This window comes from Micromys minutus, assembly GCF_963924665.1.
Source record: "Micromys minutus genome assembly, chromosome: 10".
Classification (NCBI taxonomy): domain Eukaryota; kingdom Metazoa; phylum Chordata; class Mammalia; order Rodentia; family Muridae; genus Micromys; species Micromys minutus.
The window spans coordinates 62,167,823-62,310,878 of NC_137979.1; the positions used below are offsets into that span (position 1 = coordinate 62,167,823).

Below are 143,056 nucleotides of genomic sequence, written 5' to 3' on the forward strand. Positions count from 1 at the left end.
AATACCCCAGAACTGGAATCACAGACGATTCTGAGTGACCCCGTGGTGCTGGAAACCAAACCCTGATTCTCTGGAAGAGCAGTCAGCCCTCTCAACTGCTGAGCCATCTTTCCAGTCCATGAATAAAAACGCAAAAGAAAGAAAAGAACTGTTCCTGTCAGACTAGAGCTATGATGGCCAAGATTCCCCCTGTCTTGAGTCCTGAAATGCAGTGGGCATGTCTGACCTGTAAGGTCTCCATACACTTTGAGACCCTTTTCTTTCTGGACTGACCCTGCAAGCCAGTGGGTTTATAGACCCAAGATAGTCTGGAACCTGAGCTGTAGAGTGTTTGCGTAGTATGCTCAGACCCCGGGGTTCCATTCCCCAGAGCTTTAAAAAAAAAAAAAAAAAAAAAAAAAAGGTACATGATTTTAATCATGCACCCAGGAGTCAGAGGCAGGACAATCAGGAGTCCTAGGTCAACCTTGGCTACGTAGCCAATTTGAAGCCAGTTTATTTGGGCTATAAACTCAATCAAATCAAATTTATTCCAAATGTCGGGGTGGGGGACGTGGGGGGAGGGGTCTCAGCTCCTCTGAGTGCAGAAACCAGTTCTTGGTACTGAGTCTGGGTGCATATCCTTCAATGCCCAGCAGAGGGCAACCGACTCCTGCGATCTGTTTTTGCAGGTTTGGACCCAGGCTGAGACTGAACTCAAGCCTGGGGTGGAAGAGGTGTGGAGCCCGCGTCGTAAATACACATATAAACCTCGGTTTGAGGGAAGCCTCTGCTGTACTTCAGTCTCCCGCTCTTAGGGCTCCGAGGTGTCACTGTCCTATGTGTTCTGTTGTCCCGATGTGAATCTCTGAGTTTATCGGTTTTCTTTCCGAAAGAAGAGCCAAGGAAACGGCTCAGTGGAGACTGTCTTGAAACCCTTTATGTGTGAGTTGAGCAGGAGTGGGCAATGCGGAGTGGGAGAGTGGGGGTTGGGAGGGCGGGGATGCTGTGGGATCCCTGGCATCCTCTGGCTCGGCTCAGACCCAGATGAAAAGAGACTTAGGCTCCTTCACCCTGAACTCCCTCTGTGTGTGCAGGGATCCTCCCTCTCAGTGCCTCTCCAGTGGGGGTGGGGGCGGAGGAGACCGGGTGAGGAGAGGAGGGGAGGAAGGTGATTGATCCTCTGAAAGGGAATACCGAAGACCTTGGCTGGCCTCAGCCGGTTGCTAAGGAACAGGAAGCCTCAGGGGCGCTCTGCAGGTGAATTAGATCCCTTGCGGGCTGTCAGTTTGTGTTCCCCTTGGAGCACAAGGTAGGAGGTGCAGCTGATTACCCAGAGCTAGAGGTTATAGCCAGATCTACCTACTTCTGTAACAAACAGAGCACAGGCCTCAGGCTGGCAAGGGCCCAGGTGGGGTAGTGAGTGTGGAAGAAAGTTCTTCCAAAGTCTGAGGGTTTTGTTCCTTCCTCTGAGAGGCTGTCTCTCTTACCTCTGTGTGGGCTTGGGCTTTGGTTTTATGTAGGTAATGGCTGAACCAGGGCCTTATGCTTGCTGAACAAGTACTCTGCCACTAAGCCACACACATGGTCGGAAGGCAGGTGGATGCTGTTATTGTTGCTGGGCATATTGTCACACAACTTCAATTCCAGTACTTGGGAGACAGAGGATGACAGATCTGTGAGTTCAAGGTTAACCTGATCTGCACAGCAAATGTCAAGCCAGCCAGGAATGCATAGTGAGATCCTTATATTCTTTGATAGTTTCATACTCGTGTGCACGAGTGTGTGTGTGTGTGTGTGTGAGCGAGAGAGAGAGCGAGAGAGAGAGAGAGAGAGAGAGAGAGAGAGAGAGAGAGAGAGAGAGAGAGATGCTGTTGGGAGCCTGGTTTTTGCCCCCAGTCTAGAAGCAAACTAGGCACCCACTCAGAACTGCAGACACTATGATACTTCTCCGTCATTGTGGTTGGAACGGGAACTTGGGGACAGATAAACTCAGGTTCAAGTTACTACCTGTCGCTCCTCAGGTGTCACTGTGGATGAGAGTTCTTAACTGTCCTGGGGCTCACTTTCGTCAACTTAGAACTTGGGAGAAATGGCTGAGTGACAGATTCCTTGTGCCCCACACTGCAGGGAGCTCAGACCATCATGGGCCACTAAAGACATGGACACAGAGGAAGCTGTGCTCAGTGAGTGGGCATTTCACTTCGCCTCCTGGGAGAGGGTCATATTGACCAGTGCTCACCCAGATGGAAGTGTTGTACATCCTGAGTCCCAGGAGAATGCTAGGGAGAGCTGGAGTCAAGACAAGAACAGTGGGAAGGGGTGTCAGTTGGTCCAGACCTTTGCTCTGCACCGCTGATCCTTAGATCTGCAGGGCCCAACCGAGCAACAGAATGGAGTTACTGATTCATCTCCTGCTTCCTCGGGTGGGCGCAAGCTCTTGCCAGGGAGGTAGATGGAGCTCTGAGGTGGGAAAAGAGGGGTGGGGCCTTGGGGCCTTGTTTTCCTGAGGTATGGGCCTAGGTGTCAGAATGAGGCAAGGGGGGGGGTGTGGGAGGGGACACTCAGGGCTTAGGCCTTCCTGGGGCAGGTGCATCTCTGGTTTCATGACTCTAACTCCCACATTTTCCCAGTGGCATTCAGGGAAAGGAAAAGTGAATTTGCATGCAAGGAGCAGTAAGTGGAGGGGAACATGAGACGAGGCTTCTGGGGGACCCAGGACTGCTGTCACGTCCGGGACCAAACCTCTGTGTTGTTCTGTACTGTTTGGATACAGTGGCTTCTCACTGTTCATAGATATTAGTTTTACAGATGTGAAGGAAATACTCAAATTTTCAAGATTTCTCTACAAGCCAACATCACAGACGGGCTAAATGTCAGTGAGCTGGAGTGTCAGAGCTGCTCCAGAGGGTGTGGATCAACGCACCCTGTTCTCGTTCTTGCCTGACTCAGCCTCTCCTTCTGCCTCCACCTCCCCATCATGCTCTGCACCCTGAGCGGCCAGTACACGTGGCCCCACCTCCTAGTTTTCCGGTCACAGCCTCTGACGCAGCATGGCTCCAAAATGCTCCACACATGTGCCTCTCGCTGCAGGGAGAGCCTGAGACGTCTCTTCCTACCATTTGTCATCCGCCAGGGGTGGAAGAGTCAGGCTGGCTTGATCAGGCTTGTATGTGTGTAAAACAACCTTTGTGCAAATGAGCTCTCACTCACAGGTTCTGCAATGTGGGTGTGGGCTTTTTCTGGGAGGGGAGTGGATTCCTTTTGATGTAGGGGACAGCAGGTGTGTCCTGGGGTGCAGCTTGAGTTTTTTCTTAACTGTATTCACTCCGGGCCCTTTGTCCTTTGTGTGTCTGTCTGTCTGTGTCTCTCTGTAGGTGTGTGTGTGTGTGTGTGTGTGTGTGTGTGTTACTGGAAATGGGACACAAGACGTCACACATATCAGGCAAGCAATCTGTAGTTAGTGCGTGTGTGATAGGGCCGTGTGCCATGGTGCACACGTGGGAGCAAAGGGGACTTCAGGTGGAACAAACTGACCATCAGGCTTGACAGCACCCTTACCTGCTGAGCCATCTACCGGACCCTTTGGCTGGTTTTAAAATTTGAGACAAAGTTGGCAATCTAGGCCTCCGCCACCAGTGACAGATACCTCTAAAACATGTACCGGCTGCCTTCTCTTGGCCTCAACTCTCCCCCTCCAGGACCGGCCTACTTTCTAAATCCCTAAAGCACACTGAAGGCTCTTCCTAAAACTCCATCCACCCATCTTCCTTAGCCCCAGAACTGCCCAGCAGAGCAAGATCATCCTTTGATTCTCTACCCTGAGGCTGCCCCTGTATCCCGGCCCGCTGGTGACTGAACATGTCCTCGTAAGGATGGTCTGACCATTAGGTGCTATAGAACACCATTCTGGCTCTCTCTCACTGAATTCTGGGTGACAGGCAGTCTTTCCCAGCTGGGGCACACAGGTATCTCATCTGGGCAGTGTGGTGACTGAGCCAGGTTCCCCTTCTCTGAGTCCCTTGATGCACTTTGAAGAGACCAAGGGAAGGTTTGTAAGGACAGAGCATCCCCTGGGACTTAGTCACAAAGTTGGGTGGCCATTTCTTCCTCTCTACCCCAGGACCCAGGCCTCACGTACCTGCTTGTGTGGCTGGTTTTTTGCTCTTTTACTTTTACTATGAATGTGGGCCTGCATGTCTGTCTGTCTGTGCACCATGTGCGTGCGTAGTGCCCACAGAAGCCAGAAGAGGGATCCATCTGGTGCTCCAGACAGTAGTGAGCCTCCGTGTGGTTGCTGGGAATTGAACCCGGGTCCTCCGGAAGAGCAGCAAGTGTGGCTTTTTCTGGTATATGATGAGCTGTAACACCTTCTACAGCAAGCAGGACAGCCCTTCTCTCCGAGTTCTACCCTGAGGAGGGGAGGTGGAGCAGGGCCTGAGGTCTGAGCCTTTTTCAGCCCTGGTCTGTTTGCTCAGCCCAGGTCTCATCTTTTTTTAGACACAGGCTTCTTCCTCTGAAATCTCTATTAGCAAGCAGTTCGTACCCAGCTTGCGACTCTGATTAACGATGCGCTCATACCTGAGGAGGCCGGGCTGGAGAGTGTACATCTCTGCCGCCAAAATTCTATGTGGATTAATTAAAACTGCGGAGAGCATTTCTCCTGAATTATTTACGACTTCAAGGAGACCAAACAACTACCATGGAGTCTAGTTACAAATGCATACACCTCTCCAGGGGAGATGCCAGGCGGGCTCCAAGGCTAGGGTTTGAGAAGGGAGGGGAGTCTTCCTTCCAGGACTTTCAATGACTTCATTTCAGGAAGCCACAGGAACCGGTGACATCCATCATGCGGGAAGCCAGCTGCAGAATGATTTAGAAAGTTCTACCCACAGAGAAGCCAGACCATATCACCTTTAATTCTGTCTTTCCCTTTTATCCCTGGAATGTGGCTCTTGTCTTTAGGGAGGTCCCAGGAGACTCGTTTTCTCTCCCAGCCTTGCTCTAGGCTGTGGCCTGTCTGGGTCCTGCTGTGGCAGATCTGGGGCATGTGTTGGTCCATGTGTGCATCCCTGGGGGTGTGTGTTGTGCTTTTCTCACAGATGAGGGGGTTGCCATTAGGCTAGAGACGGACCAGCCCCTCTAGCCATGGTACCCATCATAAATGTAATGGGCAAGGATTGTCAGAATAGCCTGCAGCCTCTTTGCTGGTCCCTAGACAAGGGCTTCTCCTTCCCCCATTTATTTTGTACCATTTATTTATTTATTTATATGGGTACACTGTAGCTGTCTTCAGACACACCTGAAGAGGGCATCAGATCTCATTACAGTTGGTTGTGGGCCACCATGTGGTTGCTGGGATTTGAACTCAGGACCTCTGGAAGAGCAGTCAGTGCTCTTAACCGCTGAGCCATCTCTCCAACCCTTCTTGGGCCTTCTTGATTTGGACAAAGACCCCCAAGTTTTCCCTTTCAGAGCTCTCTGACTCCTATCTCTGAGCAAAAAGTCCAAAGCACATGTGTCTACACCACATCACTGTAGCCCAGGCTGCCCTTCAACTTGATAGGAAGACAAGGATGGCCCTGAGCTTCTGGTCCCACCGCCTTCTCTTCCAAGGACTGGAATTACAGACGTGTGCCACTACATTCTGTGTATGTAATACTGGGGTGACACCCAGGACTCTGTGCTACATAAGCATTCTCCCACCTCAGCTACATTCCTGGCAGATGACCTTTTTATCATCATTATTATCATTATTATTATTAATTTATTTTATATGTGTGGGTATTTGCCTGCATGCATATACAAGTGTGCCCTGTGCAAGCCTGGTGCCAGGGATGCCCTGAAACCTGAGTTACAGACCCTTGTGAGCTGCCCTGTGAGTACTGGGAACTGAACCTGGGTCCTCTAGAGGACCACCCAGTGCTGAGCCATTTCTCCAGCTCTACTCATTTTATTCTTATTTATCTTGGGTCAAGCCAACGTCAAAGCTGTCCCTGAGCTTCAAGACAAAGTGATGGTGTCACTCTCCCTAGGGCGCTTCCTAAAGTGGACTGTGGCCCTGTTACACCTGCCCCTCCCCCACTCTTAAACCATACATCTTTGTAGACTAGGGATCTGTCAAATGCCAGTGCTAAGCCGGGAACGGTGGTGCACGCCTTTAATCGCAGCACTCAGGAAGCAGAGACAGGAGGCTCTCTGCAAATTTCAGGCCAGCCTGGTCTACAGAGCAAGTCCCTTTAGCTGCCCAGTGGCTGTCCCATCTGTCTGTGATGAGAAAGTAGCGTTCCAGGCCCAGGCTCCACCCACCACAGTTTTTATGCAGGAGCCAAAAGAGAAGCCTGCTTCTTCACCTCAGTCTTGCCAAGGAAGGAGTAACTGTGTTTGGTATGGTGGCTGACCTCAGTTTTCTTCATTTTCTAGAGAAAGACACTGTAGCGGGTCCCAAATTTACCGACATCGCAACCTTCATGTTGCTAGGGTGAGTCAGAGGTCACACCTCCCTTTTTAAGAAGCACTTCCAGGCCTTTCTCTCAAACCAGGCAGCCTGAGCCGTGAACAACGCAGCAATGGCCAAGATTGAGGCTCAGGACTCCTGCGGCAAGAAGGAGGAGGAGCTGTTGAAACAACTGGACGATCTGAAGGTGGAACTGTCCCAGCTTCACAAAGTGACAGCGGGTCCGCGTCCAAGATCTCCAAGATACGAGTCGTGTGCAAATCCATCGCCCGTGTCCACACCGTTATAAACCAGACTCAACAGGAAAACTTCAGAAAATTCTACAAGGGAAAGAAGTATGAGCCCCTGGACCTGCGGCCCAAGAAGACCAGAGCCATGCGCCGCCAGCTCACCAAGCACGAGGAGAGGCTGAAGACCAAGAAGCAGCAGCGGAAGGAGCGGCCGTACCCACTGCGCAAGCGCACAGTCAAGCCTGAGACGACAACGACAACAAAGTGCAAGACTGAAAAAAAAAAAAAAAAGCACTTTCCGGGTAATAAATATTCATTTGTATCATTTGTATCCTGCAGAAAGAGGACCAGTTGGTGGGTGAAATGGCTGTTCCTGGTGTCAACTTGACTGTATCTAGAATGAACTCCAATCCAGAATCTGTGATCCGGATCTTGAAGCTGGAAGGCACAAGTTTCTTACATGGAGATCTTGAGGCCCAGTAGCCAGGAAAAGCTTAAGCGCAAGATCTCTGAGTTCAAGGTCAGGCTGGGATAAAGCTAGTCCCAGATCCAGGCGTGGTGGTGCACGCCTTTAATCTGGGCCACACCTCCTGCTGGAGACCTACAGAATAAGAAGGACTTTGGAAGAAGGAAGACTTGCTCTTCACTGCTTGCTTCTATTGGCCAGCACATCTGTTGGAACCCACTTCTACAGAAGAGCAGCCGAAGCAACCAGCCTCCTGGGACTGAGAAACTACTAGGTTCTTGGACTTCCCATCCACAGCTGACCATCTGGGGGAGTCGGACTACAGACTGTAGGTCATCATAATACATTCCCTCAATATAGAGAGACATTCCAGACTTTCTGTGACTCTAGAGAAACCCGACTAATACAGCAGGTCTCACACTAGGGAGGGGCTGGTTCTTAGAGCCTGCGGTAATCGATCCCCACCAGGGGAAGAGCAAATGTGGCCAGGTGCCCCGCTGACACTTGTGCCCTGAGACCAAGAGGAATCGGGCTGCATGCGGGTAATGTGGCTGGGAGCTGAGTTTAATGAGACAGTGTCTTGTGGAGTCTCTGGTAGGTGGACTCTTTGCATGCATTTAAGACATTCAGATTCAATGATTAGTGAGATGTGTTTTGTTTTGTTTTTGACAGATTCTCACTTTAGCCCTGGCTGTCTTTGAACTCACAAAGATCTATTTGCCTCTGCTGAGATTAAAGGCACGCACCCCCATGCTCCCCTAAAGTGATTCTTAAAGGGGTGTGGATGTAACTTAGTAGGTGCTTGCCTAGCATACAGGAACCCCGACCTCCAAGGGGGAGGTGAAGGATTAGAAAATTTGGATACCTGTCTGGAAAAAAAAGTAAAGAAAGCAAACCACGATTCTTTTATTTTTATTATTATTATTATTATTATTATTATTATTATTAAGATTTGATTATTTATTTTATGTGTATGAATACACTGAAGCTATCTTCAGACACACCTTAAGAGGGCATCAGATCCCATTACAGATGTTTGTGAGCCACCATGTGGTTGCTGGGAATTGAACTCAGGACCTCTGGAAGAGCAGTCAGTGCTCTTAACCACTGAGCCATCTCTCCAGCCCCACAAACTACAATTCTTAAAAGCTTGACTTAGAAACAATAGATTCAGGCAAGAGGCAGGAAGGCCATCTTAGGCTACATGATTCAACACAGCTTTTTGGGAATGAGCTGAATCGCTTAGTGGGTAAGGCTGTTTGCTGACAAGCCTGAAGACTTGTTCAACTCCTGGGGAAGCATCACAGGATAGAAATGAACTGACTCCCACAAGTTGTCCTCTGACCTCCACAGTCATGTGCTGTGCTGGCACAGGTGCATGTGCAACATTAAATAAATGTACAAAATAAGTAAAAGATTAGATAGATATATAAATAGACAGATAGATAGATAGATAGATAGGTAGGTAGGTAGGTAGGTAGGTAGATAAAGCCAACTGGGCTACACACTGCCCAAGTCAACCAAACACAGACACTCGTTTTTTTTTCTTCCTAGTGTTCAGAGGCCATGCCCAGTCTCCTTTCTGTGAGCATCAGGCTGGTCTGGAGCTCACACTGTATACCAGGCTGGACCAGCCTCGAAGTCACTGGGAAGTCTGAGCAACCAAGTCCAGCTTCCCAGCAGTTTCGAAGAGGCTTAACTGTGCAGGTGGAAGTCCAAAGCAAATCTTTATGTCCAATCCACACCAAAGGGAACAGGGCACTTGGATTCTCTCAGAGGCTGCCTGCTGCCTTTGTCTGTGCCGTCAAGCACACCTGTGTGTGTGTGTGTGTAAGAGAGTGTGTGTGTGAGTGTGTGTGTGCGCCTATACACTAGTTTCATTGGAGCAGTGAACTCTTATAGATTTACATGCCAGGCTCGTTTTCCTTTTGGCTATCTGGAAGGGAGAGCCCCCATTAATGGTCCATCAATTTCCTTGACTTGTGCATTTTGCAAACACTTGCTTTTGCCTCTGATGGAGCATCTTGTTGAAATCCACAAATTACAGGTTCCTGTAACGGCAGGCAGCGGCCTACATCCCGAGACGCCAGCTATAAAATGCCAGCAGGCGATGGTGTTTTGCCAAAGGCTGTGAGTTTGCAGATGGAGAAGCTGCCTTAAAGGTGGGTGAGCCTCTGTCAGCCTGGCAGCTGGGCCAGATGTGTACTAAGGAATTCAAACCTTTTTGCTCACCCTGCAGATGGCCACGTCCTTAAGTGGAGGGTGGGGCTGTGCACCCCCTCTGTGTGAGAGTGATAAGACAAACTGGAGTTCTGGCTAGAGTGACAGCCCTTGGGGCAGAGCACAAGTGGATGGTAAGAGGGACCAGGTCACTGTCCTGTCCTGCACAATAGCATACTTTGTGTCAGGTAGAGTGACTTACCTCTGTCATCCCCACCAAAGATAGAGGGGGAGGGGCTGATGCAAGAGGGTTGAGGTGAGGTCAGGGCCAGACTGGACTACACAGAGAGATTCTGTTTGAAAAGCAAAACAGAACAAGGGGCTGGAGAGATGGCTCAGTGGTTAAGAGCACTGACTGCTCTTCCAGAGGTCCTGAGTTCAATTCCCAGCAACCACAGGGCGGCTCACAGCTGTCTGGAACTCCGGTTCCAGGGGATCTGGGGCTCACACAGACATACATGCGATCAAAATACCAATGTACATTAAAAAAATCAAAACAAAACAAAATGGGGTTGAGAGTTGACAATGGCAGCTCAGGCCCTTGAGGCTCTGTGTCCTAACCCTGCAGAAACTGTGTGATTGGTGCCCACCTGTGACCCAGCACTTGGGAGGTTGAAGAGAAGAGACCAGAAGTTCGAAGTTATTGTCGGCTATGAGTATAGTGAGTTTTTGGCTAGCCTGAGCTACATGAAACCCTTTTCCAAATAAACAAACAAGGGAACACGGGGGAAAAAGATACTTTGAAGTTGGGCATGGGTGGTACATGACTCTGATTGCCCCTACTCAGGTGGCAGAGGCAGGAGGATCTCTACGAGTTTGAGGTCAGCCCGGTCTACAGAGTTCCCCAGGACAGCCAGGGCTACACAGAGAAAACCTGTCTCAAAAAACAAAAGAAACAAAGATACTTGGAGTCTGGTGTACCGAGCCCCAGCACATGCCTTGGCATGTTATCCCATCTGTCTGTGGACATTCTCAGAGTGGCCACTTTTGGTCTGCAGTCAGCCTGGCTATTACATCTCTATTACTTGTCTGTAAGTTTCTGCCCTTTGGGGAAACCCCTAGCAGCCTGGAAGACCCCAGTACCTCTGAGTGTGTAATATGGTCAAAGGCACATGGCTGTGGGACAGGGTGGCAGGCCAGGGTGTGCTTCCCAGCCCTGAGCCCTCAGTTTCCCCTTCTGTCAACCAGGGATTGTGCCGCCTACTCAGTGGAATGGTGGGAGGTGGATAACTCAGTGGGAGGTAGATAACTCACACAGAGCTCAGCATTAGAGCAAACAGTACACAGTATCGCCCCGCCCTCCTTCCCTCCCCAGACCCAAACCCAGCTTTCCTCTCTTGTGAAGATGGTATTTCCTTACGGGTGTTCTTTCAGAGTGTGTGCAAAGGGGAGAGCATAGGTTGAGGCTCAGTGCAGAGCAAAAGGACCCAGCTCTGCTCGACTCTTCATCCTGGGAAGAGCAACAATGTTGCTATTGACTGGAATGGCGCTCTGTTGCCGGGAGAAGCTGCGGCATTGGTCCTACCCCCACCCCACAGTGACAGAGCCATTCATTTCTCTATGGGGGCTTCTTGGCAGTTTCTTTTGTACCCGTGTGTGCCTATGCCTTTGTGATGTGTGTGTGTTTCTGTGCTTGTGGGGGAGGGCTGTGTGTATCTACGCCTTTGTGATGTGCGTGTGTGCATGTGTGTGTCTGTGTTTCTGCGTGTGTGCATGAGAGTGTTTGTATGTGTGTGTGTGTCTGTGTGTGTATGTATGTGCGTGTGTGATAAGAGTCTTGGATACCATCATAGGCTATGCACACCTGTAATCCCAGCACTGGGAGACAGAGACAGACACAACTAACCGGTCTTGCCAACTGGTGAGCTGCAGGTTCAGTGAGAGATTGTGTCTTAAAACAGTAAGGTTAGGGGGGGGTTGGAGATGGCCCAGTGTGTAAAGGCTCAGTTTGGGTGGTGGGGCATGAGGTGGCCCCGCATGCTGGCAAGCCTGGTGATAGGAGCTTCATTCTCTGGATCCACATGTAAGCCGGGGAGTCACAACACCCACAGATTGTCCTCTGACCTCCACACATGCATCACAGCATGTACACAGAGAGACAGACACACGTGTACACACATGCACACACACACAAACACACCAAATTACCAATATGGTAGTATTAAGAGACAGGCCTTTGGGAGGCAGATACAGTTAGAGGACACCAGCCTCGTTTAGGACCAGTGGCCTTTCTGCCTGCCACACAAGCAGGGTGCACAGCAGCTAGGTGGCCATCTATCTGCACACCAAGAAGCCTCACCAAGAACCTTGCTCTTGGATCCGCCAGCTTCCTGAACTGTGAGCACCCAGGTCCGCTGTTTGAGCCCCAGGCTGTGGCATTTTATGACAGCAGCTGGAGCCAACTCATCTGGATGGCTTTCTGGGTTGAGGCTTCTGTCTTCTCCGAAGCTCCTGGTGCCTGGTGTCTGTTGGGAGGACAGCCTCCTGCCTCTCTGACGGACGAGATTCCGCTGTCATCCCTGGTCTGGCCACCTCCCTGGAGAGCTGGGCCTCCAAGTCTTCTGTGTCTCAAGCTGGGGTCTGTGACACCCCTCCTGTGCCATCTGGGGGTAGATGTGGATCCAGGGGCTGTGTTCCGGGGTGTGCTTATCCTGTCTGTGCCCTGAATTAGGCTTATCTCGGTGGCCTGTTCTGAGTCAGGGGTGGAGAAGGGACAGGGAGGAGGAATGGTATCCACTCATTGTATCTACAAAGTGCACACTTTCTTTGTGTGGCTACAAAACGTCTGAGCGTTGGAAGTGCACCTTCAATGACCTAATTGGTCCCAGTCCTGGCTTGGTGTCCCGAATCTGGCTCTTCATGGATCTAAACGGGGGGAGGGGGGCACTGCTAGGACACCCCTAAGTTGGCAATAGTTCACTTCTTGGGGTCAAGTCTGTTTTCTACTGCAGCTGCTACCTGCAGCCTCAGATCTCAAAACCTTTGTCTCTGGCTTTGGGAAGGAGACGTGCCCATAGCTGCTGAGTTAACACCAGGAACACCACAGTCTCACTCTGACACCCATGCCGGGGACCCCACCAAGCCCTGTTCACACGGAAGAGGTGCTGCTTAGACCCTGGATCCACAGAGCCCCAAGAGAATGGGGGTGGGGGTGGCAGCCGCACCAGTCTGTGATATTCTTCCCACTGGTTTCATCCCCTCTCCATCACTGTGGCTTTTCTTCCTATGATGAGAGTGGGCTATTCCACATACGTCTCTGCAGAAGCAGGCATGGAGGAGGGGCTGGGGGAGTGGCTCAGTTGGTGGAACCCTTGCTTAGCATCCAGGAAGCCCTGGGTTTGATCTCCAACACTACATAAAGCAGACATGGTGATGCATGCTTGTAATCTCTGAATGCGGAAGGGGGCAGGAGCTCCCAGACAATTGTTTCAAGCTTGCTAAGTAGACCAGGCTAGACTGGAATTCAGAGATTGATTGCCTCTGCCTCCCAAGTACTGGGACTGAAGGTGTACACCAGCATACCTGGCTTCTCAAACTGCCTTCTCAACGCTGGCATGTTGTGCTGCCTGGAGAGGCCCGAGGCTCTCCCTCTCTGCAACTCCACCTGCAGCTGGGGCAGCTCTGCTCCACGCAGCAGCAATGGATTCCGGCCTGCTCCCCACCCGTTTCTGTTAAAGGTTTATTCTGATTGGGCATGGTGGTTCTCTCCTTTGATCCCAGCACTCAGGAGGCAGAAGCTAGTGGAGTTCTGTGAGTTCAAGGCCAGCCTGTTCTATATAGTGAGTTCCAGGACAGCCAGGGCTATACAGTAAGCCCTTGTCTCAAACAAACAAACAAAACCCCCAAGATCTTTATTTGATTCTCTGTGTGTGGGACTGTGTGGAAGTGTGTGAGAGAGAAAGAGTGTGTGTGTGTGTGTGTGTGTGTGAGTGTGTGTGTGTGTGTGTGTGTGTGTGTGTACGTGCCCACAGGGCTCAGAGACATCGGATTCCCTGGAGCTGGAGTTGCACATGGTTCTGAGCTGCTGGATGTGGGTGCCATCCCTCTAAGCCCCTGCTCCCACTTCCAGTTCACTGAGCTCGCAGTTGCTCTGACCCTCTAGCCAGACTTCTAGGTTACCATGGTTGCCCCTGTGGGGTCCCTCCCCTTTCTACAAGGAATCTTCTCCTTCCTCCTTGACAGTGATTTTTCTCCCACCAATCCCCAGATCAGCCCACAGTAGTTGTCATTCCTCACCCCAATAATACATGGTCTCATGTAGCCCAGGCTAGCCTCCAACTCTCTTATATAGCTGATGCTAATCTAAAACTCCTGATCCTCTTGCCTCATTTCCTAAGTGCTAGGATTATAAGTGTGCAGCACCACATCTAGCTCTGAGTCCTTTTTTTTTGGGGGGGTGGGAGGTGCAGTCCCTGGGATGTGGATTTTCCTTCCCATGTAGAAAATGAACCCCTCCAGTACAGGACCCTGGTCTTTTTCATTTAAAATTTTTAAAAATTAGGCAGGGTCTTATTCTGCTGCCCAGGCTGACCTTGACCTCATCATGTAGCCCAGGATGGCCCCAAACTCATGGCAGTGCTACCTCAGCCTCCAGAATGTTGACCACAGGTGTGAGACCCGACACCTGGATTTAGACCCAGTTTTGTACTTTGTTCCCTGAAAATACTTGGTGGCCCTTTCCTCCTCCATCCTTCCATCTTTGCCCCCTCCCTCACAGTCTCCTTTTTTTTCTTTTTGGTGGGGGTAGGGAAGAGGAAAACAAGGTAGAATTCCTGAACCCAGGAGGTTGGCACCATGTGACTGTGTCCCCAGGCTGGCGGCTCCTGCTGTAGGAGGAGATTCAGCCTGGTTCCCTTAGCTGCCTGACCCATCCCCACCAGGAGTCCCCACAGGCCCCAACCTGGGTCTATTCTTATCCACCCACTGAGCACCTGTGCCAGAGTCCCCTACTTCTGCTGCCCCCCAATACACATGCTGACACGTGAACCCCGATCTCCCTGCCTAGAGCCAGCGGGGCTCTCGCTCAAATTAGGAGGCAGGGGAGTTGCTGAGCTTCTCAGCCTCACTGTAATTCCACTAATTATAGCTGAAACCTGGAGCAGCTCTTTCCCATTATCTGCCTAATTCAGGTGCCCCCCAGTGTAGCCTAGTCCTGCCCAGCCCACATGGGCTACTGGCTTTAATCCTCCTGCTGCGGTTGGTGGGGGGGGTCTTTCTTGTGGGTTCCTGCCTTGGATTGGATATGCCCCTCCCACAGCATACAATGAAGCCTAAAATTCCAGGGCCAGAGTGTGACCATGTTAGAGACTGTGTTTTGAAAGGGGTGACTGAGTTAACCCCAGGTCTTTAGGGTAGGATCCTGAGTTGCTGTGTGCCAGGAGGAGGCAGCGAGGTGGTTGCAGGGGGTTCCTTCAAGCCCAGTGCCTGGGTTCTATTCCCGGAAGCCATGTTCCTCTCTGACCTCCACATGTGTGCCCCAAGGCATGGGTACACTCTCTCTTCCCCACAAACTACAAAATAAAAAGAGTGCCAGTTTCGGTTGGGGGTGGTGGCACACGCCTTTAGCCCCAGCACTCTACAGGGTAAGAAAGAGAGACTCTAACCGGGAGGCCACTAATCTAGGAGTGAGACCTTGTCTTAAGTAAAAGGGGGAGAGGAGAAGCAAAAAAGACCCAAGAGAGGATCCTGGAAAGACTTACAAGCCAGTAGAAGTCCTCAGGGAAAATGCTTCTGCCCACAGATTGACATCAAGCCCCCAGCCTTGGGAATTATGGGAAATTTTTCTTTTCTACCCTTCAAGACACCTGGTGTGCAGCACTGTGACATGTCAATCCCATGAGTGATGGCGACACCCTTGGGAGAAAAGCCTGAGGTGCAGTAGGGCTCCACATGCACACCCCTATCCCCCAGGAGGAAACCGCCCAGGGGTCCTGCTCCAGCACCAGCAGAAGGTTGTCAGTCCTGCACGTGAGTGTCAATTTTGTGCTGGTGAGTGTGGGAGCATTTGGGTACACTCCAGCCGGGTCCCCCACATAGGTCTTGGCAGGTGTAAGGTATGCATTGGAGTGTGTTCATGAGTGTGTCTGTGTGTCCCCGTGTTCAAACGGGGTACCAGTGACTTAAGCACAGAGTCCCACCTCCATCCCACAGAGCACACCCTACACCCATTCTGCAAGTGTGTCAGGAAACCCACTGGTGGCAGCTTGTGTTTCCTGAGTGTGTCTGGCCCACGGTATCTCTTCGGTGGCCTAAGGACAGGAAGCAGAGCTCATGAAGGCTCATGGTGACACTCAGCCCCAGCAGGCTGGGTCTGAAGGACATGAGAGCCACTCTCCAGTGCCACTCTCTGTGGGAGACCTGCTGCAGGGCACTGCTGGAGAATGTGAGCCAACCCAAACAGAGGCCATCTTCGACAGATCAGCTTGCAGGCGGCCCGCTGGACTGGGCCTGTTGACTGTTGCCTCAGAAGGAGAGGGTAGAGGGTCCTTAGACCCTCTCCTGAGATTCCAGCCATTTTTTGGAGCTATGTCTACCCAATTCTGCCCCAACTGCAGGTGGCCTTGGTCTTAGGGTATGATATAGGTTGGGGACAGTTACTGAGGGCAACTCCACTGGGTGTGATGATGAGGAAGCCATCATGTTGAGTGAGACTAGACCATTGCAACAGCTACTCTGGGGTCCCTATGTCCTGTAAGCAGTTCCTTCCTGTGCATCGGAAGTGAGCCCAGTGAACTCATTTGTTGAAGTTTGGTCTGTTGCTATGTATTGTAATGCTAAATTCTGTACCAGAAAGTTGGGGCCTACGAGTGACTTCTCACATTTATGAGCTTCCATTGTGCAAACCTTGTTCCTTAGTTTAAAACTGTTGGTTTTGGCTGGAGAGGTGGCTCAGTGGATAAGAGCACTGACTGTTCTTACAAAGGTCACAAATTCAATTCCCAGCAAGCACATGGTGGCTCACAACCATCTGTTTTGGGATCCGATGCCCTCTTCTGGTGTGTCTGAAGACAGCTACAGTGTGCTCATATAAAATAAAACTGTTGGTTAAATAAAACTGACCACAGTTACTGGAGGGATTAGAGGTAGGTGGGTTTTGAGTTGCCTAGTTGGGGGTGGAGAAGAGAGAGGAGAAACCAGGAGGAAGAAGGAGAAAGGAGAGGAGGAAGAAGCCATCTTGAGGAGGGATGGACCCTGGCACATGGCCAGGAGAAACAGCAAGTATCTGGGGTACACCACTGGGGAGGTAGCCAGGCCAGCAGTTAGAAAAGTAGATTGGGGTGAACCTCCAGTAACTGCCAAATCGAAATAAAATAACCATAGTCTGAGTCTTGCTTATTCATAAGCAAGTTGGGGATACGTTTAAAATGGCTGTACTACACTCATTCGTTCCCAGGTTGCACCTGGGTGGAAATCTGCTTTGGCTTGTTCTTAGGATGCTGTTTGCATCTTCCCAGGGAAGGGATTCTCCCAGCAGGTGCTGTCAAATTGTCCAAGACAGGACTCACCTCACTGACCATGCACAACAAAGGACTGGTCCCCTCAGAAGGACGAACATCAAATGTACTTCGCAGAACACATGCAGTTGACCCCTCGCCTACTGGACAGGATGGAATCTCCGCCTTGGAAATGGGTCAGGTCACCTGTCCATCCCGTTCCTTAATGGTGTGATTGCTGGCTACCACAGCCAGAATCCAGAGAGAGAAAGAGAGGCATGGTTTACCCAGGATCTCACTGGAGCTGTCGAGTTCCCTATCTCCACCTGGGAGCAGTCCAAAAGAATGCCCCTGAGGGAAAGCCCCAGGATGCCCCCGAGGAGGTTGAGTCCTGACCTTAACCTGGGTTTGGTTCCCCGGCACCGATTAGAAAACTGAATGGGTGGGTGCATGACCAAGCTCGGCTAAAAATCCCATAGAGCTGTGCACTTAATTAGCGCTGATGATTTCACATCAACGGAAGAAAGACATTCAAAGACTGTCTGCCCTGAGTCCCAGCTCAGCACAACGTCCGTGGGTCCGGTTGGCTCCTCTAGAGAGAAGGGGTGTTGGCTGCAGGGCCTCATGCATGAAGCTACCTGTCTCCACTCCACCCAGTCAGCACCTACCTTTCTTAGACTCCAGAGACTGGGGGAGGGGCTGTCAACAGTGTACACTGCCACCGTGCAAATTAAATGTGACAGCACACACCTAACCTGCAATCAACCAAAATAGCACTTGGGGGCAAAAATTCCAGACAATGCCTGACAGATAACTGTGATTTCAGAACGCACAGCCAACAGCAAGGTCTGCTATTAACCTCTGGTGTTTGGTGTCTCAAGGATGTGAGGCTTCAAATGAACTGTGCTAAAGGAGGCGGCAGTCCCCCGGGGAGGCAGCGGCAGGCTCACCCTTTTATTGGTTGTTTAGTGTGTGCAGGTACACCTGTTGCCAGGGGATCTGCCCACAACTGAGGGAGAGGTCCTCTAGCGACACCATCTACACAGTATGGTGTTGGTCAAGACTCACAGGAGCTGTGATCTGACCCTTATATGTGTATCTGCCAAGGCTGGGTCTTGATCCCAGGCCTTGTTCAAAGTCTGTGCTTTTTTATTTTAAAGGATTATTTATTTAATATATATATAAGTATACTATAGCTGTCTTCAGACACACCAGAAGAGGGCGTCAGATCCCATTATAGATGGTTGTGAGCCACCATGTGGTTACTGGGAATTGAACTCAGGACCTCTGGGAGAGCAGTCAGTGCTCTTAACCGCTGAGTCATCTCTCCAGCCCAAACCTGTGCTTTTGTACTGAGTTCCATGCTGGGCTGCATTGGGCAGGCCCAGGAGGAAGGCTCACATACCCCACACTCATTCCTTGAGAAGGTGATGTTTAAGGCAGCAGATGAGCCGCCATCTTGATTTTCAGTTTCAACCTCCACCGTGGTGAAAGGTGTATTCCTATTGTGCGGTTTGTCAGAGCAGCTGCAGCTGGCCTAGATTCCAAACCTTTCTCTCAGCCTCTCCAGGCAAGCAATCTGTTTGGTTTCCAGTCTCATGTGGACTTGTCAGCAAGGCCCAGAAGGGCAAGTCTGAGCCACTGGAGCCCCTAGACAGAAGCAACCTGGAGCTAGAAGCTTGGACAAGGTACGAGAGGAGCTTGGGGGCTTAGAGGATAACCTCCATGTGTCTGGATGGCTCCTACCTCACTGATTTAACTAGTCCTTCAGGATAACAGCTCCCAAGGCAGAGTTGGAAATTTACAGTTTCTAGAGCCGCTGAGGGCCACATTGTGAGTCAGGTGCTACCTGGGGGCTCAGACTTCCCATGGCGTTATTAGAAACTTATGCAGAATCCCTCCTGCTCTGTGAAAGAACATTGGGCAGGTCCAGTGTTTCTGGGAGAAGTTAGCTGACCAGAGCCAGGAGGAAGCAGGAGGAGGGAGTGGGATGTTTGGAGATGGGGACAGACCATCAGTGGGGGTTGCAAAGAAGGAAGTGGGGGGAGGGGGCACCCTGGAGTTCTGTAAGCTAGGTCTGGAAGATGTGTCCCATTGATGTTCTTTTTTTTTTTTTTTAGGTCACCCAAAGCCCCGGCTCAGTGCCACCTCACAAGGTTGTCACTTTCCCTGCTATTCCCGAATACGACCCAATTCATTATCAGCCTAAAAATTGATTTAGAAAAAAAAAAAAAAAAAAAAAAAACGAAGTAGAGTGTCAGCTGAAAGAAACACGGAGATTGCAGACGATGGGTGGACGCATTAGCATGCTTTAGCTTCCTACTTATCAAATTAAACCTGCAGCCGAGGGACACTTACTTAATTAAGAGACTTTTCATCAGCCAGAGATGAGAAGATGGGGAGAAAGTTCCTGCCCCACCTCCGGGGAGAAAGTGCTGAGTGCTGAGTGATGTCATGGGGCTCAGGAGAGTGCCAAGTGACGTCATGGCAGGAAGGAGGGGCCCTGGGGTGGGGAAGGTCTTGGTTACTTAGCACCTGCTCTCCTATAAACTATCAGTTGGAAATGCAGATTTTATTGTTTTAGTGCCCGAAGGATCACTCTTCATACATCTGCAGATACAAATCTTAGAGAAACTTCAGAGTGGGGGCAGGGGGAGAAGGAAGCAGGATTGGGGGGTTGGGTGGGGGAGAGAGGGGATCTAGGAGCCTGGGCTTGGGGAGGTAACATGACATTCTTTCTCATTGTAGACAAGTTACTGCGTTTAAGAGGGTGGAGGTAAGAGCTCAAACTGAGGCCCTGGCTTCCATCTCCAGAAGGACATAAACTGGGCATGGGGGTGCACACCTCTAATCCCGGCCCCTGGAAGATGGAGGCAGGAAGATCCAGGGTTGAAGATCCTCAGCTACTTTCTGAGTTTGAGGACAGCTGAGCTATAGGGCCTCATGAGACTCAGTCTCTCAAAACAAACCAGAGAGCCCGTCACTTTCAGTATATTTACGGTTTGAATGTGCTGCACACATCCATCCCTGTCTAGTTTTAGTGTTCCCAACATACTCACCGACCCCATGCTCTTCAGACGTCATCGGCAGCCCTGTCGTCAGCCCCTGGCCGTCATCGCCATGCTTTCTGGCTCTGGGCAGATCCTCCCCCACTACCACACACACACACACACACACACACACACACACACACACACACTCATCATCTTTGCACACTGTGATGGTTTGTATATGCTCAGCCCAGGGAGTGGCACTACTAGAAAGTGTGGCCTTGCTGGAGTAGGTGTGTCACTGTGGGTGTGGCTTTATTACCCTAGTCCTAGCTGCCTGGAAGCCAGTATTCTGCTAAATTCCCACCTTGATGACAATGGACTGAACCTCTGAACCTGTAATCCAGCCCCAATTATATGTACACACACACACACACACACACACACACACACACACAAACAAACACACTCACTACCCTGCATGCACGCTCACACCCACTCACCTTTACACACTACCCTTGACACTCAACACCTTTGTACACACAGAAACACATGCACCACCACTGCACACACTCACAATTTAGCACCCTTGCACACCCACAAACACACACCACCACCTTTGTTGTGCTAGGGATGGAATTCAAGGCCTTGGTCAAGAGCTAGATTATAGGTGTGTAATACACGTCCAGCAAATCCCTTTACTTCTAAGGCAAGTTCCCCATTAGAGCCTAGCCGCATCTTTGGAATGTGTTCACTTGTCAACTCTGTCCTGGTGGCCTGAGGTATTGACTTCTTCAGAAGCTGTGGGAGAGAGAGAGTCTTTATCCTGGGGACTGAGCTCCCTGGGCAAACCGACCTGCAGGCCCATACCTGGCCTTAGGACCCCTGATCAAAGTCTCAGCTCAGTAACTGAGCAGATGGGGCCTGAGTCTGGAGTCCTGGCATGCATGAGCCTTTCTGTGTAGTACTGTGTTTCTGGGAACCTCAGTTTCCTCATCTGTGAGGTGGGTATATGAACCAACACTTGGAACATGGTGCCTAGTAGTGATTGCTTTCTGAAAACATCCTGCCAGTTTCCTGTGGCTTCTGTAATAAAGATGAAATCTGAAGCATGGACAGTCCCTAGGTCTCCAGGGGCTTCAGCAAGACACTTGTCCCCTGTCTTATTTTCCAGAGTTCAGAGGCCATCTATGCTTCTGGGCTTTGGGTGTCTCCCTCCATCTGCAAAACCCACAATGGCTGATCGAGGTTTCCTCTGCTGTCTCCCCTGCCTCACATTCTTATGATTCCTCCTTCTATAGAAGAACCCTTGGGAGCCCATCGGATCCTCTATAGAGAGAATGTGGTATAAACATTCTGGGAAATAGTAAGAGATAAAAGAGAGAGCTGGGGAGAGCCATGAGAGAGGAAAGGGACCGGAAGGACAGACATAAATCAGCATGTAGACAAACTCAGGAAGATGCTGAGGAAGATGCTTAGGGAGACAGGAAGAAAGTAGTGGGTGGGGACTGAAGGAGAGATAACTAACTACACGGTAGACATAGAATTGTCTAAATGGGTTAAGTAAGTTACGAGCTAGTTAAGTAAGAAGGAGCCAAAGAAATGGCCTAGGTATTTAATAATAGCTAATTAATTTCCGTCATTCCAGGAGCTAGGGATGGAAAGAAGAAACAGACTTAAAAATTATTTAACAGATGGCACTCAATGTGAGGCATAGAATTCAAGTTTAGTGAAGTCCTAGGTGAGAGGCAGCAGGGTTGGTTATGTTGGCACTGAACATCCCGCAAGAACTTAGTCAGAAATCCAAACAAGCACCTCTAAGCTTCAGAGCGGTTCCTAGTTATTTTTGTTTGTTTGTTTTATTTTATTTGGTATTGTTACAATTACCATCCTGAACAAGAGGCCTGAAGTTCCCTTCTGTCAAGTTCCCTGTCCATTCCCTTCTGTCAGAGCAGCTCCTACTTCTGTCCCTTTAAACGGTTGCTTAGCAGTTGAGGCCAGGAATGGGAGCGGCAGCAGAGGTGGAAAGGGAAACCCTAGAGCAACTAGGCACTCCAGAGACCAGCCCAGCTGCCACAGAGGTAGAGAAAACAAAACAAAAAGCAAAAACACCCCCCTCTCCAGCATTTTAAAAAAGAGCCTTCCCGGATAGAAGCACCTTTAAGAAGCCCCAGCTGAGTAGAAAGAGAAGCTGCTTGAACTCTCTAGACAAGCACTTCCCAAAGCAGTTTTAGTCAGATGGAAGGCTAAGAGAGAGCAAGGGAGGCCTGACCTGAGGGGGCTCGTGCTGGCTAAACTGGATAACTCATAAACAGTAAACTCACTGGCAGCCTGGGACTCAGCCAGAGACAGAGTGGAAACCAGAGAGAGAGAGAGAGAGAGAGAGAGAGAGAACTCCCTGTGATACAGGTGATACACGGAAGGCAGGAAGGCCTCTCCTGGTGAATGAAGACAGATAGGAACAGGCAGGAACTGGCAAATGACAGATCAAGGTGAGAAGAGGGACTGAGAAAAGACAAGAAAAACTCCAAAGCAGCCAAGCTTCTGACCAGATAAGAAATGCTTACAGTTAGTTTAAATGCTAAGTAAGAACGGAGACTAGATAGAGAAAAATTATAGGTGGGTGAAAAAAGTTTAAAATTAATAAAACTAAAGGCAATAAGACGATTGTTATGCTGCCATTCATTACCTTAATATTAATAACCATAATAGTTGTTCTAAATTATTTTATTGGATAGTCCCTGTATTTATCATAATAGTTTTTTATACCTTTCTAAAGACTCGTATGGAGATACAAGAAAAGAAAAAATAAATATATATATAAAAGAAAGATACAGGCCATAGAAGAAAAATTAGATAACATTATAAATAAAAAATGAGAAAACCACTAAGATAGAGACAGAAGACGTAAGGTTAAGTCTATGGCACTACCATCTAATGAAAACCAGAAAAGTAAGCCAGACGTTGTTAGAAAAGCAACCTTAGCTTGTCGTGTTAGTGTGCAATGGCCACCTCGGGAAAAACTGAGATGGTATCCAGTAGAAAGGCTAGATTTAAAATATTATAAGGACTCAGCTTTAGTGGAAAAAAAATATTCCCTAGAGGCTTTTTAAAAAGCCAAGCTGTCAAATGTTTTGATTGTGGCAAGTGAGGTCGTGTAAAAAGGAATTGTAGGCAAGGCATTCCTAGAAACAATGTTTTCTGTATGGATGACACACACACACACACATAAAAACTGTCCCACCCTTCTGGCATACACAGACATTGGACTAATGAACGTAGATCAACAAGGGACAAAAGGGATTGTCAATAAACACCCTATGAGACCCCAATATAGAATTCAAGTCTGTCATCTCAGGTCAACCTCGGAAAAACTCTGCAGAACAATTTAACAACACTGCTCTGGGTATAAACATTAAGAACCCAGATATCAAAACCAGAGCAGCTTCAACAGATAAAACAGAAAACTCAAGATAGAGAGATCAAAGGCTCAATAGACGGGGGAGCAGATATAAGAAAGAGATCTGCGGGGCTAGAGGGATGGCTCAGTGGTTAAGAGCACTGACTGCTCTTCCAGAAAACCCGAGTTCAATTCCCAGCAACCACATGGTGGCTCACAACCATCTGTAATGGGATCTGATGCCCTCTTCTGGTGTGTCTGAGGACAGCTACAGTGGACTTACATATAATAAATAAATCGAAAAGAAAGAAAGAAGAAATGTGTATTACCTGTAAAAGCTTGTATGTCCACAGGGGGGAAAAAATCAACCAAAAAGTCAACCCTGACAAGATTCCCCCCTGAGGATACTGAGATGCTGAGACTCATAGTGTTCCAGCAGCCTGCTTGATGCTACCTCAGTCTGCTTCCTCAGTCTGCTTCACTGCTGTTACATCAAAACCTGCTCCCAGGACAGCTTCAGAGAAAGCAGCTAACCCCCAGAGGACCTCCATTTTCCCAGTCTGACAGAACTTTATTTAACCCTAAACTTTCTCAGCAGGCAGAGACTGGACAATAACTGCTTACAGCTATCTTTCTTTTTTCTTTAAGATTTATTTATTTTATATATGTGATACACTGTCGCTGTCAGACACACCAGAAGAGAGAGGACATCAGATTCCATTATGGCAGTGAGCCACCATGTGGTTGCTGGGAATTGAACTCAGGACCTCTGGAAGAGCAGTCAGTGCTTATATCTCTCCTATCTAATGTTACAGAGAAAGAGGGAAGAAGAGATGAGCAGAAAAAGGTGGGATATAGGAATAATATAGAAATAATTTCAAAAGGGTAGATTATTGAATCTACGTATCCATGCAATTCTTAAAAAATGCAGTGTTAAATTCTAGTCTATTTGAAACCTATTACAAACTGTTTAGGATACGTGAGAAATTCAATTGATCAAACTTGGTCATGTTAGATACTAGTCTAGTTTATTACAGAAATATTTTCTTCAAAATTGAACAGATAGGGCTGGAGAGATGGCTCAGTGGTTAAGAGCACAGACTTCCAGAGGTCCTGAGTGTAATTCCCAACAACCACATGGTGGCTCACAACCATCTGCAATGGGATCTGATGCCCTCTCCTGGTGTGTTTGAAGACAGCGACAGTGTGCCCATATACATTAAACAAATAAATAAATATTTTTAAAAATGGCAATTTATAAAAGTAAAAGAGAAAACCCCATGTTAGGATGAGGTGTTTAATTGAAAAAAAAAAACTCTTAAAAGTAATTGGATAGTAGATAGCTAAAACCAAACCAATCAGATATACTATAGACAGGTAGTCTTTAAAATCCTCAGAGAGCTGCCGAATATGGCACTTAAGAATGTTTTATTAATAAGAGATCTCTTGTGGCAAGGAGACCCGTGTGCTCCTGGCAGTACCCTCATTTCGTTTCAATGAAGATGATGAGCCCCAATAACCTCCTTAGGAAGTTTGTTTCATATGTAGCAGACTAGTCATCAGGAGGGGGGTGGGGGGGAGGGGGGTGGGAGGGAGGAGAGGGGGAATGCCCTTGCCTTAACTGCAGGCAGAATATCATTCAAACGGAACAAACAAACTGCAGGGAAGTTGACCCTCAATCTTTGCAATGACAACGCAGGCAAGTCTTTCATAATTCCTGCTTCACAAGAGTCTGTCCTATCCTGAGCCAGAAGGCTGAAGATGGAAGCTCCAATGTTATGAAGACAATTTGTGGGTGACTGTCCAGACATCCAGAAACCTCTGTCATTTCTCCAGTTCTGGAAGCTGCTGCTCTTCATTTCCTGCACACTCAGGTAACTTTCATTCCTTCTCCGGTCTCTGATAGAGTTGAAGACTAGATAATCTGGTAATTAAGCTTACGCTGTTAGGATTTAGAAAAATATAAAAATCTAAATGCGTTATGCTAGAAAAATCATAATTGGGAAGATGCTGAGGGAGGCAGAAAGAAGTGGGCGGGGACTGAAGGAGAGGTAACTAGCCACATGGTAGACATAGAATCGTTTAAATGGGTTGAGTAAGTTATGAGCTAGTCAGGGAATGAGCCAACGAAATGGGAAATGGCCTAGGTATTTAATACTAAATGATTAGTCTCAGAGTTATCATTCTTGGAGCAGGGTCTAGAAAGAAAAAACAGATTTAAAATTTATTTTAACATCCCCTCCAATAGTCCACGATCTCATATATTTATGATGGTTTTCATAGACTGCGTAAGCCCATCTGGACTTTCAGAGATCTGCCAACACCCTATCTTATTTTATTTATTTATTTTTCTTCTTGGAGATAAGGTAAGGTTGGCATTGAGCCCCTGACCCTCTTTCCTTCACCTCTGTTTCTTACATTTATTTATGTGTGTGTGACACACATGCACACGCACTGAAAGTACATGCATGTGCCACAGTGCATGTGTGGAGGTCAGCTTTCTGGAGTCAGGTTTCTGCTTCCACCTTGTGGGGTTTGGGGATCAGACTCTGGTCAAGCCCCTTATCTACTGAGCTGTCTGGCCCTCCCACAGCTGCCATGCACTGACATGTACTGGCTTCAGGCCCCTGGGGGACTACTCAGGAGCAAAAGAACTGTCTATTTTAAAAGTTTCCATGCTGATGGATGTGTAACTACCACACCAAAAGTCTAAGGCTGGTAACACATTGGGAGTCCTTGGTCCTAGCATGCAGCAGGTAGAAATAAATGAATACAGACCAAAGTAAACGCTTGCCCCTTGCTGGTGTTCTCAGAGCCTGGTTGGCCCCCTGGCACTCTCTCTTTTCCTCTCCTCCCCCCTTTTCTGTCCCCCTCCCCCTCTTTCTTTATCCCTACCCCTCTCCCTCTCCCTTCCTCTTCCTCTCCCCCCTTCCCTCTCCTCCTCCCTCACTTCCCCCTCCCCCTCTTCCCCTCCTCTCCCTTTGCCCCTTCCTTTCTCCCTCTCTCCTTCCTCCCTCTCCCCTCTCTCTTTCCTCTCTCTCTCTCTTCTCCCCATCCCCCTTTCCTATCCTCCCCCCTTACCCTCATAATTTTACTTCCCCTCTCTCCTCCCTTCCACCTCCCTCCCTTTCTCTCTCCCTTTCCCCCTCTCTCCCCCTCCTCCTCTCCTTTCTCCTCCCTCCCCCTTCCCCTCATCTCCTCCCCTCTTTCTCTTCCCCTCCCTCCCCCTCCCCCTTTCTCTCTCTCATTCAGGGAGGAATCCATGTAAGCACACACACACACACACACACACACACACACACACACACACAGCTGATGCCTTCCAGGCAGAACTGCCAAGGTACAGTAGCTCCATTCTCAGCCCCCACAAGCTGTGCAGCAGAATGGCTCCCTGGCATAAATAAAAATAAACCCCAGACACTGCTTTTCAATCGGAGGATTAGCCTAAATGTTGTGAAACAGAAAGCATGAAATATGCATTGGAAAAGCAGCCCTCCCTGATTGGTGGCCTCCTGACTGGCTCTAGGCGCAGGGTATGGGGCTGATTTTTCCCGCCCGCACCGTTGGTGATTTGTGTGTGGTGTCGGTAAATGCTGTTATGACATTATTAATGTTCTGCACTCCAGCAAAGGACAATGGCCTATTGCCTCGTAATGTGCTGTCTGCTGCTACACCGTGAGCACATGAAATGGGGATTTCAAACTCTGTAAACTGCTTGTTTCCTCCTGCCCAGGTCTATGAGCTATAGAAGCTTCTTGAAGCCCTGGGAAGGCAGGAGAGGAGTCAAGGTCCTGATGGCCAGATAGGGCCTGAAGGAACCCTGGTGGGGGTGTGCACAGGGGGCGGGGGGGGGATGGGGGATGGACGGACAGGAAGCTTCAGGGAACAGTTTACCCTTTGGCTTCTAGATTAAACCCAGATGGGGGCATACGTGTATGTGTGTGTGTGTGTGTGTGTGTGTGTGTGTGTGTCTGTGTGTGTGTGTCTGTGTGTATGTGTCTGTGTGTATGTGTCAGTGTGTCTGTGTATAGCCTGTGTCTGTGTCTCTGGGCTTGAGAGGAGAAAAAGAGGAATTGACCCCAGGAAGCAGGCCTTGCTAAATGGGTGGGGCCACATATACTATTCCGCCTCTGGATGGTAACATCCACAGAGATGCTGTAAGGCAGGCCACCAAGTGGATTTTACTGGCCTTGCACAGTGTTCTAAAAATATTGAGCCTACATTTTTAAATTATGCAACTTCACAGATTTTTTTTGGCTTCGTTTGAAGTAAGTAGCTGGGCCCACGGCCACACAAAGCAGCGACTGTCCATGCAGTTTTAAGGGGATGCAGGCCCTCAGCCATCTCCAACCACTCTGTCCTGTTCCATGAGGTCCCTGCGAAGGGATGGACAGTACCTCAAGTGCCATGCGCTCATGAAACATTTCAAATCACACCCTGATTTAGAACTGGGGTCTCTGCAGAGGGCCTTAGATGGGTCGACATCATCCCGAACCAGAGTTCGTCTTAGATGTTATAGGACAGGTGTGCTTCCACAAAGGGGACTTTGGACATAGAAAGACACATATATAGGCTACATGAAGACAGCGGAGAATGGCGTGATGTGTCCGCAGACCCAGGAACAGCAGAACTGCAGCTACCACAGAGGCTGAGTAAGGGCTGAGACAGCATCTCCACCAGAGCTCCCAGGAATCAGACCCTCTGACACTGTGAGCTCAGAGTTTCATCTTCCAGAATCCAGAGAGTACATGGCTGCAGACTTAAGCTACTCTTCTTATGCGGATGTGCTATGGTAACCTAGGCAACAACTTCAGCAGCTTTTCTGGTAGGTTTTATCTACTGGTCCTGTGAGTACACTATAGCTGTCTTCAGACACCAGAAGAGGGCATTAGATCCCCATTACAGATAGTTGTGAGCCACCATGTGGGTGCTGGGATTTGAACTCAGGACCTCGGGAAGAGCAGTCAGTGTTCTTAACTGCTGAGCCACCTCTCCAGTCCCTCCCATTAACATTTAAAAAACGAAAGGAAGAAAGCATGTTGGTCTGTGCTTTTAATTCTAGTACTTGGGAGGCAGAGGCAGACAGCCCTTCCTGTGTTCGAGGGTAGCCTGGTCTACCTGTTGAGTTTCAGGCCAGCCAAGGCTATATAGAGAGACCCTGTCTCAAAAAAGATTATGATGGGGTGTGATAGTTTGGGGCTGAAATCTCAGGATTTGTGGAGGTAGAGGCAGGAGGCTCATGAATTTAGAGTCAGCCCCAGCACATAGAAAGTTTCAGGCCTGTTTGGGGGGATGGTGTGGGGAGGGGTGGCCTGAACGAGAATGGCCTCCACGGGCTCACAGGTTTACATGCTTAGTCCTCGGGTGGTGAACTGTTTGGGAAGGATTAGGAGGTGTGGCCGTGTTGAAAGTCCCGAGCAGATCTAGGGTTCCCCTCTTTCTGACTGCTTTCAGCAGATCAGGATATAAAGTTCTTGGCTATGTCTCCAGCACCATGGCTACCTGAGTGTCACCAGGCTCCCATCAGAATGATAATGGACTAACCCCTAAAAGCGTGAGCAAATCCCCAGTTAAATTTTACAAGTTGCCTTGGTCACGGAGTCTCTTCATAGCAATAGAACAGTAACAAAGACCCTGGGCCATATGAGACCTTGCCTCAACACAAAGCACAGATGTGCCCCCAGTGTGACATTAGGACCTAATTAGAATAAAGCTTCAGTCTTGCTAAGTTCCACAGCTGAAACTGCTGTGGCCCAGGGGTGAAGATGCTGGTTTTGGGGTTCTGAGACAGGGACTCGTTTGCCTGGGAGCTAACCCCAAGAATATTGGCTGAAGAATGACAGATGTCACAGGGCAGAGAAAGTGGCTATTCCGAGGCCTGTGGTACCACAGAGCAATGGCCAACTCAGCAACCAGAGTGCTGTCTTACCGGGAGTGTGTGAGGCACGTGGCTCAGGGTATCACACCTAAGTGGGACACAGGCAGGGTAGGTATCTATGTATTGCTTCAGAATATTTCTGGGGGCACGTCAGTCTTCTCCCTAAATGGGGTCATATGCCCACAGACAGAGCTGAAGGAATGTGTCAGTAACAGATGTTTTAGTGTGTAGCGGCGCATGTAGAGAAGACGTGGGCACCAGCAGTGCCAGCCACAGTTGACAGTAACAATGGCAGCATCCACATAGCAACCTTGTGAAGTCAGTGCTATAAATAGCCCGAGTCACAGTGGGGAAACTGAGGCACAGGGCTCTTGTATTCAAAGTTGCGTAATAAGAGATTCGTAATTTCTCCTAATGTGTCCAGCAAGTGGCCATGTGCACCGAACTGCGCTGTAGAAACAAGGCTGGCAAAAGGGAGCACACAGCTAGACAACCTGTCATATCAAGTAACCCTCTCTCTTCCTCTTCATCTCCACCGGCTGTGAGCCTGTTGCTCAATGCCGGCCGGGGTGGGGGATCCTTCTGCTGCCCATGTGGGCAGGTCCAATGGAGCAAGACCCAGAGGAAGAGGGCATCACCCCCTCTGAAACAGTTTCATGTAGCCCAGTCTGGACTCAAATTCACTGTGTAGACAAGGCTAGACTTGAGTTCCTGGTCTTTCTCCCTCTACCTCCCAAGTGCCAGGATGGCGGCTGTACACTGCCACATGCAGCTGGAATGTCTTTTCCATCTTCTACGTCCAAGTTTCTGGTTGAAGGAAGGCCACCTCCCCAGATAGTAGAGGACAGTCATACCTACTATGGCAATCCCAGGTCCTACCCTCAGGAATGCCAGCTAGTTATGAACAAAACCTTTTGAGCTTGGGGATATGGGAGGTGCCTGGTCAGAAGAGACATGTTTTGGCATGTGTGCATGTGTGTGGGACTTGTATGGCATGATGCGGGTGTGAAAGTCAGAGGATGTAAGGGAGTGGGTTCTTTTCTTCTACACTGTAGATCCTGAGGTCATCAGTCTGTGGCAGAGCCTTCATGGACTTAAGGTGCTCAGGCTGAATCAACAACTACCCAAGACCAGACAGGCATGACTCTGGCCGTGGGTACTGAGTACAAAGACGGTGTGTGCAGCACCCCCTCTCCAGCGGCTCAGAAGAAAGTCCTTTGCTCTGTTTAGTTTTTGTTGTTGTTGTTGGCACAGGCAAGAGTTGCCAGTCTAGAAAACTGCCTCTATCAGATTGGCCCACAAGCTAGCCTGTGGGCATTTTCTTGATTAATAATGTAGGAGCTCCTAACCCACTGTGATGGTGCCGCTCTGGGCAGGTGGTTGTGGGTGGTGTGGAAAGCAGACCGAGGAGCCTTGGAGAGCAAGTCAGTAAGCATCATCCCCTCCCCCATCTTCTCATCAGCTACTGCCTCCAGGTTCCTGCCTCGAGTTCCTGCCCTGACTTCCTTTCATGACTGACTGCAATGTCCAAGTGTTAGCCAAGCAAAGCCTTTCCTCCCAAGAATACGGGAATCCTCCTGTATTCTCTTCCATCTTAACCTGGTTCCAGCCAACCACCCTGGCATCCCCAGACCCTTTGCAGCCGGTCCTCCCTCCTTTGAGCGGTGACTGCTTTGTCAGCTTCTCCAACAGCGTTCACCTGTCCCCAGCAATCTATTTGCCTTCCTCCCGGCCAATGAGAAAACAGATAAATCGGTGTTGGTGAGTTGGTGTGTTCCCTAGGCTAGGTAGCACATTTGCATTGAGCAAGGGCAGGCCGACCGACCGTGCCCAGTGAAAAAGAGAGATGGGTGGTGGAGGGAAATTTGGGCACTCAAGCCGGCTGCCTAAGGAAGTGTTTGAGGGTGATGGGGTCTCTGCTGGACCTCTAAATCATGCCTCTTGTCTGGGTGCCTCCAGCTGCCACAGCATGGCTGATCATTTCATTCCTGGCTGTCAAGACCGAACCCACATCAACTCTAAGTGACAAGTGACAGGACGGTCACTTTTTGGTCGCTAGTTGTATTCCAGGAAGCCCTTAACGCAGTGATTAAGAGGATCTGAGGCTAGACCTCAGGCATACAGCTGATGGCTCCTGACATGAATGCCCCAGCCTCACTTTATTATAGACAAGTGAGAAGTGGGAGGACTCGGGAGTTTCTCAGGGTGGACGGGTGTTGCCGAGAGAAGCAGCGGGTGAGAAGCCATAGGTACAGAAGCTCTTGGTGTGTGTGTGTGTGATGGTGGGGTGGCTCGTGGCCCGCAGGAGAGACAAGGACCCCCTCTCCTCACCCATCTCCCTTGCGCTTTGCAGTTATGGGAACAGCCTTGGCTCTCCGGGCTGCTGGATGCCCTAGGAAGTTGCACGGTCCAGGGAAGGGCGCACGGCCATGGCTCCCGCGCTCGCGTCCCCTCCTCCTCCTCTCACAGCCCGGGGAGGGAGCGCGGTAGGACCGCGGCCACCAGATGGCGCCCAGGCGCCGAGGAAGCGCGAGGCCGCTCCCGGGCCGCCTCCTCAAAGGGAACAATGCGGCGCCTCCGGTTGTAGCGCCGCGCGGGACCCCGGAGCCTGGAGCCCGGAGCTCGGAGCGCGGGTGGCCGAGCGAGCGAGCGGGCGGGCGAGGGCAGGCGAGCGCGCAGCGGTCCCTCCACAAAGCCATGGGCGCGGCGCGGCGCGCGGCTGCAGAGCGGCGCGGCCGGAAGGTGCGGGGGGCCGGGGTGCGGGCCTGGGGCCGCCTCTAGCCGGCTCCGAGGGCGCGGGCCCCGGGAATGAGGGCGCCCGCCGCGGGAAGCCCGTCTGCGCGCCGCGGCTTCGTCCCGCCCAGCCAGCGAGCCTAGCAGGCAGACGCGCGGCCGGCGACCTGGGGGCGCGCCGCCTCGCCTTCCCCAAAATGTGAAGCGGGGAGGGAGGAGACGCAGAGACCGCTCGGCCCGGAGCTCTCGCCGAACCCCTGCCCTGCGCGCCCAGGCCGTGCAGTCACCCGCGCGGGGCTGCAGAGCGACGAATCCACCGTACCCCGCGCGCTCTCGGCGCCGCGACCCCCCAACCCCCCGGCTTCGGCCCGCAGCGGCTTCGCGGTTCCCGAGGCGGCCAGAGCCGGGCCCAGGACGGTGCGTCCGGCCTCGCCCACGGCTTCTCGCCCAGACAAGTTTGAACAATGATCACAGTCAACCCCGATGGGAAGATAATGGTCAGAAGATGCCTGGTCACCCTGAGACCCTTTCGGTAAAGTTGGCGCAGGGAGGTCAAGACCTCCTCAAGGGGGCTCGTGATGGAGCTGGGCGAGGTCGGTCCTCTCAGGGGGTGCAAGTTCGGGTGGCAAAGGAGGCTCTTGAGTCAATTCTGGATGAGGACCATGGGGATGGGAAAACGGAATTAGGATGGGGTTGGGGTATGTATGTGTGTATGTGTGTGTGTGTGTGGGGGTGCAGGTCTGGACCTTTCTTGAGTTGACCAAGACTGGGATATCAGGCATAGAGAGGTGAACATGGGGTCAGAAAACAGCAAGATTAAGGTGCTGGGCTCTGAAGTGGCCCCAGCCAGCAAGTCCCTTTCCTGCCCCTTAAGGTCTTTTTCATCTCGTGCAGGTCCTATCTGAGCTGCGAAGTTGCTGTGGGGTGTCTAGGAAGCACCCCTGGTGTCCCGCCTGTCTCCTAGGTCGCCCGCCCAATCTCTGCCTAGTCCATCCCCCTTCCTACCCGCCCCCCTGCATCTCACTCTGCATCTTCCTGGCGGGGAGGGGGGTTGGGGGTGGGGACAAACCTGGGTCTGACTGGGGCAAGGACCCCTTCTGCTGGGAATTCACTTCCGGCCGCGGACCTCCAACAGGCTAGACAGGCATAGCAGGTGCATGAAACACGGACACCTCCCTCCCTTCCGTTCCCGTGGGCAGTCCTGGCCAGGCAGGGATACAGTTTGTGAAAGACTCACGAGGACCTGTTGGTCCTAGGAAGGGACCCCACTTCCTTCTCCCAGACTACAGCAGAGCTAGGCCCCGAGGCCAGGCTGGGGAGAGGGTGGTAGGTGAGGGGGGTCTGGAGTATTACCTTATTTGGCAACTGGGCCCCAGAAGACACAGAGGAAGAGGTGGACACCATAGTGGGGGGGGGGACTCGGAACTAGGCCACAGGTGGAATCTGGTCATAAACCTTAAGGCAGGTGCTGGCTTTCTTCCCGGCTTTCTTCCCGGGCTCTGGGTTGATCCCCTGGTGACTCCAGACAATCTCCTGTACCCAGCTGGGTTGGGAGTGAAGAGATGTGGCCCACCTGGCACTTGCCATCAGCATGCAGGGCCGGTTCTGTGGGGGCTGAGATGGCAGGCTCTGGGGACAGCAGCAGTCAGGTTGTCTGTGTGAATGCAAAGGTCCATAGAGCCGGCGGAATGAGGGCAGGGTTTTAGAATGTCTCAGAAATCCCTGGCCTGAGGTTCCCAGGGAAAGACTGGCTCTTTCAGAGATGTACTGGATTCCTGCCCTGTTGGGCAACTTGAGAGGGTTCTGGCTGGTCTCAAATGCCAAGTTAGCTTTGTAACCCTCTGGGAGCCCAGCTTCTGAAGTCGGACCTGGTGAGGTGATTGTAGGCAGCGGTCTCCAGCACCACGGACAGCGCCCTCAGCCCTGAGCCGGGTTTCCCTCTGTGTACCAGAAGACAGGATTCCAGAGCAGTTACAACTCCCTTCCAACCCTTCAACTTCACCTCCTGGTTTGTCTAGGCTGGCGGAAACCCACAGCTACCCTCAGAACTTTAGATTAGAGGCCAGGGGCAGCCCTCTGATTGCATCATCCTTACCATTTATCCCCAAGGAAGGTGTGGGAATGCTGTCTCTAGCAGAGCTCCCGGCAGGGCCTCTATTTTGTAGGTACCCCTGAGATGTTGCCTGTGTGGATGAGACCATTGTATCCACTATAAACGACCAACTGCTGCTTTGTGGGGGGCCCTGAACCCCAAGTGTGGTAACTAGTAGAGAGACATGCTAAGGTGGTGTATTGGGGCCTCGAAGTCCAGACTGAGGGTGTAGACCTTCTTCCTGTCAAGCAACCTGTGTCTCCAACCCTAAATACAATCCTATGGCAGAGACAGGGTGGGGGTTGAGAGACTGGAACTCGGAACGTTTCCCTCCTTTTTCTTTTTCTTTTTCTTTTTCTTTCTTTCTTTCTTTCTTTCTTTTCTTTTTTTTTTTTTTTTTTTTTTTGTCCTTAGGCAGAGAGGATAATAGTGATTCTCCCTGAGTGTGCTCTGAACCCCAACTGGGGCTTAGAGGGGTTCAGTGTGGTCCCTCTGAAGCAAGAGACCCCCCCACCAATCAGAGGCTTGGCTGTCCCTGAGGAAGCTTTTGGGACCTCTGAATCTAGGTCCTCTTCCTCACTGACTCAGTCTCTATCTGCTTCCCTTAAATACAGGCTCGAAATTCGTTTTGTTTCTTCTTCTCTTTGGCAATTATGTCTTTTCCTTAATGGACCAAATTTTAATTAAACACTACTCTGTCGGTTTAAAATAATGAAGATTAAAACATGTAAAGCACGTCTTGCAGAAAGTCAGCCAACATGCAGGGTTGGTGACATGGGACAGGTGGAAGCACTTGGCGTGACTTTGGGGGCCCTGCTTGGTTATCCTGGTTCTATACCAAGTGGGGTCCCTCACCCTGACCTGGGGGTAAGAGAGGGTCCCCTTTCGGCTCTGCCAGCTCATCAAGACCTCTGACGAATGAGGGGTCTCAAAACCTTCTCTGCCCCTGGCCTGTCTCTGGGCTGTGCAGCCAGCTCAGTCTTGTTTGGGGCCCAGCATGGAGCGCTGGGCCTCACATGGGTCTGGCTGAGCTTAGGGCAGGGACTCTGAGCCTGGGCTTCAGCTGTCGGTTCAGGTTACTTGAGTGTCTGGCACCTCTTAGATAATGACTGTGTATTGAAAGAATGCATGATGTCATGTTTTGGCCCGCTCCACCTCCCTGCATGACTGCAGGCACACTTGTGTGACACGCCATGCCTGGGTGGGAAGATGTCCTTACTCCTCGGTGGTGCAGGCTGACAAGTCAGGGTGCGTGTGACTGATGGAGAAATCTGCGAGGAGAACGGGCACAGTGGGGGGCGTGGGGGAATGTGGCCCTGCCTTGAGACCGTATCTCCTGAGTCATGGGGGCATGTGGCAACCCTATGAGGACATGGACAAAGTGAGCTCATGTCAGACGGTGGAGGCTGCGTACTCAGTGCCAAGGGTGCCCAGGTGATTGATGGGAGCCAGGTGGGTCTCACTGTTCAGTCTGTACCAGTGTTTTTCACATGCTAGTGTGGACCGGAGTCATTGGGGGAGCTGGTTAAAGCAGATGTCCTGTCCTGAACCAGCATCTCATCTAGGAAGGAGGACCTGTAATGTCCCCTCTCCCTTCCCATCTCTCTTATTACTGCCTGTGCTGGAGACTGGACCTAGGCTCTGATGTATGCTAGGCAAATGCTCTATTATTGAGCCCCAGAACATCCATTTCTAATGGTTCTTGGGAGTCAGGGCTGATCCATGCACCCATGTTTGGGGACATGTTGCTCCAGATGAGCTGACCTCTATATTGAGGCTGGCCCTTGCTCAGATTTCTACCTATAATTGAATTCTTATTATTTTTTATGTGATCGATTTCTTTGTCCCATTGAGCTGGAACCTCCTGGGCCCGGGAGCTCACCCCACGCTCGCCCCTGTTTCTTCTGTGCATCCCCAAGCTCTCTTCTCTTGCTTGCTGATTCTTTGTTGGCTTGAGATCTCATTTGGTCCAAACTGGGCTAGAACTTGCTATGTAGCTGAGGATGACCTTGAACTTCTGAGCCTCCTGCAACTCCCTCGCCCAGCTGGTTTGCTCAAGCTCAGAACATTTTTGTGCCTTTTGTGGGAACGGGACACTGGATTGCTGTGTGTTCTGCTGACCCACCCTGTTCCTCTCTCCCTGCAGGCTGTTTGTCCTGGGAATCGGCTTCTTTACTCTCTGCTTCCTGATGACATCTTTGGGAGGCCAGTTCTCTGCCCGGCGCCTGGGGGACTCACCCTTCACCATCCGCACAGAAGGTATCATGAGGGCAGGGAGAGCCAACAAGAAATACGAATATTCACAAGTGGAAGGGTTGAAGCCTCCAATCATAGCCCCTAAATGTAGCAGGTTCTCTTGTACCTTGGCCTCTGAGCGTATAAATGTGTAAGAAAAGGGGGTGCTGAGTTTGCAATGTGTGTGGATGTACTGCTGTCTGGACTCTGGATTCTCAGATGCCACCATAATTCTTAGGCAAAGAAGGGAGATCTTGAAGGGTCAGAGGAGCTCCTGTGTCGTTTTCCTTGGAGTGTCTGGGTTGGTGTCTTTGGATTCACCACCTGTCTCCTTGAGACCCATGTTGTGTGTTTATCACAGGGCAAGGCTCTGGTAGGGGACAGGTTTGCAAAGGGCTCTCACATGGTTGTCGTCTGGGATGTAGGTCTCGCCTGGTCCTTCTCTGTCCTTGGACCGCATGATGCTTGCTAGGTGTGGAATGGAGATGCTGGGTGTGGTGTGGGACCAGACAGGCTGGAACCTGTATCTCTAGTTTCTAGCTGTGGACTGTTGCCAAATTCTTAAGTTACAGAGAAAAGGAGAGGGGCAGGGGAGCGAAGGAAGACCCTCTCTGATGCTAGATCGAATGAACTGGTGTGCAGAAGCCACCGGCGCTGGACTCCCTGTCACACAGCTTGACAGTAACTAGAAATCCTGGGCCCTGTCCCTTCTACGGGATTACCGGGAGCAGACAAATGCCCAGGCCCTGCATGCTGTGACATGAGACCTCTCTGAGTCAGTCGTGTGAAGGGGGAACATGGCACAGAGGGGAGACTGAGGCAAGTGAGGCTTCCGGCGCTATTTGGTGTTGTGAGATTTCCGCCTGTCTTGGAAGTTACGTCCTTAAGCTTACCTGGCCCTTGGCTCCTGGTGACGAGCACCCTAGGGATCCCAAGCGACACAGGTTGTTTGCTCAAGTGGGCTCTGAGTGGCACTTACTGTACCATCTGGTAGCCATCCTCCGGTGCATTCCGAAGCTTCACACACGTCTTTAAACTCGCAAAAGTTCTCAGAAGCAGCTCATACACCAGTGGCCATTCCAGCCTAGCATAACTGTCTGACTTCCAGAGACCCCTCAGTATCTGAGCCTTGGGTTCCCATCTGGTAAACGGGGTAGGATACTGCTTCTCCAGAGTGGCCCTGAGCCTGTGTTAAAATACTTGGGGAGGGGATCCTGTGCTTCGACCACAGAGTGTAGCTTCCATGTGCATTTAGTGTATATTCAGGGAGGCTGCTCTGGGGAGGAGGGGTAGGGGAGGAGGGAGGTGTCTGTAGGGGGAGGGGGAGGGGAGGAGGGAGGTATCTGTAGGGGGGAGGGGGAGGGGAGGAGGGAGGCTGCTGTAGGGAAGAGGGGGAGGGGAGGAGGGAGGCTGCTGTAGGGGGGAGGGGAGAAGGGAGGCTGCTGCAGGGAGGAGGGGTAGGGGAGCAGGACCACCCATGGGGTGTGTGTGTCTATACACAGGGGATGCTCTGGGTTGAGGTTAAAGAAGGATTGGGGCAGTTGTGAAGGAAATGTCAGGGTTAGATATGGGGGCTCAGGACACAGAGGATGTGAGCTCGTTGGGAATGCCCTTAAACATTGGTCATATCTGCATGGATTTCAAGACCCTAGACCTCCAGAAAGTGCAGAAGTCTGGTGGGTGAAAATAAAGACATTTCAGGAAGGGAGATTGTGTCCATCCCTCTGAAGGGCATTCCCACATCATGGCTCCTGCCCTGTCTGGCTTTGGGGAGGGTCTAGTTCAAGACCTAAATCTTGTGCCATAGAAGGGAGGGAACCCCCTAGGTTATAGATGTAGTTACTTAGAGGTGTGTGCATGTGTGCCTGCAGGTGCTTAACTTTATCTATTTATTTACTTGTTTAATATAATTAAATATTATCTATCTATTTATTTATTTAATGTATGTGAATACACTGTAGCTATCCTCAGACACACCAGAAGAGACAATGGAATCCCATTACAGATGTCTGTGGCCACCATGTGGGTGCTGGGAATTGAACTCAGGACCTTTGGAAGAGCAGTCAGTGCTCTTAACCTCTGAGCCACCTCTCCAGCCGCGGTGCTTAGTATTTTAGAACTGAAGTTTAAGATACAGAGCACATCCCCAGTCCATGCAGCTTGACCAGGAGCCACATGGCCAGTTTCCAGACCTCTCATCATGCTTCCTTCCAGTCTCTACAGTCTCTGACATCACTGGTGTGACTGGGAGGCAGCTTCTCCGGGCCAGTTTATTCTTCAGGAGAAAGTGCTCTAGTTTGGGGACACAGCGACAGACCGTCTGAGATTTTAGACAAAAGCTCCTGAACAGGAATCACCTGGCAAAGGTGGGACTCTGAGTTGGGAGGGGAGAGCCTTTGGAAGTTCTACTCAGCAAGGCCAAGCCTAGTTCCTCCTAACCAGGTCCTTGCTTGTTCCTTCTGGAGTCAGACCTGAGCAGGCCGGTGGGAGCAGGTTGCCCAGCAGTAGGCAAATACTGGCTCGCCTGCTCTGCGTCTGCCCTGAGGTGATCATTGTGTCCCAGTTCTGCTGGACCACCCCAGCCCCAGGCCGGAGACTGGAGGATGGATGCTCCAGGTTCTGTGATGTCTCTTGGAGACTGGCCTTTTGGGGAAGAGGGAAAACAGGTAGAGGAAAAAACCCTTTGGCCTGCTAGGGCCTGCCCTGGTCTCTGCAGCCCACAGTTCTTCTGCCTCAGCTGGGTCTGCAGCATCTACCCTGCACAGGGACTGAAATGCACTCATTTTCCCAGCTGTCCAGACACCCGGTCCCAGCCTCCTCAGCAAGATCCAGGGAGGGCTCTCTTCTCCAGTGGGTGAGCCTTGATCAAAGTGAAGGGTAGGGCTGGGGGAATGAGATACAGGAGAAACAGCCACAGAGAGGGTGTCTGGGGAGGAGACAGACTAGCTGGCCTCAGGTGGTAATAAAACACCCCTCTCTAAATGTGGGGTCCATTCATATCTGCTGCATCCCAGCCTTCTTCATTTATATGGAAATGAGTGAGGAGCACATGTTAGCTCCCAGTCTTACGCCGGGACCTCATCGTAAGTACATTTCAGTTCAGTATATGCCAAGAACCAGAAGTGACTTGCGGGGGAGGGGAGATATGTCAGCTTGATTTGCTGAGAGTCCTGAGGCCAGTAGTAGCGTCTGAGTGTGAGTCACTTGGGGAGGGCCTAGCTCCTGGCCCTCTCCCCTCTTTGGTACCTATGTCTGGCTTTATCCTTAGGTACTTCCAAAGCAAAAAATTTTAAAAAGAGCTTCTCTGGCAGGGTGGGGAGGAGTGACGCCTCAGGGAGGGAGGCACTTCTGAGCCCCTGAGAAATCTTTCTTGGTTTGGGAACAGGAGGGTACCTCAAAAACCATGTGAACTGGGTCTGCCCCCTCAATTAAAGCCATAATGAAACCCAGGCAATGGCCACTTGCATGTCCCTAAGTTGTCCAGTTTTGGGGTCACACCTCCCGCTGACAAAAAAAATTCCACAAGAAAACCTTATTAATTCCTGCTGTGAAGAATGGCCTCCACCCCCAGATGTCTTCAGAGACTCGAGTGTGGGGTGACCTATATTTCCCTGGTCATCTCCCTCTGATTTCTTCCTTCAGCAAAGGAAGCAGCTTCTGTCTCTTCTCCTGACTCCTCTATCTCTCTGCCCTTGACTTGCAGGGAGGACACCCCATTCTCATAAAGTCTTTTGTCCAAAAAGCCTGTGTGTGTGGCCAGCCACATAGGAACAAAAATGTGGGAGCCATGGGACAGGGGCTTGAGACCACTGTCAGGTGCAGCAGACAGATTCAAACTCCTCCATTGGTAGCAGGAAGAAACACACATATACCACACACATCACATATCACACACACACACACATACACCACACCACACATACACAGCACACCACACACACACCCCACATACACACCACACACACACCACACCATACACACCACACACACACCACACAAACACACACATACACACCACACACACACCACACACACACACACATACACACCACACACATCACATACCATACAGACACCACACACACATACACACACACACACACACCCCACACAGAGTTGTCCCTGCATCAGATTCTCCCTGTGTCTTTCTTAGGCCGTCTACTCTGTCTCTAGACTTCCTTCCTCCGGTCTTGGAGGCTGTGCCAGGAATTGTCTTCCCGTGAATAAGCAGTCATTTACCACTCTCTGCTTGGAGGACCTGCTGTGCCCAAGCTCACCCCTGGGCCAGGGGAGCAAGGCAACATGCTCCTTGATAGGTTCCGATGCCAGCCTGGGGCTCAACCCACTCCCCCTTTCCTAGTTTTAGGGGAGCCATCTGTTTTTTCTTCCTTTCTATTTCCTTCTCTCCTCTCCCCCTGCTCTTCATTTCCTGTGATCCCAATTTAACAAGAAGTAGGGAAGAGATGAGAGGATAAAATAAAAATCACAAAACCCAACAACTCCAGAACCTGCTCCTCATTTTACCCAAGGGGAAACTGAGGCCAAGAGAAGAAAGTGAACTGCTCCCATGGGGTCAATGGCAGAACAGGCTGGAGTTAACACTTTGAATTTTACTGAAGCCTGGGCCAGGCCCCTGTCTTACTCCTCAGACTCTACGAAGCTTCTGGCTTGGTCTCCCGGGGACCCCGGGGATATGATGTGGCCTGTGATGGGAGGTGAGAACAATGACGAGGGGCTAGGAAGCCTGGGCTGGACCGGACCGAGGAGCTGGTGACTCCTCCAGGAAGCACCACCAGGGACATCAAGGCAGGGACGTGCTGCTACTGAACTGCAAACCGGGCACAGGGAGCGGGGAAGGTGCTCTGACCTGCGCACAGCTAAGCTAGTTCTAGGGTGATTTCTTTTTTTTTTTTTTTTTTTTTCACCCTGATCCTTTGGAGAAAAGACTCCCATAGGTGTATCTCTGAACTGTGGCTCACCAGCCCAGCCCAGGAAGGCTGCGAAGACTGTGCACTGCACAAGGCAACCCCCTGCAGATATCTACAATTCACATGGTACCCTGGGGGTTCGCAGGGCTGTATCCAGGACAAAACTTGCATTGTCTGTTCTCACATGAGTTGGAGAAGATGGCCCTGCCTCTTTCTCCCTGGTGTGCCAAGTGCTACTTGGTTTAGAGGATACGCACAGTCCAGGTGGGGACATGTTTGAGTGACAGCTGCCCTGGGCTCTGTGAGCCTCTGTCCTGTTGGAGCTACCATCTGACCAACTCACAGATTGCATCTGAATGACACCGGATTGGCACAGCAGCAGGCGTGGCAAGGTTGATTTACTGAGGCTTCAGGGACTCAGGATGTAGCTCAGTCTCTTAACGCCACAAGAAAAAAAAATCAGAACAAGGTCACCTTCTTGGAATGGGGAGACCTTTTGCTGTTTCTCTAACTGAGGGACTGTGTGTGGGGGGATAGAAATCACATCCTCTCTCCTTCCCTCCCTTCCTCCCCCTTCCTTTTATCCTCTCCTTCCCTCCTTCTCTTCCTTCCCCCCTTTGCCCCACCCCAACCCATCTCTCTTATCCCATGTGACTCCTAAAACATCTTCATTTCCTTTCCCCCTCATCCTCTGTTCCCTCTCTCTTGTTCCTTCTCTTTCTGCTGGTTTTCCATCAGAGGTAGAAACACATCTCCAAAGGACACAGTTCCTCAGGCTCTGATGCGGTTTTGAGTCACTGTCCTCTGAGCCAAGCAACCATCATCTTGGGAAGTTCAGCTGTGTCACCTTGCAAAAGGGATCACCCTATCCGGGCTTGTTGTCTGGTTTCATCCTTATGGAGGAGAGAGGAAGGTCATGAGACCCTTACCTGAGTACCCAGCCTCTCCCTACCTCCTGTAGCGTACAGTTCTGCCCTGGGGAGGAACTAGAGTAGATGGGGGGAGAGACAAAGGGGGCTGTGGCTGTGCAGTTCTGGGAAGTCCTCATCCCTGACAGGCACAAGTTTTTTAGGAGTGTCCTATGTGTGTGTGTGGGGGGGCGTCACCTACATTCCTGTTGGTAATCCCTCACCTGTCCTCTATAAGGAAGACCAGCAAACCGATTGGTCCTCCCCTATCCCCGTCCCCATAGTGAAATTTCTGGAATTGTGCCTCAGTCTGTGATTGGGTCCTTAAGACAGGGCTGATATTGTTTCAGTCTCCCTCTTGGGGGGATTTTTAGCAGCAGATACCTGGCTGCTCACTAGTCCGCAGGAGAGACTGTGAGAGATCCCTCCTGGCTCCCGTGACCCCTCTTTGAGTTCAGGCTCTGCTGGTGGTGGAGCCCAGCCAGAGGGGCCTTGGGTCATGTGGATCAGGTAGAATAATGATGGGGGGGTGTGAACGCTAGTCCTGAAATAGCTCTTGTGACATAGGCCACACTGTCCCCCTTCCTCTGCTGGCTCATCCCCATCGGCCTGTCTCTCTTCCGTCTCCCTCCTCTGCCTCTCTCGCCTCAGTGGCTCTTGCTGTCTGGGCGGGATGCTGGGCTACAGGCAGACCATGATAGTCTTCTCTTGTGTAAGGACATTGAAACCAAGAGCGGAAGGTTGGCTTCCCCTCTGCCCGTAAAGGGTTTGGTAACAGAAGCAGGTGAGACCCCACGTGTCTCCTCCACTTTCCCCTGGAGGCTGCAGAGGGCATTCTGGTACCTTCTTTCTGAGAAGCCATTGCTTCGGCTCTCTGCATTTTCTTACACATAGGCCAGACTTGCAGCAGTCAACACCTGGGGCAGATGGAAGATGTCCGAACACAGCCAGCGCCCAGTAACTGACGGACAGTAGTTGCCACAGTATCCAAGGTGGGATGACCCAGGATTGCCCCACACCCTGATGACCAGGCTGAGGTAGTGCAGGATGCCAGTGAGCTCTCTCCATCCCACCTCTTCCTCATTTCCATAATGGACTCTCTTGAGCCCGAGAGTTGATAGCCCTTGGCCAAGTCGGTATTCTGGAAGCCTGTAGCTAGCGTCTTGCTGGACTCCATTCATCGGTTGAGAACTGAACTCTAGAAGTTTGGAGGGAGTGGAACAGGTCACATTCACGCCCAGAGCAGAGCAGTTGGGGCCTGTGTGACTGTCTAGAGTGTTAATCGACACTGAATTGGAAAGACAAGTGTTGATCCCAAAGACAGGAGGAGAAAGACCACTGACCCAAATTATGAAGAAATGAATTAAAGCAAGCAGTTAGTTAACATAAGCTGTGTGTGTGTGTGTGTGTGTGTGTGTGTGTGTGTGTGTGTGTGTATGTTCATGGACTGCCTCTCCCTAAGGCGGGGTTCTAGAAGTCAGTAATGGATGTGAGGAAGACAAGATATCTAAAGCTCAGGGGCAGGGATGAGAGACTTGGAGGGCAAAGCAGGCGGGGTCACAGGAACAGAACACAAGCATGGGAGTTAGTCCTAACAGCGTCCTGAAACAGACATGGTTGCCAGGCAGCCACAACAATGGGAAGTCATCATAAGGTAGTCAGAGGTGGTCAAAATAACCTTTTGAAACAAAGGTAGGCTTGCAGGATGGTTATTACACTCTTTAAAACAGACATGATTATCATTCCTGGAACAGGCGGTACAGAACCATTTGTCGTTAAGGTCACAGGTAGGGCACAGCCCGATCCTTGGGAAACAGAGGTTTAATCATAAAGGAGGAGAGGATAATCATAGATTGTTTTTACCTTAAGGTGGCTTTCCAGCCTAAGGTGGAGCAAGCTGGTTCGCCATTAGGCATGGACGGTCTCACACGGGGCACCTGTGGCTGACCTCTGAGGGATCAGAAAGGAGATGCTGGGGAACTTGGGTGTTTCTGGGACCCTAGTGCGTGTGCCTCACTTTCTCTAGCTTCCTCTTCACAGAGTCTCCTCAACCGGGGTTGGGGAACTCAAATGGGGGGAGCGATTCACCGTGCAGGGGCCTGCGGCTCAGGACAAGAGCACCATCGTTTTCTAGAGAGGTTCAAGGAATCGAGATGAGGTCGCAGGGCTTCGAGCCTGGGCGTGGCTGAGACAAGCGGCATATGGGGTCCCAGTGCACAGGGAGTCCAGCATCAGAATCACACAGGAAGCAAGCACAGAGAAGGTTCGAGAACCCTATCAGTGGACAAAGACATGCCTATGGAAACCCGACTGGGGGTTCCTGGCTGATGCAAGGCACAGGGGTTCTGTGCCTCCCTTTCTTCTACTGGGGTCTTCCGGGCCCACACAGACCCTTGATGCTCAGGATCCCCCCAGAGGGTCAGCAGGGAAAGGAGCAGGGTTCGTCTAACAGATTGGTCTCTTCCGCCAGCAACGGAAAAGGGTCCTGTCTGGAAGGGTGAATGGGCAGGAGAGACGCGGCCTCACTCCTCCGTGAGGTGACCTGGGGAGGTGGAGGTGGGGAGGAGAGCAGGGTGGCCCCTGACAACACTCACATTCTGCCTACAGTGCCAGGTGGCCCCGAGTCCCGCGGCGCCCTTCGCAAGATGAGCGACCTGCTGGAGCTGATGATGAAGCGCATGGACATGCTGGCCAGGCTGGAGAACAGTAGTGAGCTGCACAGGACTGCCAGTGTTGCACACTTGGCGGCCGACAGGTGAGGAGAGGCGGGGGAGGGCGCAGAGCTAGGGGGTGCCCCTGGGGTGCTGGGGTCCAGCATAGCCTCAGATGCACCTTTAGAGCTCAGCCAAAGTCCCCTTTCTGGCAAAGTAGAAAAACCTTAAGACAGAAAAATACAAAACAAACCAACCAGGGCTGGGGAGATGGCTCGCTGTGTGAAAACACTTGTTCAAGCAAGAAGGCCTGAGTTCAAGTCCCAGCACCCATCTAAACCAGGGTACAGTGTGCTGCCACTGTGGGAGGCTGAAGCAGGGGGATCACAGGGGCTTCAGCATTGCTCTGGATCTGGTGAGAGACCCCGTCTCTCCAGGGAACAAGACAGGGAGGGAGGCAGAGGAGGTCTCCTGGCTTTGCAGAACATACCAGCATTTGTGCTCTCTCACTCCCCCCTCCCCCACCTCTGTCCCCCCCCCCCATAAAACGGTGTAAAAATACACCCGGAATGCAGGCTCCTCCACCCCAGGCTCAACAACCATTAACATTTTCTCTGTGTAGACTGCCTTTTGTCCTCATTAAATAAAGTACCTCAGGTGAAAACTGAAGGGCCCTTTAACTGCTTCTCCCTGGAGGCAAGCAGTTCACACCTAGCGCTAAGTTTCCCCCTGTCTAAGTTCTTTTACACACACTTACCATACTCATGATAAAGGCAGGTAAGTGTGCACACCTGCTCCCACACTTCTGTGTGTGTGTGTGTGTGTGTACATGAATGTGAGTACAGTGCATGTGTGTGTCTGTGTGTATGCCTGTGTGTGTGTGCATGTGCATGTGTGTGTGTGCATGTGAGTGTGTTCATGTGCATGTGTTTGTGTGCGTGTGTGTGCAGTGTGTATACATGTGAGTGTGTGTGTGAATGCCTGTGTATGTGTGCCTGTGTGTGTCTGTGCATGTGTGTCTGTAGTGTGTGTGCTTATGAGTGTGTGTGCATGTGTGTGTGGGTAGTGTGTGTGCATGTGTGTGTGGGTAGTGTGTGTGCATGTGTGTGTGTCTGTGTGTGTGTATGTTAATGTGCTGTCTGGCTCAGATGGCCTTGAACTTACAATTTTCCTGCTTCCACCCACGTACTGAGGTGGGGGATTGTTAGTGGAATCCCCTGGAGTGGAGTGGGACACAGTGTGCTTCTTTGGGATGGTATGGGGCTCCCTGCCATTTGGCTTCCTGTTCTGGATTGCTGGTCATGGGCCTGGCCAGTTGAGCAAGCGCCCTGGGCACCCAGATGGAGATCATCAGCCACATGTCAAGGGGATTTAACTACACAACGCTGATCTCACACCCGTCTCATGGACTCACCTCTAGGACAGTCACACATCAATCCACAACCACTGTATAGGGTGTGTTCATCTCTGCAGAGGGGGAAACTGAGGCACAGTTGTTCAGAAGCAGCCAAAGTTGTACCACTAGGCAGCACTAGGCAGCACTAGGCAGCACTAGGCAGCACTAGGCCTGGCCCGTGGCTCACCTTCAGGACCGCCAAGCTCCTGTTGGCAGCCACATTTTACTTATTTTATCGAGTGTGTGCACAAATGCATTCCATGACACACATGTGACGTCAGAGGACAGCTTGTGGGAATCAGTTCTCTCCTTTCCACCATGTGGGTCCTGGGGTCTAGCTCCAGACATTAGGCTTGGAAGCAAGTTCTCTTACCCACGGAGTCACCTTCATCCTCTGTGGGACTTTTCATCTTTGTGAGTTAGAAACCAGGAAAGAAAACCCTTTGTTAGTTTGCACTCTGCCTTCTTTTCTGTTCCTTCCTTCCTTTCTTTTCTTTCTTTCTTCTTCTTCTTTTTTTTAAAAGACATAGTCTTATGTAGCCCAGGCTAACCTCAAACTCACTCTGTAGTCGAGGATGACCCTGAACTTCTAAGATCCTTCTACCTGTACTCCAAGCGATGAGATTATAGACATGCGCACTACACCTTGTGTGTGTTGGGCAAGCGCTGTGCTGCCTGAGCCACTCTGACCCCTGGGCTCCGGTTCACATCCATAGCAATGTTACAGTGCTGGGACCAGGGCTTCAGCTGGCATCCTCTGCAGTGCCTGCCTCAGAGCAATTTCACAGAGGGAGCCCTTCCCTCTTCCCGACTACAGCGAGCTCTGCTTCCTTGGTACTGATTCCCTACTTAGAGCTGACGCCACTTAGGGTCCAGCATCAAACAGAACAAGGGAGAAACCTGGGTGTGGGGGTTACCAAGAGCAGAAGAAAGGGCCAAGTAGATGAGCCTCTCTGTGTGGAGAGGCCAGTAGTATCCCATAAGAGGGAGAACATGAGGTCACTTCCGACACTGGGACAGGCTCCCAAGGACTGTCCGGTGGACGAGTAGGGGAGGTGTTCTTCACACAGTTGGTGTGGAAGCCAGTGACGTGAAGCCAGGAGTAGGGGGCAGAGGTAAGGAGAACAGTCAGTGCAAAGGCCCTGGGGTTGGTGTGTTCAAGCGGAGAGACCATATGGAGGCTGATAAGACAGAGAGAGTGGTGAGTGAGAGAAAGGCCAACAGGAGCAGGTCACGTGGGCTGTGCCAGCTACAGACGCTGTTCTCGGCTCCACGAGTCGCTGTTCAGTTTACTTGTTTATTTATTTACATATTTAAACTTTGTGTTTTGACGTTCGCTTGTGTGTGTACAGGTGCACACACGTGCACGGCTGCATGGGTTTATGGGAGCGTTCGGAGGACCCGGAGTGCCACTCTTGATTGCTTTCTGCTTTATTTATTGGGGTGGGGCCTCTTGCTCAACCTCGAGCTCATCAGTTCCACTAGTCTGTCTAGACTGCTCGCCTCGGGGACCTGTCTCTGCCTCCCCTGTGCTGGCATTACAGGTGATCGCCACACCTGCAGGGTCTACAGAGGTCCTGGGGACCCAATGCTGGGCCCCATGGTTGTGCTGTAAGACCTTTCTCCACTGAGCCACCCCCAGCCCACAGTTTGGGTGTTATGTCTGAAGACAGCTACAGTGCATTTATATATAATAAATAAATCTTTTAAAAAAGATTTAAATATTTTATGCATGTGACTACACTGTCTTCAGACACACCAGAAGAAGGCATCAGATCCCATTACAGATGGTTGTGAGCCACCAGGTGGTTGCTGGGATTTGAACTCAGGATCTCTGGAAGAGCTGTCCGTGCTCTAACCACTGAGCAATCTCCCCAGCCCCAGTTCTGAGCCTTCTGTCTCTACCTCTGAGTGTGAAGATTTTGGGTCTGCACCACCAGGTCCTGCTGGCTTTACTTATTCTTTCTCTTTTAAATTTTATTTTTAATGTGTGTGTGTGTGTGTACAGGTCTCATGGCATGTGTGGAGTCAGAGGACAACTGTGGAAATCAGTTCTCTCCTTCCATCCACGAGGTCCAGGGATCCAACTCAGGCTGTCAGGGCTAGAGGCAGGCATCTTTGCCTGCTGAGCCATCTCACCAGCCTAGATTTTCAAATTTAAATTTAATTTTGTGTGTGTGTGTGTGTGTGTGTGTGTGTGTGCTGAGATTCAGGGTTGGGTGGATTTATTTAAAAATATATCTCTGACTGCTGTGTAAGAAAATGGATTATTCATTGGCAAAGGCAGAAGCAGAGGGGCTGCTGGGAAGGAGAAGGCAAGGGGGCTAAGGGGCCTGGCTTCCTTTGGGCTCCACAACATGAGGCAGTTTTCTCTTCTGTGTGGACTCCATCACCTTTTGTGGGTCCCCAGGCCACAGGTGTGATTATCCGGGGACAGACCCCTCACCCACAGTCCCCGATGAGCTGCGCAGTCAACAGTCCATTCCAGAGCTGCCCTGCCCCTCCCTCCACTCCTTGCCCTTCATCTGCTCCTGGGGAAGGAGGGAGCCCTGCGGGTGGGGGAGCGTGAGCCACATCCAAGTTCTATCTCGGGGAAATAGCAGCCATCCATCATGAGCCGCGGATCCCATCAAACTCCATAGGCGGTGCTATAAATTGCAGGGGCACCGCGGCTTCGGGACCCAGGGAAAGAGGTGGGGGTGCGCCAGGGGTCATGGGAGTCTGTGTTCATGTCCACCAGCCCCATCCCAGCCCGGCCACCTGGGGTCAACCGTGATTAACCAGACAGAGCTACAGGGGGCGCCCTGCAGAAGCCCTCCCAGAATTACCTGGGGCTGCCTGCCCTCTTCCTGCCCTTCTGGAAGCTTCTTAGAGTCTTGCTTTCCGCGGCCGGCTGGTGTGTCCTTGGGGAAAGCGAATTTGCTATTTTAGCCTAGGAAAACATAATTAGGAAGGCAGCTTTGAGGCAAACACCACTGTCTTATGCATCCCAGAGCCAAATCACTCCGATCTTTTGAATTTCCCATCAGGCGTTTCAGCAGCGGCGACGGCTCTGAAGTTGGCGACTGGCCGCCTTCAAGTACATCTTTCTCTAGACTGTTCCCCGGGTCTGGAAGTCCGGGTTGGGGACTGCAGAGCGGGGGAAGGGTACCCAAGAAGCAGTGAGGGACTGGATGGGGGATAATTGCAGACAGCGGCTCCAGGCCCTGGCCCAGGCCCGTGGGTGTGGTGTCTACGCACCTCAGATGACCCTATGAGAAGGGGCTACCTGCTTGGCACATGGACAGGACAGTTTTAAGGGTTACAGGTGTGTGCCACTGTGCCCAGCCCTTAGTGCTAGGGTGTGAGTGTCAAAATGGGAAACTGTGGTTATAAATAGGGCCATAGCATAAGTGTGGAGAATTTGCTTAAAGTGCAGGAAAAAGATACAGCCACATTCTCCTTTTGGGAAAATAAAGCTTCACCCTCCCAACTGTGTTGGTGGCTATGTGGGGGTTGGGGTTTAGGAACTGTAGCCATAGGGAGGCTGGCCTCCAGGGGTCTCTGTATTAGTGCAAGGTGGGCATGTTTCAACCTTAACTTTGCAACCCCTTCTTCACAAGTCCTGTGCTGGGCGAGGCTCTGTGTTTGACACAAGGCTCACTCACAGGGAGACATTTTGATCCCATTACAGATGGTTGTGAGCCACCATGTGGTTGCTGGGAATTGAACTCAGGACCTTTGGAAGAGCAGACAGTGCTCTTAACCCCTGAGCCAACTCTCCAGCCCTCAGGGAGACATTTTGGTAAGCCACCCAAAGCTGGTCTTCTTTAGGGCTGGGGAGGGGTCAGGCTGGCAGGAAGGGACTTGAGATAATGGTGATGTCAGCGACCAGTCAGACCAGCTGAGGAACAGACCCTCAGTGGGTCAGGGTCAAGACAGGGCAAGTTCAAGGTAACCTGCAAGGAGCCAAAGCCAGGGAAGGGCCAGGTGACCAAGGCCCTGGGGCCAGTGGGCAGCCTGGGGGAAGGGGGTGTTGGGCCAGGAGTTCCAGGCACCTCTGGGTCCTTTTGCTGTGTCTTTTAGTCCGAGCTGAGGCCGGAAGTCTGCAGAGCAGAACCTGACTGTGGCCAACACAGTTACATTGTTTCTCACTGCTGAGGCAAAGTACCCAACAAAAGCAATTTAAGGAAGGAAGGGCCCATGTGGCTCAGAGTTGGAGGGCACTGTCCATCAAGGAGAAGGCGTGGCCTCGGGATAAGGCTGCTGGCCATGTTGAGTCCACGGTCAGGCAGCAGTGAGAAGATTCGTGTTCAGCATGCTTTCTCGTTTTTATTCAGTGAGGACCCCGGCCCGTGCGATTGACTGGGTGGGTCTTCCACCTCAGTTAACCCAGTCTAAAAACTCCCTCTATGTAGGAGACACGCCTACAAGCTTGTCTCCTAGGTGACTCTAGAGCCTGTCAACTTGATGAGCTCATTTTAGGCTTCGAGGTGAATTGTCCTTTCTCCTCCCACTGAGAAAGGGACGGGTCAGTCTCACATCATCTGTTTGCAACCTCCAGACTCACCTCAAGAGAGGCTGAGGCTGGGGTGGGTAGAGACAAGAGGAAAAAAGGTCATACTACAGGGGGCCTCACATGTCCTATACAGTGTGTGAGATGCAGGGAAGCACAGAGCATATTTCCCATGGCTTGTGTTTGTATGTGTGTGTGTGTGTGTCGCTGAAGAATTCTGCAGGCACCTAGATACGGAGGTCTCTGTGTTTTGAAAGCACTTCGTTTCATGATACAATGATTTCCAGTGAGCTTGCTGGCCAGCTGCAGGGAAATCGATGCTCCTGTTAATTGAATGTAACCCTCGTAAATCACAGAGCCACTTGAAATTAAACCTCCCTCTTCAGGCGGCCTAGTGTGCCACCTCTGGGGTAAGGGGACTGGCCTGGAATTGATGACCTCGTAGGGCCGTACCTCGTAGGGCCTTGTTGGGGACAGGCCTGGAAGGGGTTGAGGGTGGTCTGGGGGCTGCAGACGTCAGAATTCCCTGCTTGGTTCTGGAAGTTGTTTAGAACAGTCTATACCCCGGACTGGGGATCACCAGAGCACCTAGCATGACAGACCTGTGATGTACTTATCTGCTGGGGTACCCTAGAGCAGTAAGCTCTGGGGAGGCTGCTGTCAGCCTATGCCAGCTTTCTCTGCTTCCTGAGTGAGGCCTGGTTGTTCAGCGTAGGGACTGGGATGTAGGAACAGAGGAAGGTGCAGCCGTTCTGTGTCTGGTAAGTGCAGAGAAAAGCAGCCATGGCTGATTCAGGGCACCATCCTCCCGACGTCCCCCGTCCCCAGCCTGATGTGTGAACTCAGAAAGTCCCATTATCAGAGGTGGGACGTTTCCAAGTCCCGAGCTATAAAATAAAGGGTCAGCCAGCAGATTTTTTTGGGGGGGACCTGTCCTAGGACTTTGGGCCCTGAGCAGCCTCTTGGGGTCACAGTACCCACAGGGGGAGCTCTATAACAAGTTTGGCCTACTGATCAATCTTGGTGTGTCAGGGGCGTTTTCCATTCAGGACCCTGAGTCTCAGTAGCATGTTGTGGACTCATGGACTGGTAACGCTGAGGGTGATGTTGGGTGACCATGGGCAAAGTCACCCTCACAGAACACTGGCAGACCTCCCTCTTCACCAACAGCCTGGCAATTTCCAGGCTACAGAGGAGAGACAGGAGCTCAAATAGAGCTAGGGCTACTCCTCATCACAGAGCTGAAGGGGCTGAGCTGACCTGTTTGCCTGTACAGGAGCGCCAGGGCAAGGGAGTAACCGCCACATTTGTTGTCTCCCCACCCCCACCATCCAGGCTGGTCCTGGTTTACAACTGGTTCTGTTTCTTTCTGCTACTGTCAGGATCAAAGGGCTCAGGGCCACTGCTCCAGCTGGAGGAAGTCCTGCTGGTGACCGGGTGGGGACAATGGGGTTGTTTCCAAGGAAACTCTTTAGAACAGTTTTGGCTTTTGCCAGCTAGCCTTTTCTTCAGCCCTGGCTTGACTGCGTGTGACCTCTGCTGAGTGACTCGGTGCATTCCTGCCTGTCTCAAATCTACTTTGTGCTTGCAGGGCTGAGAAGTTCTGTCTGTCTGTCTGTCTGTCTGTCCGTTCATCTCTGTCCCATTCATCCCAGCCTCCAACTATATATAGCTGAGGATGACTTTGAACCTTTAAAAAAATTGTATTTATTTAATGTATGAGCACTCTGCTGCACATATATTTGTCTGCCTGAAGAGGGCATCAGATCCCCTTAAAAATGGTTGTGAGCCACCATGTAGTTGCTGGGATTTGAACTCAGGACCTCTGGAAGAGCAGCCAGTGCTCTTAACCACTGAGCCATCTCTCCAGTCCCCAACTCTGAACTTCTGATCCTCCTGCCTCCACCTCCTAAGTGTTAGGGTTACAGCATGCCCCTGTGCCCAGTGTATGTGGGGGATCAAACCCAGGGCTTGTGCACATGAGGCAAACCCCTCTATCAGCCCCTTCTTCTCTTTTCAACTCAGGTGTTTCCTAAGTCACAAATCTGGGCTCGGAGGCATCAGACCCTGCTTCCGTGCCATTTATGGAAAAGTACCTCAGCATGGGGAAACGTAATCATATATTATTTGGAAATAGGAAGCGCCGTGTGAATGTTAAGTCCGGCTTAATAATAGTGATGCCAAGTGATTTTGTTTGGAATGACTGGAGCTTGTTAAGTCCGACAGACGCCACGGCACTATTTAAAGCCCTTGCTGGCGATATGTTTTATGGGGGAAAAATGCTTATTGTAGGAGAGTTGCTGAATCCTCCAAAAAAGTTCAGTGTTTTTCTCTGTGGCCGAACCTTCATTACTTCCTCTGAGGGACAGGGTGTCTGATTAATTAGGGAGAGAAAGCATGTCTAGAGGGCTGGGGAGGTTGGTACAGTGGTAGAGCACTTGCCTACCGTGTGCGAGGCCACAGGTTCGATCCTTAGTAAGTACCTAGTCTATACAGAAGGTTTGCCATTCTGCGTGAGCTTGAATTCCCAGAGGTACTTTGCTTTTGTTCCTGAGTTTACAGGGGTTATGTAACCCAACCCCCTGCCCCCAGGGTCACGCTGCTGCAAGGGGAAGCCAGGTTTTACCCATAGTCCCTTTGGCTCTCTGCTTCACTGTTCCCAATAATCTAAATAATGTGTCGAGGCTTGAGGGTCAGCTGATTCTTCTGTCCCCAAGCGAGAGCCACCGTGGCCATAGGACGACGCTTGAGTTTAGTCAGAGGAATCCACTGGAAAGAACTTGTCAACCGCCAGAGCCCGGCTCGCTGAAGGAGCGAAAACAGCTTTCTTTGTTCAGCAGATGCTCGGTGGTGTATGTTGTAGGGTAGCTACAGGTCAAGTGGCAGAAAACAACTGTCATTTCACATGTAGCTCCTCCCAGTTCTGGGGCTGATGTCTGAAACCAGGGTGTCACAGCAAGACAGAGCTGACCTTGGCATTCTGTGGCCTGCATCCTTTTAGTGCCGACTTGTCCCTTGGCTTTTGCCGAGACACACGCAGGAACACCTGTTGAATAGATCGAGCACCCGCAGAGCTTGTAAGTTTGTCCACCTCCAGCATGGAGTGACGTTTGGGAGGACAAGGGTGACTCTGGCAGCTGCTTCGTTGAAGAAGCCCATGGTGGCAGCACAGAAAAACTATATCTCTGGAGTCCCTAACCTTCCCCATCCCCACCCTCAAGGCCATGGCCGACTGGGATGGTCAGAAGCAAGTGAAAGGCTAGGGTCTTGGGTGAGGGTCTGAGTTAGCCTCTCTTAGGAGGAAATGTTGAAGGACATTTCCTAAGTCTAATATTTCTAAGTCTGGTGCTGGGTACAGGTCTCAGTGGCTCAGGATGATGCCACGACATTCCTGGAGGACAGCATCCCTGTACCTTGTCTGTGTGGCCTCTTAACGAGGACCCGGTTATTGGATTTAGTGTTACCCCTAATCCAACAAGACCCCATCTTCCTTAAGCTCAAAGACCCTATTCCCATATGCATTCCAAGGTTATTGACGAACGTGAGTTTGAAGAACTTGGTGCTACTTAGCCTCCAGTGATGTGTCTCTGTCAACCCAACCATTCTGGCAGGGTTGGTCTCTGTATGAAAGCCATCCTGCTCTTGAGGACTCCAACCTCTGCTGGGGAGCTCAAGCAAGCCCTGTAGCATGGGGGATGATGGGGTTCCGGGAGGGCAGATGGAGAGATACTTATGGGAAGGTGGCTCTGTGGCAGTGAGCTGGACTCAGTTTTACAACTGCTAGAACGCTTGGCTGATCCCTGTGTGGGTTGCTTAGCCCTTTCCAACCCTGTGAACCCCCAATCCTGGCAGGAGTCCTCAGCATGGTGTTGGCAGCCCAGTGTGTCAGCAGATAGACCTGGTAGACATGGAAGCTCCCCACATCTCAGCCTTGTCCTGGGCCACTTCTTACAGTCACTTCAGCTCTGGGTCAGTTTCCAGCATCACATGAACCAGGCATGGTGGTGTATGCCTGTAATCCCAGAATTTGGGAGGGGAAAAGAGCATTCACCCGACAGGGATGCTGTCCTGTCCCTGGTTGGTGTGGAAGACGGGCCCAGTCTGCCTTCGGAATCTTTTAGTTCAGTTACTATCTGTGCTCCTTATTGGATGAAGGGAAGAGAGGATGGTGGTCCTGACACAGCATTTTTGCTACCCAGGGCCACTACTTCTCTGGTAGGCAGTTCACCCAACCTGTGAGAGGTAAGGTCTGCATGCCGAGGTGGGGCATAGGTTGAAAAGACCCTTAATACATTTTCCATGCTGGGTGTCCATGCAGACCAAGTTCTCGAACAGGAATAAGCAGGGCTGAAGCAGCAAAAGCAACACTGTGTGTGTGTGTGTGTGATTGTGTCAGTATGTATGTGTGTATGTGTATACATCTGTGTATGTCTTTGTCTAGCTGTGTATTTGTTTCCGTTCTATGTGTTTGTGTGTTTATGTGTGTATACCCATCTCTGTATGTGTCTGTGCATGTGTGGATATGTATCTGTGTGTGTGTGTGTATGTCTCTGTCTGTATGTATGTGACTGTCTGTGCTTGTGTATCTTTCTTTGTGTCTGTGTGTCTGTGTCTGTTTGTGTGTCTGTGTTTATGTGTGTGTGTGTGTCTGTGTATGTGTGTATATATGTTTGTGTCTGTATTTGTGTGTGTATGTCTCTCTCTGTCTTTCTCTCTCTGTTTCTCTCTGTGCACGAGCTCGAGCATGCACACACACACACACACACACACACACACACACACACACACACACGTGCAAAACTGTGAAGCCAGAAGGCGAGGTGAGAATCAAATCAAAGCAAGTGGAGTTTAAGTATCGAAAGCAAGTGGCTTCCTGGAGAAGGCCCCAGGGCTGCGCTTGACAGGAAGATAAGGCCAGCAGAGCGGGAGCTGTCTCAAGAGCAGCTTGTGCTGTGAGATAAATACTTCATCTAACGACTAATATGATTCCCGGAGCACTGGCCAGTAATCGACAAGAAATAAATTCTCCAAAAATCAAAGCGGCTCCATACTGATGGAGAAAAATATAGGGTTTAATGTCTGTGTCCAGGGCTCTTTCGAGATCCAGAGGAGACGTCCACGCAGTGCTGGGGACGGGGCTTAGTTGGTCGGATGCCTGCTTAGCCCTGGGCTCCGTCCCCAGCACTGCGTGGACCAGACACAGTGGTGCTCACCGGAATGGCAGCATTTGGGAGGGGAAAGCAGGAGGGTCAGAAGTTCAAGGCCATCTTCTACTTCATAGCAAGTTTGAGACCAGTATGGACTACACGAGACTGTCTTAGAATAATTAAAGGGGGTTGAAGAGATGGCACGGTGGTTAGGAACACTAGCTGCTCAGTCATGAGGACCGGAGTTCAGATCCCTCCTCCCAGTCCAGGTGGCTCACAAGTAGCCTTAACTCCAGTTCCAGAGAATCTGTAGGCAGCTGCACAAATGTGAATATACATACACACACAGACACACACACACACACTCACTCACACTCACTAACTCACACAGACACATGCATATGTAAAATAAATCTTAGTTTGTCTTACTAATTTATTTGAAACATAGTCTCAGTCTGTAGCTCTGGCTGTCCTGGAATTCACAGTGATCTGCCTGTCTCTGCCTTCTGGGTGCTGGGATTAAAGGTGTGAACCACCACAACTAGCAAATAAAATACATCCTTTTTTTTTTTTAAAGAAGTATTTTATTTTATGTATATGAGTACACCGTAGCTGTCTTCAGACATACCAGAAGAGGGCATCAGATCTCATTACAGGTGGTTGTGAGCCACCATGTGGTTGCTGGGAGTTGAACTTGGGAGCAGTCCGGTGCTGAGCCATCATGCAGCTGGTCCCTCAGGGGGAAGTGATGCCTCAACACGGGACCACCAGAGGCACCCCTTTCTTCACACCTCCCCACACCTCCCCAGAACACATCCCCTCTCTCTTTATTGTTTCATAAACACATCACTGTCTGCTCAGCCCATCTAGCCAATCAGGAAGCAGCAGGTTCAGTACGCAGTGCTTCTTCTATAAGAGGGAAGGCAGTAGAGGGATGTCAGTCAATTCTGCCCTGTCTCCTTCCCCACCACACACATGCACACGCACGCACGCACACACTCACACACAGTCATATATACACACACAAACAGAGACACACATGCACACTCACTCACTCATATACACACACACAGAGACACACACAGTCACATATACATAACAAGACACAGAGACACATAGTCACACATACACACACAAACACACAGTCACACACATTCATACACATACACACATGCACACACACACAAACATACCAAACAGACACACACATACACTTAGACACACACAGTCACACACATATACACAGACACACATATGCAAACGCACACGGACAGAGAGACACACAGTCACACACATTTATACATACACATACCACACAGAGACACACACTCACATATACACACTCTCCCAGGCACACATACACACACACACACACACACACAAGGATGGGTTCTCAGGAAACCTGTGCTAGTTCACTGACAGGTCTCTAGGTTGCTGGTGTGAACTTGGTGTGAACAGACTCAGATGAGCTGTGCCTAGCAAAAGGCCTCTGTCACCCGGGGATTCCTGGGCTCGTCCATTCAGGGTCTTGGCAGGAAGACAGAAGATTCTTCGTCTGCTTCAGTCCCAGTTGCTGTGTGTGACGTACTGAGAACACAGTGAGCAGAAGTGTGCTGTGGCCAAGGTGTGTGTGTGGGGGGGTGACAGGGGGAGACAAGCTTGGCTTCACTCTCACCTGGTTTCTGCTGTGGCCTCTGCTGACTGTCCATGGGAAGGCCACGCGGGCTGTTTGTCTGTCCATGGGTTCATCTCTGGCTCCTCGCTCCCCTCTAGGCTCACCCCTGGGGCCAGCCTCATTGAAAGGATCCAGGCCATTGCCCAGAATGTGTCCGACATCGCTGTGAAGGTGGACCAGATCCTGCGCCACAGCCTGATTCTGCATAACAAGGGTGTGTCCCCTGTGTCCCCTGTGTCCCCAGAGGCCAGTGCCCTGCTGGATAGGGCGGAGCCTCCAGGAAGTTCCATTTTTTTTGGTAATGCTTGCCTAGTTCTTGGGGGCCCTACTTGAGTGTCTCAGGAGGGGGACCTGGTCGACTCCATCCTGGCCTGCTTGAGGGAGGACAGAGTGGGCTGATGCTGTTCCTTTTGGTTTGGGAAAAGCTGGAGGCTTCCGCCCATCTGTCTTTCTCAGGAAAAGCAAGAGTGTATTTTGTGGGGAGCTTGGGGTGTCCGTCTGGGAGGCCACTGCTGCTCTGAATCTGGAGGAAGCTGAATAAATGGAGTAGGGTGGCTCAGACTCCAGGACTGTGGGATGGGAGAAGCCTCAGGTGAGGGGGCGGGAGGGGTAACCACTGCTCTGTCCTACCACAGACCTCTTCACCTTGCCCTCTCTCTTCTGCTACTTCCAGGCCCCAGTGTGTCTCAGTTAAGCCATCTTCTGTTTTTGCAGTTTCTGAAGGTCGGAGGGACCAGTGCGAAGCGCCCAGTGATCCCAAGTTCCCTGACTGTTCGGGAAAAGTGGAGGTGAGGCCTTGGGGGATCTCCCTGAGGGTGGAGATCAGACATGTGGGAGGCTTCTCCTCTGCCAGGCCAGCTCAGCTCTGGATCTCTGTCCCAGATGGCCTCTGTTGACTAGGTCCCTAACTCAGCATAAGCGAGTAGCGACCAACCTCAGAGACATGTTCTCTCCTGGGCCTACCATGAGAATCAGTCCGAAGCCCTCTGAGCCTGTTACCTTCAGGAGCTTTGGCCACCTAGAGACCCCTTCTGACCTCTTGGTGAGGAATGAGCTCCAGTCAGGTCTTGGTCCTCCTTCCCAGCTTGTGGCTTATTGGACCAAGGCCCCCTCCTGCCCACCTCCAGGGGCACTTTTGACCACACAATGTCCGTGCATGCAGAGAATTTATCCACGGGCTTAAAGACAGCTCCTCTCGAGCTCTGAACCTTTAAGAAATAGTCTGTGGGGCTACAGACCCCTTCTTTAGAGATCACATGGAGCCCCTGTGGAAAGAGCTTCCCTGGCCCTGGTCTCCGTAGAGGATGCCTTAGGACCTTGCCTCTAACTAAGATGACAAGACAAGGGAGACGGGCTACTGAACCTCCTACACCTTTGCGTTAGTGCTTGGTCCCTTTATGTCCACCGAGGCTCAGGTCTGAGGCTTTGGGGAGGTGACATACCTCCTTCTCTGGTCCTCAGTGGTAGAGGGCTGACTGATCTTGACCAGCCTCCCTAGCCCAGTTGTATGTCTCCGCTGCATCCTTAGGTTGGGGTATGCCTCATGGCTCCTGACCAACTGGGGAGATTTTGGGGACCCCGTGGCTAGGGAGGGGGTCTGTGAGGTGGTGTATGGGTTGCTGGCTGCCTACCCAGGCCTGACCTTTTTCGTAGTGGATGCGTGCCCGCTGGACTTCCGACCCCTGCTACGCCTTCTTTGGCGTGGATGGCACCGAGTGCTCCTTCCTCATCTACCTCAGTGAGGTTGAGTGGTTCTGCCCCCCGCTGCCCTGGAGGAACCAGACAGCTGCTCGGACAGCCCTCAAGTCCCTTCCCAGAGTCCAGGTAAGCCTAGACTGGATATCCTTAAGGGACAGTGGGAAGGAACCTCACTCCGGCTGTCCCCTCTTCCCGGCCCCGTGCAATGGGGCTCCCAGCTCTGAAAGCTGAGGATCACCAGATCCTTCTGTGGAGTCCAGTACAGGGAACTTGCTTGGGAGGCAGGTTGAAGTCCTGGAGACATCCCTTAATGGGTTAGAATAGCAGCAATAATAGCTGTCACATACTGAGGCTATCTGAGTGCATGACACTGTATTTGTCCTTCTCTGGGTATATTTAATGGGTGAAGAGTCACAGGCTTAGAGAGTTAACAGGTTCAAGGCACCAGTGTTCTTGGCACCATTCAAAGGCGTCTCATCCCTGGTGTTTCGGAGACAACTGGCTTCTCAGATAGCTCGGGGTGGGTGGTTAACTGGAGAGGAGGGCTGGTGTGAGCGTTGGAAGGTACAAGCAGAACCTCCCATCCTGATGCTGGAGCAGGCACTCACCTTACAGTATGTGGCAGCTTCTGTCCTGGGAAGCTGGGGATGGAGAAAGGATGGTCAGGGACTGAGAGAGTTGGCCTGTGGCCCCAACTTAGGCTGTGTTCCGGAGCAACCTATCCCACCTCCTGGAGCTGATGGGCAGTGGGAAGGAGTCCCTCATCTTCATGAAGAAGCGAACCAGGCGGTTCACCGCACAGTGGACCAAGGCTGCCAAGTACCTGGCACAGAAGCTGGGGGACGTCCAGAGGGACCAGAAGCAAGTATGTTATCTTTTCAGGGTGTGCTTAGACAATGTGCTTACAGCACTGGGGCTCATGGGGCTCCAGGTGGGTGTGGGCCACCAGGTGGGTGTGGGGCACCAGGTGGGTGTGAGCCCACAGGTGGGCATGGGGCTCCAGGTGAGTGTAAAACTCTAGCTGAGCCTGGAACTCCAGGTGGGTGAGGGGCACCAGGTGGGCATTGGCATGAGGTTCCAAGTAGACACAGTTCTAAGTGGATATGAACCTGTGGTTCCAAATGGGCACAGAGTTTCGGTGGTCACAGGTAGACAGGGAGTTCTGGTTGGGTGTGATGCATCATGTCCTTGAACCAGTGCATTAGATTCTTTTAACTCAGTCCCAGGATTTGAGAATGACAGGGTCAGGATGGACTGTTGAGCCCCTGGCCCCTTTTCAGGCTGGGCCAGGATGATCAGCCCTGCAAAGTCCTGCATCCTTGGAACATTTTCATCGAGTCAGGCAGAAAGGTTAAAGGAGTCTGAGGATAGCAGACTGAGGAAGGATTGTTGGCCCACCTGTCCACCCGTCTGTCCATTCATTTGTCCGTCTGTCTACCCATCCTTTTATTCCTGTAACAGAGCACTACATGCTTGTTGGCTCTCTCTGTTCCTTCTGGAGTCCTTGTCATTTCATAACACTCTGCCTTGACTCAGTCTTGCCTGTGGGTACTGCTGTCCACGCTTTCATCTGCAAAGCAAGCTCCATGGGGCAGTTGCACAACCGTCTTGTTCACCCACAGCCCCAACATTCTGTGTGTAAAAGCAGCCCATCAGGCCTGGCCTGGAGACCTCGTGTGCTGTGGATGGTCTCTGGGGTTATCCTGGGAGTGGGGTGTACAAACCTGAGAGCTGCTACTGCCCTCTGACCCCTCCTCCTATGTCCTGCTCACCCAGATCCTTGTCCACATCGGCTTCCTGACAGAGGAGTCTGGGGACGTGTTCAGCCCAAGGGTGCTGAAGGGCGGGCCTCTGGGAGAGATGGTGCAGTGGGCAGACATCTTGGCTGCTCTCTACGTGCTGGGCCACAGCCTGCGGATCACGGTCTCCCTCAAGGAGCTGCAGAGGTGAGTGCCAGGGAGCCGTTCGCATCCTGATGGGGAAGGGAGGGGATGAAGGACAGCCTGGCCACCCAGCTGATGCGCTGCCTGTGAGGCCCACAGCCTGGAGAGGGCCTTCTGTCAGATGCTGGTCCTCCCTGGTTTCCTCCTCCACCTGCCCATCTGCTTCCTGCTCCCTCTTCTGTGCAGACGCCTGTTTGTATTTGGAATCCACGGAGGAAGTGTGTTTGCATAGCACTAGACCGCAAGCAAGCTCTTGGCCTTTGCCAAGAGAGTAGGGTTTGGGTTTGTGCTCACAGGCTAATGCATACTGTCTGATGAGAGGAGTCACCATATGCATGTGAGGTCCTCCCCGCCGCCTGTCTTTCTGGTGGGCTAGGCATAGTCTTCAGGGTGTGTTTTTGGAGTCGGACTCCTTAGGCATCCTATGAGGGCACTACGGTTAACAGGTGATGCTGACTGCTAAGCTGGGCTTGTCCAGGTCCTTCTGGCTGTGTGGAACATAGACTCACCCCCACCCTGTGCTTGGGGATGAAGAGACTGTGTTTGAGAACGGGTGGGGGATGGGTATGGAGAGTAAGAGCATGCGGAATACAAGGAACTGGAGTGTGTGGTGTGTGTGTGTGTGTGTGTGTGTGTGAGAGAGAGAGAGAGAGAGAGAGAGAGACAGACAGACAGACAGACAGACACAGACAGACAACGTCAGATAGGCAGTCAGACAGAGGGATACTGAAGGATAGGCGTGTGTGTGTGTGTGTGTGTATGTGTGTATGAGTGTTTTCGTATGTTGTCTATGTGTATGTAAGTTGCTTGTGTGTATGTTGTTTGTGCGCTTGTGTGTCTGTGTTCTTTGTGTGTGTGTTTTGTCTGTTGTCTAGTTGGGGTAATATTTTTTATCATTCATCTGCTGGATGCAGACATACATAAGCTTTTTATTCATTTTTTATATTTCTTGTGTGGCATTGGAGACATACAAAGCACATCTTTTAGATGGACTTCTAGACACGTACCAGTGCAGTTATGGTGTTCAGGAATAAAACGACCCACCGAGCTGCTACTCTCCACCTTAAGACGGAGACTAATACTCAGGACACAGGTCCAGCTCTGCCTGCCCTCAGCCGAGCAGGACACCTGGAGCCTGAATTCTGTCTCATGGGCCAGTCTCACCGAACCGGGGAATGAGGACGTGGGGGCTGGGCTGTATAGTTGGCAGGGGCATTAACAGAAGCCAGTGTTTTGGAGTGTCATCCGCATGGCCTGGGTCATTCTTTATGGTAATGCTCTTCTGTGGGCACAGTAAAGGTTAAACGGTGTCTCTAGAGCAAGTGGCAAGGACAAGAGTGGACCCGCTTTGAAGATGAGAGAGATGATGGGGTCCAGGATGCTGCTGCAAACCTAACAGTACCCACAGGGAGCACCTGAGTGGGCAGCGGAGAAGTAGCCCCGATGCCTCCAAAAACCAAAGAACTGGGAACTAAAGGGCCCAGTAGGGAGACGTCCGGAGCACTGTTTCAAGACTCAGAGACCAACTCATGGATGCAGGGGGCAGAACACTGTCCCACTCGGAGACTTTGTGGGCAGTTCCACGTGCTCCATGGAACCAACCTCCTCAGTGCTGAGATCTGCCCGCCCTGCCCCTGGCCCACCAGTACCCTCTGCCTGCCCTGCCTGCCCTGCCCCTGCCCACCAGTACCCTCTGCCCGCCCTACCCCTGGCCCACCAGTACCCTCTGCCTGCCCCGTGCCCACAAGTACCCTCTGCCTGCCCTGCCCCTGGCCCACCAGTACCCTCTGCCTGCCCTGCCCCTGCCCACCAGTACCCTCTGCCCGCCCTGCCCCTGGCCCACCAGTACCCTCTGCCCGCCCTGCCCCTGGCCCACCAGTACCCTCTGCCTGCCCTGCCCCGTGCCCACCAGTACCCTCTGCCCGCCCTGCCCTGTGCCCACCAGTACCCTCTGCCCGCCCTGCCCCGTGCCAACCAGTATCCTCTGCCCGCCCTGCCCCGTACCCACCAGTACCCTCTGTCTGGCCTGCCCCTGCCCACCAGTACCCTCTGCCTGCCCTGCCCCGTACCCACCAGTACCTTCTGTCTGGCCTGCCCCTGCCCACCAGTACCCTCTGCCTGCCCTGCCCCGTACCCACCAGTACCCTCTGTCTGGCCTGCCCCTGCCCACCAGTACCCTCTGCCTGCCCTGCCCCGTGCCCACCAGTACCCTCTGCCTGCCCTGCCCCGTACCCACCAGTACCCTCTGTCTGGCCTGCCCCTGCCCACCAGTACCCTCTGCCTGCCCTGCCCCGTACCCACCAGTACCCTCTGTCTGGCCTGCCCCTGCCCACCAGTACCCTCTGCTTGCCCTGCCCCTGGCCCACCAGTAACCTCTGCCTGCCCTACCCCTGGCCCACCAGTACCCTTTGCCCGCCCTGCCCCGTGCCCACCAGTACCCTCTGCCCGGCCTGCCCCTGCCCACCAGTACCCTCTGCTTGCCCTACTCCTGGCCCACCAGTACCCTCTGCCTGCCCTGCCGCATGCCCACCAGTACCCTCTGCCCGCCCTGCCCTGTGCCCACCAGTACCCTCTGCCCGGCCTGCCCCTGCCCACCAGTACCCTTTGCTTCCCTACTCCTGGCCCACCAGTACCCTCTGCCTGCCCTGCCCCATGCCCACCAGTACCCTCTGCCCGCCCTGCCCTGTGCCCACCAGTACCCTCTGCACGCCCTGCCCCGTGCCCACCAGTACCCTCTGCCCGGCCTGCCCCTGGCCCACCAGTACCCTCTGCCCACCCTGCCCCTGGCCGACCAGTACCCTCTGCCCGCCCTGCCCCGTGCCCACCAGTACCCTCTGCCCGCCCTGCCCCTGGCCCACCAGTACCCTCTGCCCGCCCTGCCCCTGGCCCACCAGTACCCTCTGCCTGCCCTGCCCCGTGCCCACCAGTACCCTCTGCCTGCCCTGCCCTGTGCCCACCAGTACCCTCTGCCCGCCCTGCCCCGTGCCCACCAGTATCCTCTGCCCGCCCTGCCCCGTACCCACCAGTACCCTCTGTCTGGCCTGCCCCTGCCCACCAGTACCCTCTGCCAGCCCTGCCCCGTACCCACCAGTACCTTCTGTCTGGCCTGCCCCTGCCCACCAGTACCCTCTGCTTGCCCTGCCCCGTACCCACCAGTACCCTCTGTCTGGCCTGCCCCTGCCCACCAGTACCCTCTGCCTGCCCTGCCCCGTGCCCACCAGTACCCTCTGCCCGCCCTGCCCTGTGCCCACCAGTACCCTCTGCCCGCCCTGCCCCGTGCCCACCAGTACCCTCTGCCCGGCCTGCCTCTGGCCCACCAGTACCCTCTGCCCACCCTGCCCCTGGCCCACCAGTACCCTCTGCCCGCCCTGCCCCGTGCCCACCAGTACCCTCTGCCCACCCTGCCCCTGGCCCACCAGTACCCTCTTCCCGCCCTGCCCCTGGCCCACCAGTACCCTCTGCCTGCCCTGCCCTGTGCCCACCAGTACCCTCTGCCCGCCCTGCCCCGTGCCCACCAGTATCCTCTGCCTGCCCTATCCCGTACCCACCAGTACCCTCTGTCTGGCCTGCCCCTGCCCACCAGTACCCTCTGCCTGCCCTGCCCCGTGCCCACCAGTACCCTCTGCCTGCCCTGCCCCGTACCCACCAGTACCCTCTGTCTGGCCTGCCCCTGCCCACCAGTACCCTCTGCCTGCCCTGCCCCTGGCCCACCAGTACCCTCTGCCTGCCCTACCCCTGGCCCACCAGTACCCTTTGCCCGCCCTGCCCCGTGCCCACCAGTACCCTCTGCCCGGCCTGCCCCTGCCCACCAGTACCCTCTGCTTGCCCTGCCCCGTACCCACCAGTACCCTCTGTCTGGCCTGCCCCTGCCCACCAGTACCCTCTGCCTGCCCTGCCCCGTACCCACCAGTACCCTCTGTCTGGCCTGCCCCTGCCCACCAGTACCCTCTGCCTGCCCTGCCCCGTACCCACCAGTACCCTCTGTCTGGCCTGCCCCTGCCCACCAGTACCCTCTGCTTGCCCTGCCCCTGGCCCACCAGTACCCTCTGCCTGCCCTACCCCTGGCCCACCAGTACCCTTTGCCCGCCCTGCCCCGTGCCCACCAGTACCCTCTGCCCGGCCTGCCCCTGCCCACCAGTACCCTTTGCTTGCCCTACTCCTGGCCCACCAGTACCCTCTGCCTGCCCTGCCCCATGCCCACCAGTACCCTCTGCCTGCCCTGCCCCGTACCCACCAGTACCCTCTGTCTGGCCTGCCCCTGCCCACCAGTACCCTCTGCTTGCCCTGCCCCTGGCCCACCAGTAACCTCTGCCTGCCCTACCCCTGGCCCACCAGTACCCTTTGCCCGCCCTGCCCCGTGCCCACCAGTACCCTCTGCCCGGCCTGCCCCTGCCCACCAGTACCCTTTGCTTGCCCTACTCCTGGCCCACCAGTACCCTCTGCCTGCCCTGCCCCATGCCCACCAGTACCCTCTGCCCGCCCTGCCCTGTGCCCACCAGTACCCTCTGCCCGCCCTGCCCCGTGCCCACCAGTACCCTCTGCCCGGCCTGCCCCTGCCCACCAGTACCCTTTGCTTCCCTACTCCTGGCCCACCAGTACCCTCTGCCTGCCCTGCCCCATGCCCACCAGTACCCTCTGCCCGCCCTGCCCTGTGCCCACCAGTACCCTCTGCACGCCCTGCCCCGTGCCCACCAGTACCCTCTGCCCGGCCTGCCCCTGGCCCACCAGTACCCTCTGCCCACCCTGCCCCTGGCCGACCAGTACCCTCTGCCCGCCCTGCCCCGTGCCCACCAGTACCCTCTGCCCGCCCTGCCCCTGGCCCACCAGTACCCTCTGCCCGCCCTGCCCCTGGCCCACCAGTACCCTCTGCCTGCCCTGCCCCGTGCCCACCAGTACCCTCTGCCTGCCCTGCCCTGTGCCCACCAGTACCCTCTGCCCGCCCTGCCCCGTGCCCACCAGTATCCTCTGCCCGCCCTGCCCCGTACCCACCAGTACCCTCTGTCTGGCCTGCCCCTGCCCACCAGTACCCTCTGCCAGCCCTGCCCCGTACCCACCAGTACCTTCTGTCTGGCCTGCCCCTGCCCACCAGTACCCTCTGCTTGCCCTGCCCCGTACCCACCAGTACCCTCTGTCTGGCCTGCCCCTGCCCACCAGTACCCTCTGCCTGCCCTGCCCCGTGCCCACCAGTACCCTCTGCCCGCCCTGCCCTGTGCCCACCAGTACCCTCTGCCCGCCCTGCCCCGTGCCCACCAGTACCATCTGCCCGGCCTGCCTCTGGCCCACCAGTACCCTCTGCCCACCCTGCCCCTGGCCCACCAGTACCCTCTGCCCGCCCTGCCCCGTGCCCACCAGTACCCTCTGCCCACCCTGCCCCTGGCCCACCAGTACCCTCTTCCCGCCCTGCCCCTGGCCCACCAGTACCCTCTGCCTGCCCTGCCCTGTGCCCACCAGTACCCTCTGCCCGCCCTGCCCCGTGCCCACCAGTATCCTCTGCCTGCCCTGTCCCGTACCCACCAGTACCCTCTGTCTGGCCTGCCCCTGCCCACCAGTACCCTCTGCCTGCCCTGCCCCGTGCCCACCAGTACCCTCTGCCTGCCCTGCCCCGTACCCACCAGTACCCTCTGTCTGGCCTGCCCCTGCCCACCAGTACCCTCTGCCTGCCCTGCCCCTGGCCCACCAGTACCCTCTGCCTGCCCTACCCCTGGCCCACCAGTACCCTTTGCCCGCCCTGCCCCGTGCCCACCAGTACCCTCTGCCTGCCCTGCCCCGTACCCACCAGTACCCTCTGTCTGGCCTGCCCCTGCCCACCAGTACCCTCTGCCTGCCCTGCCCCGTACCCACCAGTACCCTCTGTCTGGCCTGCCCCTGCCCACCAGTACCCTCTGCTTGCCCTGCCCCTGGCCCACCAGTACCCTCTGCCTGCCCTACCCCTGGCCCACCAGTACCCTTTGCCCGCCCTGCCCCGTGCCCACCAGTACCCTCTGCCCGGCCTGCCCCTGCCCACCAGTACCCTTTGCTTGCCCTACTCCTGGCCCACCAGTACCCTCTGCCTGCCCTGCCCCATGCCCACCAGTACCCTCTGCCCGCCCTGCCCCGTGCCCACCAGTACCCTCTGCCCGGCCTGCCCCTGGCCCACCAGTACCCTCTGCCCACCCTGCCCCTGGCCCACCAGTACCCTCTGTCTGGCCTGCCCCTGCCTACCAGTACCCTCTGCTTGCCCTGCCCCTGGCCCACCAGTACCCTCTGCCTGCCCTACCCCTGGCCCACCAGTACCCTTTGCCCGCCCTGCCCCGTGCCCACCAGTACCCTCTGCCCGGCCTGCCCCTGCCCACCAGTACCCTTTGCTTGCCCTACTCCTGTCCCACCAGTACCCTCTGCCTGCCCTGCCCCATGCCCACCAGTACCCTCTGCCCGCCCTGCCCTGTGCCCACCAGTACCCTCTGCCCGCCCTGCCCCGTGCCCACCAGTACCCTCTGCCCGGCCTGCCCCTGGCCCACCAGTACCCTCTGCCCACCCTGCCCCTGGCCCACCAGTACCCTCTGCCTGCCCTGCCCCGTGCCCACCAGTACCCTCTGCCCACCCTGCCCCTGGCCCACCAGTACCCTCTTCCCGCCCTGCCCCTGGCCCACCAGTACCCTCTGCCTGCCCTGCCCTGTGCCCACCAGTACCCTCCGCCCGCCCTGCCCCGTGCCCACCAGTACCCTCTGCCTGCCCTGTCCCGTACCCACCAGTACCCTCTGTCTGGCCTGCCCCTGCCCACCAGTACCCTCTGCCTGCCCTGCCCCGTACCCACCAGTACCCTCTGTCTTGCCTGCCCCTGCCCACCAGTACCCTCTGCTTGCCCTGCCCCTGGCCCACCAGTACCTTCTGCCTGCCCTGCCCCGTGCCCACCAGTACCCTCTGCCCACCCTGCCCCTGGCCCACCAGTACCCTCTGCCCGCCCTGCCCCTGGCCCACCAGTACCCTCTTCCCACCCTGCCCCTGGCCCACCAGTACCCTCTGCCTGCCCTACCCCTGGCCCACCAGTACCCACTTCCTGCCCTGCCCCGTGCCCACCAGTACCCTCTGCCTGCCCTGCCCCGTGCCTAGTTTGCAGCCTCAAGCAGAGAGCCCAGGAGTGTGCAGATGAAGGTGCTTTGACCATAATCAACTTTTGCAGATAACAAAGTAACCTTTCTCTGGCCAGGAGGCTTCCTATAGAAAAGTCATGTGGTTTATGAGAAAAGAGGAGAACCCAGGGCCAGAGGCTCAGGTCAAGTGGCACCTGCAATCTGCTGCAAAGTTAGACACTGAAGGTTGCAATGGGACAAATCCCAAGGCTGCCAATTGACTCTGTTTATTGATTTTATGACTACACTGTAGCTGTCTTCAGGCACACCAGAAGACAGCATCAGATCCCATTATAGATGGTTGTGAGCCACCATGTGGGTACTGGGAATTGAACTCAGGACCTCTGGAAAAGCAGTCAGTGCTCTCAACCACTGAGCCATCTCCTTGCATGAAGGCACACACGTACCCACATACATGGTTATGAACACCCTCACACCTACTCACACACAGGTGCACACATGTCCGTATAGCCGCTACTCTCATGTGCACACATGTTATATACTGATGCATGTTCACTTGGATGCATATGCACGCTCAACACACACACACACACAGACACACACCCCGTACCCTCCCAACATCTGACCAGGGACCCAGTCCTTTCTTTTCCCCAGACTTCAATTCCTGACAGGTTTCTGTGGATTTCGATCCCAGGACTGGACTCACTGAGGTTACCCCTTCTCAGAATTAAAGCTCAAGAAATTGGTATGCCTGGCTGGGCCTTAAAGCCCTGGCCCTGGTCCCCTGAGGGATATGTGAACTATCTTTCTTTGAGTGGGCAGACTGGATGGGAACAAGCCAAACCCCTCCTGGGGTTTCCTCCTCAAAGCCTGTTGCTAGATACAATTGCAAACACCTATCAGTCAAAACAAAAGCAAACCCTTATTCCCAGGGGTGGCCCCACTCTTAGATTAACAGCAGCACCAGTCTTGTTGGGTTTGTGCTCATGACTAGCCCCCATGCATCAGACACCTGCTTGCTTTGCACACTCTAGTGCAGGGACCCCACTCTTGGCACCCTGGCTGAGTGAGTCTCAGCCATGTTCATGAATGTTCAGGTCAAGATGCCACAAACCTCAGAGCTGTGGCATTTCTCAGTGACTTCCCTAAGTGCATTCTCAGGGTTGTGAGACTGGGAAACCATAGAATGGGGCTGGCTTTGCCAGGCTTGTGCCAAAGGGCTCTGTTGTCAGTGTACCTAGGACAGGGCCAGAGGATGGGTTAGGACCTGGAGTGGACCTTAGCCTTGGCAGATCCGTGTGAGGCTCCTCCTGAGGCCCACTCATGGCCAGACGCACCCAGGATCCTCTTGGCTGCAGGGGCTGAGAGAGGGGTGAGGCCCTGAGTAGGAGATTTGGACAAGGAGGAGCTTACTGAGCTGGTTAACTCTCAACTTGATCCGACCTTTAGTAACCTGAGAAGAAGGAATTTCCATTGAAGAATTACCAACATTAGATCTGCCTGTGACTTTGTGAGAAATTGTCTCGATTGGGGATTGATGTGGGAGGGGTTGAGCCCACTGTGAGCAGTGCCATCCCTAGGCTGGTGGGCCTGGACTCTGTGTGTGTGTGTGTGTGTGTGTGTATTTTGTGGTCTCGAACTTTACTGGATATAAAGAACCCCCTCCCACACACACACACTGTGAGACTGACGGGTATAAAACCTGGTGGATGCTGACCGGTGGTCTTCAGTACACACCCTGCCCCTCTGGCTCTATTGAAACGCAGGCCTTTCATGGCTATGGACTGTTGGGATGTGCCGGGCTTCTCTCGGTAACAAAGACAGGGTGGCCAGGTGGCTTTAACAATAGGTTCTCCCTCATGAAAGCCAAAAGTCTGAGATCTGGTGTTAGAGGCTAAGTCCTCCTGAGCTATCACAGGAAGGTCCATTATGGGGTGCTCCTTGGCACGTGGATACATCAGCCTTATTCCTGCCTCCCTCTGCTTGGCCTCTTCCCTGTATGTGTGTCAGTCTCGAAACTCCACCCATTACAAGGACTCTGTCCTAACTGGACATGGTGGTTCACATGTGTAACCTCAGCACCCAGGAGCCTGAACCGAATCAGGAGAGTTCCCATCAGTTTGAGGCCAGCTTTGGCTACAGAACAAGAGACCCCGTGGTGGTTGGTTATAATTGTCAACGTGATACAACCTAGAATCCCGATGAGGACTTGTCTATAGAAGCTTGTCTGTGGGAGGAGGCTTTCTTGATTACTTTAATCAACGTGAGAAGACCCAGCCCAGTGTGGGCAGCACCATTCCCTAGGCCGGGAGCCCTGGACTGTTTAGGAATAGAGGGCAGGCAGAGGATGAAGCCTTTGTGCACTCATTCTCTCTGCCCTTGATGAATGTGCACAGCTGCTGTAAGCTTCTGCCTTGGCTCCCCCACAATGATAGACTGTAATTGGAATGGCAGGCAAATCAACCCTTTCTCCGTAAGCTGCCTTTTGTCCGGATATTTTATCATAACAAACAGAAAACAAGACTAGGACTGACCCTGGCTCATAAAACAAAACTGAGAAATGTGTCACAATCACATGACAGGAGGGCCCAGGAGACTGACCCAAGTTTCTTTTTAGAAAGAACTTTTTTATATATATGGGTATTCTGCCTGCAACGCATTTCTGTGCACCACATGTGTGCCTGGTTGTAGTCAGTATGCAACATGTGAACCTTGTGGGGTTTGGGGAACAAGGCAACCTGTAACAGTATAATCAGCTTGGATAGGCCTGGACAGAAACCCTGGGAGGATGAGAGGGAGAAGTGGTCACCTGTTAGCCCTGCAGCAGCAGCAGCAGCGGGGACGGGACGGAGTTGAGAGCCATTGCATCCTGACACTGCCTCGGCTGCCACCAGACCTTGTGTGGGCAAGGCACCGGGACGAAGACACGATTTGTACACTGGTTGTAGCTCATTCACAGATGTTCCTGCCAGGTGTCTTGTCCATCCGCTGACTAACAAGAAGTCTGGATGGGTGAGCCAGCTTCTCTCTGTTCCTCGTGTTTTGGTGTTTTAATTAACCGGCTCACTGGAGGGATGTCTGGGGCAGTGTGCAGAATCCAAACTTGGCTCGGGTGCACCAAGACATTTCTAGATGGGGGAGGTGGGCAGCGAGAACAATGCCCGTGGTAAGCTCGCTGTGAGGTGGTGTCAGACGCCCACACCTTGCTCCCGCCACGTGTGCACGGGGAAGGAGACACAAAGCCAGGGCCCCTGTCCCCTGGAGCAACCTGAGGCATCATCCTCTTGAAGGGCTGTCTCCACAGTGTATTGAAGAGGGAAGCCTTACCCTTTCCGCCTGCGGAGAATTGGACGTGCTCGCCAATCTTACTTGCATAAATTCCAGCATCAATGGTACGTGGTGTGAGTAAAAATGATGGGCCTGCCCTCCACCCATGAGTGAAATTGGGTTTAGTAGAAAATTAGTTGACTTAACTGGTAAATGATAGAAGCCCGAGAGGGACGTGTCTCAACAAGGAAGCCGAGGAGGGAGAACTTCGTGGCTGCCAGTGTACAGTCACGCAGGGAATCAGACTCCGAACCTCGGATGTTTGCTTAAGGGTCCCTGCCATTGCTCCCCTGCCCCGGGATTGTCAGAAGCCGGGAGCACATCTTGTTTGCCTCGTGAGGTTGGTTTGGCTAGCTGTGACAGTCAGACTTCTCTTTCCCCGTGACAGACAATCCAGAGTAACACTTTAAAAGGAGGGATGGTTTATTTTTAGCTCACGCTGTATGAGGATTCTGTCCAAGCTCCGCTGGATCCATTGATCTGAGAGAGAATGGCGACAGTGCATAGCCAAGGCCGGGGCATGAGCTGAGGCACACCATCGCTGTAATGGGAGCATCTGGCTGAGGCTGCTCACGTCAAGGCTCCTGGGGAATAGAGAGCAAGAGGGGAAGGGGCTGGGGAGATGGCTCAGGGGGTAGAGGACTAAGGTGGAGGTGTCCTCAATGTAGGAGAGTTGCTCAGCACAGCCATATGAGTGGCGCCTGGAGGTCTTAAGGATGTAGTCAGGGTTAGGTGGGTCCCCAGCATGGCGTTAGTGACTTGGTAAGAAAGGAAAAGAACCCGGAGTTGGCACATTTGCTGTCTCACCGGATGGGCACAGCCATACTCTTGCCTTTAACCCCAGAGTTGTAGAGGATGGAGGCAGAAGGACTGCTGGGACTTACGGCCACCAGCCTCACTCCGGGTTCACTGAGACACCCTTGTCTCAAGGGAATTAGGCAGAGTGATAGAGATAACACTTGACCTCCTCCTCTGGCTCCCATGTGTACCTGCCTATAAGTGTGTGTGTGTTTGTGTGTGTGCCTGTGTGTGCAGGCGCTCGCAGGCAGGGTAGTGTAGGGGCAGTGTTTTGAACACTCATTCTATTACTTCTTTTATACATTTTCCGAGTGCTTCAAATATTTTCCAATACATAATAAGTACATGGAGCAGGAACGGGAAGGGAGCCTGCTTGGACATTGGATCATTTCTCTGTACAGTGCTCCGCCCCAGAGAGGGTGTGGCTATGTGTGATTGACACTGATCGACCTTGTCACTCTCCAGCTCCTCCCTCCCTCTTCATTTGCTTAGGCTCCCTTTGCCCATTAGCCTCTCCTCCATTCCTGGCTGGCCCCACCCATTCTCCCTGCCTGAGGACCCTGGTGGGACATCCCCATGTGCCACCTGCCCAACTATTGGATACTGACTGGGTCACTAGCCAGGCCCACTCAGCCTTTCCCCAGATGGTGGGTCAGGCTGCCTTGGTTCCAGCTCTTCCCAGCGCAGGACAGAAGCATCCTTGTGAAGTCCTCCTCCCCCTTCCTGATATCAAGAGCTGGGAGGAGGCGTGGCTCGCACATAGAGGACTATTCTTCATGGACCCCACTACAATCAGGAGAGGGGAATTTCTGTGAAGGGGGGAATGGAATACAGGAGTGTGCCACCCACAGAAAAGACCCAGGTCTGTTTCCCTCAGCCTCTCAGAAGGGACAGAGCTGGGATGTACTGGGATAGCAGGGCTAACCTCTAGCATCCCCACAACTCATCTTATGGGCAATAAGAACAGTTCCCCTGAAGTTGGGCTGCACTCCCCACTCCACTCTTCACTGGGGATGCAAAGCCCCATGGCTAGTCTCATGTGGGGAGTCTTGCTTTGGGCTTGGAAGCAGAATCCTGTCACCTTTGTGTCTCCCAAGACCTCCAGACTGGTCCTTAAGGAGGCTTTGTGGAGCCACTCTGGCTAGTGAGAATCCCTGGGATGTGATGCTTACCTAAGAGATTAAAATGAAAAACAATCCCAGTACCAGACACTACCTGAGAGAGGGCCCCCAGGAGCCAGCCTGGGCATCAAGAGCTGAGATGGATCACCCTTAGGGATGGTGACCCCTGAGGGCTGATAAGACAGTCTGTCCTGGTTCTGCCAATATGGTGTGGGTGAGAGAGTCTGTGATCGTGCCTAGCATTGGCACAGCCGGGTTATATAAACCTGCTACTCCCAGCTTCTTCACAGTAACAGTTCAGTGGCTAGAGCGTACGGTCTCCTGGGCTCTCCTGGGAGAACCATAGTCCTATTCTTAGCCTTGAGTTTGCTGACTAACAAAGAACATCGGGAAAGACGCTGTTAGCCTTAGACAACCCACCTGCTTTGTCTGCCCAGCACTGAGAGAGCTCACTTCCTCAGTTTCCCTTTTCTGTCCCTTGGTCCATGGCCACGGTGGCTGTGGAGCAGCCGATATCTCCGAACCTATCTCTGTGCTTTGTTTCCTCTGAGCCACTCCTGTGGGGACCTGGTAGTTCTCCTTGGCCTCAGTTCACCTTTAAGAGCACCTGTGCTTGCCGGGGTGAGGGTGTCTGAGGACACCTACCTTTCAGGAGCTGGGGACTGAGAGTGCGCTCTCTCAGAGGGCATCAGAAGCCCAGTATTGGATAAAGGAAGGGCAGCCATGCTGGCAGGAGACTGTAATTCCCTGTTAGCAATCTCCTTGCTTCCTAAGCAGTTCCATAGATGCCCAGTTAGGTCTCTACGTTCCTCCATTACGCCACCTGATGTTCTGAGACAGGGACAATGACCTGCGGTAGTGAGGGATCATGGAAGAGGGAAGGCAAGGCCAGTGATGCTAAAGAGATGGACAGACTCCAGGAGAAACGGAACATTTAAGCCTGCCTGGTCACGTGTTCCCAGCAGTACGACACATCTGGGGAGACCCAGGATCCCTGGGTGCCCTTTGGCACTAGAGCCAAAGGTATTTGAGCACTTTTAGGAAATCTTTTTTAATTAAGTCCCTCCTACACACACACACACACACACACACACACATGGTAGGGGGGAAGAGGGGAGGAGGGGGGACAGACAGATAGACATAGACACACACGAAGACAGAGACAGACAGACAAACATAGAGACACATATACACACGCAGAGAGGCAGAGACGGAAACAGACATAAACACACACAGAGACAGATAGACATAGACACACAGAGAGACAGACAGACACAGAGAGAGACAAACAGGCATAGACATACATACAGACAGACATAGATACACACAGAGACATACAAACATAGACACAGACACACACAGTTAGAGAGGGAGACAGACAGACAGACGTAGACACACACAGTAATAGACATAGACACACACACAAAGAGAGACAGACAGACATAGTCACACAGATAGACAAATAGACGCACACACACACATGTGTGGGGGGTGGGGAGTTTCTCCCCAAATGTGAGCAGTATCTGCAGGTTATTTCTAGCCGTGGACCAAAGGCACAGAGAAAAATAAAGTGTAGGAGTTTTAGCCGAGGAGAGGTCGTGGAGATGCATCTGAGCAAGACGTTACAGAGGCGGGGTGGACGGGGGAGTGCAGGGTCTTGCACAAGGCCACCTGGCAGCTCATATCCACAGGGTTTGCACTACAGCAGAACCCAGCAATTGCTTCCTACCCTGCCCCCTCCTACTGTGATCTAGAGGAAAGTGAGGGGGCTGATTCTTGCCCTGTACCATCTGCAGCCAGCTGAGACTCCCAGGCAGATGGGACCTCGGTGCCCCCGGGAGGCAGAATTCTGAGATCTCGGCATATGGAGGGGTGGCTGTTTTAATTTTTGTAAAATGCACATCACATGAAATATGTCGTCTTAACCATTTCACAGGATACAGTCTGGTGGCTTTAGGTGCATTCAGTTTAGTCTGTGGCTGCTGCTCCCCATCATTTGCAAATCTCTTGCAAAATTAAGACTGTCCCCATTGTACTGTAGATCTGTTTCTCCTTTCCCCAGAAGTCAGCTATGTGTGTGCATATGCACGTGTGTGTATGTGTGTGTGTGTGTGTATGTGTGTGTGTGCACACACACGTGTGCAGGGGCCAGAGGACAGTATTCAGTGTCTATTATGCTACTTTGTTTTTAAAAGAGACATTTTTATTGTTTTTGGTTATTTGGATGTGTGCGCGCCTCTGCTTGTGAGTGTGTGAGTGTGAATCCAGGTGCTTACAGGGGCCACAGGTATAGGATCCGCCTGAAGCTGCCATTATAGGCTGTTGGGAGCCACCCAGTGTGGGTGCCGGGCACCGAACTCAGGTCCAGACCTGTGCTACCGTATTGTTTCCTCAAAATTTTTCATTTTATATTTATTAGTGTTTTGCATGTATGCCCTGTGCGGATGCCTGGTACCTATAGAAACCAGAAGAAAGCATTTCTATCTCCTAGAACCACCTCTGAGACTTCTGGGAACTGAACACATGTCCTCTGAAAGAGCAATAAGTGCCCTTAACCATTGGGTCCTCTTTCCAGGCCCCTGCCAAGCTTGTGTGTATGTGTGTGTGTGTGTTTAATATTATTTATTATATGAGTACACTGTAACTGTCTTCAGACACACCAAAAGAGAACACCAGATCTCATTACAGATGGTTGTGAGCCACCATGTGGTTGCTGAGATTTGAACTCAGGACCTCTGGAAGAGCAGTCAGTGCTTTTAACCACTGAGCCATCTCTCCAGCCCGTATGTGTGGCTTTTTTGAGGCAGGGTTTCTCTGTGTAGCCCTGGCTGTCCTGGAAGTCAGTCTGTAGACCAGGCTGGACTTGAACTCAGAGATCCGCTTGTCTCTGCCTCTAAGTGCTGGGATTACAAGTGTGAGCCGTCACTGCCAGGCTTTTAAATGGGCACTAGAACTAGAATTACAAATTCAGGGACTCATGTTTGCTCAGCAAATCATTTTCCACAGAGCCATCTCCAAGCCGGAGACGTTAACAAACACCTCTCACTGGGACCTGGAGTTAAGCGGATGGGCTGGGCTGTCTGGCTAGAGAGCCCAGCACTGAGGTTGTACATGCACAGTGCCACCTCCAGCATTTTACACGGGTGCTGGGGAATGAGCTCAGCTCTTCCTGCTTGCAAAGCCAACAGCCTTCTGCTGGTTTAGATTCCACCCGAGTGGACCAGGGAGCGTCCACCAGGTTTGGCCGTCCTAAAACCCGCATCCTTTCTGTGGGGCGGCCTTTTATTCTGTGACACGGGGTCCATGGACCGAGAACTGGCAGTAATAGTGCAGAGGCGTCGGGAGTGTTCACACTGGGACCGTGCAGCTCCGGGAGCCACCTCAGGCTGGAGACTGACAGGCTGGTGGGTTTTCGATTCAAGCCAACCACTTAGTGTGAGATGGCCCATAAGAGTGCACTTGAATTACAGGCCAAAAACCTACAACCCCCTAGAGTAGCCTGACCTTTCTGCTCCCAGGTGCCTTTGGGATCAATGAATGACTCTCTGCTTGCTTCCCCTGGGGGCATTTAGCTGGAGGTGGAAACCTGCTCTCTAGGGCAAGGCAGCTGCAGCTTCTCACCCCCTCCTTCCTGGAAAAGACGCAAGGGGACCCGCTTGGCTCCTTCTCCCCATCCTTCCAGCCGCATACAGGATTCTGGTACCCAAGGGCTAAGAGGATGCTAGTTGCCTTCAGAAGTTTGGGCTCCATTACATGTTGCTTTCCCCCCTGAGCTAAACTAGAATGTTCTGCTGGATGAAGCTCCCACCCCTAAACCCCTAAAGTGAGCGAGAGAGAGAGAGAGAGAGAGAGAGAGAGAGAGAGAGAGAGAGAGAGAGAGAGAAAGGGGACAGCTACTGGAGCTTTGGCTCCAAAGTTGTCACTGTAACCAAAAGAAAAAGGCAGAGTTGAGGAGCCTTTTGACCCCCAGGATTCTGAGCATCTTCTGTTTGGAGCTCTAGCGAATTATATATATAAGAACACGGAGGGACTGGAGGAATGGTTCGAATCCCAGCACACATGTAAGAAGAGATGCTTAACATCTCAGCAGAGGTGGTACACGCCCTTAGTCCGAGCACTTTGGGAGGCAGGAGGAGCTCTGTGAGTTCGAAGCCTGCTGGTTCACAGAGCAGGTTTCAGGACAGCCAGGGCTACACAGAAAATCCCTATCTCAAAAAACAAAAGCAATTAAAAAACAAACCTAGAAGGTCAGGTGTGGTACCATACATCTTAAACTCAGCCCTGGGAAGGCAGAGGCAGGTGGGTCTCTGGGAATTCAAGGCTAGTCTGGTTAGAGTTTCAGGCCAGCCAAGGCTACCTACGTAAGTGAGAGCCCGTCTCAACCAAACCAAACCAAAAACAAGGAAATCCAGGGAGAGGGTGGCACATGTTGCCTGGAAACAAGCAGACAGATGAGGGGAGACGTGACAGTCACTTCATACGTGTAGGTAACTGAACCTAGACACACCTGTGACTCATATTTTAGAACTGTCTTCGTTTTCCAAGAGCCAGATTCCCACCAGGGGGAAGCAGTTGGTAACCCCCTTTCTCCAATCTGCCAGATGCAAGGGCCAGCACAAGGGTCCCTGGGTCCCTTCGTCTGGTTCTCTGCTGAGTTAGACCAAGAGAAGGACTGGCACCTGCCTCCTTCTCCCCAGGTGGAGCTCCGCGGCAGTGAGGCTCCTCTAGGGTTGTTGGCCTTACTAGAGGGGTTTAGGGCTGGGGAGAAGGGTGCAGCAGAGACGCCCTACAGAGCAGAGGTTTAACACTGACAAACACCGCCGAGTAGTTCATGAACTCTATGAACTGCTTTAGGATGCCCATTCCCCATCACTGCCCATTCCCCATCACTGCCCATTCCCCATCACGGGTTGGCCCAGGAGGCATCCTTGCCTTAGAAACCTGTGTTCTGTGATACCTGGGGGGGGGGGTGTGGAAAAATGGCCCCCAGATAGCAGGAGGCACAGGGCAGAGGCCATGAGACCAGATTAAAGGTTTTTAATCAAAGGGATAAGGTCATTAGGGCCTTGCTCTCCTGGCTCCACAGTAGTTTCTGGTATTATGGGGGACATGGTTGGGAGACAGCTCAGGTTGCTGGCCAGGCTTTTCTTGTCACCGTGTTCTGTAGGGACCACTGTATCCATCCACAGCCCCAGTCCTGACATCTTTTCTTTCTGGTCCTGTGGGCAGGTGCCATTTATACCGTGAAAAGGGGCCATAGAGGGTGGCTTGTCCAGAACACAGTGTGCACCGGCTCCTCCCCCAGCCTGGGCCGGGATGTGCTGAGCACGCACAACACAACAGTACAGTGGATTCTGGGCTGGTACTTTTCCACCTGGCTTGAATTATCGCAGAGAGCCTGAGATGCAACCGAGCAATGGATCCGTCATGGTCCCGTGTCTTTAATGAGTCTGCCCTTGTCAGAACCCATCACCTCCCTGGCCCAAGGTTGCTTGAGGTGTGAGCTCCCAGGAGGGAGGCCTTGGGGCCTTTTTTTCTTTTCCTGTTCCTGCAAGCAGCCAAGAGCCTGAGGCAAAAGGTGGGACACCCACTAAAAGGCCACTTTGCACCCCTAGAGCTGAGAGCTTCCTAAAGACAAGGACTCTTCGAATTCTAGGCTTGTTTGGACTTGGTCCTCCTTGTTCTAGGTTTGTCAGCTCCCAACAGCTGAACCTGATGCTGTTCTATCTGCTCCAGTGCCCTGTCCCACCCCAGACCACTCATGCTTCCGGGGACCTTCATAATCCAAGGACCACAGGTCTCCTGGGGCACAGGGCCTGGCACCCCATAATATCCTACAAAATGTGTATTAAAGGGAAAGACATGGGGGGTCATCACTGTCCCCCATGTTATTTTGGCCCTGGGCTTTCTTTCTCTGGCCTAATGTAAGGAGAAGAAATGCTGCCCACTTGCGCTCTGACCCTGCGGCTCAGTGCAGACTTACTAAATGCTAAAGTATGGAGGGGAGAAGCCAGGGGGCTTCCCAGTCAGTTCCCCAGGGGCCTGGTGGGAAGTGATGGTTTTATAGACAGGGAGTTGGATGCTTAACAGTGCTGGGATTGGCAGCTGTGGCTACTGTGCCAAGGCTTGGAGCCTTCTCCAGGGAGAGCCCCGACCAGATGGTTGTTCTAGAAGAAGCTACAAGGCCATGGGCGTGTCCTTCAGGCTCCCATAAGATGACTGACAGCCTCCTGATCCAACAGAGGATCTCCATTCCTTACTGACCCAGCCATAGCTTCTTGGTCACTGGAGGCAGCTGTCCCGGGAGCAGGGCTTTGTGTTGTGAAGTGCCAGGCACAGGCAGGCCTCTGGTCCCAGGGGCCTCAGTACGATGGCTGGCTGGAGCAGGAAGGGGCTCCCCAGGGGCCTGCAAGAACTGGGTCGGCTGTGACATTTGGGATCCTTGGCACTGAGTGAACCCTGAAGGGCCTCGGAAGGCTTTGGCTCACATTCATGGTACTCTGAACACCAGACTTGCTCTCCAAGCAAACTCAGGCTTGCAGGAATAACGGAAGTCCCCTTCCTCCTGGCAGGTGACCCAGGCCAGGTCACTGCTGGGCAAAGAAGCCCGGTGGACTTAGGTCCCCCATCCCCTATGGGGGTACCCATGTGCAGGGAAGTCCATATAACTGCATGGGGCCACCCCATCCGATTCCTCTCTGAGAGTGGGCTCTCACCACCCTGCCCTTGGGCAGTCTCCCCTTGCTTTCTCCCCTGGGCTGTGGGAACTGGGTGGGTGCAGGGCTGGCTGGGAAGGTGGGCGTCCTGGTGCTCAGACTCTGATGGGCTCTTCTCTCAGTAACTTAGGGGTGCCGCCAGGCCGGGGGAACTGCCCACTCACTGTACCTCTGCCTTTTGACCTCATCTACACGGACTATCATGGCCTGCAGCAGATGAAACAGCACATGGGGCTGTCCTTCAAGAAGTACCGGTGAGAGGCCCATGGGACCACAGCTCCTCCCCCATGCCTTTCCTCCTGCCAGCTAGCCCAGGGTAGACCCAGATCCAGAGACTGCTGGGACCACAGCTCCTCCCCCATGCCTTTCCTCCTGCCAGCTAGCCCAGGGTAGACCCAGATCCAGAGACTGCTGGGACCACAGCTCCTCCCCCATGCCTTTCCTTCTGCCAGCTAGCCCAGGGTAGACCCAGATCCAGAGACTACTGGGACCACAGCTCCTCCCACAGGCCTTCCCTCCTGCTAGCTAGCCCAGGGTAGACCCAGATCCAGAGACTGCTGGGACCACAGTTCCTCCCCCATGCCTTCTCTCCTGCTAGCTAGCCCAGGGTAGACCCAGATCCAGGGACTACTGGGACCACAGCTCCTCCCCCATGCCTTCCCTCTGCCAGCTAGCCCAGGATTGACCCAGACCTAGGGACTACTGGGACCACAGCTCCTCCCCCATGCCTTCCCTCCAGCTAGCTAGCCCAGGGTAGACCCAGATCCAGGGACTATTGGGACCACAGCTCCTCCCCCATGCCTTTCCTCTGCCAGCTAGCCCAGGGTAGACCCAGATCCAGAGACTGCTGGGACCACAGCTCCTCCCCCATGCCTTCTCTCCTGCTAGCTAGCCCAGGGTAGACCCAGATCCAGAGACTACTGGGACCACAGCTCCTCCCCCATGCCTTCCCTCTGCCAGCTAGCCCAGGATTGACCCAGACCTAGGGACTACTGGGACCACAGCTCCTCCCTTATGCCTTCCCTCCAGCTAGCTAGCCCAGGGTAGACCCAGATCCAGGGACTATTGGGACCACAGCTCCTCCCCCATGCCTTTCCTCTGCCAGCTAGCCCAGGATAGACCCAGATCCAGGGACTACTGGGATCACAGCTCCTTCCCCACTCCCCCTCCTGCCAGCTAGCCCAGAGTAGAACAGTGCATGGCCCTCTTCCTCCTGTCCCAGCCTTCTCTTCCCTCTCCAAACCACTTCCATCCCAGACAAATCACTGGCCACCCTTTAGAGTCCGCCATGGCTCTCCCAGATGGGGGCTGAAGCCTGGTAGGATGGGAGGTGACCTGGATGGAGGGCCTGAGGCATCCCAGGGGATGAGAAGGGTGGGAAAGAACCCCTTGTGGTCAAGATGTCCCCCATAGAACCTGGAGTGGGGCTGTCAGTCTTACCCCGGTGGCCCAGGATCTAAGGCAAGAGCTTTGCAGCCAGTAACACTGGTTTCGTTTAGCACCAAGAGCTCTGCAGTTCAAGCCTGTGCTCTAATGCCATCAACAGCGTGATTTTATTAGAGGGAGGTGACAGCCAGCTTTATTGCTTTTGTTATTAATGTGTGCTGTCTGCACATTGCCATCTTGCCTGCCCCACCCCCTCCCTGCGGGAATCAGGAATCCTGCCAACCTCAGCACTCTGCAAAATTCTGGGTCACCCAGAAGAATGCTGGGCCCTGCCAGCTTTGCGTGTGTGGTGGGGGTGTCTGAGTGTCAGCACCTTTCTTCAGGAGCCACTCAGGGTAGGATGGGCAGGTAGAGTTTCTGCAGCCATGGTCTCAGAGTGGCCTGGCCCCGGGTTAGCAGATTCTGTCAGAGCTCTAGGGTTTAGACTACAAGCTTTAGGGGTGGGGGTGGGGGAACAGTGAAGGAGGGAAGCCAGTGATTGGAACTTCTTTTGAGCCCTGGCTAGGAGGGACCCCCTTTGCAGAGAAGGCTTGGGGCAGTCTCCCAAGCTCAGCTGCCTAGGACCCCACCCATAAACACTGTTCTTCCCAACAACGCACAGCTTACAAATAACAGTAGACAAGGAGCCCCTCACCCCTTCAGATACCATCTCTCTTCCTAGCCTTACTCCAATGGAGATGATGGAGTGGCTTCTGGATTCCAACCAGGGGCCCTGCAGGCATCAAGAGAGGCTGCCGCTATTCCCGTTGGGGAAGCTGGCACAGAGAGGGTGCAGCACACACAGCAAGGCGGTGCCTAGGTGACAACATTGTCCAAGTACTTCCCTGACCTAGCCACAGCACCGCCACAGGGGCACCCCCTAACCCAGGGACACACAGAAGGGTGTGACCTCAGTGCTGGTTCACTCTTGGGGAGGACAGGTGCAGAATCCGAGTCATCGACACCTTTGGGACGGAGCCAGCGTACAATCATGAGGAGTACGCCACGCTGCACGGATACCGGACCAACTGGGGTTACTGGAACCTCAACCCCAAGCAGTTCATGACCATGTTCCGTGAGTGCTACTGGGAGAGAAGGGGGTGCCCTGTATGTGCAGGGGTGTGTACCCCTATGTGTGCAGGAATGGGTCTCTGCATGTGTGCAGGGGTGGGTCTCTCCATGTGTGCAGGGGTGGGTCTCCTTCCTCCTGGGCCAATGGAATGAACTTAAGAAGCACCTACCATCCCCTTGGGTAGAGAGAAGCAGGCATCACAGAGATTCTAGAAGGTGTGTCCAGGGCTACTAATGACTCAAGGCTGGGAGCTCTCAGAAGCACATGGCTAAGAGCAGGGGCCCAGTGGCCTTCCAGAAGCTTCCAGGACCAACCAGAGAAGTTGGAAGCAGGGTGGGGCAAATAAACATGGGTCTTTCTATGCAAAGGGATGATAATTAAGCAGATGGATGAGTCTGAAGGTTCTGGGAGCTTAGTTAAGCTCCAACACTGGGGTGAACCTGAAGGAAGGGAACTCCTTGGGAGCAGAGTATCGGCCATTTGTAGCTTGTTTTTTATTTCTAGTGCTGGGGATCACACCTCAGGCCTTATGCGTGTGAGGCTAGCTTACACCCCCAGACTCCCCACTTTGAAAAACTTGAGAAGGCTCTCAATATGTACCCCAGTCTGGCTTTGTACTTCCACCTCAGCCTCCCAAGTGCTGGGGTTTCAATCATGTGTGGTTCTTGGTTAAAGGTCTGTCTGGTGTCATTGAGCTTTTGGGGCATGACAGTGGGGCACACACATGCCAGGGAAAGTCATGTGGGGACATGTGGGGACGTCGGGGGACAACTTGCAGGAATCAGTTCTTTCCTTCTGTCATGTGATTCCCTACAATTGAACTCGGGTTGTCAGGCTTGGTCACAGGCACCTCCTCCACCCTGAGCCATCTCGATGGCCCTCAGCTGTGAGCAGAGCAGCGTCGTCTTAAGGATCTAATTTGTGGTACTTCAGAGGCTCTGGGCCAGAAAGCCAGATAAGCCATCTCGTTAGAATTTCCTCTAAATTAAGAGCTGAGCTGTTCCTCGCCGTTCCCAGAGACTTGCGGAGGATACAATCTTCATCTGAGGCGTCAAAGTTGACATTTCTGTCAGCAGCTTGGATTCAGGCCGCGCTGGGCAGAGATGCGGCATCAGAGTCACTGAGTGACAGCCTCATTAGCTTCCATAAGGGTGGGACAATTCCTGCGGCCCACGGAGTCTAGAGAAGGAACACTGAGGTCCAGAGAGTTACCGCGACCTGTCTAGGGACATGCAGCTCTGGGGAACGCACTCTTTGCTGGGGAGCCAATTTAGAAGTTCTGTGAGACCCAGAAGGGAGTGCGGTTCTGGCGCAATGTGTCACGAGAATAAAGTCCGGAGGGAAAAGATATCAAGGGGAGGGGAGGGGACCTGAGGTAGAGAAACAAAACCTATAGAAATTGAGTCTTGGGTCATGACCCACAAAAAGGAAGTTCAGATTTGATAAGAGAGACCCCAGGGACTGGGTATATGGCACTGTTTGGCTGGAGAAGAAACTTTGCAGGCAGAATGACTGTAGATGGCCGGAGGGTTGGAGGTCGGTGAGGGAACAGAAAATAGGCTAAGAGGCTTCTGCCAGAACCTAATAAGCAAGCACTCAGGTAGCAGAGGCTGGAGGATCTCTGTGAGTTCGGGGCCATCCTGGTCTACAGAGCAAATTCCAGGACAGCCAGGGCTACACAGAAAAACCCTGTCTCAAAAAAAGAAGGACTTTCTAACAAAGGTTACCAAGATGAATTACCAAGTAAAAGAGCTTGTCACCAAGCCTAACCACCTGAGATCCATCCCTGGCACTCACAGCGTGGAAGGAAAGAACCAACTCTCACAAACTGACCTCCACATATGCACCATAGCACACAAGTACACACACACACACACACACACACACACACACACGCACGCATGCACGCACGCACGCACGCACGCATGCACGCACGCACGCACGCATGCACACATATGCACACACAGTTAATTAATTAATTAATGCTAAAAATATTTTTAAAAATTATTTGTGAGAAAAGGAAGACTTGTCCCAAGGTAGAGCTCATTGAATATGAAGTTACAGATGTGGCAAACTCCTATTCATCCTCCCGAACCCCAATCAAATGTTCCGTCTACTTTCCCCACTGCTTATGCTCTTCCCTCCTCCTTCAGTTTTGTGTGTGTGTGTGTGTGTGTGTGTGTGTGTGTGTTTTGAGACAGGGTCTTAGATAGCCCAGGCTGGCTCTCTTTCCCTCTCCTGGCCTAACCTTCATCTGCCCTGAGCCTTTTGCCTAATTGTCCCAGTTGTTTTGTTTTGTTTTTTTTTTTAATTGGCCACCTCCCTTTCTTGTCCATTCACACTGACTGATTCAGATAATTATATTCTAAATCTGTCCCTTCTGGTGGAGGCCAAGGCAGGCCTGATGTGTCCTCAGCTGCTGAGGAGAGGGAAGTAGTCAGCCCAGCTAGAGGTGGACAGGAGGCAGCCAGGCATTCATCCATCCATCCATCCATCCATCTGTCCGTTCATCCATCCATCCATCCATCCATCCATCCATTTATCCATCCATCCAGAGTTTCTGGTGGCTTCTGTGCTGTGGGGTGCTTCTAAAGTGGAGAATTTCCTGGGAGACAATAAAACTACCCACAAAGAGAGGGCTCTGGACCTTGGGGCAGGGCTCTGCCTCACCTCCGGAAGCCAAGAGCAGTCAGCCAGCCCAGACCCACGTGCATTCCCAGGCATTGTGACAGGAGGCATCAGGACCTGGGCACACAGGAAGGCAGGTCCTTGATTCCAGGTCCCAGGACCTCCCAGGACTGCCACCAGAGCTGGTTGAGCCCAAGGCAGTTGAACAAGAGCAAAGGCAGGAGACTTCTCCTGTGGGCAGGTTTGCCCACACCTGACCCTCGGACCGTGGTTGTGTTCTGTGTCACAACCCGGCTGTTGCAGGATGGGAAATCTCATTAACTAAAAACCAACACAGAACAAAACTTTAAAAACAGGTTGAATTTTAAAAAACATTCATCAAATAAGGAGAGATTCCCCCCATTTTGATTATATAATCTTTTAGGTAAATCGTGTGTATTGGGTAATCTTTTAACCAGAATGCAAAAAAAAAAAAAAAAAAAAAAAAAAGGAAGAAAAAAAGGAAAGAAAAGAAAAAAAAAAGATGCTTTTCTGGAAAAAAAAATCTAAGCAAAACAAATAAATAATTAAAAAGAAATAAAACTCACTTTGTCCCCAAGGGACAGGGAGGAGGTTGGGCCCTGCCCTGTCTGGGCTGGGTTCTGGTAGAGAATTAGCAGACATTTATTTTAATTCTCCATTGTGTTCTCTACAGAAAACCAGCTTGGAGTGGGGGAGGGGAAGGCTGGCAGACCCCAGAGAGGCTCGTGGGGGGCAGATGATGGGGGTGGGGACCATGCAGGATTTTATATCCACAGCAGCTATACAGGAACAGTGAAGGTGCTCTGGCTGAGACCGCTCAGGAGGAGCTGGGGACAGGGTGAGAGGGAGCTTGGCCTGTGGGGTCTCGGGCAGGTCTAGGAAGCTGACGGGACCCAAGTCGGAAAGGATTGTTCTAGAGTCTGCCAAGACAGCTTTGGAAACAGCTGTCAGTATCCGGGGGGGGGGGGATGATCTAGGTGGAGACCCCTGTGCAGTGATCTGTGCCGCCTGAGAGAAAAGAGCCAAGGTGGAGACGGTGCTCTAGAGAAGAGTCTGAGCAGGGAAAGGAGTTCCGGCCGGGTTACCTCAGGGTCAAGCCATCTGCAGACATACTGGAGAGCCAGGTGGCCCTGGAGGGTCCCTGCTCCCAGCTCTAGGGCACTCTCTAGTCCAAGCTAGCCCACCCATGGGAGCTCTCCCCACATGCTCAGCTGAGACTCCAGGGAGAGGCACGTGAAGGGCCCAGGGCTTCTGCCTGGATGTTTGACAACCCCTTCTTCCCCTTTTGTGTCTGGGCTGTAGCTCACACCCCAGACAACTCCTTCATGGGCTTCGTGTCCGAGGAGCTCAATGAGACGGAAAAGCAGCTCATCAAAGACGGCAAAGCCAGCAACATGGCGGTGGCGTACGGCAAGGAGGCGAGTATCTGGAAGGTGAGCCCCAGCGAGCCCGCTGCCAGCCACGCCACCGGCTCCAAAGCAGGCCATACTTGCTGCGTGTGGGCCACGCCCACACCAGTGCTGACAAAGCCAGTGTACCTGCTCTGCCTATGGCCACAGGCCACAGCTATTCTGCCACAAGGTTCTGGTGTCGATCACATCCACAACCGTGAGGGCTCCAGCCACACAATGGAAGGCTTGCCTAACCCAGTTCGAGTCTCTGTATTATTGCAAACAGTCCCTAAAGAGATGGCAAACCCCTACACTGTTCCCAGCAACCTGGACGGTTGCCCTGTGGGGGACTCTCATGAAACCCTCCAGCCTCATCTCTAGGAACTAATAAGTGATGCAAACCCCACAGGCAGGCTTTAGGCTGAGCTAAAGTGGAACTTGATGGGATGAGAGGCAGGGGTGGGGCTTAGAAATTAAGATGCCATCTTCCAGTTTGGGTCCCCCGTCCTGGGAAACTTCTGAGGGTGGTGCCTGCCTCTGGTCACTAACCTGCTCTCTCTGTTCCCTATGCTCCGTGGCGACGAGGCAGCTCCAGGTACGGACCAGAGGCCTCCACGTGCGCGCCTTTGCCTCACTGCAGCAGTGGCTGCCCCATGGGGTCTCCCTGATGATGTGCCCTTGACTCTAACACTAGCTCCATGGAGGTACCAGGGGGAGGAGGGGAGGGCGAGGGGACACAGGGTCCACGGAGCAGTCTTCCCTGGGTCTCTCCCTGTAAGAGTTCCCTGAGTATGACCACAGACAAGGCTGAGGGTGGGCGGGACAGAAGACAGTCACAGGCAGATGGTACGAAGGCATGGATGGGTTGGGGGTGTGTGTGGCTCAGTTGGTACAAGGTCATCCCAGGTACACAGTCATCATCCTGAGTCAAGCTTGTGACATGGTGATTCTCATGACATATTTGGTACAATTAGATCAGATGTCACAGGATTATAGTGACCGGACAAGAGCCTCAGGGTCTCAGGAACTGGCCAGGCTGAGGTACATGATCCCTTGGTAACATGATGTTTAGTCTTCTCACCGAGTCGGCCACAGGCTCGGGCTGGCTACAAATGTCTGGAGGGGGGAGGGTGGCCTACACGGTCTTCCTATATAGCCCAGTGACTGTGTCTTTAGCTCATGGTCTACCTAGTTTCAAGGGACACCAAGGACTGGCTTTATTGCCAGCCACTGGAACTGCCTCAGGTCGGTTCCTGCTGAGGAAGGAGGAGGTCTAGCACACTGAGGTAATAGCAGAGGCTAGCCTTTGTGCTGTTAACTCCAGGCTCTGCTGAGGGCTCACCATGCTATCGGACCTGTTTTATAGATGGGGAAAGTGAGGCCCAGCAGGCTAGAGTGTGAACTCACATCTAGTCGGTGGCCGAGAGAGTACTTAGCCACAAATGAGCTGAGCTCAGAGCTGAGCTGCTAAACTCCCAGCTCGGCGCTGCCTTCCCAGCGTAACCTGGCTTGTGGTGTGGCAGCCTAAAGAAGGGGACTGAAGTCTGGCCAGATGAAAGTCCATCCGGCTATGGGGACAGCCTAGATCAACCCTATTCAGCCAGACACCTCAAAAAGCAAACAAAAAAAGCTTCTGCTCAGTGTCTGCAACTGGGACAGGTGCCAGGGAAACCCTGGGGCCTCCGTCACCCTCGTCTTGTGCAGAAGCTAGCGTGTTCGGGATTTCTCATTCACGCGTACGTGCGTGCGAAGCAGGCAAGTCGCCTGTCATGTCTTGGTTTTCAGGAGGCTATGGTTTTGGGGCAGTTTGATTATAGAGCTTATAAGGGGCTAAGAGACAGGGTTTGGGGTTCAAGAGGCTGGGGACAAGCCCCAAAGAAAGTATAACACACAACCCAGACAGTCAAGTGGCAGGCAGAGGACACATGGCATAGTGTGACATGAACCCAGAGTTATCACAGCCCTCTGAGATATCACAACCAAGACTGAGTAACATGGAGGAGCACAAATGCACTACAGATGAGTGTGTGTGAGTGTGTGTATGCATGTGGTGTGAATGTGTGTGTATGTGTGAGCGTATGTGTGTGAGAGTGGGTATGCATAAGAGTGTGCATGTGAGTGTGTGCACAAGTGTGAGTGTGGTGTGTGAGTGTATGTGTAAATGTGTGTGACTATGTGAGTATGTGTAAATGTGAGTATATTGTGTATGTATGTGTGTGTTAGTGTATGTGTGAGTGTGTATGTATGTGATGATGTGTAGTGTGAGTGGTGTATGTGAGAATGTGTGTGTTGACTGTGTGTGTGTGTCCTTGTGAGGTCAGAGGACAACCTTCAGTGATCAGATCATCCTTCTGCCCTGAGTGTCCCGTGAATTGAACACAAGTCAGAGGCTTAACTGCAAGCACCCTGACCCACTGAGCTATCTTGCTGGCCCAGCGTTCATTCATGTGTTAACACCTCCCTTGTCTTGTCTGACTTTCACCGGTAGTGGTAAAGTGAGCAGCCTGCATCCTTGCCTTACTGGGCCTAGTGTAAGTGAACACTTTTCCTTTTTCTTGTGTGACAAGAGACCCTGATCCTGTTTTCATTTCATTTAGCTCCAGTCTGCTGGTTTGTACGCGGTACACAGTCGGGAATTAGCTAACATTTATCGATTTTTTACTGAGCCTGTTTTATTTTTTTTTAACTTCCTTTTTACATTTACTTATTTCCTAGAGGTCAGAGGACAATATGGATTCCTGGACTTGAAATCGGGTCAACCGTGGTTGTCAGGCACATAAAAAATAAAAAGCACACACACACACACACACACACACACACACACACACACACACACACACACGATATTTCTTTGGCCCTCTGGACTCTGTTCACAAATGTTAGATCACCGCTGCTTCCTCCTCTCTTCCTTTTCTTTTTTACATTAGTCTTTTTTTCTTGTTATTTTTAGACACAATCTCACCGCCCTGGCTGTCTTTGAGCTCCCTAAGCAAACCAGATTGGCCATGAACTCACAGTGATCCACCTGCCTCTGTCTCCCAGGCGCTGGGATTAGAGTCCTGCACCACCAACTCTGGTTCTTTTTGCTTTAGTTTTAAGGGAAGCTTTGTTGGTCTTTCTGAAGACGGGGTCTTGCTGTGTGGCCCAAGGTTCCTTGAAATTACCCTGGAGCTCAGATCATCCTTGTGGTAATTCTGTCTCAGCTTCTGGGGTGTTGGGATTACAGGTGTGCACCTGGCTTGCCTGGATTTGAATAAAACCCAGAAGCCTTCTTTTGCAGACTTTGCTGCTGGCGCTGTAGCGAAAAAGTTTCTTTCTCCAAAGCCAAGGCTGTCCCCTGGCACCTCTGCTGGGTCCGTAGTCTTAGTTTTCGCCTTTGAGTCTGTGATCCATTACAGTTGACAGTGCAATATAATGGGACGTGCCGAGTCACGTTCTCTCAATTCCGTGCTGCCCCACTGGGTCCCCGGCTCGGGCTCTCTCTCTCTCCTTTTCTTTGCATATGGATGACAAATACCCTCGACTGTCAAAAAGTCAACCTTCCTCCTCAAAAACATACTCTGTTTTCAGCAATGAGGACTGAGTGTGGGATCTGTCTGGACTCAGATGCTCCCTCCCGATGATGTCATCCTGGTGTCTGTCCAACGCTATCCTTGTCCCTCCTGCCACACATAGACCCAGGGTCAGGCGCTCTGTCTGCCAATGCTGTTTTGTTCATTCTAGGTCCTCAGCATTTCCAAATGGATCTTAGCCCCACCCTGTCCATTTCTGTAACAAAGCCTTCTGGGTTTTCAGGAGGATTTTTCTGGTTGCCTTGATTTTTTTAAATGTATTCTGGAAAATAAATATGAAATAAAAAATCATAAAAATAATTTAAAGTCAAACCTGAAGCCGTTTTCTCCCAGAGAGGATTAGATTCAAGTCCCAGATCACCTTAACCAATCATAGCAAGTGACACCGCTCAGGTCAGAAGTGAGTGCTACCCTGGCTCATTCACATCCTTCAGCTAACATCCTATGTCTGCAGTCCAGAACTTCCTCCATCTTCTTCCTTCCCTGGGGAAAGGAAGGGTGCATGGATGAGTGGACAGAAGGACAGATGGACAGGGAACAGACAGACAGATGGGTAGGGACATAGATGGATAAGTGGATGGGGAGATGAGGTTGGCAGGTGGATGAATGGTTGGGAAGATGGATGTGTGGGTAAATGGGTAGAAAGGTGGATGGTTAAGTGGGTTCATGTACTTATGTGTAGATGGGCAGGTAGAAGGATGGATGGATGGATGGATGGATGGATGGATGGATGGATGTACAGCGTGTATGTAGACAGGTGAATGGTTGGATTGACAGGTGGGTAGGTTGATGTATGAGAGGGTTGCAGAGAACCCAGGGGTCTTCAGGACACTCAGGTTTACAGATGGATTTAAGTATTGGGTCTCCTTGGCCTTCTTTGGGAAACTCGGTTCCATGGCTAGAACCAACCCAACCCTAATGCCTCTGGTTTAGTTCAAGCCCTGCAACTCACAGATGGAAAGTATAAGGGCCAGAGAGGAGAGGGACTGCCCAAGTCTACACAGCAAGTTAATAGTCACCCCAGGATGAGACCCTGTCTTCTGAGCCCAGAGAAGGGCCTGGACCTTTGCCTTCTGTGTGTGAGGGGAGGGTCTGTCATCATCTCCTCTTCCTACAGGGCAAAGAGAAGTTCCTGACCATCCTCAACAAGTACATGGAGATCCACGGCACCGTGTACTATGAGAGCCAGCGGCCACCCGAGGTCCCTGCCTTCGTGAAGAACCACGGCCTTCTGCCACAGCCTGAGTTCCAGCAGCTGCTACGTAAGGCCAAGGTGAGGCTCTGGTCACTGTCCTACCCCTGCAGGCCACAGCCCTGGATGACGGGCATCTACCAGGCCAGATATCTCCATGCGCTCTGCCATCCAGGATCCTGGCAGACACTCACTCGGTCCAGAAGGCCGGGAGGCCCTTCATTGGGAGGACTAGGGAAGGGAGCTCTTCCCTCTCAGTTTCAGCAGAGTCCTAGGGCTGGCCAGAATGTAAAAGCTGTTCAGGGCAGTCACACAGGCTGAGGGTATCCCGGCTGGCTCTCCACAGGGCCCTTAGTTCCCCACTGGCCTCTATACTGGGAATGACCCTGAGATGTCATCTGAGGCTGGAAAGCCTCCCCCTAGCATCTAGGCCCTCTCTGGTCTTTCTTTAGGTCTCTTAGATGTGTGTGTGTGTGTGTGTGTGTGTGTGTGTGTGTGTGTGTGTGCATGTGTTGGGAGCAGGCAGGGTGAGGTAACCCCACAGAGCGGCCCTGGGCTCAGAATTACTCATTAAGAACCTTCCTGGAACCAGTATATGGTTCAGTTATGGAATGAATGTTTAGGCAGCCTGGGATAGTCAAGGTGGGAACACTTGTTCCTCTCTTCCCTCCCCAGAAGCAAAGTTTGACAGAGCAAAGAGAGGCTGTTTATAAAATGGGTAGACTGAGGCCCAGGGAGGGGAAAAGCTGTTCATGGCCCACAGTGGTCTATCTGTCTGCATTGCCCCCGAGACCTATGAATGTCGAGGCCATCCTTATCTCTGGCTTCTGGAGTCCTGGAAAGAGGTGGCTCAGCCTCCCTGACCATTGGCCCAACTCACCCCATCCAGGTTTTGCTTTGCTTTAACATTGATTTGTTTGGGTGGGGAGCTGGATCCGATGCGTGCACTGCAAGGTCAGAGAACAACTTCTGGGAGTTGGCTTTCTTCTTTGACCATGTGCATTCTGGGTGTCATAAGTGGCTCTGGGGTCCCAAGAAAACGACCACAGAGTCCAAAGTGTTTCATGAGGGGTGTTGAGTTTTGCTTCTGCAGACGAGAGCATAGCCATGGAAGCAGTGCACGGGGCTTCGGATGCAGACGGGTCCTGTGCCGAAGTCCCAGCAGTCAGGGCTCAGCCTCACGCTCTTACACGATTAGCTAGCCCCGTGCAGCTGGTCAGCAAAGTGCCACTTTTGAGAGCAGGATGCAATCCTCAATCCTCAACACAAAACCTTAGAAAACCCTGACTGGAGGAGGGACTCTTGCCACGTGGTGTCTTCGCTAATCTCTTTCCACGGAAAACTTTCTTCGCCTCATTTAACCCACTGATAAAAGGAAAGAAAAATAAACTAGCATTTTTTATGCTTCTACATTTCTCACATGGAGGTTGAGCTTGGGTCACCGGGCACGGTGGCAAGCACCTCTGCCCACTGGGCCATCCTGCCTGTCCTCTGCTTTCAGCTCTTTATAGGGTTCGGATTCCCCTATGAGGGCCCAGCACCGCTGGAGGCCATTGCCAATGGCTGCATCTTCCTGCAGTCCAGATTCAGCCCACCCCACAGCTCCCTCAACCACGAGTTCTTCCGGGGCAAGCCCACGTCCAGGGAGGTGAGCAGAAAAGCCCTGGCCCCCACCTGGGAGTCCGAGAAGCGGGGTGCCTACAGGTCCCAGAAGGGGAAACTGAGCCTTGGGGTGCAGAGAGGGAAGGGACCTAGGTGGGTGCTTGAGCCCAGCCCAGCTGCAGGCTGAAGCAGTCGTCTGTTGGCCCTGGGCAGGTGTTCTCCCAGCATCCCTATGCAGAGAACTTTATTGGCAAGCCTCACGTGTGGACCGTGGACTATAACAACTCCGATGAGTTTGAAGCAGCCATTAAGGCCATCATGAACACCCAGGTGAGCCTCTGACTGTCATACTGTGGGTCTTGCCTATACTTAAGAAACTTCCTAGAGAACCCACTCAGGCATGCAGGGCTAGCTTGGAAAGGCATTGACCCACATGGACTAAGAAGGGACACATGGTTCCCCACTTCCCAGCTTGGTGTGTGGGTATGGGAAGATGGTGCCTCTCTGCAGGGAACACCCTGCGCTCCCTTGACCTGGCTACTGTGGATCAGACGTCACTTAGCACCTTAGGGGGCCAGGCCCTATGAGCACCCTTGGCATGAGTCAGGAACTAAGCAGGTGTGCTGAGGGTGCACCCCACCACGGGTCTGGGCGGGGCTTCAGCCTCCAGGTAGCTAACCACACACAGCTGTGCTGGGGACGCTGGCTTGCTTCAAGTTCTAGCCCAGCAGGCCTGGCTGGGGCTCAGCCCGTGTGCCTTGCATTGCTGAGCACTGGTCCAGGAACTCCCTATTGAACACCGAGAGCACAGCACCGGGGTCCTTCAGCAAGTGTGGGAGGCCCGGTGTGTGCCTGTGAGAGATGAAGGCGAGGGGCGGGGCGAGGGGAGGTTTGTAGATACAGTCACAGCTTCCGGTCAGCTCGGCAGGTCATTCCAAGAAAACTTACTCTCTCGAGGTTTTAAAAAGTATTTATTTTATTATTTCTATTTCTAGGTGTGTGTGTGTGTGTGTGTGTGTGTGTGTGTGTGTGCTCCAGTGCTCTCAGAGGCCTGAAGAGTGTGTGTCAGATCTCCCCTAGAGCTGGGGTTAGAGGCAGCCGCCGGCCACGAATGTGGGTGCTCTGAGGCAAAGGCAGGGTTTCTTCGAGAGCATCACTTCTTAAAATGTTTTCTTTCTTTTTATTTATGTGTATTAATGTCTTGCTTGCATGTATGTCTGTGCATCACGTGTGTGTCTGAGTGGCCACAGGGATCCCTGGAACTGGAGTTGCAGACAGACATGAGCCTCCTGAAAGACTGACTAGCCAGTGCCCTTAACCACTGAGCCATCCCTCCACCTTCCCTGAGAGAACTTATTCCCCACCCCAACCCCCACCCCCAGTCTGTCTTGGTGGGAGGGGAGCAGATCCCAGAAAGGACACAAAGCAGTGAGTGTCTGTGATGCTGACCTCTTCCCCAAGTGGTGCTGAAAATCCCGGGAGTGCCGAGGGGAACCTTCAGTCCCCTGTAGCCCAGAGGGACTTCGGCATCAGTCCCACTTTCTTGGGAAGCTAAGGCAGGGTTGGGAAGCCCAGCTCACACTGGGCTGCACAGTGACACTGAAGACCAACCCAAAAGTCAGGCAAGCTAGGGGTGGAGAATAGAGTTTGGGGGTGGAGCTTACAGCACAGAGCCCCCGCTGTTTCCATGGCCCTGAAGTCTGCATTTCAAACAGGCACCCGGAGTAACTCTGGTTGTCCTGTTTCAGAAAAGAGGTTTAGTAGCAGCTGGCTGGATCTCACAGGAATGTGGCAGCCGTGAAGAAATAAATGATCCTAAGTGTGGGTCTTTCAGACTTCAGCTACGGAGGAGAGCCAGGAGGCTGACCAAGGAGCAGGAGGAAACACAGGACCTGGGCTGTGGACCCTGCCTGTGGACACACAGCCAAATGGGGCCATTCCCAATGAAAGGACAGGAGGTGACTGATGTGCTACCTCTGTGTGACACCCCCTACAGCCCCCATTTTCTGCATTACTAGTACTTGTCCCTGTCAGACAGATGACAGCGCTCCTGCAGTTTGACCCAGTGGGGTGGTCTCCAGCTGCTGCTCCCAGGCAGAAGCTTCCAGCAGGCTGACTGGACTGGCTGAGGATGCCCCTCACATAGGGAACCTTTGACAGGCTACGGAAGCTGTTTGCTGACCCTGTAGAGCAGAGGAGCCTCGTGTGGAGGGAAATCTCTCTCCCTAGGCTGGTTGTTTAGAACCCTGCTTTCAAACCTTCCCCTACAAGCCCCAAGAGACATCTGAGGCCATCAGCTCAGAAAGCAGAGCAGATGGGAAGCAGGACTGTGGGAAGTATACGTCTGCGAAGGCAGCGCCGGTGGGTGGAGCATCATGGCAGCTGGATGTGGCCTCAGGATGAGGAAATGCACCCGTACTGGGACAGGTTACCTTGCTCTACAGTCAGAGATAGCTGGACCCTGGGTCAAAGAGCAGTGGCTGTCTTGTCTTGGGCTCACTTGGATATTGTTGACACAAAACACGACACTCACCTCAAAGAGATTGTTTATTCCGGAACCAAATATGAGTGACCCCAGCCCAAGAACGCAGATTCGAGTCACCCCAAAGGCCGTGTTCCACGGTGATAACGGTTCCATGAAGCGTCTATAATAACAAATGGAAACTTGTGCATCAACACACTTCAGGTGGGCAGGTCCTCGTAAAGCAGAGGCCGAGCGCTAGCTGATGCTATGCTTGCTTTTTTTGTGGGAATTAAGGGTCCGTTTTGAGGCATGCAATCGAAAAGCTTCTGTGTCATAGTCACAGGGATGTTAGGTCAGATACAGGCAGGCCGAGTGGCTTCTTTGGGGACAAAAGATGGCTCAAGGTGTTCGACTGTATCTACATCCCAGCTCTACATCCCAGCTCTCCCTAACTATAGAAAAAGTTCTAAACAGAGCAGTTAATCAACCTGTGAGGATCTTGACAGTATTTGTGGCTTTTTTTTCCTTCTGGGAGCTTCATAGGGTCAGGGGTGGGCCCTGTCCCTAGGGCGGACCCTGTCCCTAGGAGGCAGAGCCTAGCATGGTCCTGCTAAGTGTCCTGATGTCACCTGTCCTGCTGAGGAGGAAGGACACAGCCCCCCCCTGGACACTGCTGCTCCTGACACCTGCCCTCCTGGGCTGGTGGTGTCATCCAAGGTGGCTCTGTGCTGGGCCTGATGGGACAGCAAGGGCTGAGCAGTTAGAAGTAAGGAGATGGCAGACGCCTTCGTTGGCTTCTTTATCAGGTGTTTGCACGTATGTGCACACAGTGCTTGCATGTTTATTATGTGTATGTTGTATGTGTTGTACAGTATATTTTGTGCATTTGTGTATATGTTGTGTGGGTTGCATGCATGGTATGGATACATTGTATGTGTGTCTGTATATATGTATACATGCACATGTGTATATGAAGGTTCAAGGTCAACATACATGCTTTTTTTTGGTTTTTTCCATGTAGCCCTGGCTGTCCTGGAACTCGCTTTGTAGAGCAGGCTAGCCTCAAACTTGGAAATCTGCCTGCCTCTGCCCCCTGAGAGCTGGAATTAAAGGCCTGCATCACCACACTCGGCCATCTTCCCTCTCTTAATCTCTACCTTTGATTTTTTTTAAATAAAATCACCTTTATATTTACTTTTTAGTATTTATATTGTGTATGTGAGTGTTTTACCTGCATTTGTGTACCACATGCATGCCTGGTACCTGTGAAAGTCAGGAAAGGGTGTTTGGCTCCCAGGAACTGAAGTTAGGGATGGTTGTGAGCCACCATGTGGGTGCTGGGGAGTCTAACCCAGGTCCTGTGCAAGAACAGCAAGTATTCTTGGCCACTGAGCCATCACTCCAGCCCCCACTTCCAATTTTTTGAGTCAGGGTCTCATTGAACCTGAGGCTCATCCATGTGGCCAGGCAGGAGTGGCTTCTAGACGCTTGCACAGAATCCACAGAGCCTTTCTCTGGGGATGTGCGTCTGATGTACCCGGGCATGACGTGTGACAAGATTCATCTTGTGCTATCCAACTGTGATTGTGAAGGCGCTGTGCTCCTTTGTATGAATGCTCTGCCTCTTTTGTGGGATACAGGGTGAGGGTGGGTGCTTCCGCATGCGTGAGTGTCTCCTGAACACCTGCTGCATGCCAGGTACCAGGACAGACTGAAGGGGCTCAGTGGTGGACAAGCCGTGGTCCCCACCTTCAGTGGCTTTGCAGGCTCATGCAGGAAATGTCGACCCAGGAGCTAGCCTGTGCTAGGAGAGAACCATGTAGCCGGTGCTAGGGTGCTGAAAGGCACTTAGAGCACTTTCCCCATCCAAGGATGGGTAGACTCAGATGGCTCAGGGGTAGGTGACACCCTGGAGGGTTCGAAGTGCTGAGCTTTACAGAAGGAGAGGAATGGGGCAGCAGGGAGAGATGAGGCCTGTGGATTCTAAAGCAACATCCCTGGAGGTATCCTCCAGGACGCACACAGTGTGAACTAGCAGGGGGCCTGGTGGGCAGTTGATTGGCTTTCTGGGCTGAGTACCAACCTGGTCTTGGTACTGAGCTTGGGTAGGGCCTGTCTCTTCTGCAGGTAGACCCGTATCTGCCCTATGAGTACACCTGTGCAGGGATGCTGGAACGGATCAACGCCTACATCCAACACCAGGTAGGTCACGTGTGTCCTCTGCCCCAGGGGCTTGGGGCTGTCACTCCAAAGTTGGGGGACCATACTGGTGCCGGGATCTATGTAAATGGCAGCTACAGAACAGTCATCCATCTATTCAGCTCTGCACCCCATAGTGGAGGTTGGGACTTGGGGGGTCCAACAAATTATGGATACCAGTCCTGATCTTACCTCATGAACCTGAAAAACCAAGAAGCTAGTTTTTTTAAAAAATCATTTCTGGGTTTGATAACAGCTATTAGAACCCACAGTGACCCCCTGCTCACCACCCTCAAAGGATTTGATCAGATAGGAGCTTGAGAGGTCTGCCCAGAAAAAAGTGGGGGGAAGATCCGCTCTTGTGTAGGCTCAGCCATGCCATACGGCCCCAGTGAGCAAGCAGCAGACAGGCTCTGGCAGGCAGCCATCTTCTCAGCCCACGCAGAACGAACAGAAGCAGGCCAGTGAGGCACAGGCTGGAAGACCTGCCTCCTGGGGTCCTCCAAGGGGTCTAGGTCAGACCCCATGATCTGAGCTGCCTCAAGCTTCAGGTGGCCTGGGTTGTGTTCTCTGAGACTCCAGGTGTAAGAGGAAACCAGAGATGCTGTAGGGCTTGGGGACAACTGCTGTGACACTTAAGATAGAAGAAGTTGTGTGTGTCTTACAACCAGTCTCCTGGTCTTAATGATCAGGCCTATGGCTGGCCAAGGTTCAGAGTTCTTCCTCTATATGGGGCCCAGAAAGACCCAGTAGAGGTCAAAAAGTAAGGGGCTCAAGGCCAAAGCCACAAAACTAGGGCTCACCACAAAAGAGGATGCCCTCAAAGCTCACAGAAACATTACTTGCCAGGACCTAGGGTCCCCGAGAAGAGCATCAGAGGTGAGCCCGAGGCTCTGTCCCCATGCTAAGCAGGGCTCATGGGCCTCAAGTTGAAGTCCTGAGTCTGACCCCAGAGGTGAGGTTATGCAGGGCAGACAGCCCCTAAACAAGAGAGTTCAAAGCTCACCCCTGCCATCCATTCGTGAGTCCCTGGCATACAGCCTGGATTCAGCCTCTACTCTTTGTGCAATAATTAACATCCATCCACTCTATGGGTCGCTTGGTATTATAGGAATAATTAATGACTGAGGCCACGTGTCATTCAGAAAGTGCCTGGTAGTGGCTCTTCCTGAAATTGTAGTGCCAGGCACTTGGAGAAAACCCGTTCCCATCCCTAACACCTCTTTTCTTGACAGGACTTCTGTGCGGGTCCAAGTCTCATGCCACCAGGGGCCAACACTGCCAAGAGTCCCTTTGTCTTAGCCCCTAATGCAACTCATCTCGAGTGGGCCCAGAACATCAGCTCAGTTCCGGGAGCCTGGCCCCCTCCCCACTCTCTGCGGGCCTGGCTGGCAGCCCCCGGAAGGGCCTGCACGGACGCCTGCCTGGACCACGGACTAGTCTGCGAGCCTTCATTCTTCCCTTTCCTCAACAGCCAGGATGCGTTCCTCAAGTGAGTCAGCCCCTGTCTGTGTCCCCACCTTGCCCCCTGCCTGGCTTCCCTGTAGATGTGGGTTTTAATGCTTTCAAATCAGCCAAGAAAAATCCATAAGGGGACATCCCTCCGGCCTTGCCCTCTTCCGCCTCTTGTGGCTCCTGCCCAGGCTGTGTGAGCATCTCTCCAGTTGGGTTACCGAAACCACAACCCCACCAGGCCCGTAGCCTGTCTGGTTCAGGGAGGGAGTGGGCCATGACAAACCAGGGGCAGCTGTCACCCTGCTCACCAAAGAGTGACGATGCTGATGCCGCCTTTGCAGGCTGCAGGTGCCCTGTGACAGCACAGAGTGGGAAATGTATCATTTGTACCCGGCCTTTGCCCAACCCGGCCAAGAGTGCTACCTGCAGAAGGAACCCTTGCTCTTTAGCTGTGCCGGCGCCAGCACCAAATACCAGAGGCTCTGCCCCTGCCGCGACTTCCGCAAGGGCCAGGTGGCCTTGTGCCAGGGCTGCCTGTGAGGCCAGAGCTACCGTGCCCAGAACCTGCCCACCCAAGGTTGGCAAGCACCAGCACTTTCTGAGCTCCAGCCATGTTCACTGCGTGTCTCCTGGCTGCAGCCTCCCCTGGCCAAGGGCAGGAAGAGGAGGCTGAGGAGACAGCAGCTCCAAGTCTGCAGCTCCTTCCTAGGGGGCTCCTTGCCTCACCACAGGACCTGAGGCCAAGCAGTTGGGCTGACCTACCTGTCTGGTGTGCCCAGGAACATGTGGATAGAGGCCCGTAGCTTTCTGAGATCTGGACCAGCTGCAGACATGGCCGTTGCTATTCTTGGGCCTTGGCCATCTCATGATCCACAAGGCTGGGAATATGGCCATGCTGTCCCCTAGTTCACCAGAGGTGTTGAGAGAAAGGGAACAGGCCACAGCCTCATATGAGGCAACAATTTATATCATCCTCCTGAGTTTGGGGTGGACAAAGGGACAGAGAGCTCAGGGAGGCCAGGGGAGGGACTCTGCCCTCCTCCAAGTCCACCTCCCTGTTGCTTAATCCTGTTTCCTCCAGAGGGCTTCCCTCTGGGCCTCATCTGACACCCAGTTCTGGCATGACCTGTGACTGGTCCACAGCCTCTATCTCTGCCCCTCCGGTGGCCACCTCCACCCTAGCCTCTGACAACAGGCCCCGGACCCCACCAAGGCATCCTCTGCAGACTCTAACACCATTCCCAACCTTCAAGCATCTCATGCCAGACAGGCTGGGATGAAGTCTCACCCATGGTACATTAGACTGGTTCCGATACACAGGTCCACCAGACCTCCCTTGGCTCCCACCCATCCAGGGCCCATACTTGCCCCTCCCTTCTGTTTCCTCCAGTCCCAGGCCACTTCAGTACACTCAGACTTCAGTACCCATCTCTGTGTGGCATGCCCACCTCCAGTCCAGGGTCAGCCAGGCTCCCAGGAACACTGCCATTGCTCATCTATGGCCCTCTCCCAGGCCTGCTGGGGCCCAGTTGTAGGAAGGGACCGTCCCGCATGAGACTTGCCGGTGCCCCTGGCCTGGTCGACCCCTGTGGCAGCAGAACCCAGAGCAGCAAGAGACCAGTGGTTCCGGGAATCTGATTGTCGGAGGAAAGCAATAGAAACACTCTTCTCTCTCTCTCTTTTTTTTTTAAAGATTTATTTCTTGAAATAAATATTTTATTGGGATGTGAGATGATGGAGAAATTTTTGGGGGTTTTTCTTTGTTTGTCTTTTCCTGAAACCCCCAGGGCTCAACCAGCATTGAGGGGACTGGCTAGGGTCCCCAGATTCTGTCTCTGTGTTGGTGAAACATGGCACTAAGGGGCTGGAAAATGACATACTGCCTCTACCCAGAAGCCCTCAGGGTTCTGTGACCACGGGATCTCCCTGCCAGTGCCCCTTTTCCATACCCTCCTCTGGTGTGAAGCCAGAGGGTATCCACCCCTGTGGAAGAGCTTGAGGTCGCCTGCCAGAGGTGGGCAGGTGCTTCTCGGGGTTCACTGTGTGTGTTTGCTCTGGGCTGGGGCTGTGATGCCTGGTATACCACCCTGTTCCCTTGTTACAGATGAGCAGACAGAGGCACAGAGAGTGACACCCCAGGTCACCTGGCTCGTCTTCGAAGTTGCCATGAGGACCTGGGTCTGGGGTTTTATATGTGGCTCAAATACATGGAAACATTCGACGGCCAGGGATTCTGCACAGGGGCGGTTTTATTCCCTTAAACTGTCCTGACATGTTTCATCCTGAGTTGGGGCAATGGCCCGTAGGCAGGCAGGAGATATAACCAGAGAATGCAGGTTATGTAGGTCAGCTTCCTGTAACTCATGAGAACCCTCAACCTCACCCTAACCCCCGAGCCCTACACAGAGAAAGATCTGTGACCCATGACACCAGCCTCAAGGTGAGCCAGCCCTGCCCCAGGTCGGCAGGTCTCACTTGGACATGTCTTGGTCACCACCATCCTGGCTTCTAAAGCCACCCAGAGTCTAACAAGTCTGAGTGGTAGGGGGCCCATGAGTCTTAGATACACTCCTAGGAGCCGCCACTGCTGCCCTGGGCCTGACTCTGAGAATGACTGGTCTAGACCAAGTAGGTACAGGAGGTGTGTCTAATATGGTAACGATTATCTTACTTATGTACTTAATTTATATATATTTTTTTCTAAGATGAGGTCTTACATAGCCCAGGCTAGCTCCAAACTCCGTATATAGCAAAAGATAGACCTTGGAACTCTGACCCTTTTGCCTTCACCTCCTGAAGGGATTACAGGTGTGCAACCCCGCCCTCAGTTTTATTCAGTGTGGGGGTGCAGGGGGGATCAAACCCAGGGCTTCAGTTGTGCCAGCCGGACAATTTCCCATGGGTTCACGGGGGGGGGGGGTGGTTGTGAGATTTGGAGGAATTTGGCAAGCCATGCGTTAGAAGGGCAGCGTCTTCACACTGGCCACAGTGGGCACACAAGCATGCATTGCTGTGGCCCCTCTCATCCAGGCCCAGGGCCAGCCTTACTGGCACCCATACAGGTAGGAACTCAAGTGTCACAGCCATGTGTTTGTCCCAGCCTTTGACAGCAAGGAGAGTCCTGAGCAGGGTCCTGCCTCCCGCCTGCCTGGCTCGGGGAAATAATTAATAATCATGAATGAAAAACTGAATGCATTGAGAACCGTTTACTACAAAAGGCCTCGGGGCACATTGCACTCCAGTGTAATTACAAGTGGCATCTTAGGAGCTTTGCTTTGGAATGGAGACCAGCATCCCTCTGGCCTCTGCCTCAGCGCTCTGGAGGAGCCTGGGGTTGTGGAGGGTGAGGGGGGCTGCCCTGGAGGGTCAGGAAGGATCTGATGGAGAGCCCCTAGGTTGGAATTAGGCTTCTGAGATGCCACAGCTCTGCCCCCAACAGGAAACTGGAAAGGCTGGAGGCAGGGGCCATCCTCATGAAGGAGATGTCTTCTCAGCATGCCAAACTCAGACCCTGAGCTTGACCCTGAGGAATAGAGTGGCGGCGATCTCTGGGTTCATCCTCAGCTTGTGAGAGCCCCGTGTAAACTACCCCAAATGGAAAGGTGTGTAGATGGCAGGGAAGAGGGTCCAGACTCTGAGAGTGGCTCTCTGGGGGAGGATGAGATGGCAGGTTACACGCTGTCCTGAAACCCTGCAGGGGCAGAGAAAACCACGGAGGTATTCATATAGCACCGCAGATATCACTGGCACCTGCTGGAAACTCTGGATCCTGCCACTGACTCCTGAGTCTCTGAAAACTGAAGCCTGCATTGGGGTGACTTGGGGGACCCATGACTGGGACTAGATGAGTATTTTCACCTCTGAGAGCAAAGCTGGCTGTCTCCACAAGGGCCGGGCTGATTAGCCATCAGCTACAGCCCTCAGCTTCCGTTTCCCTGCCCATCAGCCCCCCCCCCCCCAGGGCCCATAAGATGACATAAGAACCCCTTTTGGGGACGGGGAAAATGGCTCAGTAGCTAACAGCACTGTTCTTAAGACCCAAGGTCAGTTCCCAGCACCCACATCGGGCTGCTCACAACTGCCCCATAACTCCGGCTCCAGGAGATCTGCCCCCTTCTAGTCTCTGCAGGGACCGGGACTCACACATAGAAACATAACTTAAAATAAAATGTATGTTTAAGGAAAGAATCCTAGCTGGGCTTGGTGGTGCACACCTTTAATTCCAGCACTTGGGAAGCAGAGGCAGACAGATCTGGAGCCATGTTTGGGTGTGGAGGCCTTGCCTGCAATCCCAGCACTGAGCAGTAGAGGCAGGGGGAATGGGAGTGCAGGGTTATCCTCAGCTATATAGCAAGTTGGAAGCCAGCCTGGACTACGTGAGGATCTGCAAAAGACTCAGAGGGAATGAAGTCAGCTTTCATTCTGGAAACTTCCAAACAGCTGTCTTGGCCTTCAAAGTGCTGTTTTTGTCTGCCCATTCATTCATCCATTCATCAATTAAAAAGCAATTTCTGAGCACATAGCCCAGCTGGCCCTGTGCTGAAGTTAGAGAAGAGCTCTCAGTCTCTCCACCCCCGGAGCAGAGCCGGGGTGGGGGGATGACGTATTCAGTCATGATGAAAATATTATTTCCTGTTTTAATTATTCAGTAGAAATTAATGAAAATATAAGAGGAAATCTCTGATGTAGGGTGAATCATCGGGGGAGGGGGTACAAGAAGGAACGGAAGGCCAGGCCCAGCCCCTCCTCAATCCAGCCAGCATAGGGTGTTCCCAGGACAAAAGATGGGGCTGTACCAGTTCATTCAGTCAATAGGGTCTCGAGGGAGGGAGGACTAAAGAAACTAGAGACAATTAGACAACACTATCACATGACCCTAGCAAATGCTGAAGCGGGTTTAATTTCCTTCCAGCCCTCTCTAATGTCACTCTAGGTACATTCGGAGAAGAGGATCATTTCTAAGGCACAAACAAAGCAGTCAAGGAACAAGGCATAGACGAAGGTCCTGGCTCATTCAGGGACTAATCAAGATGGTCGAGATCTTGAGTGGACATCCTCGTCCTAGCCCAATGTCAAATCCTGACCAATATCCTTGAAGCGGCACCAAGAGCTCTTCACACACTAGTCTGTACCAGGAGTCAATGCGGGGGAGGCAGCAGGACCCAGCACTGACCTTAGAGAACTCACGACCCACAGGGGACAGACCACCCTGCTGAAGGATAAAGCTACCATGGGGGTGAGGCTGTGGATTTGCAGCCAGAAGGAGGCTAGGATGTAGGGGAGGGAAAGGCTCCTGAGGTGATGTAGTTTCTTCCCAGTAGCAGTCCATCACTGAGGGGAGTCAGGGCAGGAACTGGAGCAGGAACAGGAAGGCCTGCCTATTCCGCACCACATGCCCTTGACTTCTGACAGGATGGGTCTGAATGTGTGCTAGCTCAGTCTGTCAGCCAGCGCTCAGCAGCCGGGCCCACAGATGTCTGCAAATTTATCTCAGCACGTTTGCAAATTGATTTGACATTCCCAGCTGATGGCATACCGGTTTCCAGAATTCTCCTTCGAACACCGGGCTCCACCACCTTGTCTGATCCCTCACAAATGAAAGAGTTACATCACACCTCATTTGTTCTTTGATGGAGCCCTAATTTTACCTTTACTAAAATGACTCTTCTGTAATGTTTTCCAGCCCTTACGTAGGGAGCTCTGAGACCCCTCTCTCACAATGCAGAGCAAGTGTAGGGAGCCATGCCTGAGAACCATGCTTAAGAAAATGGCTGCACAGTAGCCACCTTAGAACTGGTCAATGCTGTACCCACACCCCTACCCGTGAGAGCCTGACCTTTCCGAGATTCACCACTGTGAGGTTCTGCCGAGATTAGCTGCTAGGTGACAAGATAAGATATCCGGAATCACATAACTGACTGTTAACTTGTAACTTGCAGGACCACCCTCATCCTGTCACGTAGATGCTGTAAAAATTCCACTGCACCCTGCTTCCCCCTTTCTGCCCAGCCCATATAAGCTGTAAGCACCAAACCCTCAATGAAGCCTTGACACCATCTAGACTGACTCTTATCGTTCTTTGCACGCTTGGCTTCCTTTCTCTCTCGCCCCCATGACTTTCAGGACGAGGCCTCTTCGGGACCCTGAATAACCAGACCTGCTGGACGGGTCAAGCAAGAACACGGAAAGGTCTAGAAGTTGGTGCTAAATCATGCAGCCAGGTGTGGCACAGCCGGATTTGAAGCCTGGGATGTCCAGAGTGCTGATCTTGCCCTGCTGCTGTGATGATGTGTGACCTCTGACCTCTGACCTCTGACTTTATCTGGGCTCAGGCCCTCACTGTAAATTAGGCACACTAAGGACAGGTGAGAACAAAGAAAGGGTAGCAGCTCCCCTACATTCCTTACTTAGGAAGGAGCTGGTGTAATGTCACCCTTCAAAAGAAGCGCTGTTAGGACAGTCACATGACTTCAGGCAGTCACAGTTGGGACAAGAGGTAGGAGGTAGTAGAAGAAATGGCTGTCAGGTATTATGGACATCCTAAAGGGAACAGACTTTTTAGTTCCAGAGAATAAAGAAAGGTTTGACTGTTTTTCAGGGAGACAGAATAGCTTCGTAGCAGGTGTCCTGGTTAGATGGTTTCTTTTCTTTCTTTCTTTCTTTCTTTTTCTTTGTCAACTTGATTGGAGATAGAGTCATCTGAGAAGAAGAACTTCAATTGAGAAAATGCTGAGGGCAAGATTGTAGAGCATTTTCTTGGGTGATAGAAGTGGGATGGGGCTCAGTCCACAGTGGGTGGTGTCACCTCTGAACAGGTGATCCTGTATTAGAAAACAAACTGCTCTCCCAGAGGTTCTGAGTTCAAATCCCAGCAACCACATGGTGGCTCACAATGGGATTCGATATCCTCTTCTAGTATCTGAAGACAGCTACAGTGTACTCATATACATAAAATGAATAAATAAATCTTTAAAAAAAAAAAAAAGAACAAAACAAACTGAATCAGCCATGAGGGAGCAAGTCAGTAAGAAGCACCCCTCCATGGCCTCTGCATCAACTCTTGTCTCCAGGTTCCTGCCTTGAGCTCTGGCCCTGACTTCCCTCAGTAAAGGACAGTGGCCTGTAAATGTGAACAAACCATATTCTTCCCAAATTGTGTTGGTCATGGTGTTTATTACAGTAACAGAAAGCAAAGTAAAACACCATGTGACCTAGCTTGGCTTAGCCTACAGAGGCAGACTGTAGGTGGGACCACAAGTCTATCCTGTAGCTGCTAAAGGAGGGGGAGACTGCAGGGCCTTAACATAGCTTCCTCTCTCCTCTCTGGGGTGTTAGGAGGGGCCTGGTTTGATTTCTGGGAGAGAGAAGCTCTGACCCTAACGAGACCCAGCGAGGTCAAGCAACTGTCGAAAGCTTGCACTTAATAAGCAACTGTTTGTGGAACAGGATGGCTGTGTGGGGAGGTGGTGGCCGGATGGGCCTCAGAGCTAGTGGGAAGTACCCAAAGAAACCTCACAGCTTTGACCAAGAACTTTCTTTTCAAAATGTTCCATTTATGTAGTGTGTGTATGTGTGTGTTGGGGGGTGTCCTGGAATGGAGGCTGAGCTGTTTTATCTGCCCTTGTTCTTTCTTCCTTTCTTCTCTTCTCCCCTTGTTCCCTTTCCACCCTCCTTCCTTCCTCCCTCCCTTCCATCTCTCCCCCTCCCTCCTCTCCTCCCCCTTCCATCTCCTCCTGCTATCTCTCCCTCCCTCCTCTCTTCCCCCTTCCATCTCCTCCTTCTCTCTCCCTCCCTCCTCCCCTCCCTCCTCCCCTTCATCTCTCCCTCCCTCCTCCCCTCCCTTTTATTTTTCATTTTTTTTTCATTTACATGGTGTTAGGGTTTAGCTGCAGAAGAAGTACCTTGGCAAATTGGGGTCAAAGAACACCACAAAGTCACGCCATGCAACAGACCCCATTTGAGAGACTTATTGTGGGGAGGGGTATCCAGAGGCTGCATCTGAGCAAGAGTGGAGAGAAAAATAGGGGCAGAGAAAGTGAGAGGCAGACAAACAGTGAGAGATGAGTGGCGACGGTGGGGACGCACGCACTCAGCGGCAGCGGCCCGATGTGGCCACTGGCGCTGTGTCACGTGATCCTTGGTTTACCGAGTCCCACACATCCCAAGTTGGTCTTGAACTCACTCTGTAGCGGAAGAAGACCTTGAACTCCTCATCCTCCTGGCTTCTTCTCCTAAGTGGTGAGATTACAGGCAGGAGCTACTGTGCCAGGGGTATTCAGTATGGCTGATGGACCCAGTGACATACACCGGTCACACTGAGCAATAAATCCTGGGGTGGGGGTGGCCGTGGGTGGCGGCGTCGCTCCTGCTGCCTCCACCCTCCCCTGACTTATGAAGGCAATAGTGGTGGGCACAGCTGGACTTGCAAGCCTGATGGGGCACCGGAGTGGAAATTGGCTCATGACCAGTCGGAACCGGATGCCATCTCTCCAGGCTTCCTTCAGGGCTGCGGTGACCACCCGGCCTCATCTGCTTCCGTGGTATCCTATCCGTTAGGCTAATTGAAATGTGCGGAGTGGCTTCCAGGGCTGTGAGTCGAGCGACCCGCGGCGTCGATGAGGAGTTGGCCCGAGAGCTGGGGCGCAGCCGCCTCATTTGCAAGGGAAATGATTTGAAGGCCTCATTTGCAATCCCCCGGCAGGAGGTTTGATTAGCTTTGGAGGAAAAGGTCTCTCTGTTTTATGCATGAGGTTTGGAGCCTGGGGACCCCTTTCCAAACACACCCCAACCCTTGCCAGCTCCTTCTCTCAGGTGGGATGGTGGGGAGGATTCTAGGTGAGGCTCCCCCCCACCCCACCCCCGGCCCCTACCCCCGCTGAGGGGTGGATTGATCACAAAGCTCAAGATCACCCCTTGAGGTGAGAATGGGAAATGCTTTCTTGAGGTGGAGGGGATGGAACCCAGAGTCTCCTGCCCGCTGGGCAAGCATTCTACCACTGACCCGAGAACATTAATTTTTGCAAGACCACCCCTCCCCGCAAGCCATTCGGTGGTGCTCAAAACCCCTTCTGAAGACTGTGAGAAACGTAAGCTCACTAAACCGGACATCCCTAGCAGGAGCCTTTCATGGCTCCAGCTCCCTGCCCAGGGTTCTATGACCCCCTCCTGGCACACCGGGAGACTTGCTGAGCGTAGGATCCTCCCAGTGACCCAACGCACAGGTCTCCTGAATGGAGACCCGGAGTTAAATGCCTCTGTGCTGTCTTTTTCTCTGTCTCCATTTTGGGGACAGTCCACCTTACAAATCAGACAGCACATCCTACCTCCTAACCTGGACTCCTGGAAGTTTCTGTTCCCATCTTCCCCCCCGGGCATTTCCCAGGCAGCCAGCTCTGGGAGTGTGTCTGAGGCTGTGTGATTGGTTGACTCCTGCACCAAGCCCTGCTCCCTACTGGGAGCCCCTGCTGGAGACCTGGATCCTGGCTGAGCCCCTGGGCCCCTTTAGCTGGTCCAGGAACCCCTGGGTCCAGGCCACTTTTCCCAGATTGTGGAAAAGGAACAGTAACCTGGTTTCAACCATCACCCCCACCTCTCAGTTACCTGGCAACAGCCAGGTATGCTCCGCCCCAGTTACCTGAAACTATAAAAGGGGCTGCTCGCCCCCTCCTTTCCTTTGCTCTAGTTCTCTTGCTCTCCCCCTCCTTTCCCCTCCTCTTCCCCTTTCCTCCCCCCCCCCACATGCCCATGGCCCACCTCTACTCCTCTCTTCTCTCTCTCTCTCTTCTACCCTCTTAACTTCCATCATGACCTGAATAAACTCTATTCCGTACTATACCGCGTTGTGTGGCTGGTCCCTCAGAGGGAAGGAATACCCACCATGGGCCCCCAGAGGCATCTCCCTTGCCCCCAGGCCTAGCCGCACCTCCATGGACCACATGCCCCCCACTCCCTCTTTATCCTTTTCCTAACATTGCTGCGTCATTTTTTAACAACACAGGCTGCTATTGTAGAGGACCTGGACTCAGTTCCCAGCACCCACAAAAGGCTCACAACCACCTGTAACTCCAGTGCCAGAGGGTCCAAAAGCCTCTTTTGTCCTTTGTGGGTACCACACTCGCATACATGCATTCAGGCACAATTACACACACGTTTTTGGACTTTTTTTTTTTTTTTTTTTTTTTTTTTTTTTTTGACACAGGGTTGCTCTCAGAAGTTGATGCAACTTGAAATAAAAGGTTTTATGGGTCACAGGATTCCCCCTGTGAAGGCAATAGCTTTCGGCTAAAACTGAAAAAGGAAGAATACAGGGCATTACCTAGAATTTCCAGATAACCACCAGATAGACAAAAATCAGAAGTGGTTGAAAGGGGATCCCTGGGGGGGAGTGTGCAGGGAGGTTAAGTCAAGAGGGGGTGGAGTGTGCAGGGGAGGTTAAGTCAGGAAGGGGGGAGTGTGCAGGGGAGGTTAAGTCAGGAAGGGGGAAGTGTGCAGGGGAGGTTAAGTCAGGGAGGGGGGAGTGTGCAGGGGAGGTTAAGTGGGGGGGAGTGTGCAGGGGAGGTTAAGTGGGGGGGAGTGTGCAGGGGAGGTTAAATCAGGGGGGGAGTGTGCAGGGGAGGTTAAGTGGGGGGGAGTGTGCAGGGGAGGTTAAGTCAGGAGGCAGGGGGGAGTGTGCAGGGGAGGTTAAGTGGGGGGGGGGAGTGTGCAGGGGAGGTTAAGTCAGGAGGGGGGGAGTGTGCAGGGGAGGTTAAGTCAGGAGGCGGCCCCATGGCACAGATGCAAATAAACAAGACAAACACTTAAACCTGCTTTTAAGGAAGGGAAAAGCAGCTGCCCTGGCGGTGGGGGCCCCGGCCTGCAGTGTGCAGAGAGCTGGGAAGGGAGAAAGAACCTTGCAGAATATAGAACCTTCTTCTTTTCAGTCCGGGACTGGATAGACTGCAAAGCACTTAAGAGTGTGCTCGGCCGGTGCAGAACCAGAGTGCGGTTCCCGTCACCCATACGTGCCAGCTTACCGTTGCCAGCTCCAGGGCATCTGTGCCCTCTTCACACACACACATACACAATAAATAAAAAACGGTTGTTATTTCCAGTGGTCCTAAGGATAGAACACATGTTAGACAGGATGGTTAATTCTAAGTGTCTACTGAAACTAGAGTCAACCAAGAGGCAAGCCTCTGAGCATCCCGGTGAGGGGGGTTCTTGGTTAGGTAATTTGAAAATCCACCCTGTGTGGATGGCACTTTCTTTTTTTTTTTTAATTAAAAAAATTATTATATATGAGCACACTGTCACTGTCTTCAGAAACACCAGAAGAGGGCATCAGATCCCATTACAGATGGTTGTGAGCCACCATGTGGTTGCTGGGAATTGAACCCAGGACCTCTGGAAGAGCAGTCAGTGCTCTAACCACTGAGCCATCTCTCCATACCCCTTATGGACAGCACTTTCTACAGAGGAAATATATATGTGTGCATGTATACATGCACATATATGTCATATATGTATATACATTCATATTTTTTGAAATTTCAAAAATGAAAATCAGATCTAAGTGGGACTCACACACCACACTTGGCATGTTTTAGGTCTGTTTATATAGGGGTGGTGGTGGTGGTTGGGGTGTATGTTCTTGTTAGTGCGGAGGGAACGTTCACACATGTGTGCAAGTGTCTGGGTTTTGGAATCCAGAGACAGAACTGGGTGTTTTTCTTCAGGAACCTACCACCTTTCTTCATATGTATCTTGTGGTGTCTGCACACCAGTCTGTTGCAATATCCTTTTCAACCCGATTGCCAATTTGTTGCATTTTCCTCTTCAACCCAAATAAACCCATTCAATGAAAACACGACCACTGAGGAAAACAAACTGGGGTCTATTTTGGGCAGACTTACCACTACACTTTCTATTCCCCTCCTAAGAAATCCTTCTCATTGCCGTAAACAGTCCTGTGTTCCCGAACCATTCTCCTCCCTTCTCCCCCGACTCTTCTTCTTCCTCCCTCTCCCCGACTCCTCCTCTTCCGTTTCCTCTCCTTTTTCCCACCTCCTCTCCCTGTCTATCATGTATTGCCTTAACATAAATCTACAGGTGTGGTGTGTGATGTGGGGATCAGAGGAACACAGGTGTCCTAATCTAATACTCTCCACATTGTTTCTTTGAGACAGGGTCTCTTGCATCCCACAATGCATTGGGATTACATGCTTGCATGACGCTAGCCCTGGCTTTTTTATGCAGGTGCTAAGAGTCACAGTCAGGGACCCATGATGGCAAAGCAAGTGCTCTGCCTACTGAGTCACACCCTTATTTGGTTTTGAGACAGGGCCTCTCCTTGAATCTGAAGCTCATGGAGCTGGCTGGCTAATACACTTTAGGGCTCTGCCTGTTTTTACCCAGCCCCCAAACCCCTCAGCTCTGGGTTTCTGGGCACATACCACACTTGATTTACATGTAGATGCTAGAGTCACACTGCTGCATGCACAGCAGGCAGTTTAATGACTTGGCTTCTCCCCATCCCCTAAGTTTCTTTTAACCTTTGCACTTTTGTCTTCCTCCTTTTTATCTCCGTGTTGATTTATTGAACAAAACCAGGCTTTGTCTGGGAAATACATCGATTTTGTTCTGAACAGTCTTTTTTTTCCTTTCTTCTTCTGACTGTATATTATCTGTAGTCAGCAAGGGATTTCTAGGCTCACACAGAGAGAATAAATTTGATCCCCACATCTGAGACACTGCCTGGGATGGAGGCCCTAACAGCCTTACTCCTCATTCTGCCCCTGCTGCCATTTGGGTGTGGCTGGCTGGACTTCACTCTCTGAACCTGCAAACATCCTGATCCCGTTTTCTTACTGTCTTGTGGCTTTGGCCGTGTGAACCATCTGAACACTAAGGTGACAACATATTCCTGCTTGCATCTCCTGAGTGTCAGGTTTCCACTTCTGAAGACCCTCAAATAGAGGGGTTTTCAGAGACCCCCCTCATCAGCAGAGAAGACACAAAGATGTATTGGTGTTCATGATGACAAGTTCCACCAAAGGCCTGGACTTCAAAAGACCTGAATAACATAGGTTCTCTGAAAATGGGGGTGGGGGATGGAAGCATGTTCAGAACAGTCCTGTAACTGGTCAACATCAACTGTCTTGGCTTTTCCATGACCCACATCAGGCTGCTCTGGCGCCCTCTTCTGGCCTTCTTGGGTATCTACACTCACATGCATATACCCACTCTAAGTCACATATACATAGAACTAAAATTTTTAAATACTATATAGGCCCTGTTTCAAAAGCAGAAAGAGAGAGAGAGAGAGAGAGAGAGAGAGAGAAAAAGGAAGGAAGAAAGAAAGAAAGAAAAAAAATTGAATAATGAAATCTCCCAAAGATGACAAGAACCTGGTTTGTCACATCTCGTCCTAGGCCTGAGCTCAGGGTCCAGCTCTCCTCTGGTCCTTTACCCACAATTCCATCTTTAAGTAGCTTCAGGATTTTAGCAAAAACAGCATCTTCTGGAGCCAGAGCATATAAACATTAAATCCTACTCCTCCCTGAATCTAAGTGCTCTCATTTATTGAAATGAATAAAATCTCATGAGCAGAAATAGAAAATTCTGCAAAAATATATGCCCATTAATATAACAGTGGAAATCCCCCCAAGGCTTTATGAAATAGGAATATAGGATCTCTGTCTCAGGAACCCTGCCTCAGGGTGGCTGATGAGGAAGCCAGAAACCGTCTCTGCCTCCTAAGAGGACTTCAGAGCCTGGATAGGAACCGCCAGAAAAAAAGGGGGTTTGGGTGGGGATTGGGACTGGAGGGGTGTTCTAAACTGAAATCCCTTCCCATAGTGCCCCTGGGGTGCTGGCTCTGAGTTTAAAAAGGAAACTTTAGGTGGGGGTAGAAAAACCATTGTTATGCAAATCAGATTCTCTCTTTGCTGTTTTGGTGACTCTATTGGTGAATCAGCTTTGGGGGCGGGGCTGGAAAGCCTGCAGGAAGGACTGACTATTGGTGAATCAGCTTTGGGGTGAGGCTAGAAAGCCTGCAGGAGGAACTTCGCTGGGAGGTCCCACCTGGATCTACTGGATCCCCAGAGACCTGTAGAGAGAGGTCGATCCCCTGAATTTATGCAGAAGTTCTGGAAGTTCTTTGAGCCCACTCTCTCACCCCCTCCCAGGTCAGGGATCAGCTGGTTTCTTCACGGAAGTGACACCTGATTCAGTAGATTCTTCTCTCTCGGTCCCCCCTTCCCTTCTATCCCAACCAGGTTTCTTCCTCTACCCAAGAGTGGCCCACCCCACACCAAACAGACATCCTATAAAACTCAGGGCTGCCATTAAACCGAACTAGAGGGATGTCTGGGCCCCACTGACTGAGGACCCAAGCCTACCCTCGTTTATGACCCCAGATGTGTGTTTGCAGGAGAGTCTCCCAGACCACCCGCATTTCTGATCAGCCAGCTATAGATTTGGGGTTATCTCCTTTTTAGGTCCAAAGTGCTCCCCCAAAATGGCAGTGCTGGTGACATCCCAAACACAAGGACTCTGACTAGGAAAACAAAGGATCGTTGCTGGGTAAACTGAGGCCCCAAATCAGCGGTCCTCAAACTGGTTTGTTCGCTAGGAACCTCCTTTAATCTTTCCCCATAGGTCAGTGACCTCTGGCAAAAGAATCTAGTTCTCAGTCAGAAAGGCCTGTATCAACTCAAACACCAACACCCACTTCTGTCAAGGGTTGGTTCAAGAAAGGGATTTTTGAGCTAAAACCTACTTGCTTTTCTGATATTTTGCTTCTCTGAGCCCCCCACCCCCACGGTTTGATCCCCAATAAACCTTTCTTTCTCCATGAAATGATCCTGTTTGGTCAGGGTTGATCCTACCCACCACCCATCCCCCTCACCCTCTACCCCACCCCCATCAGCACACCCTTTGCCTGGGACCGGGTGACTTTCCTGACCCCGGAGCAGAACCAACGGAGCCCAGGCCCTCTTCTTTCTTAGGGAGCCCATTCATGATGCTGCAACTGCCCATAGAGGATACGCTTTTCAAATCTGCCCCAGATACCCTAAGAGTTAAAGGACACCCCGACATCCTCCACGTGAGACACAAGGAGGCCAGAAAAGTGAAGTGATAAATTCAACATTACCCAGCTGTTCAGCCATAACTAGGATTCACACCAGGCCTTTCCTGCTTGTACCATTGCCTAGAGCAAAGCTCGCTTTAATAGACACCCACACGGGTTACATATTTAAAGATAGGTGTCTGGCTGCCAGTAGCCTTGTCCGCTTGAATCTTGGGCACCTTGGAAAAACCACACTTTGAAGTCCCAGACCAGTGTCTGAATCATCACTGGGTTGCTTTTTGGCTCTCTACCATTGGCAGATAACCCGTATCTCGGAGCCTCAGATTCCCCCATGTCAGAGTGGGTGTTACCCTGAGTTTGTAGAAGTGGGCGGAGCCAGTGTAGCGCACCTTAGGCTGAGGGCTGAGTGTAGAGCTCTGTCACCTAAGAAAACCAGAAGTGAGCTAAAATGAGGGCACAGGAGGCAGATCTGCCAGGACCCCCCTTGCTGCTCAGCGTCTCAGGGTACCGCCAGGCCTGCTGACCTCGGTTTTGCAGGTTGGAGAACTGTGAGGTCCTGCATTGAACCCAGGCTGGGGTTTTACAGACCAGTAGAAATGCTTCTCTGCCCACTCTTCCCTGCGTTGGTGTGGGGGGGGCAACTCTCATCCTCATACCCCACCTCTGGTTATTTCCTTCTCCAGGAGACTTTGGATTTGTTGATATTATTTCATTATTATTGACTATTTCTTTGCAAGAGACTCTCATGAGTCCCATGGTTAGGCTGGCCTCAAACTGGACATCGAACCAAAAATAACCTTAACCCACGGTCCTTTTGTCTTTACCTCCCTGCTGAGATTACCAGCACATACCATGTTTATGTGATGCCGAGGACTGAACCCGGGGCCTTGTGCAAGCTAGTCAAGCACTCCAGCAGCTGAGCAATTGGCTTAAATGTACAGCGCTCCTGGGGTACACCCTCAGGAAAGCGTGGGACCCAGACGAATCTCGCAAACTATTTGGAGAGGAGCCTGAGCACAGCGCAGCAGGGGTGAGGAGTGTCTGAGGTAAGATTCTGCCTTTGCTCTGACCACATAAACTCACCCAGCCTCCTTTTAAATGTGACAGATAATGGTCACTGTAATCTCAAACTTCCTGCTGGGGGTCAGTGACATCCTTCTTTGTTCTTGTACAAATTAATAGTGTGGCCCGCCCCTGGTCACTATGACAACAGTCCTCCCCTCTCCTTGCCTTTGTGAGCATGAAATGGAATTTATCGGAAATGCTTTCTAGCGAACCCCCCAGATAAGCAGACCAGAGAGCGAAATTACCAGAATCCTCGGCACCTCTGAGGGAGGGCCTTTGTTTTTAGACTGGTTCAGTCGGTCCCACGAGAGACCCAGAAGCCACCACAGAAAAAGACAGAGCTAATTAAGGAAGGCTGCAGATGTCGCCCTGGCACAGCGGGTCCCACTCACAGCCCGTGACACCTTGATCAGCCCAGAGCTTTCCAGAAATGTCAAAAACAATGAGCTTTTCTTTTTCTTACTCCCCCAGCTTCTCCAGCTTCCCACTTCAAATTGCCTTTCTGCGGTTCCTGACTCAAAGGGGGACAGAACAAGCCCAGTTCCAAAGCAGAGAACCCAGGGCTCCCCGAACTGGAGGCTACTGTCAAGGGGTTCATGGGGAGGCCTGCTGCAGACAGGAGCGTTCTCCACCCCCAGGCGATCCCAGTTCCGAGCAGGATGAGCAGACACACCGGAAAGGAACGTGTGTTTGTGTTCCAGTCAGACCTGCCCCTGCCCAAAAAGAACAAAACAAAATAAACAAAAACATAAAAGTAAAGTACACTTTTTCCAATTATGTAAGTAACTCAGATTTAGAAATTGTAGGAAACTTGGCGTGGGTGTTGTGCTCAAGAGCTTACTGCGGAGGGCCTGCACAGGACAGGAGGAGGGGCTCCATGGGGCTCCACCCTCCCCAAGGGACTATTGGAAGTTAAGAGTTGTTGGGGGAGGGGCTACTTTCTTTAGTGATGCAGATTGGAGCTGTTGCCCTTTCTACCCCAAATTATCTTCCACCCGCACTAGCCAGAAAGTCCAAACCCTGGGTCATACATGCACGAGAAGACATGGAAGTGGGCGGGTTTCGTCCTAGTGAGAGGAGGATGAGAAGGGGGACAGGGAGGCGTAACTAAATTCATCCTAAAAACCTACGAAATCGTCAAATAATTTAGAAAAAACAAAAAACTAAAGTCACAGGGAACACAATAAAGCCAATTAAAATCCTGTGCTCAATCCAAATTGCCACTAATTCGAGGGCACATTAGTCCCTTTTGAGTTACTAAAACGAAATGCCTGCTGTGGTCTAAAACACATTTGGAGGCTGTAAGTAAACGCCGTGGCGGGCGGTAATGGCTGGAGTGGGTGTGGGGGGAGAGCGAGTGTGTCCTGTGGGGAGAGATTCGCGGTGAAGGGCACCGTCTGGAGACGGTAATTCTCTGGTTCCAATGCCCACCATTTCCAAGTCAGCAGCTCATCCTACCCAGGACAGGACTCCGAGGGCTTCCCCTGAGGTTCTGCCTCTCAAAGGCTCCAGGTTACCTCTTTGTGCTACCCTGGGTCAAGCATCCAGCACAGGAAACCGCGCACACATGGAAAGCACAGCCCACACCGGGCACAGCCTCTCTGCCTCGCTCTTCCCTGATGGCGCCTCCCCTGTCTACAACACAGCACCGCTTTATTGTCTTGGAAACTCATGGCTCAGGGACTAAAGAGGGGACAGATCTGATTCTCCATCTGAAGATGTTTCACACAGCAGGAGAAGCCCACACGTTGGGGAGAAATCGCTTTTGGAACTTGGGTCTTTTCTGAGGGTGGTGATGCGTCTCTGTCTGAATGCCATTGCGATGGTAACCCCCAGCTTCCAGCCAGCCATGCCAGCTGTGTGCCAACGAAGGGGAGCAACAGGATCCCAGTCCTGATAAGATCAGGTGTCCCATTGAGGACCCTCTATGCTCAATGTTAATGTAATTTAATAGAATCTAGAATCACTGGGCAGGGGAGGGGGGAGTGTCGCTCTGGGCATGCCTGTGGGGGGTTATTTCAATTCTATTCATGGGCATGGAAAGGTCCATCTTGTAATTGTAGGCAGGACTCATTCCTGGCTGGATCCCAGACTGTCTAAAAGTGAGCTGAGCCGCAGCACACATTCATCTCTCTCTGCTTCCTGATTGTCAGTGTGCTGTGAGCACCTGAACACCTGCTGCACGGTGACAGACTGGACCATGAACTGTAAGCAGAAACAAACTCTTTCCCCCTTACATCTCTTTGGTCAAGAGTGTTTCATCACAATAACTAGAAAAGAAACTTAGCCAGTATTTCCATTTTACGATGTGTTTGTTCTCTGAGGTCTTTTTTTTTTTTTTTTTTTTTTTTTTTGACAAAAGCTACATAACAGTTGTTTCCATCATGATGCACAGGTGCTTGAGGTAGCTGATCACATGACATCCTCAGTCAAGGAGCATAGAGATGGGTGTTGGTCACTTGATGTCCTCAATCAGGAAGCAGAGAGAGAGAGAGAAAGAGAGAGAGAGAGAGAGAGAGAGAGAGAGAGAGAGAGAGAGAAAGAGAAAGAGAGAAAGAGAGAGGGAGGGAGATGGATGCTGGTCACATGACATCCTCAGTCAGGAAACAGAGGGGTGGATGCTGGTTCCCAGCTCTATTCCTTCTTTTTGTTCAATCCAGGACCCCAGGGGTGATGGTACTGCCCATACTCAGGCTGTGGGAAGCCACTGTATTCGCCATTACAAGATGGCACCCAGCCCGAAGGGAGGGTGGCCAGTTTTGAGATAAACAACCTAAGTGCGCATGCACGCCTGCCTGTTTTTGCTGAATCATGGTGACTCTGAGTGTGCTAATTAGGGCACACAGAATGCACCAATCAGGTGGCAGCACAGTCCTCCTAAGCATATATAAGGAGGGCTGGTTTCTGGGCTCGGGGTCTTTCGCTACTTCAATCAAGCCCACAATAAACGCCTGTAGAAGGATCCTGTTGTGGCGCGTCTTCCTTGCCGGCAAGATAGGCGATCGCTACAATTGGTGCTGAAACCCGGGAACAAGAAACATCTGAGGCACACGCGAAGACCCCAGTACTCTGGAGGATTCAGAACTACACGGCGTGGGAATAGTCCGGTAAGTATCACGGAAGGTGTACCAGATTGCTCTGAGAGGTATGCCTCCATTTGGTGTAGATCCGCTGTGGGTTGGGTTAGCTTTCCCTGTCTTGGTCGTAATTGTGCTGCTTATCTGCTATTGTCTCAATTGTCATCGCCCTGGAAAAGAGTGTATTTGTTTGGTATAGAAAAGCTGGTAACACGAGCGTAGATAGACTCGCTAGCCCCGTATGTAAGTCCTTGTGTAGCTAAATAAGCGACATGGGAAATTCACCATCTAAAGCTATGATATAGGCTCTCGAAGCATTACTAAAAGAAAGGGGATTGAAGATTTCGGAATCAAATTTGGGACATTTTATAAAAGAAATAGATAAAATGGCACCTTGGTTTGTTACCACAGGTTCTCTCAATTTACCAAGTTGGTCTAAGTTGGGGCGCGATATAGAAAGGGCCGCAGAAGAAGAGACTTTAGCCTCGGGGATAAGGCCAATATGGAAGTTGGTAAAAGCTTGCATGCAAGACAAAAAATGTGAGGTACAAGTTAGACAGGGACAAAAGGTGCTATCGGATTACCAGGAGAGCATGTCAGAAACAGAGCGAGAAAAGAAATTAGGAGCGCACGAGAAAAGCCCGTTAAAGGGAAAAGAAAAAAAGAGAGTGCACAAAGAACAAAAAGGACCAGAGGAAGAAAAGCGCGGAACAAAGCCGCTTTACCCTCTGGCAGAGTTAGAGCTCCTCAAGCTGACGAGTTCTGAGGAGTCTGGGCTTTCTGAAAGTGAAAAGGAGGATTTAGAAGAAGCTGCCGCTGAATACGAAGCGGAGCGCTATAGTCCGGAAAGCCTTGCTAAGATGGCGGCTAGTGCGCCACCGCCGCCGCCGTATCATAATAAAGGCGAAAGTGAGTGTAAGTTCTCCTTCTGCTCAGAAAAGACACGTAGAAAATTACAACAGATGTTTCCAGTGTTTGAGGATGCAAACAATGTTAGATTCCACCAACCTTTAGAACTTAAACAAGTGAAAGAGTTAGCAGAATCTGTGAGAACGTATGGCGTTAATGCTAATTATACACAGTCTCAAATTGAGAGGTTAGCAAGTACGGCAATGACTCCTGCTGATTGGATGCAAGTGACAAAGGCCTGTTTATCAATGGGTCAGTATTTAGAATGGAAATCTATTTGGCATGACTATTGTCTAACCCAAGCTCGCGCTAACGCGGCAGCGGGACAAGCTGCTTGGACCTTTGACATGTTAACAGGGCAGGGTCAGTGGTCCAACAATCAAACGGCTTTTCCTTTGCCAGTATATGAGCAGATTAATATGACAGCAGTAAAAGCATGGAAAAATCTGCCAAATAGAGGGGAGGTCAGAGGAAATCTTACAAAAATAATACAAGGAGCTACTGAACCTTTTTCGGACTTTGTTGCTCGCATGATGGAAGCAGCAGGTAGAATATTTGGGGATCATGAAACTGCCATGCCTCTTATAGAACAGTTGATATATGAGCAATGTACTAGAGAGTGTAGAAACGCCATAACCCCACGGAAGGCTAAAGGATTACAGGCCTGGATGAAGGCATGCAGAGAGATAGGTGGGCCGCTCTCTAGTGCAGGTCTGGCAGCAGCTGTTTTGGCTGCCCAAAAAAGGAAAGAGATCACCTGTTATAAATGTGGTAAACAGGGACATGTAAATATCAGAACAGACTTCACAAGCATTGGTAACCCTACAAAGGACCGATGCGCAATTGGCATCTGGTCTCCTCTTTGTTAATCAAAGAGTGGACCTATTACAACATCAGATAGATGCTTTAACTGATATGGTACAATTAAGTTGTGTTTCCCAACAACCAAACTTATGTATAACCCCTATAAAGTATATTAATGATTCTCGATTTTCTAGTGAAAATATTTCAGATTATTTGAAAGGAGAATGGTCTGCAGAATTGGAAGATCTACAACAAATACTTCAAATACAGATCCTGACCTTAAATGGCACTCGGGTGGAACCAACTACCCTTGGAGACTTTACTTCTTGGCTTTCTTCTGCATTTTCCTACTTTAAAGAGTGGGTGGGAGTTGCTATTTTTGGTGCACTAATATGCTGTGGAGGTGTGTCGCTTCTATGGTTGTTGTGCAGACTTAGAGCCCAACAAAGACAAGATAAGGTCATTATTACTCAGGCTCTTATGGCCATTGAAGGTGGTGCTTCTCAAGATATCTGGCTATCCCTACTTAAAGAATCTTAATTCCCGAAATGGTCAGCTTCCACAATCTCCTAAAGTAATTTAGGCCCTACCCTTCGTCCCTGGGTCCTTGGGAGGAATGAAAGAATGACCCAAGGTAGCCATTCTTGATGAAGGGCAACTTCCTCTAGCCCCTGACCAACCTAAGACACGGAGCCTTGAGGATGACAAGGTAATCCTACGACAGGTAAGGCTTGGGTTCGAAAGGTCGATCCTAAGACAGAGATGGTTACAGATCGGTCACGTATTCCTCTACCCAGTTTTTTCCCTAGAGGCCTCATAAAAAAGAAAAAAGGAGGAGATGTGGGAAGCCACTGTATTCGCCATTACAAGATGGCACCCAGCCCGAAGGGAGGGTGGCCAGTTTTGAGATAAACAACCTAAGTGCGCATGCACGCCTGCCTGTTTTTGCTGAATCATGGTAACTCTGAGTATGCTAATTAGGGCGCACAGAATGCACCAATCAGGTGGCGGCACAGTCCTCCTAAGCATATATAAGGAGGGCTGGTTTCTGGGCTCGGGGTCTTTCGCTACTTCAATCAAGCCCACAATAAACGCCTGTAGAAGGATCCTGTTGTGGCGCGTCTTCCTTGCCGGCGAGATAGGCGATCGCTACACAGGCTGTCTCTCTCTCCTCTGCCCTCCCTGGAGACACCCCACAGGGTTTAGAGGACTTCACTGGTGTCCACGGCTGATTTTAGTCCAGCTGCCAGTCCAAATCAACCACCACATGTGGTCTGACTGGACAGGGAGGTTCAGCAGCTGCCCTCACCCCCCAAAACCAGAACCCCTAAAAGCACAGATGGCATGACTGGAGGTCACCCCCACACAGTTCCTTTTATTCAGGGTCCCCTTTGAGGCCACTCACATGGACCAGAATTCTCTTCAGCACTGAGCCTGTGACTCAGCATCACCTGCTTCCACAGTGTGCCCCAGACTATACAAGGACAGACAGAACCACACAACCAGCCTTGTCACTGTGCCTTAGAACTTCCTAGGTGGCACACGGTCTGTAGAGTCATTCCTTCATCTGACAAGTGAGCTGAGGGCCATCTTGGAACATGTCCCTATGGGTAAAGGGACACAGCTGCAACTTTATATGGTGTTTCTCTCTCCTATTACCTATGGACTTGTGACCATAGAGAGAGCATGAAACTAGGGAGCCTAGGAACCCCAGCTTCTAGAGACAGGAGCAGGAACCAACGTGTGAGAACCAGTGTGTGGGAGCCGGTGTGTGGGAACTGGTGTGTAAGAGCTGGTGTGTGAAAACCGGTGTGTGAGAACTGGGGTGTGTGGTGGGGGAGGTGGCTTTAGGGCCAATCATCCTCCTTCTTAGGTTTTGAGACAGATTCTCTCACTGGACCATGGGGTTCACTGCTAAGCAGCTGGCTGGCTTCCCCAGTGCTGGGGTTGCAGCCACACACTACTACTGTACCTGGCTTTTTATGTGGGTGCTGGAGATCCAAACCCAGGTTCTAACTTTACCATCTCCCCAGCCCCAGAAAAGCTTCGCTTTAAAAAAAAAAATTATTTTTACATATGAGTGCGTTGCCTGCGTGGAAGTCTCCATACCATTTGTGTATCTGGTACCCTTGGAGGGTGGAAGAAGGGGCCGGATTCCATGAGACGGAAGTTACAGCTGATATGAGCAACCCTGTGGGTGCTGGGAACTGAACCTGGGTCTTCTGGAAGGACACAGTGCTCTTACCCTCCAAGCCATCTTTTTTTTTTTTTTTTTTAACATTCTCAAATGGTGTGATTTCCCCAACCACTAGGCTCCACCCCAAGTGCGTCAATTACAAATGTAAGTTAAGGACTAAAATCTGAGGCATGGGCTGGGCTCCTAGAACAGAGAGCAGAGACAGCTGAGAGCTTTTACTGGGCTTGGATTTCATTCCCTTGACCTTCCCGAGCCGAACCCCCTCATCCATGCAGTTCCCAGCTCAGAGCCAGAATCCCATCTGAGTTTAATGTCTGGAGACCACAATTATGGGGTGGTGGGATGATGGGCGGGCTGGGGAGCAGCAATCACCCGCATTTACATATAGATTTCCCAGGGCAGGAGCTGCCTGTTCTCTCCCTGCTGGGGCGAAACCAGGCTTGGTTTTTATTTTACTTTATTTTATTTTATTTTTCCTGATTACCCAGCCCTTGGCTTGAAGAGACGGGTGCTGCTTGTTAGATTTCTGAGTCGGAGAGTGGGTGGAGATTTAACGCAGAAGGTGCTGCATTTATGGGGCCTCCTTCCAAAAGCTAAGCTGCCATAAATCAACCAACACACCTTCTAGACCGCGAAGAAAATAGTCTTCATTTCCTTCCCGCCACTGGCTCAGAAGTTCCAATTTCTGGTACGCTCGCTCACGGTCCTCGGTTTCATTTCCGTCCTATTTCTGCCCTTCTGGCTAATTTTGCATTTCTTGTGGAGGCCGGGCCGGGCTGGCCAGCTTAATGAGCCTTCTCACTTGCCGGCAGATAAATGGCGTGCCATTAGCCGCCTGTTTAACGCCCATATTTCTTCCTCGGGATGAGGGCTCAATACCTCTCAGATGAAATATGGCCTCAAGAGCCCACCCCGCTCCGTCCCCAACGTGAAGTACTGAGCAATTACACAGCGCGATTCCAGAACCACGGCAGCTCGGGACAGCTGCCTGGTTCGGCTCATCTCCTTGGATGGGAATGGCGACCAGGCAAGCTTCAGTTTTCCTTAAGATTGATGTCTTCGCCCCGCTCTCTTTCCCTGACTTTGGCTTACTGTGAACCTCAGCCTCCAGCATCCTCATTGCATCCTTGGTCCCTCCCCCTCTGAGAGTCTAGGAAGGTCTGCAGGCTGGTGGTTTCCCTTGGCTGACCATGCCAAGACCTGTGGTCCCCACAGTTGTGGGTTCCCTGGGGCTACTTCTCCAGTCACACCCCACTCCACACTGCCAACGAAAGTAGGCAATTCTCTGATCCTAAACCGGATCTCCTGAAATCCGTCCTAGAGGTCCACGTGAGAACCACTGAGCCATGATTCCTCCTACGACACTCCGCCAGCTCTGCACCCTGCGTCCTTCCTGCTTCGCTCTAGCCCTGCTCTTCTCAAGGGTTCTTTGAAATGTGTCAGTTTGTGTTAGGCAGTTCCGCGCCTGTGAAGGAGGGTCTCATCAAGATGGCAACGAAAGGGTCTAGGAACTCAATACAGTGGGCTCAAATCTTATAGCCTGCAAAGCCACAAGCACGCACGGCTGAGAGGTACGTAAGCAGAGACTTGCATTCTCGAGCATGCTCAGTTACATTTGCGTATTACTGAGCATGCTCAGTTCACAGAGGATGGCAGAAACGTGTGGGACTCTTAGCTGGGAGTCGTGGAGGCCATGTTTGAAATTTGAAAGGTTAAAATGGTGGAGAAGAACTCTTCTCCACATCTTTCTTGTAAAGATGGAAGAAGAATGTGTCTGGAAATACTTAGTCTCAAGGCTGGAGAGATGGCTCAGTGGTTAAGAGCATTGGCTGTTCTTCCAGAGGTCCTGAGTTCAAATCCCAGCAACCACATGGTGGCTCCCAACCTTCTATAATGAGATTTAATGCCCTCTTCTGGCACATAGGTGTATGTACAGACACAATACTCACATGCATAATCTTTACGTGTGTGTGTGTGTGTGTGTGTGTGTGTGTGTGTGTGTGTGTGTGTGGTTTTTTCTTTGAGACAGGGTTTCTCTGTGTAGCTCTGGCTGTCCTGGAACTCACTCTGTAGACCAGGATGGCCTTGAACTCAGAGTTCTGCATGCCTTGGCCCCCCAAGTACTGGGAATAAAGGTTTGTGCCACCACATTCCAGCCCCATAAATAAATCCTTTTAAAAAGAAATAGTCTGTTTCCCCCCAAATGGTTTTAGTTGCAGCCAAAGGAAGGAACACCTTGAAGTTACCTTAATACACCAGTTTTTTCCATAAGGGCACCTACCTCTCTTAGCCTCTAACAGACCCAGGCTTTCCTCACCTCTCTTCAAAATTGAACAAATCAAAACATAATATTCAGTCAAAATAGTCACATTCCAAAAAAAGAAAGGGATCAGGTGTGATGGTGCATGCTGGTAAACCCATACTTGGAAGGCTGAGGCAGGACGATTGCCCTTCTTCCTGGAACGGAACTAACACAAATAAAGACACTTTTCAAAGGACCTTTGTGAAGAGCAGGCCAAGAGTAAAGCAGTACTCACAGTGCAGAGCTGGTTACATGATAGGGAAGGGACCCTCAAAGCCAGCCTGGGCTATGCAGAGAGATCCCGTCCCAAAAGGAGAGGAGGAAAAGGGGAAAAGAGGAGGGGGGTAAGAGAAAGAGGAAGGGGGAAGGAGGAGGGGGAGAGGGAGGAGAGTAGGAAGAGGAGGAGAGAAAGAGGAAGAGAAGAAAGGGGGGAAGAAGAGGAGGGAAAGAGGAGGAAGAAAGGGAGGGGAGGGGAAGAGGAGGAGGGGTAAGGAATAGGGGAAGGAGGAGGGAAAGGGGGAAGGGAGAAGGATGGGAAGGAAGGAAATGGGGTAGAAGGAGGAGGAAGAAGGAGAAGGAAGAGGAGGGGAAGAGAAAGAGGGAGAAAGAGGAAATCATCAGAGCCCTGGGCCTATGCCAGAAACAGAACCAGGGCACAGTGTGATTTTCTTCACATCGAGAGAGGTTGGGAAGGCGATTCATGAAGTTGCATGAAACTGGTCCAGAGCCATTTATCTCCTAAGCCTGAGGAGAAGCAGACATAAAATTGTTGTACAGAGACAATTTTTTTAAAAAAGATTTATTTATTTATTTTATGTGATTATTCTATAGCTGTCTTCAGACACACCAGAAGAGGGCATCAGATCCCATTACAGATGGTTGTGAGCCACCATGTGGTTGCTGGGAATTGAACTCAGGACCTCTGGAAGAGCAGACAGTGCTCTTAACCACTGAGCCATCTCTCCAGCCTGAGACAGTTTTACAAACAACAGACACAATGCACTCTTGCAGGTCAGGGCAAACACTTTTAATATAGACTCCCAACTGGAAACACAGCCCAGATATGCACAGCAGTGAACCACAGTGAAGGAAGAGATAGGAGAAAGAAAGAAAGGAAACCAGTTTCCTACTCATTGAAACCAACAGAACACCTGAGCTGCAGCCTTACGACATTCAACATTCCCATGTTTGTGTGTGTTTGTGTATGTTCGAGCACACATGACAAGCTTGCTGGTGGGGTCAGAGGACAACTTGTGGGCATTGGCTCTTCTTCTGCTCCGTATGTCAAACTTCGAAGCCAGCCTCCAAGCGTGGGCATCCAAAAGATGCGGAAGTCGGGAGAGGAGCTGGAGTCATGGAGAAAGAACAGCGCTTTGCACTGAGAAATTGAGGGAACAAACCAGAGGAAAAACAAAACAAACACACACCGAAAAAAAACCAACAGGACTAGAGAGACGGCTCAGTGGTTAAGAGCACTGACTGCTCTTTCAGAGGTCCTGAGTTCAATTCCCAGCAACCACATACCACATGGTGGCTCACAATCATCTATAATGAAATCTGGCGCCCTCTTCTGGTGTGTCTGAAGACAGCGACAGTGTACTCATATACATTAAATATTTTAAAAGAAAAAATCCCAACAATCTGAAACACACACAAAGAAAAATCCTAACAGCCTAACGGTCGCTGTGACACTGTGTTTTAATTGTCAAGGTGTCACATCTAGATTCTAGAATCATGGGAAATCAGCTCCATTTTGGAACTGGCCAGATCAGTTTGGTGGCAGGGGTTGTCTTGTCTAGATTGTGGAAGTGGGAGGGCCCGACCTAAATGTGGGCGGGGCTGTTTACTGGGTTTGGGGCTGAGTATGAAGAAGGCAAGCTGAGCGCGGACACGCATGCGCACTCTTTCATTCTCTACTCTTGACTGTAACTGGTGCTTCAGAATCCCCGGCTGTTGGACTGTAGCCTGAAATGGTGAAGCCAGATAAACCCCTTTCCTGTCTGAGTTGCTTCCTCGGGTATTTTATTTCAGCAAGGGAAAAGGGGACTGGGACCATCTCATCCCAAGGGGGACAATGCCCTCATTGAGCTGAGAATGTGGCTCATACCTCCAATTCTAGCACTTGGGAGGTGGAGGCAGAAGGATTAGAAATTCAAGGTCATCCTTGGCTGAATAGTGTTTGAGTAAATGAAACCCATCTTTTAAAAAAAAATTATTGAAATGATAAATTAAGTTTACGAGACATCAAGAGCACTGGCTGCTCTTCCAGAGGACCCATGTTCAAATCCTAGCACCCATGTGATGGCTTCCAAGTGTGTGCAACCCCAGTCCCTGGGGATGTGATTTCTTCTGGCCTTTCTAGGAACCAGGCATGGTTGTGGTGCATTGACATACATGCAGCCAAAACACCCAGACACATAAAATAATTTAAAAAATGAGAATACACACATACACAAGTATGATAAAGAAATCTGGAAGGTTAAGTAGTTTGGACACAGACAGATTCGGAAGAGAATAAAGACCATGGGGGCTGGCGAGAGCTCAGCAGGTGAAGGTGCTGGCTGCCAAGTCTGATGACTTAAGTTCAAAGTCTGGTTCCCACACGGTGAAGGCAAGAAACAACTGGGGTAGGTGTCCTCTGACCTTCACATGTGTGCTATGACATGATATATGTATGTGTACCCTCACAACCTTAACACAATAAAGGCAATGGAGGAGGGACCACTATGATCCGAGTTTTCTGTAATGAAGAAATGAGGCATCAGAATAAAGATTTTGCATTAGCCAAACACCAGAAATAAAAGCATAAATGCACATCTGGACACTGGAGAAACCTCTAAAGCCAGAGATCTTAAATGTCACCGAAGAGCTAAAGGTCAGTCTTTGTTAGGGCTGCTACAAGGACATACCATGACCAGAGAGCAAGTTGGGGATAACAGGATTTATTTGGTGTACACTTCCACACTGATGTTCATCACCAAAAAAAGTCAGGACAAGAACTCACACAGGGCAGGAATCTTGAGACAAGAATTCCTGTAAAAGCCATGGTGGGGTGCTGCTTCCTGGATTGCTTCCCCTGGCTTGCTCAGCTCAGGGATGACAGCACCCACCATGAGCTGAGCCCTCCCGCCTTGATGACTAGTTGAGAAAATGCTTTACAGCTGGATCTCATCAAAGCATTTCCTGAACTGAAGCTCCTTCCTCTCCGATGATTCTAATTTGTGTCAAGTTGACACGTTAATCCAGTCAATACAGGATTTCTAAAAAGAAATGACAATTCAATTTGCAGAATTCCCAGTATCACGGATGGCTGCCAGAGGCAATGCTTTGAAGTACTGAGGGAGTGTATCTGTTAGCTCAGAATTTTATACCTAGCTAAACTGTGAATCCAGAATCAAGTGTGATAAGGACAATTTAGATAGAAACTGAGGGTTTCCTACTCATGAATCCTCACTGGAAAGATGTAAAAAATTTTCTTGAGTTGTAGTAGAAATTAAACTTGAAGTCTATAAATAATAGTAATATTAATAATGATGATGAATCAGAGCAGTTAAAATAATTAAAATGCTAATCCGAAATAACATGACTTTCATTTATAAATTATAATTTCATTATAAATGTCCTAAGCTGGGCTGGAGAGACGGCTCAGCAGTTAAGGGCACTAGCTGCTCTTCTAGAGGTCCTGCTTTCAATTCCCAGCAACCACATGGTGGCTCACAACCATCTGTAATAAAATGCCCTTTTCTGGTGTGTCTGAAGTCAGTGACAACATACTTATAATAAATAAATAAATAAATGTTTTTTCTAATGTTCTATGCCTATCTAATAATTGTCAACTAAGAAGAAAAAGGAATATGACCTAGGTCTGTTTCTGTTGCTGAGATAAACACTGTGGTGGTTTGAATTTGCTTGTCTCACAGGAACTGGCTCTAATAAGAGGTGTGGCCCTGTTTAAGTGGGTGTGGCCTTATCGGAGGAGGTGTGTCACTGTGTGGGTGGGCTTTGATATCTCCTAGTGCTCAAGCTCCATCCAGTGAAGAAAAGATTATCCTCCTGGCCACATTTGGATCAAGATGTAGAACTCTCAGCTCCTCCAGCACTAAGTTTGCCTGGATGCTGCCATGCTTCCAAATATGATGATAAAGAATGAAACCTCTAAACCTGTAAGCCAGCCCCAGTGAAATGTTTGCCTTTATAAGAGTTGCCTTGTTCCTTTAAAGCAATGAAACCCCAACTAGGACAAACACCATGACCAAAAGCAACTTAGGAAAGAAATGGTTTATAGGTTATACTCTGTCACTAAAGAAAAGAGTTGGAGCTGGAGCTCTTCTGGTGTGTCTGAAGATAGCAACAGTGCACTCACATACATTAAATAAATAAAATCTTAAAAAGCAAAACAATTGAAAAATACTCCACAGAGAAGTTCATAGCCCAGTCTGATGGTGGCACTTCCTCAGCCGAGGTTCCCTCTCCCAGGTGTGTCAAGTTGGCAACTGAGCTGAGCCAACAGGACAAAAAGGCTGTGTGGGAAAGATAGGTTCCAGGAAAGATGCTACAGGGATGTCAGGACCAGACAACGGTGTTCCTGAGGTAAAAGTGGGGACGAAGAGAGAGTTCAATGACCTCTAAAGATATGAGTGAAAATAAAGGTTTCCTTCTCATCGTTGTCTGTCTCAGGCATTTGTCCTGGTGACAGAAAATGGACTCACAGCCTACGAAGAGACTTTCAACAAACACCAGAGAATTCCCATGAGGAAGACTCCCTCCTACGGCCTGAATAATAAACTAAAGGATCCACACACTTGGAAGGCTGAACGAGTGCTTCTAAGTAGCTCAGAAGATGAATCATAATTTTTAAAGCATCAAACACTTTGAAGTAAATGGGGAAAGTGCATATCAAGCACAGGGTAAAACTGACATAGCAACCTCGTGATGAAAACATTCACTGGTCGGACGTAGTGGCAGACAACTCCAGGAGTCAAGAGGCAGGGCAGACAGATCTCCGTGATGCTGAACACAGCCTGGTCTACATAGCGAGTTATAGGAGAGATGGTTCAGTGGTTAGAGCACTGACTGCTCTACCAGAGGTCCTGATTCAATTCCCAGAAACCACATGGTGGCTCACAACCATCTGTAATGAGGTCTGATGCCCTCTTATGGTGTGTCTGAGGACAGCGACAGTGTACTCATAAAATAAAAAAAAAAAATAAGTCTTTAAAGAAGAGTTAGAGCACACATCATCAGAAGTGCAGCTGTTACACAAGGGGGAAATGACATGCTAAGGACAGAGCTGAATAAGATGGAAAGAAAGACGGGACTGGAGAGATGATGGGGGTTAAGATGCCTGTTGCTCTTCCACAGAACCCAAGGTCAGTTCCAGCACCCATGGCGTGGTTCACTCCACCTTTAACTTCAGCTCTAACTCCCTCCGCTGGACCCCACAGCACCTGCTCTTCTTCCTTCCAAGGTCTTCTGTGTTTATGTGGCATGAACAGACATATAAAATAAAAATAAATAAATACATTTAAAAGGCAAAAGTTTGCCAGGTGATGATGGGGCACCCTTTAATCCCAGATGGTGGGCAGGGGCAGGCTGACCTCTGTGAATTCGAGGCCAGCCTGGTCTACAGAGTGAGTTCCAAGACATCCAGGGCTGCACAGAGAAACCCTGCCACCAAAAAAAAAAAAAAAAAAAGAAAAAAAAAAAAAAAGGCAAAAATTTAAAAATCATTTAAATCTTTTTCGGCAGATATACAAGAGATCCAGTCACATTAACATGGAGAATTAAAATTCAGAAACCACAAATTATACAGGCATGAGATAAATCTAGTTTAACTATGGAAATCTTTCCAAAGCACTGCATATCGGCCCAGAGATGGTTGAGCAGGTAGAGGTGTTTGCCACCAAGCCTGACAACCCAAGTTAGACCCTGGAGCCCATACGGTGGGAGAGAACCAACTCTCACAAGGTGTCCTCAGACTCTTCTCCCACAATCAGTCAATGTAAAGAATAAAATACAATAAAAGCCAAGCTTAATCCTAGCTCTTGGGAGGCAGAGGCAGGCAAATCTCTGAATTTGAGGCCAGCCTGGTCTATAGAATGACAGCCAGGGCTGTGTGGAGAAACCCTGTCTTGAAAATAAAAACAAGAGCCCATCGTATCATTCAGTAGCTGCTGGTGAACAGGTAGAGGATGGTTGGGAAGGAGCAAAATAGGAAAATGGGTAAGGAGATGGGCAGGGGATGGGAAAATGGGTGAAATGAATGGCAGCCTGCGAGACTGGTGGGGACAGATGGTTAGCTGGGTGTGTAGATGGATGAATGGGAATTAGTGGGTGAGGGGGGATGTGGCTGAGGGGTGGGGTGGAGTGGATGAACAGATGGATGGATAGATATGAGGATGAATGTGTGTCTGGATAAGTGAATGGGTGGATTAACTGATAGATGAATGGGTGAGTTAGTGGTTGGGTAGATGTATGTATGTATGTATGTATGGATGGATGGATGGATGGAGAGACAGACAGACAGATGGACTTATGGATGAATAGATTGATGGGTAAATGGACTGATGGATGGATGGATGGATAGATGGATGGATGGATAGACTGATGGGTGGATGGATGGATGGATGGATGGATGGATGGATGGATGGATGGATGGACTGATGGGTGGATGGATGGATGGATGGACTGATGGGTGGATGGATGGATGGAGAGACAGACAAACAGATGGACTTATGGGTAGATAGGTTGATGGGTAAATGGACTGATGGATGGACGGATGGATGGACTGATAGGGATGAATAAATGAGTTATGGGTGGATGGATGGGTGGAATGATGCATGATAAGAAAGAGTAGGCTTATGGATGGATAGACAGACAATGAAGATGAGTAGGTGAATGGATTAATGGAGGGATGACAGATGGATACAGTGCATAAAAAGAAACCCGGGGAAGCAGGAGTCCAAGGAAAAGTGAGCTAAGCAATCACATGGTTTTTAAAAACAGGGCGTGTCTAGGTCTGGCATTTGCAGTCACAGGACAGATGTTAAAGCATCCATTTTGCAGACCCTGACACGTGGCTGATCCAGTTCCTCAGTGGGTGCCCCTCCCCTCCGCTCCTTGTTTTAATTACCCTTTCTTGGTAAACAGCCTGCTCCTTCTCAGGAGACAGAGATGACATTATACTGCCAGAAGCAAAATTTATTTTTGTGCGTCCCCTACTTTTAGTACCCAAGGCCCGTCAGAGCCTCGGTAAGTCCTTTGTTCATCACCTGCTTTGTCAGACAGAAGGACCAGGCTGGAGACGGGGCCCCAAATGCACACACTTGGCAAGCGTTCTTCCTCTGAGCTGCAGCCTTGCTCCCTGACTAATCCTGAAGAGATGGTTTCAGGCCATTCAAACCCCAACCCAGCTGTTCCATTCTCCATCAGGAGAGGAACTCTGAGCTAGACGCTCCCTACCCACAGCTCACAGCATCCAGACCAACAGACAAACCTGTTTTTCCAGCAGCTGCTGCTCAAGGAGCTGCCTCAAGCCAGCAGGTGCCTTCTTCCCAACTTTGAGTCAGAACTGGTACCCAGCCTCCATTGCTGGGGAAACACTTGGGCTGTGTTCAGGAGTTCTGGGTACAGAGCAGGCACCTTCGGGGATTCCCAGCTGTAACTAAGCAGAGTCCCTGTGCTCTGCGATCTGAGTGCTAGGCTTTGGATATGAATGTCCCCCCAAAAGTGTGTGTGTGTTGCTCCATCTCCAGCAGACTGCTGTTTGGGAAGATGATTGACATTTTAGGGGGTGGGGCTAGAGGCATTGAAGATTACACTTTGTCCTCTGTGGCTTCTCTGGTTCCTTCCTGCCTTGAGGTGTGCAGTCTGTGTCACACACTCCCAGATCATGTGGCATCGCTGGAGAGATGTGAATAGGGGTCTATTCTCCCAACAACAGACCAAAGCAGTCATTCCTACTGGGACTGAGAATGCATAGACTCGGGACAACCTGCTTAGGTGATGGTCACTGGGACCAAGAAGTGAAGCCAGTTGCCTTCGGACCAGCGTGCTTCTGGGTAACTAGACTGAGGGGAGTCTCTGGCCATGGGAGTGGAATCATCAGGAAGCTAGGGAGCTTACTGGTACTTCCACCTCTTAATGGGGGAAGCTGGGATTTCTTTAAACCCCAAGACACAGGCTACTCCTTCGAGCTGGAATCAAACCATCAACCTAAGGACGGTTCACAGATGGGTACAGTCGTCCAAGAGGAGCAAGGAACAAGGGGTTTCTAAGCCTACCCTGGTCCCTGGGAGCCATTACAGAGCATGATTGTTTCAAGAGTTCCAAGGCATCAATTCATAGCCGGGCTCACGGCTCGCCGCTGGCTTACGAGGCTGCACAGTGGCCTCTCTCATCCACTGGCTTCCATTCTCACCAGTTCCACTCCACCCCCCATCTCCTCCCCACGTTCCCTCCTGGAGACAACTCTTACCGACCCTTGCGGGCATCTGGTAATCCCTAGAGTTTGGTGAAGGAAGCGGTGCCCTCTAGTGGACAGTGCCCAGAGACCACAGGCTAGCTGTTCCGGAGCTGACTAAAGGTTCATGGCTGACTGGAGATTTTCAGAGCTTGAGATTTTCAGAGCTTAGATGCCTAGAGGTGATTCAGATTCAGATGAATCCAGGGTCCCTACTAGGAAGCCTGCATGTGCCCAAAAATCACATTCTGTTTCTCTTAAGAGATGCTGTCTGGGCATTAGTTGGGGAAGGTTGTCCTAGGCCAGTCCCTGCCTGGGGGCACCACATGTTCTGATGTCAATGTTTATTCTCCTCTGAGATGAACGTTCTGGAAAATGTAGATAGAGTGTAGAAAAAAAAGAAAAAAGAAATCAACCAAACCTGAGCCTCAGCTAAGCAAATTCTGGTATTGCCGTAAAAAGACTAAAAACTGGTATCTGAGCTGAGGATGTAGCGCAGCTGACGGTGCTCCCGTGCACAGACAAGGCCTTGGGTTCGATTCCCAGGTGGGATGGTGCATACCTGCAATCCCAGGGGAATCGGAGCTCAACGTTATTCTTAGCTACCTAGGGAATTTGAGGCTAGCCTGGGCTAGATGAAGATCTCTGCTCTCTGTCTCTCTGTCTCACTCTCTGTCTCTCTCTCACAAACACAGACACAACATAAATACGCAGACAATGAGCAAACACAGAGATTTTTAGATAAAATAAAATACAGACGTATTTCCATGCCAGGCATTTGCAGCCACCAGCGTCCCTTAATTTTAAACTATGTAAATGTACACCGTTCTAAATTACAGAAGTCTAAACTACGGGAAAGGCACCAAGCAATCAATGCTAATTAGGTTCTTATCTTGGCTAATGAAAATAAATATTGAATTTATGGGAGAAGTCTGGAGGTGGGCCCAGTCTTCAACCCACAGAAGCCTCTTATGACCTACCCTGTGGGCAGTTCCCAAGTTGACTCCTGTTTAAGCATCCTCAGCCTTGCCTCCCGTGCTCTCTGGGACTGGTTGGTGTATGGTGCTTGGGCCCAGTGATGTCCAGAAGAGACCAGCCACCCCCCAGAGTCCAAGGCTCACCATATTCTATTTCCCCACAGACCCTGCGCTCAGGGCTGTGAGCCTGGTCTGCCCTGGATGAACCCGGTCTTCAGAGCAATGTCCTACACTAGTGAAGCAAGTTCCTTTCTGGGCACATGCCAAAGCTTCTGGAAGATGGGGCACAGACAAGGGACTGGAGTAGTCATAGCCCAGCCCCACAGACTAGGGGTTATGATACACAAACAAGGCATGTTCTCAGTCTGGAAGCCAGACTTCAAGGTTAGAGTCTTGGCAGATTTAGCTTGACCCTCAGATGTCTCCTTCTCTATACCTCTTTGATAAGGATGTTTATTCTGCTCACAGAGTTCACCCCTTTGCCACATCAGCTCCCATGGTCTTGTGTCCCAATTCCCTTGGATTTTGATGTCACCTGACTGGGGTCTAGCATCAATGCTGGCTTACACACACACACACACACATACACACACACACACACCATATTGCCAAGATCATCTACCATTAATGGCCAAGCTGGCTGCTCCAGGGTGTGCTGCGGTGACTCTCTGAGGCAGCATGACAAACTTCACAGCAGCCCCCTGGAACACTGGTTCACATAGGCCTTCTCATGTTTACTCTTGGCCATGGCCACAGGCAGCCCAGACAAGCATTGGAGGCCAGACCCTGCAGGGAGCTGAGTCCCATCTGTCTGTCTGAGGATGGCACCTTCAGACTGCCACTTGATAGGACATTCAGATGCCCCTGGGATGCCTGAGGAACTGGGACAGAGGGATACCTCAGGCTCAGACTGTGGCTTTGCCCTTGGGCCAGCTGGAAGGCCCCGACCACTCACACTGCATGAAGCTTCAGACACCTTCAGCAGGAAGGAGCTGGAGGGACACCTCGGATAGACAAAACAAATATATGTGTGTGTCGCTATCTAAAGCCTGGGCGGGAGCCATGGCAACTTGTTCCCTGTGAGCTTCCATTATTGAAGTCACTACTGGGCTTCAGCAGGCGTGCGGAGCCGTGGGGAGGATGCGTAATCGGCATGGAAGGAGGCGGGAAGAGCGAGTGAATGGGGTCACATTAATAAGAGATGGGCGAATGAATAATGAATGGGCCTAAGAATCATTTAGGCACAGCGTCTGTGGGACCAGGGACTGCTCTAACAAAGTTACCACTTATGTATTATACATATACATATACATATATATATGATTTATGTTATGATTTTTATTTATGTCTGTAGGCCCCACGCATGCAATGCCTGTCTGAGGAGGTTAGAAATGGGTATTGTATCCAGTGGAGCACCTGACCTGCGCTCTGGGAACTGAACTCTGGTCTTCTGGAAGAACCTACCTCTACAGCCTTCTCATATATTTTTTGAGACAGGATCCTACATGGCCCAAGCTGGCCTTGAACGCATTCCTTTGTAGTTCTGGTCCTCCTCCTGCCTCCACCTCCTGAGATTACGGCTGTGTCTCACCATGCCTGGTCCCTGCAGTGGTGGGTGTGGAACCCAGAGCTCTGTGTCTGTCAGGCAAGCATGCTGCCAAATGAACTCTTCTCTAAGTTGACCACATTGACTCAGCGAAACGCTTGCAGTCACCTTGTGATGGGAATCTTGTATAATAGCCACTTCACAGATGGGAAAACTCAGGCTCAGACCATTTTTTTTCAAGGCTCCACAGCTCACAGTGGGGAGTAGTGGGGGGCAGAAGCCAGGACCTAAACCCAAGCTGTCAGCTCAGGGCCACTAACTCATACACTGTACGACTCTTGAGCATTCAGATCAAGTCTTCACTCTTGGCAGGTAAAGTGGGGAACAGTGGGGATTGAGCTACTGGGCAGGGAAAGGGTCAGAGAGATCATCCACCGAGGAGTCCACTCACAGCCCTCTCCCCTAGAAGTTAGGTATAAAGTGAAGACATCATTATATACCTGGCATCTAGAGTCCCCAACATTTCACAGGGATAGAGCGGAATGAAGACGGACAGCCAGCCAGGCTTGGGAACATTGGTTATTTCCATCAGTCTGCTTTCTACGGAGTTCTACCATCCTCAAGAGCTTAACACCTGGAGAGAGATGGCATCCTCCTATGGGCTCTCCAGGTGGTCTCCCAAGCAGGAAGCAGGGACCACAGGTGGTCTCTACAATCGACCCTAAATTAGATTAATTGGGGTGGAGCTCTGCCTCCCTAAGGCAAAAGATCAAATTCCAGACTGTTGGCTAGTTTTTAAAAAGAGCTTTGAAATGGCACCCAGCCACCAGATGAAAAGCAGGGTCTGCCTAGTCAAATGTCTTATTGCTTCTAGAAAGAATAGAGGGGACAATTTGCAATCAGATTCTCCAATCATGCATGAATGCAACCCTTGGGGAAGGGAACAGGGGAGTCAGTGGCTTATTCCATACCAGACCAAGCCACACTGTCTGCTGTCTTCTCTTGGACAGTGTTCTCTACCTGCTAGTCACCCCCCACCCACACCTCATGACCCAGACCTGATGTCTCTTCCCTCTACGATGTGCAACTGACTGCCTCTCCTCAGAAGTCACTACTGCAGCTCATGTTGCCTCACAGGAGGGCGAATCCCAGCCCCCTCCCCTCAGCACTTCCCATTCCCAGGAGACCACAGAACAGGTCGTTGTTTTATCCCTCACTCCAGCTCTGTGCAGATAACTTATAAAACTTACAGGAGTCAAGCTAGGGAGATGGCTGAGTGGGTGGAAGGTGATGGTGCTCAGCCCCAAAGAGAAATCGTGTACCTGTGTCTTAGTGTTTCACTGCTGTGAACAGACACCATGACCAAGACAACTCTTACAAGGACACTTAATGGGGGCTGGCTTACCGGTTCAGAGGTTCAGTCCATTATCATCAAGGCAGGAAGCATGGCAGCAACCAGGCAGACATGGTGCAGGAGGAGCTGAGAGTTCTACATCTTCATCTGAAGGCTGCTAGTGGAAGACTGGCTTCCAGGCAACTAGGATGAAGGTCTTAAAGCCCACGCCCACAGTGACACACCTACTCCAACAAGGCCACAGCTCCAAATAGTGCCAGTCTTTGGGCCAAGCATATACAAACCATAACAACTGTAACCCCACCCCTGAGGAAGAAGCAGAGACAGGAGAATTCAGGACCTCACTGGCCAGACAGACTAGCTGAAATGGAGAGTTCTGTGTTCAAGGAGGGGCTCTGTCTCAAAGAAGATAGATGGAGAAACAACTGAGGAAGGTACCTGACCTTCCTTTGACCACCATAGGCACACGCAATTACTCTTGCAAACATGTACCCATAGCAACACATTCAGACCTCCCCCTACACACACACACACACACACACACATGCACGATTACATCCATGGACTTCCTAAACTCTAGCTCAAAAAGCCCCCATGTGGATGCTGCTTTTGATCCATTCGATTAGGCAAAAGGGAAAAAACATTGCCAAAGCTGCAGGACACAAGTACCATTGACTTGATCAAAGGGTTTCTGTAGCATGGCGTCAACCTGTAGCTACACAGGATCTCAGGAATAATGAGTGGATGGATAGTTGTTGCTGTGATACGAGAAAAAAACATAAACAGCAAAATACTGGAAGGAACACACCGGGTTGGAGAGATGGCTCAGTGGTTAAGGGCACCAGCTGCTCTTCCAGAGAGCTGAGTTCAATTCCCAGCATCCACGTGGTGGCTCACAATCATCTATAACAGTAGTCCCATGGGATCTGATGTCTCTTAATTAATAATTAATTAATTAATTAATTAAAAACATAAAAGTAAAAAATCTGGGAGGCTGGAGAGATGGTTCAGTGGTTAAGAGCACAGGTTGCTCTTCCAGAGGTTCTGAGTTCAATTCCCAGCAACCACATGGTGGCTCACAACCGTCTGTAATGGGGTCTGATGATGCCCTCTTCTGGTGTATCTGAAGACAGCTACAGTGTACTCATACATAAAATAAAAATAAATAATTCTTAAAAGCCTGGGCATTGGCAGATGCTAGGCTGGAAGAGCTGCAGTGGGAAGTGAGCTCCTAGAGATGAGCCACTACCTTAAGAGCTCAGCCATTGTGGGTGAGCCCTGGTAAGGCACAGCCCCAGAGACTTCAGAGCCCCAGGATTGATTGCTTCTTGCTACTGATGTGCTTTCTCATGTTTGTCATTGCCATACTCCTCATTTATTCGGCTTGGTGTGAGTGGACACCAGAAGACCCTCACTGCCTATAGCCTGCTGAGATTACTTCCTGGGTCATAGCCCACCCCATTGGGCAAATTTCCTGTAGATCAACATGAAGATGAACTTTCATGAATGAATGCTGTTGAGATGAACTAATGACTTTATAGAATTTCTGATTTGATGCAAATCATTCTAGGAAGAGAGTTTAAGGAGACGGTTTTAGTTGTTTTGCCAGAAAGATGTAATGAAGTTAGGACTAAGAACAGAATGTGCCCCCTCCTCATAGAATAGTAAGTATAGGCTGTGTAATAAGGAAGAAAGTGAGCTTTCATAGATTGCACCAGGAGGAGAAACAGGCTTGGGACAGATTTGTGATCAAGAGAAAACATTCATTCTAGGTCAGGTCCCAAGGATGAGGCCACAGGTGCACCCTATGATAAAGCAAGGCCAGGGGAACTGTGGCTTTGAACTTATACTGAGCTTACAGCATGAAACGCTGCTTTGAAGTTACTGTCAGCATCCTTCTGTGACTCCCTTTTGTGTGATGTTTTAGCTACGAGGTGATTTTATAAAGAATTTTTGTGTAAGAAGGTATAAAAGGGTTCAGGGAAGAAATAGAGTGTGGCTGCTGGGACTCTGCTCCATCCACCAAGTGTACATGTGTTTGTCTGTCTATATGTGCATACATATGTATGTAGGTATATGTGTATGCATGTAAGTATGCATGTGCACTTGTGATATTGATAAGACAGGTAGTCAGACCCTGCCAGTGTGTGTGTGTGTGTGTGTGTGTGTGTGTGTGTGTGTGTGTGCGTGCGTGACCTTCTCTTTATCCTTTTATCTCTCTCTGGCTCCCATAACAATAGGAGTCAGCCTCTGTCAGCTTCTGGCCTCCCGAATAGTAAGAGAGAGTTAAAGGCCAGAGGTCATCAACCTTTGGCCTTTGTCCAACTATGTGCCCCATCTCAGTACCTGACTCTGTCCGGGTTGGCCCCTGGCAGGGCATGGTGGTGCATGCTTTTAATCCCAGCACTCGGGAGGCAGAAACAGGCAGGTCTTTATGAGTTTGAGGTCACCCTGGTCCTCATAGCAAGTTAAAGCCCAGTCATAGCTGTATAGTGAGATTCTGTCTCAAAAACTAAACTAAACTAAAACAAACCCATAAACAGGTGGAGGACTGGTTAAATAAAGGGCAGTCTTTCATAGAGTGGAGTTCTAGAAGGCTCTTTAAAGATGTGTGGGGAGGAAAAGTCAGAAGAAGGATGTGTTTGTAAATGTCCTTTGTGTGTATTCAGGCAAGAAACACACACACACACACGGGAGGGGGGCAAGCCTAGGAGAGCATAGGAGTTAGGGAGGGAGGGTTCACTTGTGGGGGAAGATGGAAGTCTCCAGGGATCCCTAGGGCACCTCCTCCTGGCATCTTGCCCTGTGTGTGCTGTTGTGGTGATATTGGTGGGTCATCAGGAGCCCTAGCAGATGGGTGCTGTGTTCCTATTCTCTTTGTGTGTCTCTCTCTGCCTCTCTCAGTCTCTGTCGCTGTCTCTCTGTCTGTCTCTGCCTCTCTCTGTGTCTCTGATTTTCAGGCAGGTAAAGCCAGACAGCTGTCATGGGAAACCTGCCTGGTAGAGACCAGCGGCCCCTGTCAGCACCCCATGCAGGGAAGCATCATGTTGGATACTCTAGTATCATATCACGAATGAATCACCAACGTCCCCAGGCCACCAAACCCTGAGGCCCAAGTGTGTTGAGGATATGAGGTACCACGTAAGCTTCACCCTAGCTGAACCGAGTTCCCCCAAACAAGCCTGGTCTGGTCACACTGGCTACCATACAACCCAGTGGTGCCTTGGCGCACCTGTGTCTGTGTGGGTCCATGTGACAGCCAGCATCCCAGGGCCCAGAAATCAGGTGGGCTGCTGCTTGCTACCCACAGTGACGCTCCCCAGCCCTCCCCAGCAGCCTCAGCTCTGACCAGCTGTGGCCAGAAGGAAGGTACGGGTGACTCGCAAGGTGGAGTGGGCTTTCAGGGAGAGCAATGTGCATTTGCCTGCTCTCGTTGCTGACTTTAGAGGCTGACATGGGAACATTGCTAGGTGACCATATTTTCAAAGCTCCAGTTGAGACAGATGGTCTGCTCAGAGATGTTTTCCCGATTTAACCATTTACTTACATAAAAAGCCCAACAAGGAAGAATGCATGTCAATTCCTGCTGGATTGTCTGTGAATGAACCCCCTTTCAGTCGGTGGGGCGCTTGCCTAGCTTGCATGAGGCCCCAGCACTACCTGGATGAAAGGTTAGGGTGGCCAACCTGAGCTACGAGAGGCAGTGTCTGCAGAGAGGCTGGGAAGAAGAGGGGTGGTTAGACGGAGTCTCATGGGGAATCTCCAGAGGGATGCTGTCCCCTCCAGGGCTACCCCAGGACATCCCTGCAAGTCTGATTCAGGGCCAGCCTGCAAGTATGGGTAAACACCTGAAACTCAGCAGCTGACTCTATCCCAAGCCATTGTCCTTTGAGGGGACGATCAGATCCATCTGGGAGGAGATGGGGCTTACCCCAGGGTTCACAGAGGCTTCCCCACTTATGAAGACCTACTGTGACTGGCACAGAGCCCCCTGTCTGCTGTGGTACAGCAGAAAACCCTTCCCACACGTGGTCGGTGGGTGTGGCCAGTGTCATTCTTACCAGGTTAAAGGTTTTCAGTACTTGCTGATTTCTGCTGCTACAGACCTGAGAGCATCCTACACACACACACACACACACACACACACACACACACACACTTTATTTTCTGTGTTTGAGTGCTTGCCTGCATGTATGTGGGTGTGCAGTGAGTATGAGGGGCTAACGCTCTTAACCACTGAGCCGTCTCTCCAGCTCTGCACTCCTGTGTTTCCTCCTGAGGAGAGTCAGGCACTGTTAACCCTGGGTTTTACAAATAGGCACAAAGAGCAGACAACGACTAGGTCAAGGCCACACAGCTCCTAAAGCAGCAAGACTCGAACCCAGGTTCACAGTACCCAGCGCTGCCCTCTGTACGGCCACCTGCCTGCTTTGCACTGAGGCCTGCAGAAGTCTACTTTCTCGGTGTGCCTTCGCCTGGGGTGGGACCATCGTCCTCTTCTCCCCTCTAACTGCTGTGCTTCAGCCAAGTACCATCATCTTGTCACTTCCCACCAGTCTCCTGTGTGTGTCTGAGTGTATGTGTGTGTGTGAGGATATATGTGTGTGTGTACATGTGTGAGTGTGTGTGTGTGAGGGTGTATGTGAGTGTGTGTGTATGTGTGTGTCTGAGTGCATGTGTGTGTGTGTGAGGGTGTATGTGTGTGTGTATGTGTATGTGCGTGTGAGTGAATGTTTTTGTGTGATGTGTGTGTATGTGTGTGTGAAGGCATGTGTAAGTGCGTGTGTGTATGTGTGTGTGAGGGTGTGAGTGTGTGTGTGCATGTGTGTGTGTATGTGTGTGTGAGTGCATGTGTTTGTGTGATGTGTGTGTATGTGTGTGTGAAGGCATGTGTAAGTGCGTGTGTGTATGTGTGTGTGTGAGGGTGTGAGTGTGTGTGTGCATGTGTGTGTGTATGTGTGTGTGAGTGCATGTGTTTGTGTGATGTGTGTGTGTGTGTGTATGTGTGTGTGTGTGAAGGCCAGAAATAAAGTCAACTGTCTTCCTCTATGATTCACCCCCTTTCGTTTTGAGACACACCATGCAGCCTGTGCTTATGAACATGGTCTGTGGGCTAAGGGTCCTGTCAGCAGCAATCAGCTTAGTGAGACACTAAGCCCTCTGTCCTCACAGGTGACACTACAACAGTATAGTTTGGAGTTGGAGGAAGGCAGGGAGCATCATGGGATGTGCAGGCAGGCATAAGGGAAAGGAGGCCATGTCTCTCACTGAGCCTGGAACTCAGCTCCAGGGATCCTCCTGTCTCCACCCTCAGAGCTAGAATTACAGACACCACGGCTGGCCTTTTACACGCGTGGGTTGGGGGTGAACTCAAGCACGTTACAGAGGGAGCCTTCCCTCTGTCCCTATTACTCTCACTTGACCACACCTACCACACGTTACCACAGAAACCACAGGCTCTTCCTCAGGTGATGCTGCTACGGGGCTTTCCATGCGCCCTGCATGCCCCCCCCGCCCCCCCCCCCGCATTGTCCAGTACTCTCGTTCCTTCTCAGCTCCCTCTTCCCTCAGTTCTTGCCTTGCTCTTGCCTCGGGGCCCTGGCGAGGACTGTTCCTTCTAACCTTAAGCCCGAGCGACTCCTCACCCTGGTACATCTTGTGAGCCTTCCTGCCGCCTACTTCTGCTTGCACGCCTGCACATCCCGTAGTGCTCCCTGCTTCCCTCTGCCTCCATCCTAGACTGCTGCGGATACCTGTGAGTGCAGAGAGCTTAGTGTCAAACTAATAGCCAGATGCCGACAGACCACGTTCATAGACACAGGCTGCATGGACAGATAGTTCCTGCTTCACTGGGGACTCTTCCTGCAGACTTAATCTCCTTTTGCATATGATAAATCAGAGACTCAGCATCTAGCCCAAGGTCACACAGCCTGGGGTTAGGACTAGGCTCCCCCCCACCCCCAGTGGCTGCTCCACACTGGTGAGACAGAAAGATTCGAAACGGCCCCACCTCTCTGGCTGCCCCGTGTCTCTGCTTTGGCCAAAGGGTGTGGTAAGAACAGGGCAGAGACAGGCCATCTCAAGCCTCCACGTCCACTTTTTCTCTTTGGATGCTGCCCCCATGCACAGCAAGACCAGGCTGGTGTGGGGGGGAGGCAGGCTCCAGCTGCCCTGAAGCAATCATCCCTTCCAGCTACCTGAAAACAAGAATTCAGCTGAGCCTAGCCAAGCTAGGGTCCCCCTGAGGCTTCTTGGGGAGGAGGGGTTTCAGGGAAAATAGCGATCTG

General features: G+C 51.6%; 1 protein-coding gene and 1 pseudogene across 2 annotated transcripts; both read left to right on the forward strand.

The window, feature by feature from the left end:
* Positions 1-6,548: 6,548 nt before the first annotated feature.
* LOC308425264 (large ribosomal subunit protein uL29-like) lies at positions 6,549-31,449 on the forward strand (annotated as a pseudogene). The gene is made up of 2 exons: positions 6,549-6,930; positions 31,407-31,449. The product of its transcript is annotated as a large ribosomal subunit protein uL29-like (transcript).
* An 801-nt stretch (positions 31,450-32,250) lies between these two features.
* On the forward strand, positions 32,251-99,547 carry MGAT5B (alpha-1,6-mannosylglycoprotein 6-beta-N-acetylglucosaminyltransferase B; the record flags this gene model as incomplete). Its single annotated transcript, XM_080922640.1, has 17 exons — positions 32,251-32,318; positions 36,025-36,137; positions 44,557-44,704; positions 57,412-57,527; positions 58,028-58,101; positions 58,967-59,137; positions 59,712-59,876; positions 60,788-60,957; positions 80,109-80,240; positions 82,353-82,486; positions 86,435-86,565; positions 91,213-91,368; positions 92,789-92,935; positions 93,103-93,219; positions 97,481-97,555; positions 98,788-99,044; positions 99,349-99,547. The coding sequence occupies 17 exons, from the start codon at positions 32,251-32,253 to the stop codon at positions 99,545-99,547; spliced, it is 2,373 nt and encodes a 790-aa protein (XP_080778766.1).
* Positions 99,548-143,056: the final 43,509 nt, after the last annotated feature.